At 44.0% G+C, this 130,010-nt stretch overlaps 1 protein-coding gene and 1 long non-coding RNA gene across 2 annotated transcripts in view; both read left to right on the top strand.

The window, feature by feature from the left end:
• The window catches only part of LOC115467972, a 20,654-nt gene extending 12,824 nt beyond the window's left edge, over nt 1-7,830 (top strand). The window contains exon 3 of the long non-coding RNA XR_003941795.1: nt 7,819-7,830. This is a non-coding gene — a long non-coding RNA (uncharacterized LOC115467972). The remainder of the gene's footprint in view (nt 1-7,818) is intronic.
• A 28,746-nt stretch (nt 7,831-36,576) lies between these two features.
• CD82 (CD82 molecule) lies at nt 36,577-119,080 on the top strand. Its single transcript, XM_030200821.1, has 9 exons — nt 36,577-36,673; nt 91,834-91,915; nt 103,107-103,179; nt 108,338-108,462; nt 109,848-109,922; nt 111,801-111,908; nt 116,684-116,851; nt 116,940-117,023; nt 118,175-119,080. The coding sequence occupies exons 2-9, from the start codon at nt 91,853-91,855 to the stop codon at nt 118,250-118,252; spliced, it is 774 nt and encodes a 257-aa protein (XP_030056681.1). The 5' UTR covers nt 36,577-36,673; nt 91,834-91,852; the 3' UTR covers nt 118,253-119,080.
• The last annotated feature ends 10,930 nt before the right edge of the window (nt 119,081-130,010 follow it).

Consider the following 130,010-nt stretch of genomic DNA (forward strand, 5'->3'; position numbering starts at 1 on the left):
TGATTCCAAAACTACCATGGGATGCCTGAGCTCACCCTGCAGTAGAGTATTTTAACCTGTGATAAGCATGCATTAGTGTTTACCACAGGTTAGTAAAAGGTCCCCTAACCAGCTTATAATCGAACGAGAATAACGCCCAAGTTCCGACCTAAATCGGGAGATGGGCGTTCTTCTCACAAAAACAAATAAAGCGGCATAATCGAAAGCCGAACTTTGGACGCTTTCAACTGCACTCCGTCGCGGATGCGGACAAAGTTGACGGGGGAGTGTCGGAGGCGTGGTGAAGGCGGAACTGGGGCGTGGTTATCGGGCGAACAGAGATGGGCGCCCTTCGCCGATAATGGATGCGTTTGTAGCTAGAATTTAGGGCACTTTTCCTGGACCCTGTTTTTTGACGAATAAGGCCCCAAAAAGTGCCCTAAATGACCAGATGACCCCCAGAGGGAGTCGGGGATGACCTCCCCTGACTCCCCCAGTGGTCACTAACCCCCTCCCACCACAACAAATGATGTTTCACAACTTTTTACTTTCACCCTCAAATGTCATACCCTCCTCCCAAGCAGCAGTATGCAGGTCCCTGGAGCAGTTGTTAGGGGGTGCAGTGGACGTCAGGCAGGTGGACCCAGGCCCATCCCCCCCCTACCTGTTACAATTGTGCTGCTTAATGCTACTAGTCGTCCAACCCCCCCAAACCCACTGTACCCACATGTAGGTGCCCCCCTTCACCTCTTAGGGCTATAGTAATGGTGTAGACTTGTGGGCAGTGGGTTTTGAGGGGGATTTGGGGGGCTCAACACCCAAGGGAAGGGTGCTATGCACCTGGGAGCTCTTTTACCTTTTTTTTTGTTTTTGTAAAAGTGCCCCCTAGGGTGCCCGGTTGGTGTCCTGGCATGTGAGGGGGACCAGTGCACTATGAATCCTGGCCCCTCCCACGAACAAATGCCTTGCATTTATTCGTTTTTGAGCTGGGCGATTTCATTTTCCATTATCGGTGAAAAGCAAAAACGCCCAGCTCACACCTTGGCGAATAAAACATGGGCGTCTATTTTTTTTAAAAAATACGGTTCACTCCGCCCCTTCACGGACCCGTTCTCGGAGATTAACGCCCATGGAGATGGGCGTTTCTGGTCGATTATGCCCCTCTAAGTGTTTTTCCCCAGCCTAAATCTGCCCTTGTTGCCACCCATTTTTTATGCTCCCAAATTTAAGAGTTTAGTGGAATTTTGAACATAAATATAGGCACTCAGCCCTGTTAAATTTTCAAAAAGTGAATTTACAAGCATATCTTTCAAAGGGCATCTTTTATCAAGTCTCGCCAATGGCTCCCGGTGCTGTAATGCCAACAAAGCCCATTCACTTTGAATGGCTTTGTCGGCATTGCCATGTGAGAACCACTAGCGCGGCTTAATAGAATAGGCCCAAAATTAAAAGCATCAATCCTTTGAATATCAGGACCCCAGTTTTCCTTTAATTTAATCATCTTGTTTTCATTTCAAAGTTTCAATCAAAAACAACAAAGTAGATTGGAATTTGCCTGCAGTTCATGTTGTCACCACCAGAATGCACAAAGCAAACAGAAGCTCAGGACAGGATTTCTTTAGACATTCATAAAAGGACAAAATTTATTTATTTATTTATTGCATTTGTATCCCACATTTTCCCACCTATTTGCAGGCTCAATGTATCCCCAATGCAGTAAACAAGTCAAATGCAAAAGGAATGCATGCAAAAAGCATGCACTAATGGGGGAAAGCACACCAGATGCACGTGCACTAGGTCTGCACTAGCAACAGCTATACTTTGCTGCACAAGAAAACTGTATTGACAACCAGAGTTGCATGCACTGATAAGCTGTTCTGTGCATTCAGTTTTCCAACAATATTATTTAAATACAGAATAGTGTTACAGCACATGCACAGATGCATATGCATGCAAGTCAAATGTTTGCAAATACCAATTTTGTCAACAGTCCGTCATTTATTTCTTCCAGCATACCTCCACCTTCAGCTTCTCCTCTTCAACAAAACCAGGAAAAGGTTTGGATTCTGTATGATCACAGTAAAGAGAAGAAACAGGTATAAAATTCTCACTAGTGTTGACTGCAGAAGAACATTCTAACCCTTTACTCAGGACTTGTATTAAAACACCAGTATTAGAGAACCCTACACTTAGCATTTCTCTGTAACTGCACTAATGCCTAATATCTTATTAGCATGGGGTTTAAATGTGCTGTGCACTGATGTCTACCCAAGGCTTTGTGCACAGTTAGCTTATGTGCAAAACTCCTTTTCACATTGTGTGCCCTCCTAATTGTGGGTTAAAGCTGAGCTTACCTGTGTGAAAAGCCTAGTGTACTTTCAGTGTGAATAGGTGGCAATTTCTTTCCTATTGTCTCCCTCCTCTGTCCAAACTGAAGAACTGCAGCAGCCATAACTAGGTGCTGAAGTACATAAGCATTGCCATACTGGGACAGACCGAAGATCCATTAAGCCCTGTATCTAGTTTCCAACAGTGACCAATCCTGGTCACAAGTACCTGGCAAATATCAAAACAGTAAAATAGATTTCATGCTGCTTATCCCAGGAATAAATCAATTTAAATGGTCCAAAATTATCAGCACAGGTAACAAAATAATGATACTATAAACCCAGCTGTTCTGTATAATTGCTTACTCTTTAGGTTTCAAAACTAATTTCAATTCAATTCCAACCAACATGATGATTTCAGCAGAAAATTTCAATTCTTTATTGTTGCAAATTCCAAACTATATTCTCAGCTTGCGCAAACATTCTTCAGTGTATAAAGATGTTTTTTAAATCTTTCAATCGTAATCCTTTAACAATACTTCATCACATTTTGCAGTGCATGGACGCCTCCACCAACATGCGGCATGTTTCGCAAATTGCTGTCTCAGGGTGTGGTCTGCCAAAACGTACACTCAAAAGCTCGCACATACGGCCAAAATTTATACTCAAAAGCTGCACATACTGTTTTGGCGGACCACACCCTGAGACAGCAATTTGCGAAACATGCCGCATGTTGGTGGAGGCGTCCATGCACTGCAAAATGTGATGAAGTATTGTTAAAGGATTACAATTGAAAGATTTTAAAACATCTTTATACACTGAAGAATGTTTGAACAAGCTGAGAATATATTTTGGAATTCGCAGCAATAAAGAATTTTCTACTGAAATCATCATGTTGGTTGGAACTGAATTGAAATTAGTTTTGGAACCTAAAGAGTAACAAAGAGTAAGCAATTACACAGAACAGCTGGGTTTATGGTATCACTATCCCAGGAATAAGCAGTGGATTTTCCCAAGTCCACCTTAATAATTGTTTATGGACCTTTCCTTTAGGAACTTGTCCAAACCTTTTTTTTTTAAATCTTGCTCTGCTAATCACTTTTACCACATTCTTTGGCAATGAATTCTAGAGCTTAATTACATATTGAGTAAATAAATATTTTCTTCTATTTGTTTTAAATGTATTAGTTAGTAACTTCAATGTAAAATAATTATTAAAAATCTTAATTTCTGTATATATATTCCTGCTCATAGCATCCGGGGAGTCAATAATCAGCCATCAGCGGTGGAAGTTCAACCAGTGAATCTCTTCAGCTTACGGAACTTGGGTATCCCTACCAGCCATTCATCTGGTGCTGCAATTTTGGAGGGGGCCTGGCCCACAAGGCCCCCTCCCATGACTATACCATTGGATAGGAGTATATTGAATGCAAGAAGCATTTAAAAAATCTGCTTGGGTATAATGTAGCAGGATGTCACAATGAGCAGTGGCAGGAGAATAGGCTAGGTCCCTGCTCCAGAGTAAGATCAGTCTTACCAACAAAGGGAGAAGCATGTCTATTCTGGGGAAGTAGCCCAATGCAAGTAGAGCCTCAGTATTTGGAGGGAAGTATAAAAAGAAGCGTCTAGGGAGGAGCCTTTTTCTGTTCCCCACCGTCAAGGAGTTTAGTAAGAAATCTAGTGTAGGGTGGTGGGTCTCTAGCTCTGAGGTCCATCAGGACACAAAAAGCTAAGGAGGAGCAGTGAGAAGAAGGGAAATGCAAGGAATGAAATCTGTTCCCATAAATAAAGAGTAGAGAAGGGTTGTAAGCCTGAAAACAGATGAATACTGGGGCACAAGGACCCTTATGAAGGAGAAAGGAGAGAGTGAATCTTCTTGTCCTCAAGGAGAAGTAAACAGAGAAAAGCTACAATCAATTCCATATTCAGGTTGGGGATTTGATTGGAATCCAGAAGCAGTGGGACTTAAGCCATGTGTGCATCCTGCTTGCCTAGTCCAGAGGCTTGAACATGAGGAGAAGTTGTTAAGGAGTGAGACCTAGCCAGGAGAGAAGGGACTTACTTAAGCACTGAAAGACTATGAAGAGCATGAGAGAGTACTGAGAGACTGGAAACCAGGGTCTATTTATTGATTTATTTATGAATAGATTTGATAGACAACACTAAAAACTGAGAACACAAGAGTATCTAGGAGGAGGAGAATGGGGCTGCTAAAAGTCCTAAATGTGAAGAGGATTTACCTAGGAGTAGATAGGGTTCAAAACACATCTTCCAGTGAAGGAGCACAAGAGAACAGAGGTCTGGAAATACTGTGAGCACATTTGATACTTTTGCCATCATTTTACTTTATTTTTATGGACCATGAGGGTAATTCTATGGTACCTGTGTTAGACCTCCTTTTCTTTATAGAATATTCACACAAGTGGCTGAAGATACATGTACATTTAAGGCACAATCAGCCCTATAACAGGTGAAAATGCCTAGGCCTAGATGTTACCAGAAATATGTGTAAATGATAGAATTCTATAATTAACACAAACACCTGTGTGCCCTACTCACACTCTATCCAAATTTGATTATGTGCACACCCACCGGTAAAGTGTACACCATCACATGATGGCACATACCTCTGCACTAGTCGATATTCTAAACGAGGTAATTTATGCATGTAAGTGAATATTTGAATACCACCATTTATGTGCTGTCTTTCCACCTAACACTAGGTGACTCTATAGAATTGGCCCCATGTGCCTTCTTCTTTTCATAGTATTATTTTTGTATATTTTCAAGCACTTGGGCCGATAAATGGGTATTTTTGATCTAATCCTTACCAGATTCCTTCAACTATTTTCCCAGTACAGGTTTTGTGTTATTGTCCATACTCCAATTATACAACCAGCTGTCAAGGGACCTTAATACCTGTTCTGTGTGCTTGTGAACAGGATTTTGGAGCCGATGTTGATTGAATAGCCACAGACACCCAAAATGACATCTGTTCACACCTCAGGGATCACCCTCAGCCCCACCACATCAGGGGACCAGCTACATAATTATTCTTACTTTTCTGCACTGTTTATACAAGTGATACTGATAAACAGCAGATTTCTTAGCCCTCTGATGTATAAGCTCATTAAGCGTCACTTCACTATTTAAGCGCACAACTATGGAACGCACTGCCAAAAGTAGTCAAAACTACGCTCGACCACTTACATTTCTGAAAGGTCCTAAAAACTAACCTGTTCAGAAAGGCATACCCCACCGACCCAACATAAAAAACCTGGACATTTGTGACATAACGAAACCAAAGACCGTAATGGACATATCCTAACTCTTCATCTTTCTCTCTAAGTTCCCCCAATGTATTCACCATACTTGAACCTCATTCTACCATAATATCACCTTGTATTTGTTCATACCGGAACTGGTAAACGCCGTTACGGTACTATGTAAGCCACATTGAGCCTGCAAATAGGTGGGAAAATGTGGGATACAAATGTAACAAATAATAATTATTATTATTATTGGGAAAACGTGTTTACATGAGCATTATTATTAACACTTTACAATGATTGTACCTTCGCAATAGAATCAGAAGCTAAAATGCTGGTTTTCATCCTTGACTCTTCCCTAACTTTCTCGTCCCACGTCAATCAAATATGGAAGAAAGCACTGTTCAAAATGAGCCAACTATGAATAGTCAAGTCATGCTTTGACCAAAAAGCCTTTGTGCTACTGGTCCAAATGCTGATGCTGCCACATTTGGAATACAGGCAAAGGGGAAAAAGGGCCCACAACTTCCACAAGAGAGGCAAGCACAAAATGACAGGGGTGAAAGTGGAGCAAATTCCAAATGACCAAGGCAGACAAGGAGCAAGAGCGTCCAAAACGTTTATTCACTAAAATAAACTGACCCAAATGACCCTACATGTTTCAGCATAAGGCCTTCTTCAAGGGTCTAAAAACATGAAAAACAAAATTAATTTAATTTAAAATCACAATAGAAGTTAAAAAACACACAGCATAAAAACGTGAGTAATGGTACAGGTGTTCAAAGTACAAACATATCAACAGAGTAAAAAGCAAAGACATAATGCTGGAGTAAAATGCAGGCACCATCACGATAAGATATAAGTATATAATCCACCAGAGCATGATTAAGCTGGTAGTGATGTGAAGGGGAGTATATCTGGCACAAAGTCACAGTGAGTAATTAGGCGTGTGGTAATAAAACAACTGAAGGTGAGCATGTCAAATGATGGGGGAAGTGTAAATGCATACCAATATGTACCAATATGGTTTGGGTAAATCAGCATCGCAGAGAATGTAAAAACCATTGAATACTGGAGCTCAACACACTAAAAAGAAATACATGAAGAAGAAAAAGAAGAAAATGTCAGTGTACAAACACTGTATATGGATGGGAAATATATTTGTCTGAGAGATAGAACCCATGCTGTGTGTTTTTTTAACTTCTGTTATGATTTTAAATTAGTTTTATTTTGGTTTTCATGTTTTTAGACCCCTGAAGAAGGCCTTATGCCGAAACACAGCCCATGTAGAGTCATTTGGGTCAGTTTATTTTGGCGAATAAACTTTTTGGACGCTCTTACTCCTTATCTTCCTTGGTCATTTGGAATTTGCTCCACTTTCACATCTGGATTACTGTAACTCGTTGTTCTGTGGAATTAAGATTCAATACCAAAAAAAGCTACAGATCATACAGAACACAGCAGCTAGATTAATCTTCTAACAGAATAGATATACCAGTGCTTCACCGTACCTGAATAAACTACACAGGCTACCCATTGCTAAAAGAATTAAGTTAAAAATTGCCTGTCTAGTCTTTCAAATTCTACATGGCGTCACATCTGAACTACTGATTGATATCTCATCAATGTACACAGTTCATTCCAGCAGACTGAAAGAACAATTGACCTTAGCACCACTGTCCCATAGGGGAATCCAATTCCAGAAGACCTTTAGATCACTCTTCTCTGTATGAGGAATCTCTATATGAAACTCACTCCCCTCGGGCATCAGATCTGAAACTAACGACCTCATCTTCCGAAAAAGGCTAAAATCCTTCTTCTTCCCAAAGTCTTCTACATGACAACTACTTCTCCATATGTCCCTTCACCAGCATCAAAAACATTAAGCCAAACACATTGAGTACTCTCACACTCTATAGTTAGATACAAGATTGGCTTCATCTAACAAGTTGTAAAACTGATTGTTGCTTGTATTCAACAAAGTTTCCACATACAATACTGTATCCAACCTATGCCCTACTTAAGATGTAAATCGCACTGAACTATGAACAAGGGTATTAGCGGTATATAAGACCTGAATTGAATTGAATTATACTAATTAACAACTATTAGCAAGAAAAACTCAAGGAGTGTAATCTCTTAGTGCCAAGAGCTGGGAGTGCAGGGAATGGATCTCCCCATTAGGATCTGCTGGGTACTTCCAAGCTGCCCAGGTTGACCGCTGTTGGTAATAGGATACTGAGTTCAGTGGCCCATTGGCCTAACCCAACTTGGCACATCTTATCTTCTTAGACCTATTACAACAATTCTAGAGCTTTCTCAAAGAGCTATAGTAAAGTATCAAAGAAGCTATTTAACTGCAAGATGATGAGTAATATGGATTTTCTTATTTTTCAACAGCACTTTGAAAGACCTAACTTAATTGGAAAACCCCACTCCTCTGTATATCTGCATTTTTAATGAGAATTGTGTAAAGGACTGCTGGAAGACCTACCTTAACTTTGCTCTCTCCTTGATTACCTTAACTCCTATCCTGGACATAATCTGCTCCATACCCCCCTCCCAGTCCCATTGCTTCTGTTTATTCTGAACTTCTAGAAATGATGCTTTCTCTCAGCTATGCACCAGTCCAGTGTGGTCAAGCAGTAGGACATCCCAGTTCTTTGAGGATGGTTGATGAGGATAAGTATTTTATTTGCAGGGATTCTAAGAACAGTAGTCATGTCTAGCAGGTCCCACAAGGAAAAGGGAGTGCAGCATTGATACGATTGAAAGCCAGTCTTAACCGTATAAAAGTTTGAATTCCAACCTCCACATTGTATGTGTAGATCTCATGCACCTATACATTAGGATTAACCAGAGGACACCATCTCCACAGCCCCTACAGGCTCTGGACATTCTTAAGCATTCTTTTTTCTGCCCACTAGGGGGAGCCCACTGCTTTCATTTTAATATTAGTAGTACAGCATAGTTTAATATGAAAGTACAACACAATAGGCAGGTGATGTCCCCTATAACCCTAACTAATTCCTCAATGCAGCAAATCCTGAGAAGGATCAAGCCCTTATCCAGGAGTTTATAGAATACCTAGAGGGGCATAATCAAAAGTTTTGCTGAGGACGCCCTCACAAAATGCCCCGATGGAGGTGCGGGGAAACACGTATTATCGAAAGAAGATGGACGCCCATCTTTCGTTTCGATAATACGGTCGGGGATGCTCAAATCTTGAAATTTAAGTCGTACTTAGAGATGGTCGTCCCTAGATTTGGTCGTTTCTGATTTTCGGCGATAATGGAAACCAAGGACGCCCATCTCAGAAACGACCAAATGCAAGCCCTTTGGTCATGAGAGGACCCAGAATTCGTAGTGCACTGGTCCCCCTCACATGCCAGGACACCAACCGGGCACCCTAGGGGGCACTGCAGTGGACTTCATAAATTGCTCCCAGGTACACAGCTCCCTTACCTTGTGTGCTGAGCCCCCCCCAAAACCCACTACCCACAACTGTACACCACTACCATAGCCCTTACGGGTGAAGGGGGACACCTGGATGTGGGTACAGTGGGTTTGTGGTGGGTTTTGGAGGGCTCACGTTTATCACCACAAGTGTAACAGGTAGGGGGGATGGGCCTGGGTCCGCCTGCCTGAAGTGCACTGCACCCACTAAAACTGCTCCAGGGACCAGCATACTGCTGTGATGGACCTTAGCAAGGACATTTGAAGCTGGCATAGAGGCTGGCACAAAATATTTTTAAAGATTTTTTTTGAGGGTGGAAGGGAGTTAATGACCACTGGGGGAGTAAGGGGAGGTCATCCCAGATTCTCTCCAATGGTCATCTGGTCAGTTCGGGCACCATGTTGTGCCTTGGTTGTAAGAAAAACAGGATCAGGTAAAGTCATCCAAGTGCTCGTCATGGACGCCTTTTTTTTCCATTATGGGTCGAGGACGTCCATATGTTAGGCATGCTCAAGTCCCGCCTTCGCTACGCCTCGGACACGCCCCCGTGAACTTTAGTCATCCCCGTGATGGAAAGCAATTGGGGATGCCCAAAATCGACTTTCGATTATACCGATTTGGGCGACCCTGTGAGAAGGATGCCCATCTTCTGATTTGTGTCGAAAGATGGACATCCTTCTCTTTCAAAAATGAGCCTGCTAGTGTACCTGAATGTAACTCACCTTGAGCTACTACTGAAAAAGGTGTGAGCAAAATCCAAATAAATAAATAAAAGGGGTGAATTAGGGCTCTTCAAGGTGGTGGGAATTTGAGGGGTGAAGGACAAGGGGAAAAGGAGGAGGAAATTGTTCATAGTGGATAGTTACAAGATTTTCAAAATTACCCTGGAAGCAGACAAAAAACTCTAAACGTCCCTTGGGTAATGTATGGAAGCATAGCTGTAGGATGTCTACCTCATGGGAGAAGGGGAGAGGACAGGAGGGATGATGTGGGTATGAGTCCCAGTCTTCAGTGGAGGGTCGACAGGTTGTGATACCTCTGACTGATACACAAAGGGCCCTGTTTACTAAGCAGCGTTATAGGTGCATTAACGTTTTTAACGCGTGTTAACCATGTACACGTGTTAACCATGCACATGCCTACAATATCCCTATAGGCGCCTACATGGTTAGCGAGCGCGCTAAGTGTAGGTGTGCTTAAAACACGCACCTTAGTTAACAGGGCTCAGAGTTGTTTATTCTTTACTTTGTGTTAGGAAGGGACCTGCCAGGCTATATAATGACAATTGCATTTGGATAGATGTTTCCCCTGAAACTAGCAATGACACCGAAACATCAGCCGGTGTCAGAATGTTCTGAGAGATTTCTGCTGATTGACGGCATTCATTCACGTGAACCAGCAGTCACTTAGTGAATAGAAAGATACCCATGGGTGTCCAAGATGGGCACCCATCCAGGATGTCAAACCGAAGGGCACAGGAGAATCATGCACTGCTTGGTCTTCTTCCATTCCTGACGCCTGACCCCAGACATGTCACACACTGTACAAGTCAATAACAGTACAAACTAGCTCAGTATGGGGGCAGGTCATGAAATCTACACAGCCAGCCAGTAAAGGTTAAGTGCCATGTTGGGGGGGGGGGGGGGGGGGAAGAAGAGGTACACTGTCAACCATAATCCTTGCCTGGGGCACTGTGTTCTCTGGCAAAAATCTTGCCCATGAAATTAACTCAGAGTGGATTTTGCAGACTGACACCACACCATCTGGAATTACCTCTGGTATCTACAGATTCACAGCATATTTCTGAGAAGTCATTGAGGCTACTCTGGGACAAGAAGTAAAGTATTTGGAGGGTTTATTTATTTTATCATCACATACTGCACAAGAGTTTTTGTGCTGGGCCAGGTGTTTTTTGATACCTGCTTGTTTTTATTTATTTATTGTTTGCATTTGTATCCCACATTTTCTCACCTCTTTACAGGCTCAGTGTGGCTTACAATAAGATAAGAATAATGAAAATACATTTGTTACAACTTGGTTATGGGTTATATTGTACAAGTTATGCGAGATAATCGAATTATCATTAGGAAAATCACATTGGGACATCAACATTGAGACATTGGGAGGAGACAATGGGAAGCTTAAGGGCAGTGTTAAGACACAAAGGCATATGGTGTACATATTTCTGTGAGTAAATGTATGAGTAATGTGGAATTATGGGGGATGGGAGATCATAGGTGGATGTATGATGCATTGATGAACATTGAGTGTGGACTCTATGTGTTTTGGTTCTTTCCATAAATTGATTCAAATAGATGGGTCTTCAGTAATCTGCGGAAGGATGCTTCTTCGTGGATCGCTCTTAGGTTGCGCGGCAGTGTGTTCCAAAGCTGCGTGCTTGTGTGAGAAAAGGTTGACGCGTGTAGCGTCTTGTATTTCACGCCCTTGCAAGTAGGGAAATGGAGGTTGAGGTATGTTCGGGAAGATCTTCTAGCATTTCTGGGTGGTAAGTAAATCAACTCGGACATGTAGGCTGGGGCTTCGCCGTGAATGATCTTGTGGAATAGTGTGCATACCTTAAAAGTGATGCGTTCCTTAAGTGGAAGCCAGTGTAGTTTTTCTCGTAGTGGTGTTGCCCTTTCATACTTTGGTTTTCCGAAGATGAGTCTGGCTGCTGTGTTCTGGGCTGTTTGAAGTTTCCTCAGTGTTTGCTCTTTGCAGCCTGCGTATAATGAGTTGCAGTAATCCAGATGGCTGAGGACGAGGGATTGCACTAGGTTACGAAAGACGAATCTTGGGAAGAATGGTCTTATCCTTTTCAGTTTCCACATGCAGTAGAACATCTTCTTAATTGTATTATTTGCGTGGGATTCAAGTTTTATGTGGCAGTCGATAGTGACTCCAAGGATTTTTAGCGTTTTTGATATTGGAAGGTTTAGGTTTGGTGTATTTATCGCGTTGAATTCGTTAGTATTGTATTGGGAGGTGAGTACCAGGCATTGAGTTTTTTCTGCGTTTAATTTCAGACGGAATGTGTCTGCCCATGTGTTCATGATGTGTAGACTTTGATTGATTTTGTTGAAGATTTCTTTGATGTCTTGTTTGAAAGGGATGTATATTGTCACATCATCGGCGTATATATATGGATTGAGGTTATGGTTTGATAGGAGTTTTGCTAGAGGGATCATCATTAGGTTGAAAATAGTTGGTGAGAGAGGTGATCCTTGTGGAACTCCACATTCAGGTGTCCATGCCTTGGACGTGGTTGAGTGTGATGTAACTTGATACGAGCGCAGGGTTAGGAACCCCTTGAACCAGTTCAGGACATTTCCTCCAATGCCGAAGTATTCAAGTATGTGTAGTAGGATTTCGTGGTCGACCATGTCGAAGGCGCTTGACATGTCAAATTGTAGGAGGAGTATATTGTTCCCGATTGCTATTATTTGTTTAAATTTGGTTATAAGGGTGACTAGTACTGTTTCTGTGCTATGGTTTGACCGGAATCCGGATTGGGTATCATGCAGTATTGAGTGTTTGTTTAGATAGTTTGTTAGTTGTTTGGTTACCATTCCTTCGGTTATCTTGGTTATTAGTGGTATGGATGCTACTGGCCTTTTCAAAATAATAAGATACATTTTGGTGGAGGATGGGAAATACTTATAAATGTATTCTGCCACTTTCTTCTATGAAAATCATTTTCTGATACCCTCATTTAATTTTTTAACAAATTTGTTTAAATTAGTTTAGGATATTGAAAATTTTTTGAGAGCATGTTATTGCTTTCAAAAGTATTTTTATTCCAACCTCTCGTATCAGCACATGAATGTTCTCAGCTCTTTGCATTAATTACACATCTTTGACTGGACTAACCTATAAGTTATTAAGGGGCCCTTTTACTAAGCAGTGTAAGTGTCTACGTGCACCCAACGCGTGCCAAAATTGAGTTACCGCACGGCTACCACGTGGCTTTTGCAGTAATTTCATTTTTGGTGCATGTCCGATAAGCAATTCCCAAAAAAGGTTTTTTCAGACACGTGTGCCGGACAAGCGCCAAGTGGCATTTGTCACCCTTAGGTCATTACCGCCCCGTTACCACATGAGACTTTACTGCTAAGTCAATGGCTGCTGGTAAGGTCTCAGACCCAAAATGGGCACTCGGATTGCCGCACGTCCATTTTCAGCAAAAATTTTAAAATGACTTTTTTGCAAGTTTGCTGAAAAATGACTCTGCGCGCCCCCATAACATGCGCCTACACTACCGCAAGCCATTTTTCAGCACACCTTAGTAAAAGGACCCCTAAGACCACATAGAGTCCTCTTTCACAATGTGATTATGCTATATATCAAATATATGATGCTGTATCCTATGAATTGCCAACTTAGAGAGAGAGAGAGAGAAAGAAAGTGTGTGTTTCTGTCATTTGAAAGAATCATTTTGCTTGCAGAAATTACATAAGAACATTACGGTTCTAACCATACTAGATTAGACCAAAGCACCGTCAACACAACATCCTCCCTTCAACAGTTCAAGTCACAAGTACTCCTCAGGATCCCAATGAGTAGCTCCATTCCTTGTTGCATGTACTTGAAGATAAACGCTGTCTTTCCCAAAACTACATGGTTAATAATAGTTTATGGACTTTTCCTCCAAGAACTTGTCTATCCCTTTTTAAACCCAGCTAAGCTAACTATAGTGACAACACTTTTTACAGCAAATACTACACCTGAATTGTGTGCTAAATGCATGGTCGCACATGAGACTCGTTCTTACCTTTTTTTAGATCCTGGACATTTAGGGCCCTGTTTTACTAAGCTGCGCTAAGGGTATGCTAGTGTTTTTAGCACGTGCTAAATGCTAAAGCTCCCCAGGAACATATGGACGACTCTAGTGTTTAGCGTGTGCTAATTTTAGCCTGTGCTAAAAATGCTAATTCACCTTAGTAAAAAGGGCCCTAAGAAACTTTCCTTTCTACTAAGGTATCTTCCGTTTCTTATGATGTTTATTAGGCAGGTTTAATATAGGGATAAGTATTGTTACCAGGCCTGTAGAGAAATTTCTGTTTCATATTTTCTTTTTTTATATTTTTGAAACTGAGTATTCTAATTTGTATCTATGTGGGATAGATTTCTTATGTTATTTAGAGTTTTAATTTTGATTTTTTTTTTCTGTATTCCTGCTATGATTCTTTGTAATAATTGATAAATTTCAATTAAAAAAATACATATATACTTTCTCCAATTTTTTTTCTTAGGGAGGTCTTTTACTAAGCCGCTGTAGCGTTTTTAGCTCACAGTAGAAATCGGCTGGCGGTAAACTCCAAGACATCCATAGGAATATAATGGGTGTCTCGGCATTTACCGCCAGCTGATTTCTACTGTGACCTAAAAACGCTACCATGGCATAGTAAAAGATTCCCTAAAAAGCTACCCATCAGTTTCATGGAGTGTTCCCCTAGTTTGGTGCAGTGGCATAGCCAGACCTGATATTTTGGCTGGGCCCAGAGCTAATATGGGTGGGCACTATATATATATATATATAGTACCCACCCATATTACCTAGGGCAATGAGGAGCCCATCCCCACCCAGAAATTCCCAAACAATAAATTTTAATAGTGACCACCAGCCCCAGGCAGGCAGCAGGCCCCAGCTAGCTCAATTTAAAAAAAATTACACAGCACACGTCACACAATGTTAAAAATTATGATGAAAAAAAAAGTATTTAAATTTTTATTACCGACTCCTATTGCTGCTGGGCTCGCCTTGAAATAATGTTGAATCATGAAGAAGAACCTTCCAGGGCCAGGCTCGTGCTCCTCACCTCCGCTCCGCAACCCTCCTGTAAAACGTGCACTGCACGGCGTGCACGTGGTGGTGGTGGGCTGGACTGGAGTCCTGGACTGGCAGCTGAGCGGGTGCCACCATTCATTCCAGGCAGCTTCGCGCTCCGGAACTTTCATCCGATCTGGGCGCATTCAGAGCTGCCAAGGGGTCCCAATTTTTGAGAGGGAGATTTTTAGTACACACCCCCAGCCCTGCCCTACTCTGTATTGGCTCCACTCCCTGACACACCTTAATCCCACTGCCATTTCAGAAAATATTTTATTTAATAGTCTAATACCTTTTTCAATTAACTTTCAGAGGCCAAATCCTCCTGCCTCAGGTCAGGACATCCTCTCCTGACCTGAGGAAGGAAGTGCTGGTCTCTGAAGACTAATCAAAAGTGTTTTAAAAATCAGTGAAGGTATCACCTTATTTTCTATTTTATGTTTTATTTGCATTTATTAGCCTTCATTAACACAGCTACCACATTGCTTTATCCTAAATTAAAAATAAAATTATTTTCTGTACCTTTGTTGTCTAGCCATTTACTTTTTCTAATTGTGTTGGTCCCAGTCAAGATTCTGCATTCCTTTGTCTTGTCTTAACTCTCTTGCCAGGGTTTCCTGTTCATTTGTAATTTTTCTCTCCTTTTTCTTTGTTTTCTTCAATTTATTTTTCTGTCTCACTCTCTGTCCAGATTTAATTAATTCTTACTATCCATTCTTTAATTTCCCTCTTTTTACTTCATCTACCTATCCCTTTTCATCTTTTCCTCACTTTTGTTCTCCCCTGCCCCTTCCTCTTATTCTCCAGTCTTTCATTAACTCTATCCTCTCCCCCTTTCTCTCCCTATCCTTTCAGTGTCTCTCCCTCTCTCTGAATCCAGCGTCTCCTCTTTCTCTCCTACCCTTCCATCCAGTGTCATCCCTCTTTCTCTCTCCATCCTTCCACCTATTACCCTCTCCCAATCAATCCATCCATTGTCTCCCTCTATCTCCCCTTCCTTCTAGACAGTTATCTCTCTACCCTTTTCCATTCAGCATGTCCTCTCTCATCCTACCAGTGGCTTTCCTCTTCCTACCCTTCCATCCAGCGTCTTCCCTCTTTCTGCTCCCAGCATTTTCCCTCTTTCTCCCTCCTTTCATCCACATTTCTCCATTTAACCAGCTAAGGTCTCCCCCAGTTTCTCTCCAGCAGCTTCTCTCTCTCTCTCTCCTGCCATTTTCCATGTCCCCTCCTTCTCTCCCCCATCTTGCTACTCATCTGACTCTCTCTCTGTACCCCTCTTCCATCTAGCATCTTCCCTCTTTCTGCCCCTCCTTCTAGCATTTTTCCTCTTCCACCCTCCTTTCATCCAGCATTTCTCCTCTTTGTCTCTCCATCTGACCAGTCAGGGTATCCCCCTTGTTCCCTTTCCTTCTCCCCAGCAGCCTGTCTCTCCCCTGCTCTTTTCCATGTTCTCTCCCAATTTCTCTCTCTCTCTGGCTCTCCCCTGCTCTTTTCCATGTCCCCTCTCTCCCAATCTCTCCCACTCTCTCTCTGTACTCTCCAGCGTCCTCTTCTTTTTTTCTCTCCCCTCTGCTCTCTCAGACACCCTTCCCCTACCAGCCACATTTCCTCTCTCACTCTGGCCCTCTGAAGCAGGAGCAGCAGCAGCGTCGTCGTCAACACAAGAAGAAAAACAAGCGCGGGGCCGCCCGCAGCAGCCTTCAGTCATGCGCTTTCGGCTCTCCCATCCTCTGCCCCCGCTGATGTCAATTTCCCGTTCCGGGAGCAGAGGACAGGCAGAGCCAACAGCGCATGACTGAAGGCTGCTGTGGGCGGCCCCGTGCTTGTTTATCTTCTTATGCCGGCTGAACTGAAGTGGTGGCTCGGCGAAGCGCCTGTTTTTGTTCCTGCTGCTGCTCAGGAGAGAAGCGGCAGCAGCTGCAGCAGTGGAGTTCAGCGGGAGACCGGAACGAAGGTGGAGATGTCGATGGGCGGGCCTGGAGGGAAAGTGGGTGGGCCTGTGCCCACCCAGGCCCACCCGTGGCTACGCCCCTGGTTTGGTGACTGTTAACCGAGTCCTTGAGGCACATCTGGTTTTCAGGATGTCCACAATGCTTATGTGGGAGATAGAACTACATAAATTGTAGGCAATACATGCAGATCTATTCATGCATATTGATTGTGGGAATCCTGGAACCAGACTGGCTAGGTGTGCTTCAAGGACTGGGTTCAAAACCATTGCCCTAATTTTTGTACTTTTTGGACAGTTAAACTGTTCTACTTTCCATTTTTTTGAAAGATGTCCTTATGTCTTTAATAACCTCTGCTACCTCACCATTTAACCATGCTGGAAGTATTTTGGTCTTCTGTTCATTTTTTCTAATGTGTAGAATAGATTTGATCTGGTGTATGTAAACAGTATCTATCTAGCTTATTTTCGAAGGAGAAGGGCGGCCATCTTCCGACACAAATCAGGAGATGGGCGACCTTCTCCTAATGGCGGCCAAATCGGCATAATCGAAAGCCAATTTTGGCCAGCCTCAACTGCTTTCCATCGCAGAACCTGCCAAAGTTCAAGGGGGCGTGTCGGCAGTGTACCGAATGCGGGATGGGGGCGTGGTTAAGAGATGGCTGTCCTCGGCCAATAATGGAAAAAAGAAGGGCGGCCCTGATGAGCATTTGGCCGACTTTATTTGGTTCCTTTTTGTTCACGACCAAGCCTTGAAAAGGTGCACGAACTGACCAGATGATCACCGGAGGGAATCGGGGATCACCTCCCCTTACTCCCCCAGTGGTCACCAACTCCCTCCCACCCAAAAAAAAAAAAAATTAAAACATTTTTGCCAGCCTCTATGTCAGCCTCAAATGTCATACCCAGCTCCATCACAGCACTATGCAGGTCCCTGGAGCAGTTTTTAGTGGGTACTGCAGTGCACTTCAGGCAGGCGGACCCAGGCCCATCCCCCCCTACCTGTTACACGTGTGGTGGTAAATGGGAGCCCTCCAAAACCCACCAGAAACCCACTGTACCAGTGGCGTTCCTAGGGGGGCTGACACCCGGGGCGGATCGCCAATGCGCCCCGCCCCCCCGGGTGCAGCGCCCCTGCCGGATGCAGCGCGCCCCCCCCCCCCCGCGAAAGAACCTCCAGCCCGGGTGCACGCCACTGGGGGGAGGGTGCCCCGCGCGCCTGTCCGTCGTTCGTTCCATGCTCCCTCTGCCCCGGAACAGGAAGTAACCTGTTCTGGGGCAGAAGGAGCATGGAACGAACGACGGACAGGAGCGTGCGGCACCCCCCCAGCAGCGTGCACCCAGGGCGGACCGCATCCACCGCCCCCCCCAGGAACGCCACTGCACTGTACACACATGTAGGTGCCCCACTTTACCCTTTAAGGGCTATGGTACTGTTGTACAGTTGTGGGGAGTGGGTTTTGTGAGGGGTTGGGGGCTCAGCACCCAAGGTAAGGGAGCTATGCACCTGGGAGCAATTTGTGAAGTCCACTGCAATGCCCCCTAGGGTGCCCGGTTGGTGTCCTGGCATGTCAGGGGAGATCAGTGCACTAGGAATGCTGGCTCCTCCCATGACCAAATGGCTTGGATTTGGTTGTTTTTGAGATGGCCGGCCTGGGTTTCCATTATCGGCGAAAACCGAGGCCGGCCATCTCTAAGTCCGGCAATCACAACATTTCGGTCGACCTAAATGTTGAGATTTGGCTGGCCCCGACCGTATTATCAAAATGAAAGATGGACGCCCATCTTGTTCGATAATACGGTTGGCTCCGCCCCTTCCCAGGGCCGTCCCCGGAGATGGGCGCCCTTAGAGATGGGCGCCCCCGTTCGATTATGCCCCTCCACGTCACTTGCAAATTTTGAGGCTTTGCAACCCCTCCTTTTAGTTTCCTTCTAATTTCCTCATTTTATTATTAGTCCCTTCTTTAAAGAAAATGAAACTGCAGTTGTTTTCCTTAATGTTCTCTGTCCGGTGATTATGGGGCCCTTTTACTAAGCCACGTAAGCGTCTATGCGCACCCAATGCATGCCAAAATGGAGTTACCGCCTGGCTACCATATGGCTCTTGTGGTAATTTCATTTTTGGCGCATGGCCAAAAAATAATTTTTATTTGCAGACGCGAGTATCGGATGCGCACCAAGTGGCATTTGATGTGCGTAGGTCATTATTGACCGGTTACCACGTAAGACTTTACCACTAGGTCAGTGACTGGCAGTAAGGTCACATACCCAAAATGGGCGTGTGGCAATTTTGATTTTGCTGCGTGTCCATTTTCGGCAAAAATTTTAAAAAGGTCTTTTTTACAGGTGCGATGAAAAATGGATTGGCGCACACCCAAAACCTGCGTCTACACTACTGCAAGCCATTTTTCAGCGCACCTTAGTAAAAGGACCCCTATGTCAGTTTCATCACATTGTGATTATTACTGCCAAGTGACCTGACCACTATTACTATGGTACCAGACCTAGAATAGTCCTTGCTCTTGGTTATAGAACCAGCTGCTCCGTGGCATGTAGAAGCCTTACCTCCCTAGCATGTTTCGAGACATTTAAACAGTCATCCTAGAGTAATTGAAATCTCACGTCTTTATTGTGTTACCATTCACCATCTGTTTCCCCATCCTAGACAGCCAGTTGGTAGTGTGTCCCCATTGGTACACTCTTCACCATCACACATGCAGTTTCTATCTATAAGGATTCCACAGTGTAATTTGTTTCCTGCAGGATTTTTATGATGTTCAATTTTATGCCTTCCTTCACATATAGTGATTTTTTTTTATATAATTTGTAATATACTATCACAGAATCCAATCAGTTATCCTTCTTTCATCAAGTCTCAGAGATCATTATTACGTTTGTATTTTTATTTAGGACCATATAGTCTAACTCCCCAGGCTTTTAGTTTTTAGACTTTTGGCAATCCCATGCAGACAATTCAGCAGATAAAGACATATCCAGGAGACAATGACCTAGACTACTTCTCCCACCTAAATTCTCTATGCTTATCCCGTATCCCATCCCCCTCCCGCATCCTCTACCCCTCCTCCAACGCTCACCTACCCTTGCTTATATCTCTCCTACTCCCTTTACCCTTGCCCTTCTCTACCTACTTATCTCTTTGGTTATTCTGCTATACTTAACTTATATTTTCTCTATCAATACTCTGTAATCCCTATTACTATGTAAGCCGCAGTGAACCTGCTTTGAGTGGGAAAGCAGGGAGTACAAATGTAATAATAAATAAATAAATAAATAAATAAATAAATAAAGTATGTTTTAACCTGTCTAGCAGTTGATTGGGAGTTTCCTTTTAATCATTTATATCTATCTGCATTTCAGCCTATACAACAACCTCTCTATTGGAATATTATAATGTCTCCATACTTCCAAAAACCTTTGAGGCATTAAAGATTGCCCAAACTGTCTGCAGGCTAGCATATAACACAGACTTCAAAGGTGATCCCAGTGTTGAAAAAAGGGTGCAGGATTAAAGCAACTGTTTCCCCAGTCATTGCCTCGGGTTCAAGCTTTGATTATAAGCTTTCTGGGAAAGGGACCTTTTCACTGTAGCTGAATTATAACTCATCTTGAACTTGGGTTTGAAAAGTTGAGTAATTAAATCCAACATCCATCAACACTTGTAGTTTTGATTATTCAAAACTATGCGGATTGTTGTGTGTCAAAAGTAGCCAGTGTTGAAAACTTCCCCCCTTAGGTCCTTGATCTCATTCATTTTTGTTGTTGTTGTTATTCTTTATCATTTTTTTTACATAGCAACATAGTAATATAGTAGATGACAGTAGATAAAGACCTGTATGGTCTATCCAGTCTGCCCAACAAGATAAACTCAATAAAAGGTATGTTATGATACAGCATACATGATCTGGATTTGTCCTTGCTATTTTCAGGGCACAGACCATAGAAGTCTGCCCAGCATTGGCTTTGCTTCCCAATTACTGGTGTTGCCATCTAATCACTGCAAAGTTTCTTTGGTTCCATGCCTTCCATACAGGATTCCTTTGTGTTTATCCCACACATTTTAAAACTCTATTACTATTTCATCTCCACCCCCCCCCCCCCCCCACCACCCCGTGGGAGGACATTCCAGGTGTCTACCACCCTCTCCATTAAAAAGTACTTCCTAACATTATTCCTGAGTCGTCTCGCTTGCAACCTTAATTCATGTCTTCTAGTTCCACCACCTTCCTGTCTCTGAAAAAGGTTTGTTTATATATTAATACATTTCAAATATTTGAATGTCTGTATCATATCATCTCCTTTTCTCCAGGGTATACACCTTCAGGTATTCAAGTCTCTCCTCATATGTCTTGTGGCTCAAACCCCATACCATTTTCATCACTTTTCTCTGAATCATTTCAAGTCTTTTTATGTCTTTAGCAAGATATGGCCTCCAAAACTGAACACAATACTCCATGTAGGGCCTCACCAGCGACTTGTACAGGGGCATCAACACCTCCTTTCTTCTGCTGGTTATACCCCTTTCTAAGCAATCTAGCATCCTTTTGGCCGTGGCCATCGCCTTGTTGCATTGTTTCATCATCTTGAGATCCTCAGACACCATCACCCCAAGGTCCCTCTCCTGAGCTGTGCTTATCAGTATCTCTTATCCTATCCGGTACATCTCCTTTGAATTTCTGCATCACTCTGCACTTCTTCACATTCAGTTTTAACTGCCAGACCTTTGACCATTCTTCTAATTTTTGGAGATCTCTTCTCATGGTATCTACTCCTTCCGGGGTACCCACTCTATTGGCTATCTTCATGTCATCCACAAAGAGACAACCTTTTCCTTCTAAGCCTTCAGCAATGTCTCTCACAAATATATTAAACATAATCAGCCCCAGAACCAACCCCTGAGGCACTCCACTACTCATCTTTCTTTCCTCTGGGCTTGTGCCTCTGTAACACAGGTTGTAATTTACCTGAGCCTACCGTAACTCATCTATTGCTCTGTGGTAAATTGCCTGAGAATTGGGAAGTCCTGGATGCTTCTTTAATTGCAGTTTTTGTTTAAATTTCATCTTTCATAGCTGATATTTGGAGACAGATCGGGCAAGCTCTAAGGTTCCTCAGGACTAAGGCACAACATATATTGCATTAAATGAAAGTCATGTTGATATGTTTAACAAGTGTGAGAAGGTGTACTATGTTAAGGGATATCAGTGAGCAGGATTGTCCAATAGAGGGTTCATTGACGATAATTGTCTCTTGGTTCCTATATAGGGAGAGCTAGCCTAGAGGTGGGTGGAAAGGAAGGACTATAAATCAACAGGAAGAGAGAAATATAGGACTAGCAACTCTGCAATTGAGAGGAAAGGAAGCTCCTTTTCTCTATAGGATAGATGAAGGTAAAGCCAGCAGATTTTCCAGGAAGAAATTAAAAAAGAAGGGCACACAGGTAAAAGAACAGTTTAGAATCTATGAATCAAACCAAACACAAAAATCTGAAAATATATAAATTTAGAAAAGCTTAGCTTTCAGGCATGCAGTGCTCCAAACCTTCATGCTCCATAATTGTGCTCTTGCATCTCCCACGATTTCTTCAGATGATGTGGACTCTTGAACTTTGTAACTTTAGACACTGCTTGTTGTGTTGAATTTTCTTTGGCTTGTTTTCTATGTCATTAAGTTTCCATTGCTTAAGCTCATTTAAATTTGGCTTATAAGTTTTTTAAAAGCATAAGTAAAAATAAACAAACAAAAATGAAAACAAACAAAAAGTTTTGGAGGCCAGTAAAGTTTATGAAACTGAAAGAGAGAGAGAGAGAGAGAGAGAGAGAGAGAGATTCCAAACAAAATAACTAAAGGCCTAGGTATTATTTACTCTATAATATAACACACCAGCATGAATCCCTTCTTCAGTCCTTCCCAACCTCCAAGCCTCTCCCCTAGTCACAGATACAACACAATTAAAGCTGTAGAGGGACAGCAAAGTTATCCTGTTGAGTCATGCATGGCAGACCCCTGGCACACACAGACAGGGAGTTTACCAGCTCCTCCTTGGCTGGCCCTGCGTGTGTATGTTATTTATCCTCTTTGCCAGCAATCCAGAGAATGAGTCAGGGAAGGGAAGAAATACAGAGGACTCTGAAATTACAGCACTGTGGAATCAGGCTGGAGAGGAGGAAACTGCAACAAGAAAGATAGGAAGTGTGATAAGCAGGTGTGTACATTCCAAAGCCACCAAGAATCAGCAACTAGTGAGCTGCAGCCTGCCATGTCTGAGGCACCTGGAAAACAAGCAAAGGAAAACAGATGGAGCAATGAAGTATCTATGTATTGTGGACTGCAGTGAGGTCAGCCTGATGTCAGGAGGCAGGTGGCGAGGAATGTATGAGCTATTTCCAGAAGCAGATCAGGCTAGGCTTATTAAGGGATTGTCCTGAAAAAATACAAACAGAGCAGGAGAAAAACCAAATAATTATTCTAATCACCAATAAAGTGAGAGGGGGACATGGAAAGGGGGAATAAATGTATTTATTTATGTATTGGTGCTTATATTCCACATAATCTGAATTCCAATTATTCAGTTCTATGCAGGACTTTTTTTGAGGGGGTACTTGGGGGTACTGAGTACCAGCACCTTTTCCATTGTCTGCTAAAATTGACCCATGGACCACAAGTTTTAATGAAGGAGCTCAGGCTCCACACACCAATTCTGCCTTGTCATAGATTCTGTGACTGGTTGCAGAGGGCCTGGCTGCTGCAGTTAAAAGGGGCTCAGTGCAAGGCAAAACAGGGCTGCCAAGAAAGGGTGCAGGGGGGACAAAATGGCCCGGGCCTCCAAGGGGGGCCCGGCGCCAGGGTCTCTCTCCTTCTCCTACTCCCAGGCCGCCGGCTCTGCAGTCCCCAGTCTCACCTGCCCGCCATCGGCTCTGTCGATAGCCCCCTCCGTCTGCCACCGTGACCGGGCCCCCTGCATTCAAATCGGCAGCGCCTCACCTCCGTATGAAGGCGGCAGATCGCCTCCCTTTGGGCCCTCTCTCACTGTGCCCCACCCTCGCGGAAACAGGAAGTGACAAGGGCGGGACACAGTGAAGGAAGGCCCGAAGGGAGGCAATCTGCCGCCTTCATACGGAGGTGAGGCGCTGCCGATTTGAATGCAGGGGACCCGGTCACGGTGGCGGACGGAGGGGGGGGGCTATCGACAGAGCTAAGGGCAGGCAGGTAAGACCAAGGACTGCAGCGTTGGCGGACTGGGAGCAGGAGAGGGAGGTGACATTGGTAGGGATTAGGGGGGGTGGCGGTGGCGGGGGCCCTGGGGGCGGCCTTGCCCCGCGCCCGGCTCAGTCTCTTGGTGGCCCTGTGGCAAAAATGGCCCCCACTGCTAGCAAGGGGCCCCTTTTAACGCAGCTTGACAAAAGGACACCTAAGTGAACAGTAGTACCAGGATATGTGCATTTCACAGTGTACACTTACCAAGATTGAAAAATCATGGTTCATCTTTTCATTGTAGAGAGCTCCTAACGTTGGTTGTCTGCTAGGGAAAAGGCAATCCAGCCTCTGGACAGTATTAATTGCCAACTCCAAAGCCTTTTTTTTTTCAGTGCAGAGGGAAATGTATGCAAATTATACTTCAGTTTGCAAAGAAACAGCAGCTGCAGGGATGGGGCAAAGAGCTTACTGATTTAATCACTGGCAAGGCAAACTTTAACCAAGATCGTACATCTCTTTAACTCTTTGAGGAAAGGGGATTTCTGTACACCAGTGGTTCCCAAACTTTTTTTACAATGGTGGAACCCCTAAAATATTTTTCCATACGCTGAGGAACTTTCAATTTAAGTAAACACTGTAAGGTCTCCAGCACCGGGAGTCTCTTGGAAAAGTCTCCTGCACCGGGAGACTCTTGGAAAAGTCTCCTGCAGTGGGAGACTCTTGAGTCCCTCCGCCCTTTAGCTGAGCTGTGTGCTGTAATCCACTGCTAAAGAGCACACGGTAATCCACAAGGTCAGATCGTTATACTTTATTGTAATCCCTTTGTGTCAACTGCTCCTCCAAAGGTATTTCCCACCACAGCATTTCTCAAGAAGCATAGCAGTTCAACAGAATAGTATTCAAAACAAAAACAAAAAAACCCCCAAAAGGTTCCAAAATCTCAGCAGTTCATATAAAGCAGTTATACAAAGCAATTCTTCAAACAAAGTAGCTCAAAAAGGGCTCAAACTCCCAGAAGTTCATGTATAGCAGGTATGCAAAGTAATTCTCCAAACACGGTAGCTCCAGAAAGGGTTCAAACCCTCCCCAGCAGTTCATGTCAGCAGTTAGGCAAAACAATTCCCCAAACACAGCAGTTCAGGAAGGGTTCAAACTCCCAGCAGTTCATGTATAGCAGTTATGCAAAGTAATTCTCCAAACACGGTAGATCAAAAAGGGTTCAAACTCCCCAGCAGTTCATGTATAGCAGTTGTGCCCAAAACCACCACTCCTCCTCTCTCCCTTTCAAAAGAAATCAACCTAGGGAGCAGTGGTGTACTAAGGGGGAGGGGGGGCAGTCCGCCCCGGGTGCACGCCGCTGGGGGGGTGCCGCGCGTCTGTCGGCAACGCACGTTCTCTGCTCCCTCTGGCCCCGGAACGGGTTATTTCCTGTAACGGGGCAGAGGGAGCAGGGAATGAGCGTTGCTGACAGATGCGCGCCACCCCCCCCAGCAGGTAAAGATGCACTGGGGGGTGTCATTTCGCTGGGGGGAGCTGCCCCTTTCACGTCCCCTGTCCCGCCCCTTCCACGTCATCACCTCCCCCCTGTCATCTCTCTCCTCCCCTCCCCTTACTCTGCTATCCCTGGTGGTCTAGAGGTACCTCTTCGGGCACCCGGGGGGGGGGGGCGGGGCACATCGGCGATCCGCCCCGGGTGTCAGCCCCCCTAGGAACGCCACTGAGCGTGACCCCCCCCTGGCGAAACAAGACTATTCCCCCCTCCCCTTACTCTGCTATCCCTGGTGGTCTAGAGGTACCTCTTCGTCTTCGGGGCAGGAAAGAGCCCCCTCTTTCCTGCTGGAGTGCTACTGCTAGCTGCCCTGCATCTTGTCCTGTGGTGAGTCCAGCTCTCGGCGTTTCAAAATGGCCGCCAAGAGTTGAAGTCTCGCGAGGCTGCTTCAACTCTCGGTGGCCATTTTGAAATGCCGAGAGCCGGACTCACCACAGGACAGGACGCAGGGCAGCTAGCAGTAGCGCTCCGGCAGGAAAGAGGGGGCTCTTTCCTGCCCCGAAGAGGTACCTCTAGACCACCAGGGATAGCAGAGTAAGGGGAGGGGGGATAGTCTTGTTTCGCCAGGGGGGGGTCGCGCTCAGTGGCGTTCCTAGGGGGGCTGACACCCGGGGCGGATCGCCGATGTGCCCCGCCCCCCCGGGTGCAGCGCCCCCCCCCCCGGAACAGCGCGACGCCCCCCACGGTGAAAGAACCCCCGGGTGCACGCTGCTGGGCGGGTGCCGCACGCCTGCCGGCTCTTCATTTTCATGCTCCCTCTGCCCCGGAACAGGAAGTAACCTGTTCCGGGGCAAAAGGAGCATGAAAACGAAGAGCTGACAGGCGCGCGGCACCCCCCCAGCGGCGTGCACCTGGGGCAGACCGCCCCCACCGCCCCCCTTGGTACGCCACTGGTCGCACTGCACCGGGGGGGGGGGGGCGCATCGGTGATCCTCCCCGGGTGTCAGGCCCCCTAGGAACGCCACTGCTAGGGAGAGTGTCAAAGGTCCCTCCCCAACCAGGCCAGCATTATACCCTGACCACCACCTGCATGACCCTTCCATGGAAAACCTGTTCTCTCAGCTCCCCTCGTGGGATAGCCACCTTTTCCCTTCTTCTACCAGGCTCTCCTCCCAAGCAGCCCTCTGCTGTTTCACCTCCTTTCCTTCCAGTTTAGTCAGAGCAGCAATCTCCATCGGCTCCTCTTGCTCTAGTTCTTCCCTTTTTTCTTCCCCTTGCCCGTCCATAGGTTCCTCCCCACACCCATTGCTCAGCTGCTCTCCATTTGCTTGATTGGGCAGGTTCAGAACTCCTTCCCTCATCCTGGCTCTCTGGGACAGATTTTTCCAACTCCCTTCTCTTGCCCTTCTCCTGACCTCCTCTGGGGGCTGTTGGGGATTGAAGTCCATGTTTCTACCATGGGACCTACTCAGGGGTTGCTGGGAATCGTATTCTTTCCTTTTCTCCAATCCCCCAGGGCAGAGGTAGGCAACTCCAGTCCTCGAGAGCCGCAGGCAGGTCAGGTTTTCAGGATATCCACAATGAATATGCAGATTTGCATACCATGGAGGCAGTGCTTGCAAATCTATCTCCTGCATATTCATTGTGGATATCCTGAAAACCTGACCTGCTTGCGGCTCTCGAGGACCGGAGTTGCCTACCCCTGCCCCAGGGGAAAGACTCCTTCCTTTCTCTACCCAGTCTCCCTCCCTCTCGAGCCTCCTCATTCCTCCATGTGCCTTCATTCTCCCTCTCACCCTCATATTCCTGTGTGAGGGTCAGAGGGAGCAGAGGATGTGGAGAGTTATAAGTTTTCAGAGATGACAAAGCCATTTGCTATTTTCCAGTGAGTCAATGCCATGTAGGTTTAAGAAAGGGAGGGGAAATATAATATATGCAAGTTGGGAAGTAATAAATTGTCTCCTGAATTACAGAAAAATTAGTTGCAGTAGACTGTTGAGTGGTAACTAGTGAATAAAGTGCCTTCCAGTAACTAATCACTGGATGGATGGGAGGCAGCTCTTCCACAGTGGCAAAAGCATTGCCCAAACAGAAGAAAACCTGTTCATTGCTTTCTACACCGCTTTCCTCCGCCATCTCAGCATGGCCCAACCCAAGCCCACCATGCCTTTTGAACCAGGGTTAGCTCATCCCCCTGTTAAGGGACGGACTCCGGACCCTCCATTCGCCCTCGGTACATGTTTCCTGACTGCTTTGTTCTCGCTTCTTAGCAAGTTGGTAATTACAAGCTCATTTTTAAAGAGTGTACTCAGTGCTGGGATCTTACATTACAGAAATGTACCAGAATAAGAGACTGGTGGGGCCAACCAGAAGGAGTTTTGCTCAGAAAAAGCAGTGAGTTGTTCTTACAAGTGGATGGCTTCTAGGGTTATTTTGCAGGCCTTGAACTCAAAACTATTACACAGTTTGTTTACATGCTGGGTTATAAAAATAAAACTGACTGCAATGTGTTTTTATGCTGTTCCAGGTGACATCAGTGGTCAAGGAATAAATCTCGTGACTTCCAGGATTAAGGAATGGGGAAGCCTTCTCTCCTGGCTGCAGTGTGTACTTACAAGTAGTGGGGAGGTGTGTAATGTAATACATCACTTATTTTCACCAGTTAGTGATAATGTAAGCACATTACTCATTCATGACATGAGCAATGCAGCTGTCATTCTTCTCCTCTCCCTCCCCTCCCCCACTGTATTATCTGGTATTTTTATTAAACCTGTTTATTTGTGGTTAGCTGTAGGAAAGGAATCTCCTTCCCACTCTAAGCTGTATTGAATGATTGTCTCACTTAACAGAAAAAATGAGAAGGGATAACATGGCTCTATTTAAATCGAAATCAAAGGACTTTGCCTCCAAGATCCTGGTGGCTTTGGCACACAAATATCTCAGAGGCCGATGCTCAAAAGTTGCCGTTAACATCCACATAGGTGTATAGCCACCACTGAAATTATTGCATGTGGAACAGATATTGTTGTTCAAAGGAAATTGCATGCAATGAGATATGTCGGAAAATCTACTTACAACTTGGTAGACAAAGCACCTGGCATATGTGCAGAATGGTCTCGCTGCCTGGTAAGCATCAATGTGCCCAAGAAAGAAAAGCAGAATGGCAACAACTGCATCATAGGCGTTCATGGAGGATTATTTCATTGTTTATTGTTCCACACCTTTTTACACTACTGTTACATGCGGAACACACACATGCAATATATGCACATGGCACATTTCTCCACATACAATACAGGGACATGGCATATTTCCCCCACACATGCAGACACTATTAAAAAATTAAGTACATAAGTGATGCCACACTGGGAAAAGACCAAGGGTCCATCGAGCCCAGCATCCTGTCCACGACAGCAGCCAATCCAAGCCAAGGGCACCTGGCAAACTTCCAAAACGTACAAACATTCTATACATGTTATGCCTGGAATTGTGGATTTTTCCCAAGTCCATTTAGTAGTGGTTTACGGACTTGTCCTTTAGGAAACCATCTAACCCCTTTTTAAACTCTGCTAAGCTAACCGCCTTCACCACGTTCTCTGGCAACAAATTCCAGAGTTTAATTATGCGTTGGGTGAAGAAATATTTTCTCCGATTTGTTTTAAATTTACTACACTGTAGTTTCATCGCATGCCCCCTAGTCCTAGTATTTTTGGAAAGCGTGAACAGATGCTTCACATCCACCTGTTCCATTCCACTCATTATTTTATATACCTCTATCATGTCTCCCCTCAGCAGTCTCTTCTCCAAGCTGAAAAGCCCTAACCTCCACTGAGAACTTGCTCTCACACAACAACTTCTTCAGACCTGCCAGAAAATTGTGAACGTTACAGATAGGCGCTCCTTTCTGTGCTCGGAAATGTCTGTGCATCACAGGGAATTCTCATTTTAATACAAATGAGCTCGTTTTCATACATTTGCATAGTGTTTTCGGTCTCTGCTTCTACAAACGTGAAAAGCAGTGCCGAGACCCTTTATGCATTAAGCATATATGAGCGCTAAACAATGTTGCCAGATTGAAAAAAAATTTCCCCGCCCAAAACCAGCCCCAAACCGCACAAAGTCAAACCCCGCCTCCGATGTCATTAACCCCGCCTCCGTGGGGCTTCTATTGGACCAAATTGGACCAGTAGAAGCCTGGGAAAAGTGCCCAAACCCGCACCTTGGCCGTGAAAATGCCGCCCAATTTCCCGCAGCCCGCAGCCTTCAAAAATGTCCCGCAGCCGGTCGCGGAAAGCTGCCCAATTGAGCGGGAAAACCGCCCACCGCTGCTAAACTGGCTAAAACCAGTCTAAATGAAATGTTGCAAGTCCAGTGTGCTTTGAGCATCATGGTCTTAGTGCCCTCTACTTTGGGCACCACACAGTTCCAGACTCAACTGTATGCAGGCACTGTGGCAGCCTGGCATGATTATGGAAGCTCCATGATGAAAGATGACTCTGAAAAGTTATGAATAACAAAAATCCTTCAGTCTCTGGTATATAAAATATAATACTAAATATCCAAACCAGGACACAAAGTTGCCACACTCAAAAATTATTATTATTCAAACACAAATTCACAGCAACAGTTACCAGAAAAATATCAATACATTTTTATCAGAAGATTTTTTTGTGATTACCCTCAGAATTTTCCACTCAATGCTGCAAATGATAACATCACTGCCTGGTGGTTCAGCACTTCGTTCATCAGGTAATTCTTTTATGTGAATATTTTTTGTGCTGTCCAGGTGATATCAATCCTTCATTCACCTGCTATTAAATGTGATATATCTTCATCTATATAAAACTAGTAACCATTGCTGCTAATCTAATCAATAAATCCACTTGCACTTATCTTATAATCCGTGAAAGCTCCATCTTGTAGAGTCAAAAATATTCAATGGCTTCCCCATACGAAAGACGCCCGACGCTGCGAGTTTCAAAATATTTAATCAGGGACTCGGGTTTAAAAGCATTTCTCAAGCAGTGTCATCCTGCTGCTGCTGACTTCCTTCCGTCTCGTTTTGACCTCATTTCAGGGCTGTGGTTTAAAATACAACTGCTATTGGCGCTCTCCTTTATACGTAGGTCTCCACCGGAGATCTATCTCCTCTTAATGATATCACTACAAGAAAACACATAGATAATGATCTTCAGTGTATCATGCTACAAAACTCTTGGCCCATCTTAAACCAAATATTTTATATATTTTGCTACATTTGTACCCCGCGCTTTCCCACTCATGGCAGGCTCTATGTGGTGGGCAATGGAGGGTTAAATGACTTACCCAGAATCACAAGGAGCTACCTGTGCCAGGAGTCGAACTCAGTTCCCCAGGACCAAAGTCCACCACCCTAACCACTAGGCCACTCCTCCACTCTATATGCTCTCTATAATTGATATAATGATGGAGCTCATATATTTGTTAAAGAAGATTGTTAGGCTATTATCAAATGATGGAATTCCACGGAGGGGAGCCGGGGCTCGCCGGGGTGATGGCCGCCCAGTCCGGGGCCGAGGCCGGAGGCCAGTGATCGCGGCTGCTGGACTATCGATCGCCGGCTCCAGGGGCTGTGTTTGCGCCAGTAAGGGAAATGGCGCCAAGACGCAATGGCCGGCGTTCCCTTCATTCTTGGGCGCGGGAACCCCAAGCTCCGCCTCAGAGGAGTTAGACTGGAAGGCCAGCACGATAGACCCGCGGGATTTAAAAAAAGGTTTGGCCAGCTTTCTAAAACAAAAGTCCATAGACCATTATTAAAATAGACTTGGGGAAAATCCACTGCTTATTTCTGGGATAAGCAGCATAAAATGTTTTGTACTTTTTGAGGATCTTGCCAGGTATATTGTGACCTGGATTGGCCACTGTTGGAAACAGGATGCTGGTCTTGATGGACTTTTGGTCTGTCCCAGTATGGCAATACTTATGTACTTATGAAGAGTCTCTTCCACAGGTGCCAGTGATGGTGCATGAGACATCACCAGCACTCCTATTTTGGGAGCAGTCTCTCTCCCCACTGACGTAATGTTACCCTCCTCATTCCAGAAGGAAGGGGTGGTGGAATCTATGGGTTGGCATGAGGTCCTTGACTAATGGCGTCTACGTGTTCTTAATTAAGAGGGTTCTTCTTTCAGAGCAGCAGGGTCCACAAGATCATCCAACCTCTACTGGCTCTGCAGCGGGTCACTGAAGATGAAAGTACAGTAAAGGGAGAATAAGGAAATTCTTCTCAGCTACAGAAAAAGAATGCAGAAAAAGGAGGAAGGCTCATTCACAAAGCACAAACAGAACTGTAAAGAATAATTATTTATTTATTTACATAAACTTATTCAGCATCTCTAACAAAACCCTCTAAGCAGTTGACATCACCCTTATCTTCTGCCAATACTGTTCATATTTCCCTTCTGTATTTTAATGCATAACAAATTCCTTAAAATACTCCAACAACCCATTATATTTATTAAAGATTAGTCTGAGTACTGCTTTTAGGAGGAGTCTTACCATTCCTCATTTAGGCATACAACCAGGGACGGCCCAAAGCAATTTGCCACCTGAGGCAAGGATGAGATGCTGCCCTCCACCCCCCCCCCCCCCCCCGAGTCCAACGTCTCTCTCTCTTCCAACTCCCTTCCTCCCCTCTCAACCCGGCCATGATCTGGCTTCTCCCCCTTCCTTTCTCAACCTCCTTCCCTGAGCCTACCTTCTTTTTTTGTTTTCCAACAGTCGGCAGCGATTCCCATATGCTGCCCTGCCACTGGCAGCGGCTTCTTCTCTTACTGTGGCCCACCTCTCTGACGTATCTTCCTATTTCTTCAGAGGTTGCGTTCCTGGCCTGGATGGCACCCGGGCCGGCTCGTGGATGCGCCCCCCCCCCTGGGTGCAGCGCCCCTCCCCCGCTAAATGACACCTCCCCCCCTCCGACGAAATGACACCCCCTGGGTGCACGTCGCTGGTGGGGGTGCCGCGGCGCGCGCCTGCTCTACGTTCGCTAACTTCGCTCGTTCGCTGCAGCTCCCTCTGCCCCGGAACAGGAAGTAACCTGTTCCAGGGCAGAGGGAGCTGCAGCGAACAAGCGAAGTTAGCGAACTCGGAGCAGGCGCACGCCGCAGCACCCCCTAGCAGCGTGCACCCGTGGTGGACCGCCCCCAGCGCCCCCCCTTGGTACGCCACTGGGTGAGCTGCATTACAGAGAAGAAGCCGGTGTTGGTGACAGGGCAGTGTATGGGAATCACTGCCATGCCACAAACGTTTAGAAAATAAAAAAAAGAAGGTAGACTCGAGGAAGGGGGTTGAGAAGCCAGACTGTGACCAGTGTGGGGGATGGAGAGGAGCGAGATGCTGCTCCATGATGAGTGCCAGGCGGCCTAATGGTAGGGCCACCACTGCATACAACTGTGTACATAAAAACTCTCTCTAGGCATATACATAATTGACATGGATGCAATGCAAAAAGATTGTGATACAGTCTGATAGAGTTCTCAGGAAGAGGAGACTTACCCAAGACCAGTCCAGCCATCACCCAAATCTTTAACCCCAGAAAGAAAAGGGGAGGAAATAATACTTTAGGGACTGCTTAATTAGGAACCCTTTTACAAAGGTGCAGGAGAAAGTGGCCTTAGCATGCCCTTACGTGGGTCTTTCCTGTGCACTAAGGTCATTTCTTTCCAAAGTCGGAAAATGGCTGATTTCCAATTTCCAGTATTAATGGCCACATGCTAATGTTGCCTAGCAACACATTTAATTTATAGAATACTACGAGTTGGGTGTGCTGCAAGGCACATTTAATTGCAGCAATTTACCCCTGCCATTGGCATGGTGTAATCAGTCGTGCCTAGATAGTGGCGTGCCATCAGGGCCGGTCTCAGGCAGAGGTGACCAAGGCGACCGCATAGGGCCCCACGCCTAAGGGGGCCCCGCACGGCACGCCTAAGGGGGCCCCGTGCAGCGCCTCAACTCTGCCTCACTCGTGCCTCCGCTCCGACCTCCGCCGCTGCTCGCCTTAGTCGCCTGAGATGATCCCCATTCCCGCGGCTCGGCCACTCCGTTCACGCCACCACCGGCGCAGCATCCACCCCTGGCTTGGGCCCGCTACTAATTGTAGTGGACTTGAACTGAATAATTTCTGGGGAGGGGAGGTTTCATGATAGCATTGTGCTTATTATTTCAATCAGGGTTTTTTTGTACAAGTTTAGCTTCATTTGTCTTTATTTGAAATTTCGTAAATAAAAAAATGTTCTAAAAATGGAATAATCTTATCAATGGGGTGGAGCTAGGGTGGGGGCGGGGCTAGGATGGGGCCCCACCAAATTGGTCTGCATAGGGCCCCGCACTTGTTAAGACCGGCCCTGCGTGCCATGGCTGCTGTAATGGGTTAGGTACACCCTAATGCCATTATAAAATTGGCGCTATGCATGCCCCTTTGTGGCACCTATATTTTGGTGCAACTTAATAGAATTTCCACCTTAATACATGGTAAAGAACTTTTCTGCAAGCACAACATGCACAGCGAAGGTGACTCACAAAAAACCCCAAAAAGCGCTCTTAGTTGATATAAGTCTTTATTGTCAATAAAACAAGACATGACACGATCTGTCTTTCAGCCACTAGGCCTGCATCAGGAGGTTGGATAGTAGTATATGAACTGCTTACAACCTCTGATGGCGATTGTGTAACAACAATTCAATAGCCAGAAAATACAACCAATGTATGGTATCGGTTGAGCTGAACAAGCACATACCTTTAACAAATACTTGCCAAACTTCTCAGCTGAGCCGAAGACAGGCAAAGAAAACAAAGTTTGGCAAATGAAGTATTTGTTATAGGTGTGTGCTCGTTGGGCTCAACTGTGATACCATTTGTGGTGAAACAGGGAGGTTTCAAACTTGTGAATTGTAATATTTTCATGCAGTGTATTTCTCTTGTTCGGCCAGCAGGTGGTGTTTGTTCTGTGTCTAAAGCTGTTGCAGAGAAAGCTGTTTTCTTTTCATTTTAGCCCTGTGGAAAGGCAACTTGCAGTGGCATTGGACAGATACTTTCAAAGTTGGTGCTCTGGCCTCTGATTGGCCCTGGAGGTCAAATCCAACCAGGAGGTACTGGATTTTCCCCAGTCTCAGCTAGGGAGTGTAGAGGGTAAACCAGTGGCGTTCCTAGGGGGGCTGACACCCGGGGCGGATCGCTGATACGCCCCGCCCCCCCGGGTGCAGCGCCCGCCCGATGCAGCGTGCCCCCCCCCCGGCGAAAGGACACCCCCACGAAAGAACCCCCCCTGGGTGCACGCCGCTGGGGGGGTGCCGCGTGCACCTGTCCTCCGTTCGTTCCATGCTTCTTCTCTGCCCTGGAACAGGAAGTAACAGAGAAGAAGCATGGAACAGAGGACAGGCGTGCGCAGCACCCCCCCCAGCGGAGTGCACCCGGGGCGGACCGCACCCACTGCCCCCCCCCTAGGAATGCCACTGGGTAAACATCTCTGCCCTGAGGCCCTGTGAGCAGTTATTTTCCTGAAACTCCCCAGGTAGTGACAAAGGGTTTAGATAGTTTTAATATTACTACTACTACTTATCATTTCTATAGCGCTACCGGACGTACGCAGCGCTTCACACTTGAACATGGAGAGACAGTCCCTGCTCGATAGAGCTTACAATCTAATTATGACAGACAGACAGGACAAGTAAGGGACAAGGGTTAGGACAGACAGGACATATCAGGGATAGGGGACAGTTAAAGGGTTAGGTTTAGGAGTTAAAAGCCTTATTCAATTACCTGTTATTGCTTGTTGTTTTTCCACCTGTTTTACGTCCATTGTTCTAGTTCTGTGATAATAAACCCATTAGTTTATTAGCTCTGATGTCTTGGACTGGGTAAGAATCCTGGTGGTTTGTGTTTTGGGTTTGTGAGTGCTTTCTAGGAACTGTGGGAACCCTGGGAGTGTGGCCCCAGTGTCCTAGAAATCACTGGGAAATAACTTGAGAGTGGGAGACTTGCCCAGAGGCAAGGGCAATCCAGTTGGTGTGAGGAGGGTGCAGTGTAGAGCAGGTGCACAGGTGCAGGCAGGCCTGAGCAGTGCTGGGGACAGACCCTCCAGGTGGCTGCAAGGTTAACCCCAAGTGGGTGCTAGGTGTTTTGTGACACCATACATTGGCTGTTTTTCTGGCTATTGAATTGTTGTTACACAGTCACAGTCAGAGATTGTATGCAGTCGTATACTACTATCCAGACTCCTGATGCAGGCCTAGTGGCTGAAACATGGCCCTTTTGAGTGTAGTTTTATTGACAAAGATTTGTAGCACCTGAGAATGTTTTTTTTTTAATGTGTCATCTTTGATGTAGGTGTTGTGCTTGTTAACACCTGTGGAGGCTTGTTCTTCATTTTAAAGAACTTTTCTGCACAGTAATTGCAGGGGATGTTGTGGACCTGCTCCGCAACTCCCCACCACCACCACCCAAGTCACCATGGAGCCTTTGCACTTATCCCACACCCATTTTTGCAGTTAAAGCAATTAAACCTCACTTTAGTAAACAGACCATTTTGTATGTGTAGTTTACTCAAGTGGTTGAAAGTCAGAGAACTACTACTACTATAAATCATTTCTATAGCGCTGAGAAAAAGATAAGCCAGTCGGTCTTTATTTGAGTCGTTTACTACAATGCTGTAAACAGCCCTTTAAACTCCTGGGTCAAAACCAATGTTGCTTGAAGGAGGTATGGGGGCTGTTTAGAAAGGTTTCAAAGCAGGGGAGGGAGCAAATACAAGCGAGATGAAAAAAAAATACAACATACAAAATGGAAAAGACCACTTCAGCCAAAAAAAAGGTGGTCCTTAATTTAAAAAAAAAAATCTCTGGTGTGCCAACTGTGGGAGGAGAGAACATAAACCAAACAAAAACCAACTCTGCTCGCTTTGAATCCTGTAAAGCAGACTTGTTTCCTCCTTTTTCTCTGGGTCTCCGGTAAGCAAAGTGTTAAAAGTGACTATTTTCGCCCCGCCCTGTTGTGGGCGGGGTAAATCTCTTGCGCCCCGCCTACAGTTTCGTTTAGAGAAGTAACTTGGAAGGGATCAAGACATCAAGTATTCAAGTCGCACAGATCGTGTGGGTCGTGGAGGTGTCTGGCAGCAGGATTTGCAGGTATGTGGTACATGATCCTTTCTTTTTCTCCTGTTGCTTCCATGCCAGATTTCTCAGCACCCTGTAGAGGAGAGCGTTAAAGAGGGGTGAGGGGAGACGTGGAGACGCTGATCCTTCACCCTGTGCTGGGGATGCTGTTGTGCGAGTCTGGCTGGAAAGCTGTAGATCTTGCTCCAGCGCAGTGAGAAGCTGGACACAAAGCTGGGAAGTGCCACGTTCAGTTTATGTCGGGGAAAGTTCAGTTTCTAGTTCAAATGGTTCGTGTAAATTTTCATACAGGCTTGATCTTTGCTCGTCAGTGTGGTGCTGCTAGTTGAAAAGGTGGTGGTTTTTTTTTTTTTTTTAATTAAATGTAAGGAATGCATTGCGCTTATGTTCAGCACTGAACCTGCCAAAATGGGTGTTTCAGAATAAGTGAGTGCTGGGACCGATAGGAAGGGATAGGATAGGAGTGGCTTTGCAAGTTTCGTGGGACTTTAAACCCTAAAGTATTGTTTAATCGATTCAATAAAAACAGTCAAAGTCTTCTTGTTATGTTTCTGCTAGTAACATCAGTCAAGAAATAAACTTTGAGGTTCCAGGATTAAAGGAATGAACGAGCTTGCTGGTTTAGTATGGGAGTGTGGTTTAGTATGTAAAGAGGTAACATGGCGTGTAATATAATACTTCACATTTTCACTAGTTAGGGATGCCGATACCTACGTACGTAACCTCATTACTTAGGCCTGACTCCTGACTTGAAGAATCCAGATCAGGAAAGATTACATTTTTTTATCTTCCGCTCCCTCCACCCTCCAAATATCTGTTTTTATAAAACCTGTTTATTTGTGTTCAGGGCTGTTGCAAGAGTATCGGGTTCCCTAAGTGAACCTTTACGCTTAAGTCCTTCCCCACAGGTACAGTGCACTACACACGCAGGTTTGATTTAGTTTTGAAAATTTGATTAGAATAAATATTCTTAAATTTATACTAGCAAATGTATTGTACATGAAAATGGAAAATATGTTAATTGGATAGTTGAAAACAGACAGAACTAAAGATCTTCAAAGTAGTCTTTGATGCCCAGCAGAGCAATTTACTGACTACTCAGCAAAACACTCGGGACCTTTGTAGCAAACTTTCCATACGAATAAAAACGAACCCCTGGGACTAGCACTGCAACCCAGGCTACCAGTGAATAAGTAGTGGTGTAGATGTACAGACCTAAAACACCAATTTTATTTATTGGGATTTATTAACCACCTTTATAAAGAGATTCACTCAAGGAAGTGTACAGTTTCACATAAAACTTACAATTTTGTTAACAGCATAACAATAGGAGACATGACCAATAAGGTAAACTTGAGAACAGCAAATTAAAACCTAATAATGGGACTAACATGAAACAGTATTAAAAATATGCACATTTAACAGCACTGAAATTCAAATAACAGAGAAAATATAATCTCAGCATAATACAAATGAAACATCTAATAAGTGTGCATTGGAACATTCAAATAACTTAGCTATGATACTAATGATTTTTTACAATATAGCTCTCCATGTAGCTGAGTAGCCAAGTGCAGATGTATGGCTGAGGACAAGATGGGTAGTATAGAGTTGATTGAGATAAATGGGTGGCTAAACTCAAGGCAAGTTCTTTGTACAGTTAAACAAGGTATAAGGAACTGGTCTAAGTTACAGTGCGTGTAGCAAGCTAGGCTAATATCCCACCTACCGGAGAAACTGAACACGCTTGTCTGCTGCAGAAATTAGATGCCAGCAGACTCTCTCAGCAGTTCCACACCTAGAACATGGACAGACCCTCACCAAATTAGAAATAAACTTGAACTGGAAACGCTGAGAAGCAGACTCCTACAGTGCAACACTAGAGGGATAAAGAGATACATTTCCTCTCAATGATATGAGATGCCTAGACCTGTTGTATCACTTGCAGACACCCTGCCTGGCAACCATGTGCCAGCCCGGCCCAGCAGAGGTGCCAGCCTGCCAAAAGGGTCTGCCCTGCCCTGCAGCAACACGTGTTCTGTTGGTCATATGCTTCTGCCATAGATTCACATGTGTGGTACTCAAAGAAATGAATTTGTTCTCCGTGGCCTCCCTAAAATCCGCATCCCTGTAAGCCACTAAAATATTATCCATATAGGCCAACATAGGATCGACCAAAGCATCAGACTGCCTTATGTCTACCATCCTCACAAAGGCCATCATCCAGTTAAGCATGGTTTGAGGAGCCGCCTTATCTCTATCCTGTGCTGCATCTTTCCTTTTACTGCCTTTCACTTTCTTCCATTTTCTAACACCTGAAAAATATCGGTGCTTTTAGCCCTTCTTAATTTTCTTTCTTGAACGCTTAGGTACCGTTTCCCTTAAGCTGAATTAGGAAGTGAGTGCTGGTGGGCCCCTGTTCGGGTCCCCGCCTGCTTGTCCCCCTCCTGTGGAGCAAAGTTCCTCCTTGGAGGAAGAGGTACATGAACTAGAGCTGCCAGAGCTCGATGAGCTTCTGCTTTTCCTTTTTTGTGAACGGCGCTTCCATTCTCCCCCCCCCCCATATGCTTGTGCAGTGTTGCCAGCTGCTGCCACTTACGCAGTATACTCACCCATATGGGGAGCAGTCATGTTTGCCTGTGTCCCCACTGCGTTGCTCAGTCCGTATGGGTTAGGAGTGTCAGCACCACTTCTCCACTTTTGTATAATGTTCCATCAGCCGCAGAGGCACCAATGTGGTGAGCGGATGAACCTGGGGTACTCAGGGGATGTTGTGGTAGAGGTTTGGTTAAGGAAAAGGAGGAGAATAAGAAAAACTAGGAAAATTAAAAGTATGTGTTATAGTCTCATGCAGGTGGATACGATCCTTGCTGCCAGGGAGCCCCTTGCAGTTGCTCGGGAGTACTGCATGAGGTATTGCCCTTCTGGACGTCTCTCGTCACGATACGAGAGTGAACATTCTGCCTGGTATAACAAACTTCAAACAGCCCAGAACACTGCAGCCAGACTCATTTTCGGGAAACCAAAATACAAAAGTGCGAAACCACTACGAGAGAAGCTACATTGGCTCCCACTTAAGGAACGCATCACTTTCAAAGTATGCACACTAGTCCACAAAATCATTAATGGTGAAGCCCCAGCCTACATGTCCGACTTAATAGACCTACCACCCAGAAATGCCAAAAGATCGTCCAGAACTTTCCTTAACCTCCACTTCCCAATTTGCAAAGGCATAAAATACAAAGTGATGCACGCATCAACCTTTTCCTATATGAGCACGCAAATCTGGAACAAACTACCACGTAACCTAAGAACAACCTATGAACTAACCAACTTCCGCAAACTACTAAAGACTCATCTCTTTGAAAAGATCTATCAAAAGGATCAAAGCACATGAAGTCCACACACACTGTTGGCAACGCATCAACACATTCTCCTAGCACACCTATCCCCATAATTCTAACACAACACATTCTCCTAGTATACCTATCCCCATAATTCTTACACACCCAACCTTTTTTTCTCATCACTATTGTTCTTTCCCCCTGATCGATACCTGGACATTGTTTTAACTCAACTCCTCATAATGTAACCATAATCATATAATAATTTATTGTACTACCATCATTACAATGTATTGTAAGCCACACTGAGCCCGCAAATAGGTGGGAAAATGTGGGATACAAAAGCAATAAATAAACCTCATCCATTTGCGGGCTCCTGTCATACCATAGTGTTGCCATGATTGTTCCCATTCTGAAGACCTGTGCTGGCAAAATCACAACTCATCTGCCATGGATCCCCTGTCATTGGCTTTTCTCCACATTGGTCTCCTTCATGATGTTCCGGGTCTGAGTGCAGCTCTGGGGGGGGGGGGGGGGGGGTTTGGCGCTGTTGTGGATTTCCCGGTTTTCTGATTCTTTTCATTTGCCATACTTGCAGTGTCTTTCCTTTTCCTCAACTTGGCTGCGGTCTTGGGGTTTGGTTTCTTCTTCTCCTGTGGAGGAAGCTGTACCTGGCTACTGCCGTCACCAACTGGTTGTTTACTCTGTACCATCACTGATGCCGCCGTCTGCCGTTGAGATTCGACTGCACCACCATGATACTATACTATAATATATTAGAGGCTTGTATCCCACAAAATCTCTTAAGAAAAGGTACAAGGCAGGAAAAGACCCAAGCATAACAGTTGTAACAAAGAAAAAAAACCATAGCTTCTGTATAACTATATAAATAAACCTTCTAAATTCACAGAACATACTTTGCAAAAAGATAAGTGTTCCGATATTTTTTTTCAACACAACATATATAAGAAAAATAAGAATGAATATCCTGTGGAAATTCTAATGGCATGGAAACTAAAGACTGGCCATACACTGTTCTGTGTTGTACACCTTTCAAAGATGGTAGCTGCAAAAATAAGATGATCTACACTTTGACCCTTAAAAGAAGTACCTGACAAAGAAAAAGATACAAGAAAATCTCCCAGAGCATCACCTAACAATGTTTTAAAAACTAAACGTCAAAGTTTAAAGCAATTTGCGCTTCTATAGGGAACCAATGGAAACCAACAAATAACAGGGGTCACATGATCAAATCTACTTTTCCTACAGATCAGCCTGGCAGCTGTGTCCTGAATCAGCCTTAGCTGCTTCGTTAATTTCTGTGAAATACCTAGATGCAGTGAATTGCAGTAGTCTTAGAGAAAACACAATAATATCCTATGATCCTGCACACCTTTCAACATTTGTCTCTCTTAGGCCTGAAATGGTCGCCAAGGTTTCGCAATGACTGAACATGTGTACTTCTTAATTGTCTTTTCTCTGGTCTAGCTTCATCTCTATCTTTAGTTCCATTGTAATTATTTTCTGCTATGACAACTCCCATTATCGTGAATCTCTTCCCCATAATTGAGGACTAATATTGTATTTTTTCCTGATAGGAAATAGTTTTTATGTTTTGTATTTTTCTTCATACAGTGCTATTTCAGATGTTATGCTTTGTGTAATATGTAGTATTTTGAAAGTGCATAAATAAAAAGTAAAAAAACAAAAAATATAACAGCCTAAACTAATACTCTGAGATATGGAAGAAAAAATAAAGATCAAATTAAGTGTAACTGCTTCAATTTGAACATAACTACAGCATAAATCTGAGGTTCTGTCATGAATGATGAGTCTAGAAGCAGCCCCCAAATCCTGGATTTCCTATCCACTCAGACGTACGTAACACATCCAACAGGGTAATCTGATCTGGTATAGAACCCTGATTTAATAGCAACCAGTAGTAGTGGTTATGTTTCACTCCTCTCCAAGATTCCCATTAGTTGAGATATCAGGATTAATGCACCGGCTGAGTGGTAACTGTGGAGCTGGCCATGTCTATCTGGCTGGTATTGACTGCAGGGCTCTTCTAAATGCAGAGCTGAGTGGCAGTTTTCCAATCCTAATATGGCCGCCACTACATGAGCACAGATGTCATCCGCAAAATGCATTTAGTATACAGTGCTGTGCACATTGCCAGTCTGAATATGGCTGCCTGTTCTACCCTGGCCCTGCCACCTTACCATTAGTAACTGGAAAGTACATTTGATTTTTTTTTTTTAATTGCATTGGTCCAAGTTAATTTTTATTAATGCTTTGTTGTTGTCGGCTCATTTTCCGTGTGTCATCTGCATTTCTCCCCCTACATCTGTCCTGATATAGATCTTTCCCTTTCATCTCATTTTCTCTTCTTTGCCTCTACTTATAGCCAGGGATGTGCAGGCAGAAAGTTGTTTTGTTTTTGTGTTCTGTAGCAGTCTGTGCACATTCTCCTCAGAGCTGTAGACCCATTTGTCCAGTTCTCCCCGTCAGTGCTTTGTTACCCTCACCAGTCTCTCTTTCCTCTTGTTGTCATCATCTTCCCCTCCCCCAGCCACCTACAACAACCACTTTTTGGTCCTGAACTTCCTCTTGCTCTCCTTCCAGCCATTTTCTTGTTCTCCCATCCCCCTCTCAGATTCTATCACAATCGCCTTACCTCTCTCGCCTCACCATGTGTTCACATCTTTTGTCCTGAAACACCCGTCTATTGTCTTAGTCCTCCATTCTTCCTCTTATTCCGTACCCTAATGTCATTCCCTCCCTTCCAGAAGTTCTCGGATGTTCCTCTTCTCGCCTATTGACCGGCTTTCCAGTTCCCGATCTTACCCCTTTCCCTCCCTCCTTCATCAGCTCCTTTCCACCACCCTCCTCTTCCCCATTTTCTCATTCCCTGTTATTGCCCCCACTCACTTGCTGATCTCTCTCTCTCTCACTGATAAAACATCAGATCCTTCATGCTGTTCCCACTCCCCACAAAGCAGTCTTTGAGTCTTGCCCTTTCCCTAACAGAATACCAATGTTCATTCCCCTAATTTATATCCACAGCCCTTCATAGTTATTCAGTACTCACAATACCCCCACCCCACCTAGATTCAAAACTACTATCATTAAACATTATACTGCTTCAGGGTGCATGTTGGCTAGGGTAATTTTCTATAGGCTGCAATGGCGCAATTGCCATGATAGAATACTAGCGTAAGTCCGCAGTTTGCTAACTTCAGGTGCAAGCGCCTACGGTAGCTCAAAGGTTGGTGCAAATGTTTGTGCCTAATTGTAGGCATAGGTATTCTATGATCCACGCAAGTAAGTGGTAGGCATGCCTTTGACCTATCCATGCCGCTCCCCCTTACGATATCGTGCAACTTACAGAATTCTAACTAAGGCAGTTTCATGCGTAACTGCTAAATAGTGCCAATTAACAGTGATAGCCAATAATTGATGTTAACCAATTATTGGCCATAACTAATTGGTTAACGCCAGTTAGCAAGTATTAAGTTACACGTATAACTGGCACTATTCAATAACTTGTGTGTTTAATTTTGCACGCTAAGCATAAAATTGGGCTTGCAAACTTATAGAATTAGGGGGTAAGTGCTTTATAGAAACAGGGCAACTGAGTGAAGCTAATTGACAGATGGACAATAAGGAAGTGTAGTTAGGGTTCCCTCCTTCTGCTCCTCCCCCTCCCCAGCTCAGATCAGTGCAGGCAGAAGAGCCACTGGAGGCAGGTGGCCATTCTGCTGGTTGGAGGAGGAGGGTACGGCACATTTTTGGCCCCAGAATCTATGACCATGAGTGGTGCGGGGGGCTGCAGTAGCGATGGCTCTGGGCTCTGTTGACCCTTGACCCTATTAGGTAGTAGGAAGAAGCCAGTAGCTCTTTCAGTCCCACATAGTCTCTGTAAGGAGGGAGAGGGAGTCTGGATGCAGCACCTGCACTGGGTGGCTTTTTTTTTTTTTTTCATTTTGGACTCATGTGGATCCTTTCTAATGTTGGGAAGTGGGGTGTGCCTAATGGTTAAGCCTGCCTGTGGGAAGATATACTTCCTATAAAATTCACTGTGGTGCTAGTTTTCATCACATGACAGAAGGGAAAGGTCCTTGATGGGTTCACTGGTCTGGCATTAAACCCTGGGTTGAATGGCCACCACCTTTTCTAAAAGATATTATTGACCCAGATTCATACATCTTCAGAGGCAGAGTGACTGGGTGAGGGGCCTTCAGTTAAACAATATTTTCCAGGTAGGCAGGAAATGAGAGCTGTCTTATCAGTGTGTGCTTCATGAGGTATGTTGATTCATTTTTAGCAATGAGGCTTGTAATTGCTAAATTGGAACACAGAAAATGTATTTTAAACTTCGAAGATGTTAAATATAACAGAAACCTGATGCTGGTTTTTTCTCATGACATCCATCAGTCAGGGTTTGCTGAGGGGAAGGCGCAAAATGCTTTGTTTTTTTATTTTAAACCAATTTGTGACATACATATTTCTTGAGACACACCTAGCCAGTCAGGTTTTCAGGATATCCACAATGAATATGTATGAGATAAATTTGCATGCACTACCTCCATTCTATGCAAATTTATCTCATGCATATTCATTGTGGATATCCTGAAAACCTGACTGGCTAGGTGTGTCCCTAGGACTGGGTTCAGAACCACTGATATAGAGGAAAATTTGAGCATGACGTTGGCGTTAACAGTGCCAAAGGGCTTTTCTCAGGGTGTATAGTGGTAGAACAATGACCTGAAGAGTGAAAAATCTAGAATGAGTTGCCGTTTCCTTTTTGCCTAGAGCAAAGTGTTGGTCTTATTTGCACAGTATTAAGAAAGCTTACTTTTATGAAGGAAGTTACCATTAGACACAAAGTGACTGGTTGCTATGAGAGTCCTGCTTACTTTTAATTACTTTTGACTCACTTGAAAACAAGTGTAATTGCAGTGGCTGTGTATCATCCTGGTTATGAATTTATAAAATAAGTGTGGCTGGTCCACTTTAAGACGAAGGACCCAGATCAGTAGAATTGCACATTTACTTACAGTTCCATTTCATTCCATTATAATATATTATTTGCCAGCGAGCTCAATGTTATGCAGTGGGGTTTTTTTTTGTTACATTTGTACCCCACGCTTTCCCACTCATGGCAGGCTCAATGCGGTAGGCAATGGAGGGTTAAGTGAATTGCCCAGAGTCACAAGGAGCTGCCTGTGCCTGAAGTGGGAATCGAACGCAGTTCCTCAGTTCCCCAGGACCAAAGTCCACCACCCTAACCACTAGGCCACTCCTCCACAATGTGCGTTGAAGATAGAGAGTTGCACGGGGACAGAAATCCAACCCGTCCCCGTCCGTCCCCATGGGGAATCTTACACGTCCCCACAAGAATTTAACCTGTCCTCACCCACAAGAATTTAATGGTACATTAAAAAAAATTCCTGTCCGCTCTCTGTCTCTGGGTTTGAGCCGCAGCACTGCAGGCAAGGAAGTAACAGAAGTTGGTGCGCACATATAAGACTTCTCTGATTCACTGGCACTATGTGCTAAGAGATCACCACATGCACACGCCAGTAGGTCAGGTGACATCTGATGCTCATGCCTATGTCAGAGCTGAGGTCTACGCATCAGCCCGGAAGCAGAGAGGATTAATAGTAATAGTAAATGACAGCAGATAAAAACCGGATGTGTCCATCCAGTCTGCCCAATAGTCACAGTCGTTATCAATTCATGATTAAATCAACAATGAATGTGATATTATATACTTGATTATGGTCTTTCTGTGGTGTTTCTGGGACATAGACCATAGAAGTCCGCCTGGCCCTATCCTTATGTTCGAACTGCTGGAGTTGCCCTCGAAGCCCACTCCAGCCTATTCATCTTCTCATTTGCGGGACACAGACCGTAAAAATCTGTCCAGCACTGTCCTCATGTTCCAGCCACTAAAGTTGCTGTCTAAACCCTTTCCAGCCCATCCAAAACCAGATTGCCATATATGAGACACAGACCATACAGGTCTCCCGGTATCGGCCCTAGTTCATCACAGCCAGAATCACCATGTAAGTGTCACGTGACACATCCAAACACATGCAGCCATTTAAGTTTAGGTTTTTTTATAACTTCATTTTCTAAATAGAGATCCTCTGTGTTCATCCCATGCCTTTTGAATTTCGTCACCATTTGTAGCTCTACCACCTCCTTAATGGAGGCTTTCCACATCTGTGCTGTTAAAGCAAGGAGGAGGAGACAGCACTCAAAGAACTTGGTACTCGGTAGGTGAGAGGCTGGCGTGAGTGCAGCATACACTTCCATGGGAAACCCACAGGAACTGCTTCCGTCCCCATAGGAATCCCGCGAACCCCGTTTCCTTGCAAGTCTTTAGTTGAGGGTGATGGTGTGTGCTCTTTTAGTAAATGGCCCCTTAGTACTTCCAGACTGCTGGGGCTGTGGATATGGTTCTATAACATTTAAAGGGCTGCTCTTCTTTAAATGAAACAAACTATACCCAGCTGTCACAGTTACCATGTTTGAATAAAAAGGGTTTATTTGAAAAAAAGCAACTAAAATTTCATCCAGTTGACCATATTTATGTAATCTTGGGAGTAATGCGTTTGGTTACTGTGGTTTAAAAGGTACTTGGGTCCATCACCTAATTATGCAAAATAGTAAAGTTACTGGCAGCTTTAAGCCTGCACCTCTGAAAAGACTGACTTCAGTGTATGTTTGTTAAATGTCAAATGACTCACGCAGCTTTGTGAGTAAATAAGCAGATGTGGGGTTTGTACATATCTGGTGTGTGTTGCTGTTCCAGGGTTATAAACAAGGAAGCCCTAGTGAGAAGAGATGTACGTTTATAGTAAATACCTTTTTTTTTTTTTTTTTTTTTTGTCAAGCAAAAGAGTAATATCAGTGATCACTGTCAAACAAGCAGCAAAGATAACACAGTCCAGCAATTCCATGTACATAATTGTTATGGGTATTTTCCCACTCAGTATCCCTACTGCCTTCACTACTTTTCAAAAGCAGACCAGATTAACCACTGTGAAGTTCCTAATTACTCACGATCCACCAGTGCGACAAACTAGTATGTAAATCTCCAAATCATTCAGGGGTCTTTTTACTAAGCTGTGTTAAAAGAGGGCCTGCGCTAGCTAGCATCAGTGTGTGTGTGTGTGTTTTTTTTTTTTTTTTTTTAAATGCACGCTGAGTCCCCTTTTCCCGCAGCGGGTAAAAGGCTGGCCATTTTGGGGGAAAAGAAATGGCCATGCGATAAGTGAACCATTTACTGCGTGCCATTTTGGTGGGGGAGCATTTTGAGGTGATGGTAAGGGCTCCTGAGCTAACCCGGTGGTAACGGTTACCACTGGGTAAGCACCGGCACTACAAAAATAGAAAATATTTTTGTAGTGCTGGAAATGGCACTTGGTGGGGGAGGGGACTACTGCCGGATTCCTGCAGCAGTTCCAGATTGGCGTGGCCTGTTGCTACACGCCAACCCTTTAGTAACTCCAAGCTTCGCTCCTTTTCTCTCGCGGCACCTTATGCCTGGAATAGACTCCCTGGACCTATATGTCTAGCTCCATCTCTACCTGTTTTTAAATCTATGCTGAAAACCCACCTTTTCACTGCTGCTTTTTAGCTCCTAGCCACTACTCAGTTGCCCTCCCCTTGTCCCTTCCTTTCTTCTCACCCATTACTTCCCTCACCCGTAACTGTCTTGTCTGTCTGTATTTGATTGTAAGCTCTTTTGAGCAGGAACTGTCTTTGTATCAGGTGTTCAGCGCTGCATGCATCTGGTAGCACTATACAAATGCTAATAATAATAATATTAATAGTAAAAGAGCCCTTCAATAATGCTGAGCGGACTCCATCAACGGAAAATCTCTCGATTCTCAAGAGGTCATGCATCCGGTTGCGCTACGGTGAGAGGGTCGGAGGTAAGGGCTGGATCCATTGTAGCAGAATACAGTGTTTGACTAATAGACAAGATTTGTGCAAAAATAGTGTTGAAACCTAGACTCCCTCTGTGATTTATCATCCATTACATCCAGTAAGCTCCGCAGTGGAGTTGCATCCCAATGACAATTGTGCATTTGATTCAGGTGTGACCAGAAAGTTTGCTAAAAATGAGAAATCGCAGGACAGCCCCAGAAACAGTGGGCCTGATAGTCAGCCAGTGGTAGGCAGTGTGTTTGCTGTCCGCTGCCGGCGTTAAACCTGGGTATTCACTGCTGGGCTGTTTTTAGGCACCTCGGCATTGAATATCCGCAGGTTATCTCCTGCTGAATATTCTCACTTAGGTGCTTAAATACTATTTAACCAGCCAGGAGCCATTCCTAGCTGGTTACATAGTTTTCAGTATTGGGGGGGGGGGGGGGGGGGAAGGTGTCTATAAGAGGCTTCCGATATCCTACACTTGAGACAACTTGCATCTCTTAGGAACCCCATACAGGGTTAATGTACATATAGAAAAGAAGAAATTTCTAGTGTATTTCCTGAAACTTAGTACATTCCACCAAAAGACGGTCCCTTCTTATGCTCTCCTTAAATGTTGAGATGTATGTTAAAACAAAAAACAACAACATCAAAAAAAAATCCTTGCTCAGCGGTGTGGCCTGGGCAGGTTCTACCCACAGTCCATCAATAACTTCTCCTGGAACGATAACACCATTCCAAAGGTGCATAGCAGAAAACTGGATATTCATAACGGTGAGGCGCTGATAAGGACTGAAGCACTCAGCAGATTCTCAAGGCTGCCCTGGGCTGGAAGCCAACTGTGAAAGGGACAGAGCAGGAGGAAAACATCTGTCCATCCTCTGTTAAAACAACAGTACTGGTTTGGTGGTTCAGAATGCCATCTTGTTTATTTACCTGTGTTGCTTCCTCTTCATCTTTCTTTAGTCTAATTTTTATGAGGTCCCCTTAAATGTAAGTGATTGCTCCTGTGAATGGTCACAGCCCTCTCAAAGAATCTTGCTTGAGCCTTCCACATCTTCATGTGTTGTATCTCTGGGGTTCAGTGATCTTCAGCACTGCCGAGCCCCACTCTAGTTAAGATTCCTAACAATGGGAGTGAATAAAAGTTTATTTATGAAACCTAAACATCCCTCGACTGCATGTAACAACAAACCATTGAATGATACAAGCAAATTAGTCTAGTAAAAAAGCTATTACTGTTTCCCCATAAAAGAATTTTACAGGACTCCAAGAGGCAAACGTTGTGTAAAATGAGGCTGCATTATCCAGAGGTCTGTCTCCCTGGCAAAGTCACTGGTTGTTAATACTGCATCATCCTGTAATGTTGTTACATTACACTTTTCTTTTATTCCGCAGCTACCTTTAAAGTTCTATGCGGATTACAAAATGATAAAGATTGAATGCAATATATGCCAGAATTACAATTACATTAAATCCAAGCGAATAACCTAAGACAAATACTTATTAAACAACCAAGTTTTCAAACATTTACGAAACACCAAATGAGCAGTAATAACTTGTATAGATGCTGGCAATGAATTCCATATCATAGCAGTACTTTTAGACTGAGCAGGGTAGCCTGTGATGGAGTCCCCCTGGGCTGCATTCCATTGGGGGGGTGGTGGTGAGGAAGATAAAATTCAAAGCCAAAGAACTTCCAGACAGCAAATCTTGTAATGAGAGAATGTGTTTGGCCTTCAACCAAGGTTCAAAGTCTAAAGACTGGGAAAGGGAAGAACATTGGAGGAGCAGGGCCAGTAAAGTGTTCCTGAGCCAGCTCATAAACAAGCTTTTTAAAAGGAGGTTTGTTCCTCCTTAATCTGTGACAGTGGACTCTTAAGATGGTAAGAAATTGGGAATCTAGGCCTGCATTCACTGTGAGTAGGGAGTATTGTGCTGTGTGCAGCTTCAAAAACTCATAGGCATGGTGCCTCCTTAAATGAAACTAGAGACTGGAGAAACCTTTACCCTTGTGAAATTGGCAGTGACTTTATTTACCTCAGTCATTCATGGACACCAGCTACATCCTCACTGGTACTGGCTACAGTTTGTTTTGTCTGACTGGCTTTATTCATTTTATGATTTTTTTTTTTTTTTTACTAATAAAATATCATAAATCTCTTGAGTTCGGGGTACCACAGGGATCACCAATATCGCCGATACTGTTCAATATCATGATGGCCACTCAACAAAAAACTGGAACAAATGGGGTTCAACCCGTGATGTCAAAGTCTTTCATACCTTTTCCACAACAGCATCACAAATATACTGGACACATTTTTTTAAAAGGCCTGGGCCTCATGTAAGAATGGGCAACAACCTTCAAACTCAAAACAGAGACAAAACTAAATTCCTGTTCCTATCCAGCTCACACAACCCTACATCTTACCAAAGCTTCACAATCAACCAACAAACATACCAAATCGAATTGCAACTAAAAATACTAAGAATCATCCTCGACAAACATCTAACACTGGATAATCAAATATCAGCAGTTATATCAAAGTATTTCAGAACATTATGGAAACTGAGAAGGATAAGAAACTGCTTCCCTAAATGCGTATTCAGGATACTAGTCCAATCAACGATATTATCGCAACTAGATTACTGTAATGCAGCATACGTAGGGTGCAAGGAAAACACACTAAAATCTCTACAAAGAGTCTAAAACACGGCAGCAAGACTGATCTTCAAGAAATCAAATATAAGAGAGCCACCCCATTACCAGAAAAACTACATTGGCTACCAATCAACGCAAGACTACTTTTCAAAGCGAGCACCTAATCTTCAAAAATACTATTTGGAATGGCACCTGAATACATGACGGACATGATCGAGTTATCCCTAAGAAACGCAAGCCCAGAAACCAGGAACTACCTATTACTACATCTACCCAATTGCAGGTTTTAGCTACCTGGGTTCCAAATGGTGGAACTCGATACCAAAAACCATAAGAAGCGTCACAAACCTCCTCCAATTCAGGAAAGAAATGAAAACCTATCTGTTCAAAAAATGTTACAGCTAACTACAAAACTACCAATTACCTTCCTTCCCCACTAAATCTATCTCTCCACAAACTCTATTAAATAATTATACAAACTACAGATGTCCACTTCACACTGCAAAACACAAATGTAACTCCACGCCACTTAAATGATATAATAGTGAGATACAAGAACGCATTAAAAAATAACAAGGTCTTTTACTAAGGTGCGCTCACATTTTTGGCATCTCTAATGTTTAGCGCTAAAAACGTGAGCGCGCCTTAGTAAAAGATGCCCTAAATAAATAATGTTGCCAGGAAGAATCATCTGTCAGGCAATAAAAATAATTGATAATAGGAAAATACAAAATAGAAAAAGAAATTTCAAGTCCTTAAAAAAAAAAAAAAAAAGGGGGGGGGATGAGGGCAAGAGATTAGGTAAATGAATACTTAGCAAATACATAAGAAAAAAAAGACACAGTTGCCACAAATGTAATAAGCCATACTGATAAAGCTCAATATTAACCCCCAATTAAATGGAACATTCCCTTGATTCCAAGAATTTTTTCAACTGCTTGGGATCCACAAAAGAAAAAAATATTTTCTTGTAAGCAGGTAACAGCTGGAAATGTATTGAAGAAAGCCACACCCAGACTGAGCACACATTGTCCTGTATTGGGAAAAGCTCTGTGCTTTAGCTGGGTGGTTCTGGAGAAATTCAGAAACTCCTTCTCTCATTTATAAAATGGGGAATCCTATTTGACAGCAGTTGAAAAGATATTGGCGCTCAGTTTCTGTCAGGTTTCAAACTAACTTAAACCAAGAGGGTGATCTCTCTACAGGTCAGCCAGATTTAGGTGCTTGGATGATGTGCGCCAATCGCAAATTCTGTATCAGAAATTAGGCGTGTAATTTACCATTATAGTAGTGTAAGTCCACAGTTACGCACCTAAGGGGTCCTTTTACAAAGGCACTCTGGTGTTTTTAGCACACCCTAAATGCTAGAGACACCCATAGAAATCTATTCTATGGAAAGCGTTTGTTCACGCTTTCCAAAAATAGTAGGACTAGGGGGCATGCGATGAAATTACAGTGTAGTACATTTAAAACAAATAGGAGAAAAATTTTCTTCACCCAATGCGTAATTAAACTGTGGAATTCGTTGCCGGAGAACGTGGTGAAGGCGGTTAGCTTGGCAGAGTTTAAAAAGGGGTTGGACGGTTTCCTAAAGGACAAGTCCATAGACCGCTACTAAATGGCCTTGGGAAAAATCCACAATTTCGGGAATAACATGTATAGAATGTTTGTACGTTTGGGAAGCTACCAGGTGCCCTTGACCTGGATTGGCCGCTGTCGGGGAAAGGATGCTGGGCTTGATGGGCCTTTGGGCTTTTCCCAGTATGGCATTACTTATGTACTTATATGGGCATCTTTAATGTTTAGTGTGTGCTTATTTTTAGTGCATGCTAAAAACGCTATCACGCCTTTGTAAAAGGACCACTAAAAGCATGAGCGCTTACCCTAGCTCAATGGCTGATGTAAATTCTCGTGAGTAACTGCTGTCATTTAGGTGCATAACTGATAGTATTCTGTGACACACCAAGTCCTTGGGACACACTTAAATTAGGCACGGAGTGGGTGTATTCTATAAGCATGTGCATAAATGTTAGACATGCCCATTCCACGCCCATGGCCATGCCTCATTTTCAACTATGCAACTTAGACTAGACTTTACGCACAGCAACACCAACCATGCATGCCGCCTTGTTGCACACTAGCCATGGGTTGCCGACTCTTGGGTAAGGTAATGGAGCCTGCAGGCTGACACTGTCCTAAAGTCTCCTAGCCATTCGCCTTGCTGCTGACGCAGGAGTGGTGTGGTGGTATGACAGAGTGTTCTGTCTAGGTAGAATTGCAAAAACCTTGCTTTGTCTCCAATATTCCTGTTGGTAAATATTTAGCTTTAAAAAAAAAAAAATCTTGCATAATCAGTTCAGTTGGCCTGTTAGTCCTGTTGTCTTGCCACATCTGGAAGAGCTCCAATAATGGGTTTTGTTCACATTTTGACTGTTAGTAACCCTTTTTGCCTTTCATGTGCTTTGATCCCATATTCTGTTTTTATTTGTCACAGCGTTCTACAAAATGTACATCATCCATGTCAGTGTCAGTAGTGATTATCTTCTTCATGGAGAGGCAAAGCAGCAAAATGTGGCCGTGCCACATGAACTTTATCTTACCACAACATCACTTTGTATTTGTTTACACCGGAGTCTCCAAACGCCTCTCCGGTACTATGTAAGCCACATTGAGCCTACAAATAGGTGGGATACAAATGTAACAACAAAATAAATAAAATGACAATAGCCAGTGCAGCCAAATGGTATTTTGGATGCAGAAAAGGGGGAAAAGAAATTTTCTGAGATTGTAGGCAGCCGACTAGGGATGGTTTGTTGTTCCCCAGCCCCAACCAAAAAGGTCTTCCACTACCCCTGTCTGAATCCGTTTTTCAAATTACAAAGACCAGAGGGACACTCAATGAAGTTATTACATGGAAATACTTTTAAAACAAATAGGAGGAAATATATTTTCATTCAATAGTTAAGCTCTAGAACTTGTTACTGGAGGATGTGGTAACAGTGATTTGCATATCTGGGTTTAAAAAAAGGTTTGGACAAGTTCCTGAAGGAAATGTCCATAATCTGTTATTGATATGGACATGGGAGAAGCCAGTGCTTGCCCTGGGATCGGTAGCATGGAATGTTGCTAGTAATTGGGTTTCTGCCAGGTAGTTGTGACCTGGACTTGCCATTGCTGGAAGCAGGATACTGGGCTAGATAGACCATTGGCCTTACCCAGTATGGCTGCTATTATGCTCTTATGCCTTAGAAGATGATAGACCCTACAACATTTCTTAGGGGTCATGACCCCAAGTTTTAACTACCTAGTTACTGTCTGGCTACAAAGTCAGATTTTCGCTATATTGGCTAGGAACTAGAAAGACCGCTGAAACCAGTACATTCCTCTTCCCTTCATGCCACCTCCCCAGGTCATCTGACCTGTGATCAAAAAGGGTAGAACCGTGGACATGCTGGCCATTTAGCTTTATTTCTAGTTACATGACCAGGAACACCTTCCCTGCTCCCTCAGTCCCCCTCCACATGTGATTTTTGCTTAGGTCTTTCTCAGGATGATGTCTTCTCTAGCAAATGAGTTTGCTGCCTCCTTGCTTTTGAGTTTATAAACTTTAGTACAGAAGGTCAAGAGGAAGCAACAGAGCTAAAAAAAAAAAAAAGCAGCAGTGTGTGTTAGTTTTGAAGGATTTTCCTGGTACTGTGCTTAAATATTGTGGCAGTCAGCAAATAAATCTAGTACAGAGCAAGAGAGCTGGAGTGGGGTCGATCAGGAGGTGAATTAGAGACAGGAAGCATGGAGCCCAGGACTGAGGTCTCCTGCTTATGGTGTTTGGGATGACTGTTTGTTTGTTTTTTTTAATCTAATGTTCCCTTTGTCATAGCACAAGCAGCGCTCAGTCGCCATCTCATTTTGCTAGCTTAAAAAGGTCAAAATGTAAAAGTTGTCAAAATGTTGGAATGGACCTCCTTGCCTACCCTGAGGATGTGCATTTGGTTTCTGGTTTCAGAATTAATGTGCATAAGCTGAGTTCTGTGCATAGTTAACACTTTTGAGCATGTTAATCAAAATTTGCATGCTCATTTCTGAAACGAATGGGAAAACTCCAAAACTGTGTCTATGGATTCAATCTCAGTTTGCCACCCACCTTTCCTTTTTGCCAGTTCATTCAAGCATTCTCAAATTCTCACACCCACTCTTCTGGTTAAATGGTTCCTGCATTTCCTTCCAGTCTTCTAACATGATGACTCCTTAATTACTGCCACCGTATACATCATAAGAGTGTTGCCAGATATTGACCAGTTTCTTTCCTGGAGTCATTTCTCTGCTGCCTCCTAAAGGAGTGGTCCCGTAAACCTCCACCAGCTGGATCTTCTTGGACAGGGTGGTGGATGCTTGGAATGTTCTCCCTATGGAGGTGTAGGGACAAACACAGTGGTCCTTTTACAAAGGCGTGCTGAAAAGTGGCTTGTGGTGATGTAGGCGCAGGTTTTGAGCATGCAGAATCATTTTTCAGCGCACCTGTAAAAAAAAAGGTCTGTTCCCTCCTCCTCCCCCCCCCCCCCCACAAAAAATGGACATTTGGGTTTCTGACCTTACCACCAGTCATAGACCTAGCGATTGGGCGGTAAGGACTTGCGTGGGTCCCCTACGCGCGTCCGAAAAGAGAAATTATTTTTCAGATGCGCATAGCGGACACACGCCAAAAATGAAATTACCGCAAGAGCCACGCGGTAGTCGGGCAGTAAGTGTCCATTTCGGCACGTGTTGGGTGCGCGTAGGCGCCTACATGGGTTAGTAAAAGGGGCCCACAATGATGGAGTTCAGAAGTGTGTGGGACAAGCACAGAGGATCTCTATATAGCAAGAGGATGGATTCAAAGTATAGAGATCTGCACTCAAAACAAATGAGTGCCTACTTATAATAAATGCAGACTTATTTTGGTTGTACCACAGAAAGGTGGTATATAAAATCTATGACCTTTTATCCTTTATAAATGGGACTAGCCGTTAAGCCTGTAACAACGGGTGACTTTCTTTTTTGTTTTCCTATGGCCTCCCCCCGTCCACCAACCTTCCTCTCCCCCCCCTCCCATCCGCTCCATCCACCCGTGTCCATCAACTGTTCTCTCCCCTACCCTCCATCCTCGGGCTCCCCTCCATGTCCACCCATGTCCTAAGTGTACCGCGATTGTGACCTCCTCTGCCCTGCCATCCCCTCCGCCGCCATTTCATCCCCCCTGTGTCGCACCCCCCTCTTTCCGCTGTCGTCATGTCCTTCAGCTGCTTTCGTTACTTCCCGTGATTCCTCGTCGTGTTGTCAGTTCTCCTTCACTGCGTCCGTTTCCCTCAGTTCCGCCCCCTCCTTCCCTCCCTGCTCCTTCCTCCGATTTCCACGCCCATGTCCAAGCCCTCCTCCCTATTGGGCTGTACTGCGGGTGGAGGCGGGGCTTGGACTTCTGTACTCTCAACGTTTGGTCTCTATTGCACATTTGCAGGTGAGTTGGTCACTTGTCATTTATATGTTTGATAACCTGGATGGAGCAGTTACTACCCTAACCACCTTACTGGATAGACTAGAGGGGCTATGCTAATCCTTATGGTTACTATGTGCAGTGTCCCCCCCCCCCCCCCCCCCCATGTCTTTACTGGTAAGTAGAGGATGCACTCTTAAGAGGTGCTGCAGTGACTTGATACAACATCACTGATGGGCCAATCTGAATGGGGTGTGAGAAGCACTGCTCCTGGTCCTCAGGGTTCAAGGGACAGTTCCTTGAGAAATCAACTCTTCGTACCAGTTTCTTGTTCTATTGAAAACTACCAATGCAAGCCCCTTGTTCAATGAGTTAACAAACTACCCTGAATCCAGGAACACTCTTTATTAGGAAATGTCTTGAGACCTCTTTGGGGTAGTGGGTCAGCATAAATGTCCTTTAGAATATGAATATCCCTATCCTCCTAAAGTCATCCTTTCTACCTTGTTTAGAATCCTATTTTTTTACTCTCCCTTTGTCTCTTGGTATGTGACAAGAACTTGCTCTGGTTATCATCCAGGCATTAAAACATAAGGAAGTCTTGCATCAGCTAGTCCTCTTCTAGAGGTGTGCAAAGAAATTTTTTTCAGTTTGTTTTATTTTTTGGCTACTTTTTATTTTACTTTGGACACAGGCTCATTTTAGAAGAGTGACGCTTATAAAATTTGATCAATGTCCATAAAGCAGTTTTACACATTAAACTGGAGGTTGTATTCATATGCAGTGGATTTAATGCACGGTCTCTTCATGGTATAACATTTTCAAATTGGAAACCAAATGCACATCCCTAATCTCCTGTTGTCAAAATGACATATTGCATGAAACTTGGAGCTGCCCGATACACTATGTCAGATCTTAGTTCACAGAAGCACCTTGACTCCACTTGGAGAAAATCCATAAGGGGTGAGCTTTGTTTTCTTTAGAAACACTCTTCGCACTAGTTTTGGACCAGAGACAAAAATCTACTATGACCTTCCTTCAGACAAAAACCTTTCTATGATCCCACAGTTGTAACATAGTAGATGATGGCAGAAAAAGACCTGCACGGTCCATCCAGTCTGCCCAACAAGACAACTCATGTGTGCTACTTTTTGTGTATACCCTACTTTGATTTGTACCTATGCTCTTCAGGGCACAGACCGTATAAGTCTGCCCAGCACTATCCCCGCCTCCCAACCTCCAGTCCCGCCTCCCACCACTGGCTCTGGCACAGACCGTATAAGTCTGCCCCGTACTATCCCCGCTTCCCACTACCGGCTCTGCTATCCAATCTCGGTTAAGCTCCTGAGGATCCATTCCTTCTGAACAGGATTCCTTTATGTTTATCCCACGCATGTTTGAATTCCGTTACCGTTTTCATCTCCACCACCTCCCGCGGGAGGGCATTCCAAGCATCCACCACTCTCTCCGTGAAGAAATACTTCCTGACATTTTTCTTGAGTCTGCCCCCCTTCAATCTCATTTCATGTCCTCTCGTTCTACCGTCTTCGTATCTCCGGAAAAGGTTCGTTTGCGGATTAATACCTTTCAAATATTTGAACGTCTGTATCGTATCACCCCTGTTTCTCCTTTCCTCCAGGGTATACATGTACAGGTCAGCAAGTCTCTCCTCATACGTCTTGTTACGCAAATCCCATACCATTCTCGTAGCTTTTCTTTGCACCGCTTCGATTTCTTTTTACATCCTTAGCAAGATACGGCCTCCAAAACTGAACACAATACTCCAGATGGGGCCTCACCAACGATTTATACAGGGGCATCAACACTCCCTTTCTTCTGCTGGTCACACCTCTCTCTATACAGCCCAACAACCTTCTAGATACAGCCACTGCCTTGTCACACTGTTTCGTCGCCTTCAAATCCTCAGATACTATCACCCCAAGATCCCTCTCCCCGTCCGTACCTATCAGACTCTCGCCACCTAACATACGTCTCCCGTGGATTTCTGTTCCCTAAGTGCATCACTTTGCATTTCTTGACATTGAATTTTAATTGCCAGACCTTAGACCTTTGTTCTAGCTTCTTCAGATCCTTTTTCATGTTTTCCACTCCCTCCGGGGTGTCCACTCTGTTACAGATCTTAGTATCATCCGCAAATAGGCAAACGTTACCTTCTAACCCTTCGGCAAGGTCACTCACAAATATATTGAACAGAATCGGCCCCAGCACCGATCCTTGAGGCACTCCATTACTCACCTTACCCTCCTCCGAGCTAACTCCATTCACCACCACCCTCTGGCGTCTGTCCGTAACAAATGGTTCCTCCACCTGCATCGCACGGGGAGATAAGGGAATGACAGCATCTCTCTTCAAATTCCAGTACTCTCTCATCTTGGCACATGCCTCTTGTGCCCACTAGATTACATGGTTTCATTTTGATTTTCAGCAATTTGCATGGAGGAGGAATTTATTTATTTATTTATTACATTTGTATCCCACATTTTCCCACCTATTTGCAGGCTCAATGTGGCTTAGGAAATGCAAATACTATTTGCCAACAAATCATGTTGTCCTCAGAGATGGAATACACCAGGAAAGGACCATTTATGGTCCTCTCACAAACTTTATTTTATGATTATGAAAATCAGATTGGACGTGGAGTACCTGTTCCGAGCTGTTCTGTCTTCTCAAGGTCCTTAACTGTACAACAACGCTCTAGGAGCTGGGATCTTCCCAGTGTCTAGTACAAGGGGCTGTACCAGTTCTTTTCCCTGAGGGAGTAATAGTGTCATATGCTGGTTGGAAGGATGGATCCCAGAGGGAAGGAGCAACTTGTTAAAATGACGTAAGGAAGGACTGGTCATTTGATATATATATATATATACATATTTTGCTTTTGGAAGGGGGGTAGGGGTGGAATTTTATCTTCTGTTGCATTTCTCATGCTGTTATGTGGACAGGTGGGCTGAGCGGAGTACAGAGTGTCTCATCCCTCATTGCTCCAGTTGATCATGAATAACCGAGCTGCATGTTCACTTTTGTTGCTTGTCTTTTATGGTTAAATGATGAAGAGTATTAGTTTTGGCTTTATCTCCGGGGCACAGTATGGTTATGAAAGAGATACCCGAAGTTGCAAAATTCATTATGTAACTGGATGCTTTTTTTGAATGCACACATTTTGGGCTGCGACATAAGTTCAGATCTCCAGGCTCCCAACTAAGAAAAATAAAAAAAAAATTAGACAGGGCCTCCCTTGCCCATAGTGAAAGATGGCATAGGGCTTTTCCCAGCTCAGGGCAATCTTCTTGTGGCCATCTTTCAGCATCAGGAGCTAGTGTGAGGCTTGTGAGCCAGCAGGTTCACTCGCATGCCCTGCCATAATTTGGCTCTTTCACACACCAACTATCAACAAGGATACCTATATAAGAGGCTGGTCTTGACCAGGTCGATGAATACACATGCAGATGTTCTGTATTATCAGTATCTGCTGCTGAAAGATGGTCTTAGGGAGTTGATCCTGGGCAGCAGGCAGTTCTAGAGCTAAGGATGCTGTGCCTCCATTCCTCTGCACTAGTGTGTGAGATTTTCTAAGCCACCTTGCACCCTTGACAGCTGACTGCTTACATCTTAAATATTCAACAATATTCAAAGTCGTTAAATCACGGGAGGATTGTGAAAATTTACAAGAGGACCTTACGAGACTGGGAGACTGGGCGTCTAAATGGCAGATGACATTTAATGTGAGCAAGTGCAAAGTGATGCATGTGGGAAAGAGGAACCTGAATTATAGCTACGTTCATGCAAGGTTCCACGTTAGGAGTCGCGGACCAAGAAAGGGATCTAGATGTCGTCGTCGATGATATGTTGAAACCTTCTACTCAGTGTGCTGCTGCGGCTAAGAAAGCAAATAGAATGTTAGGAAAGGAATGGAAAACAAAAATGAGGATGTTATGTCTTTGTATCGCTCCATGGTGTGACCGCACCTCGAATATTGTGTTCAATTCTGGTCGCCGCATCTCAAAAAAGATATAGTGGAATTAGAAAAGGTACAGAGAAGGGCAACTAAAATGATAAAGGGGATGGGATGACTTCCCTATGAGGAAAGGCTAAAGTGGCTAGGGCTCTTCATCTTGGAGAAAAGGCTGCTAAGAGGAGATATAATAGAGGTCTATAAAATAATGAGTGGAGTGGAGTGGAACGGGTAGATGTGAAGCGCCTGTTCACGCTTTCCAAAAAAACTAGGACCAGGGGGCATGTGATGAAGCTACAATGTAGTAAATTTAAAACGAATCGGAGAAAATTTTTCTTCACTCAATGTGTAATTAAACTCTGGAATTCGTTGCCAGAGAATGTGGTAAAGGCGGTTAGCTTAGCGGAGTTTAAAAAAGGTTTGGACGGCTTCCTAAAGGAAGAGTCCATAGACCGTTATTAAATGAACTTGGGGAAAATCTACTATTTCTGGGATAAGCAGTATAAAATGTCTTGTACATTTTTGGGATCTTGCCGGTTATTTGTGACCTGGATTGGCCACTGTTGGAAACAGGATGCTGGGCTCGATGGACCTTTTGGTCTTTCCCAGTATGGCAATACTTATGTACTTATGTATCTAATGTTATTTTAGCACTAACTTGTGCTGTTTTAGCACAGGTCCTATTTTATGCAATGAGACGTAAGGCACTGTTTTTACTAAGGTGTGGTAGCATTTTTAGTGCGGGCTAACTGTGTAGGCACCAATAGGAATATTGTGGGTGCCTACACACAGGGCCGGTCTTAGGCCGAGGCGGCCGCATAGGGCCCCGCGCGGCTTGCCTCAGTCAGCCTGGACCTAGTTCCGCCCGGGGATCGCCGCCGCTCGTCCGAACTGCCCGCCCTCTTCTCTCCCCCACGATCGATCACCGATCCCTTTCCTTTTTCGCTTTTAAATTTACCGCCAGTCCGGCAGCGTCAGTGAAAGCGCTCCCAGCCAGTAAAAGCGCTTCTCTTCGCTGTGTCCCGCCTTCTTCTGACGTCATGACGTCAGAAGAAGGCGGGACACAGCGAAGAGAAGCGCTTTTACTGGCTGGGAGCGCTTTCACTGACGCTGCTGGACTGGCGGTAAATTTAAAAGCGAAAAAGGAAAGGATCGATGATCGATCGTGCATCGTGGGGGAGAGAAGAGGGCAGGCAGGGGAAAGAGAGACATGGATGGGATGGCAGGGCTCAGGGAGAGAGGGGAATTGCTGGATACATGGGTGAATGGAGGGGGGCAGGGGGAGAGAGGAACAGATGGGAGGGCAGGGCCCAGGGAGAGGAGAAATTGCTGGAGATTGAGGGGAAGGGCAAGGGGACAATTACTGGATGTGGATGGAGGAGGGAAGGGCAGAGAGGGCCAACGATGGACTTGGATGGGATGGCAGGGCCCAGGGAGAGAGGGGAATTGCTGGCTACATGGGTGAATGGAGGGGGGCAGGGGAGAGAGGAACAGATGGGAGGGCAGGGCCCAGGGAGAGGAGAAATTGCTGGAAATGGAGGGGAGGGGAGAGGAGAATTGCTGGATGTGGATGGAGGAGGGAAGGGTAGAGAGGGCCAAGGATGGACTTGGATGGGATGGCAGGGCCCAGGGAGAGGAGAAATTGCTGGAAATGGAGTGGAGGGGAGAGAGGAGAAATGCTGGATGTGTATGGAGGGCAAATTGTTGAATTTAAGGGCTGGATCGGAACACTTTGAAGGCAGATGCTGAAACTGGAGAAAGGATAGGGACAGGGGGCTACAGATGGTAGACAGAACACATAAGAACACAGGAGGATGGTGGACACGGTGAGAGAAAAAATATCAAACGGAAAGAAGACACTGGGACCAAAGCGAATAGAAAAACTAAATGATCAGACAACAAAGGTAGAAAAAAAGTATTTTATTCAGAATTTATTAATTGGAATATGTCAGCTTTTAGAAATGTGCATCTGTGATATTTTGCATGTAAGTTTCAATTTTTCTAGTATTGCTGCATGCTGAGTCTGACTTCTTGAGGTAACTTTCCATTCAGTATTTTGCCTTCATATTTGTTGTCATGTGTTTTTCATGTGTGATCAAGGTACAGTATCCTGCTAGCATGTAGTATTTGCAGCCCTTTTTTTTTTTCACAAGGTAGTGTATTGGTGTGTTAGAGCTTGGTGTAATTACAGTTCTGCCTTTCCATGCATAAGGTTGTAGCTCGTCCTGTCCTTGGAATTAGTGCTGTTATGGTTTGGTAAGGTTCTGACTGTGTTTTGGCACAAGTTTGTGTATAGTGTTTTGCAGTGGAGAGATTGTGTGTCCGCACCTCTGACCCCCCGGGGTTATGAGAATTTGAACTACTAATTGTGGACTTGAATAATTTCTTGGGAGGGGGGGTTTCATGATAGCATTGTGCTTATTATTTCAATCCGTTTTTCTGTACAAGTTTAGCTTCATTTGTCTTTATTTGAAATTTCATAAATAAAAAAATTTTTCTAAAAACTGAATAATCTTATCAATGGGCGGGGCTAAGATAGGGCCGGGGCTAGGATGGGGCCCCACCAAATTGGTCTGCATAGGGCCCCGCACTTGCTAAGACCGGCCCTGCCTACACAGCGTGCTAAAAACACTAATGAGGTGCACCTCTGGCGTAGCTTAGTAAACAAGGCCTCTAGTTACTAATAACTGGGGTGAACAGTAAAATAACTCATGTTAGTGGTAATGCATGTTTGTTTTGTTAACTCCACCCCCCCCCCCCCCCCCCATAGTAGCCTATTGGAAGGATCTTCTCCAACTGTTGCTCTATCAGTGTCTTTTTTTGTAACTTTTTGTCTTCTCAGGTAATTTCTGATACTGGTTTATCTTTAAGAGGCAGCTGAATTTTGAATACTTAGACTTTGTAGTGGGTCCTTGGTGATCTGTATACTGGCTGTTTGGTTTTTCTTGCCTTGCTCCTATAAACTCCCTTCCATGAAGGGGGTTGTATGGAATTGCCCATTGACTGGAAAAGAGAGAAAGCAATTTGTGCTGGGATTAAATACCTGTAAGCAGTGACGATCCTAGCCTGCATAACACCCGGGGCGGATCGCCGATGCCCCCCCCCCCCGGGTGCACGCCGCTGGCGGGGGGGGGGGGGGTGCCGCGGTGCGCGCGTGCGCGCCTATCAGCTGAGTTCGCTAACTTCGCTGCAGCTCCCTCTGCCCCGGAACAGGTTACTTCCTGTTCCGTGGCAGAGGGAGCTGCAGCGAAGTTAGCGAACTCAGCTGACAGGCGCGCGCCGCGGCACCCCCTCAGCGGTGTGCACCCGGGGCGGACCCCCCCCCCTTGGTACGCCACTGCCTGTAAGGCACGGTTTCCCAAGCCTGTCTTGTCAGGTTTTCAGGATAGCTATAATTAATAAGCAAGAGAAACTTTACATATATTGGGGACCTGGTGTATGTATGCATGTTGGGGCTATCTTGAGAACCCAGTTAATGGCGATGGTGGTGGTGATGATGGGCGGGGGAGGGGGTCGCTGAGATTTCATTGGCATCTCTCTCTCTTTCTCTCTCTCACTTGGTTTCAGCTTGGCTGGAATCAAGTGGAAATTTCAGACGGCTTCAGATAAGACTTTCTCGTCTCTTTGCAGTTTCTGTTTGGCTTCCCTCCTTTCAGCATGAACAGACACTGCATGTGGCTTGCTTCAGCTTGTCTTTCTGGGGTCACAGTGAAGGCCTTTTCCACATTCACCTGACACACAACACACAGCAGCTGGTAATAATCTACTGTCTGCCTGCAGTTTATATCCAGAAGGGAACCTCAGGTTTGACGAGACTTGCTGCTCTGTTTTCCTGGCTGATACCCTTCCAAATCACCCTGTCCACTGTTAACGTGGCAAGGGTGAAAATATATCTTAGAAAACTGAAAGCACCAGGCAGAAACTTAGGAATGAGAGAAAATATATTTTCCTCTTATTGCAGTTTTTGCATGTTTAGCTTTAGCTTTTTTTATTTTGTTATTTTTTCCATAGGATTTTGTTGCTTTTCTGGCTTCTAGGCACCATTTTGATGAACTTCTACTGAACAAATATCCAGACACCTTTCTGGCTTTGCTGGACCTGTTCTGTGGTGTGTGTGGGAGGGAAGGAGGCTGGCACTGTGGCAGGCTGTATAACATCCCGAGTCAAAATTGAGTTCTGTTGTAGTCTGCCAATGTACAGGCATGTCAGTGAGGTCTAATCCTCTCACCTTTTTGGTCAAAACAGTAATTTCACATGCCCTGGCTGTAATGAAAATGTCCTTTCTCTGAGGTTGCTTAAGTGTTACAGATGTCATTGGGAACTGTGGATGAAATTACACCTGCCAAGGAAGTCAGTCAGATACTGGGGGCACTGGTGTGTGACACGTGGTGGGTGCTGCAAGTAAAGTTGAGACAGGTGCTTCCTTTTCTGGTCCCCACCCCAAAGCACAAATGAGGCTGATAGAAAAGCACCAAAATCAAAGGATTACCAGAAAAGCACCAAAATCAAAGGACTACCATAAAAGAAGGATGTTTAGTTTCAAATGTGGTAGAAATCACAAACTAAAACCTGACATGGCCATGTTTTACCTTGGGCAGCTGCAACTGGGGTAACAGTGTTAAAACTTCAAATCGATGAAAAACAATCAAACATATAAACGGCAAGTGACCGTACTCACTTGCAAATGCGCAGTACAGACTTCCCTCTCGGTCCCGCCCTTGCGTCAAGATGTCAGAGAGGGAAATGGAGTCGAATTGTCGGATGCCGCCGCTTGGAAAGGAACATCGCGCGAAACAGCCGCTCCCTCCCCCCTCCGTGCCGGGCCCCCTGCACTGACCTGACAGCGCCTCTCACCTCCGTGTGGAAGCGCTGCAGGCAGCCTGTAGCGCTTTCATGCGGAGGTGAGAGGTGCTGTCAGGTCAGTGCAGGGGGCCCGGCACGGAGGGGGGAGGGAGCGGCGGTGGTGCGGGTAGCTGGACATGGGTAGAGGGCAGGGGGGAGAGGCCATGGTTGCTGGACTTGGGGTGAGAGCAGGGCACAGAGGAGGGTTGCTGGACATGGGGGGGGAGGGGGAGGCCAAGGGAAAGAGGAGGGTCGCTGGAATAGGGGGGGGGGGGGGAGGATCGGTGGACGGGGTGAGGCCAGGGGAGAGAGGAGGGCTGCAATACTCGCCCATTTTTACGGGCTTAACGGCTAGTATAAGCATAAAATAAAACTTTTACATAGAAACAAAATGAGTAGCCTAATGGGTACTGCAGTGGCCTGAGAACCAGGCTCCTTGTGACTCCTGGGCAAGTCACTTAACCCTCCACTATGCAAAATAAGTACCTGGATACAATATATAAACCACTTTTTGATGGTGACCACAGAAAGGCAGTATATCAGCCCTTACGCCAAGCCCCCTCCCTGCCCGTCTTCAAGTCTTTGCTTAAAGCCCACCTCTTCAATGCTGCGTTCGGCACCTAACCCTTACCGTTTATTGAATCCAGACTGCCCCAATTTGACTGCCCCTATCGGACCGACTGTTCACTTGTCTATTAGATTGTAAGCTCTTTGAGCAGGGACTGTCTCTCTTTGTTAAATTGTACAGCGCTGCGTAACCCTAGTAGCGCTCTAGAAATGTTTAGTAGTAGTATATCAAATCTGCATCCCCTTTTCCTGTTCCATATGTGTAAATATACATTCCTATATGTTATTACATGGAGATGAACTTGATGAAACTATTATTTATTTGGATTTTGCTCACACCTTTTTCAGTAATAGTTCAAGGTGAGTTACATTCAGGTACACTGGATATTTCTCTGTCCCAGGAGGGCTCACAACCTAAGTTTGTACCTGAGGCAATGGAGGGTTAAGTGACTTGCCTGAGATCACAATGAGCAGCAGCAGGATTTGAACTGGCCACCTCTGGATTTCAAGACCAGTGCTCTAACCACTAGGCCACTCCTGCACGCGAGTTTAAGTTCATTGGGACTGGATTCAAGATATTGAGAAGAACAGCTGCTGTGCTGATCCACGTTTGGTGTTTCACACCAGCTGTGGTGAAAAATTCAAGTGTAACGGGATTCTAGCATGAGCCTGCCCAAATCAGTCTGTGGTTTGCAGACAGGTGTACATTTCTGTGTGTGTGTGTCCTTCTGACTTAGTCTCTTGATAACGTGACCCATGTGTTTGAGTAGCCAGTGGGTTGTGATGGACGAGAGGGCTTTGAGCTTTTGGGGTGGGGTGGATTTGAATTTTAAGGGGGTTGCAATCATGGTTCCCTCTAAGGACTGGGTTGACTTGAGCAAAAATTATTTTCTTTGCGTGCAAATATTTTCAGTAACTTTACTGTTACTGTTTATAAGACTAATGGAGCACCGGTACCGTTCAGCAACTGGCCCAGACCCCGCACTCTCTCTGAGTTGGAGCCCTGCTCCTGGCACAAAGGCCCCAGACAAATAAAGGACCACCACAAACCCTCTCCCTGCTGACTGTCCCTCTGTGTGCTGCTGTACGCCTGACTTGTGACAGTGTGTACACATCTTGGAGGAAACTATATTTACAATCTGTGTGTTGTACTTGAGGCAAAGGAGGATGAGGTGACTTGCCCACAGCCATAAAGAGCAGCAGTAAGGGACATGGAATTGAAACTGTGGCTTTCCCATTCTCAGCCCACTGCTCTAACCACTAGGTATCCTTAGGTTCACTGAGATGTGTGAAATGAAAGATGAGCAAGTAAGATCCAGTTTAGACAATACACTGAGAAATTAACCTACAAGAGCAAAATATCAATCGTGCAGAAGGAGCTGAACAGAGAACAGGGATGGTATGGTAAGAAACAGAATGAAGAGGGGGGGCATTTAAGAACATGGAAAGAACATCAGTGACTGAGGGGCTCATCTTCAAAGCACGTAGACTTACAAAATTCCATAGGTTACTCTGTAACTTTGTAAGTCTAAGTGCCAGTGGCGTACCAAGGGGGGGGGGGGGGGAACGGTCTGCCCCGGGTGCACGCCGCTGGAGGGTGCCGCGGCGCGCGCCTGTCGGCTGCAAGTTTGAATCGCTACGCTAAATTCTCTCGTTCGCTGCAGCTCCCTCCCTCTGCCCCGGAACAGGAACCTGTTCCAGGGCAGAGGGAGGGAGCGTAGCGATTCGACCTCGCAGCCGACAGGCGCGTGCTGCGGCACCCGGTAATGCTGACAGCCCACATTTTTTTTTTGCACTGGGCCTGTTTGCATTCTGTTTGGTTAATACATTGGGAGCAAATCTTACTTCTGCTTTAGGAAGCTGTGTGCTAAACTTCAGCACAGGTCTCTAATGCAAAGTTTCTTCCCTGGCTCCAGAGATGGCAGGTAGCCTTTCAAAGGGCAATTACTTGTGTAGCTTTCCTTTTAGAGGTTCAAAACTGGACTTTTGCAGTTATGCAGGCTCCCTGAAAATGGTGCTCTTCACAAGAAAAGTACGCTAGCCTTCTGATTCTAATTTGGTTAAAAACATCCAGCCTTTGTCAGTGTTGTGTCACCTGTGCGTTTGTTTATTGTCTTTAATTTCTCTGTATCCAAGTGGATTAATTCTGCAATCACATGATGTGATTTGGAGAGCTGGTAGAACTGGTTCTTCTCATTCCTTAGTGGCATTTAATATTAGCAAGGCAAGGGGGCATGAAAGAACATGGCCACCTCGCCTGGTGCGCAGGGACCGTCCTATACTCTTGCTGGTTTTTTGTTGTTGTTGTGAAAGATGATAATTTTTAAAGCCACAAACATTCTACCCTAATTCTTCCAGCTCAAAGCATGTACCTTCAGAAGCCATCCAGGATTTAGGAGCAGATGATCAAAACTCTGGCGTGATTCTGAATAGCACCATAAAAATAGCGCTGGAACAGCGCAGAAGAACTGTGCCCTAATGCTCAAAGCGAATGAGATGCAAATATAGGCACGCTCATAGCTTTGAGCACTATGGAGTTCGATGGGATGATTGTGCTTGGTGCATGTGCAGAAGGGTTCAGCGGTAAGCTCAGCTCCTGTGTGCACGCACCTGGTAAAACTCAAACGTGAAGCTCACATTGGCGTCTGTTTTCTGCAGCCTAAATAAGTTTTTAAAGGTTTTTTTTTTTTTTTCCGGATGCTTATATTTAGATCCAAGTAACAGATGCCAATGTGTGCTTTGTGTTTTGTTTTTTCTCTTTAAGCATGACCACTTTAAATTTAGACGCAGGACAAGAACGCTAGTGTGTGCTTCATGTTCAGGTCTGTTGTTCCTCACAACTGGTGCTCACGTGCTTTCTTTTACAAGGTGACATAATATAGTAACATGGTAAATGACGGCAGATAAAGACCTGTATGGTCCATCCAGTAGGATGAACAAGATAAACTCATTTTACATGATAGGTGATACTTTATATGTATACCCGAGTTTGATTTGTCCTTGCCATTCTCAGGGCACAGACTGTAGAAGTCTGCCCAGCACTCTTCTTGTACTAAAAGTTCTGAAGCTAATGTCGAAGCCCCTTAAAATTTACACTCAAGCCCATCCACATCTATTCAATCATGATTTCAAGCCCATCCACATCTATTCAATCATGATTAGGGCGTAGACCGTAGAAGTCTGCCCAGCACCTCTTTCACTTCCCAGTTACCGGCATCGCCACCCAATCTCTGCTGAGATTCTGTGGATCCATGCCTTCTAAACAGGATTCCTTTGTGTTTATCCCACGCATGTTTGAATTCCATTACCGTTTTCTTTGTCACCATCTCCCACGGGAGGGCATTCCACGTATCCACCACCCTCTCTGTGAAAAAATACTTCCTGACGTTACTTCTGAGTCTGCCCCCTTCAACCTCAATTCATGTCCTCTAGTTCTACCGCCTTCCCGTCTCCGGAAAAGGTTTGTTTGCGGATTGCCTTTTAAATATTTGAATGTCTGTCTGTATTATGTCACCCCTGTTTCTCCTTTCCTCCAAGGTATACATGATTAGGTCGGCAAGTCTCTTGTACGGTTTGCAATGCAAATCCCATACCATTTTTATAGCTTTTCTTTGCACTGCTTCCAATCTTTTTACATCTTTAGCAAGATACGGCTTCCAAAATTGAAAACAATACTCCAAGTGGGGACTCACCAATGACTTGTAGAGGGGCATCAACATTTCCTTTCTTCTGCTGGTTATACCCCTCTTTATGCAGCCTAGCATCCTTCTGGCCATGGCCGTTGCTTTGTCACACTGTTTCTTCACCTTTAGATCCTCAGACACCAACAATCCAAGGTCTCTCTCCTGAGTCAAGCTTACTAATCTCTCCCCTCCTATCTGGTATCTCTCTTTCAGGTTTCTGCACCCCAAGTGCATCACTCTGCACTTCTTGACATTAAATTTTAACTGTGAAAATCAAATATTACAGCTTCAAGGCTGCAAATGTACTACAATTTGTAAATGCACCCGATGTGACGACGACTCTCAAGCGTCACCCAGCCACCAGACGGTGGTAACCCAGCCAGCCTGTATTTTTCCAGCTTTAAGGCGTGGGCCCGGTATACCATCATCTTGCCTGAAAAAAACTCCACAATTTCTTATGCTTGAGTGTTCGATGAAAAGTCCAAGTGTGGAAATTGTGGAGTTTTTTTCAGGCAAAATGATGGTATACCGGGCCCACGCCTTATAGCTGGAAAAATACAGGCTGGCTGGGTTACCACCGTCTGGTGGCTGGGTGACGCTTGAGAGTCGTCGTCACATCGGGTGCATTTACAAATAGTAGTACATTTGCAGCCTTGAAGCTGTAATATTTGATTTTCACATATAAACCGGAAGCTTTGGTATACTTTGGGTCATTAGACAATTTAAATTAAATTTTAACTGCCAGACCCTTGACCATTCTTGTTACATTCAGAGATCCCTTCTCATTGTTTCTACTCCCTCCAGGGTATCCACTCTATTGGCTGTTTTCGTGTCATCCGCAAAAAAAGGCAAACTTTCCTTCCAACCCTTCAGCAATATCTCCCACAAATATATTAAACAGAGGCCCCAGCACCGACCCCTGAGGAACTCCACTGCTCACCTTCCTTTCCTCCGAGCGGATTCCATTTACCACCACCCTCTGCCACCTGTTGGTCAACCAGTTTCCTATCCGGTTCACCACTTTCAGTCCTAAGTTCAACCCTTTCAGCTTATTCACGAGTCTTCTGTGGGGGACCGTATCAATGGTTTTGCTGAAATCCAAGTAGATTACATCTAGTGCACATCCTTCATCCAGTTCTTTGGTCACCCAGTCAAAGAAGTCAATAAGATTTGTTTGACAGGATTTTCCTTTGATTAAGCCACATTTGATTTTGATTGCTTCCAAAAGCAATCAAAACCGGTTGATTTTGCAGAAATACTCGTGAGAATCATGGGAAATCCTCTCTTCAGACACCCTAAAGCTGCCTTCTCAGACCTGGCGTTATTTTTTACAGCGGCAAGGCACCTTTGTTTTGCACGCTGTTTTCTGATCAATGGGGAGGAATACAAAATGATCTCATTTAAATGAGCTTGACTACATTTGCATGCTATCTGCGCTGAGGCCTGGTACGCTCGTTGTTTGCTGTGCTAGACTCCTCTGATCATTCTGCATTGGTAAATGCGGGCACTAGTATGGTGCTATTGGCCTCTAGCGCCCACCTTTACTTTTGATCGGGGCCTTAATGTGTGATATGGTTAAGGCTTCAGTGAATTCTGTAAATATATTTCTTTTTCAGAAGGGAAGTGAAAGTCGCTGCATTTCCTGAAAAGTTTATTGGAGGCTGTTGGTGGGGGGGTGGGGGGGGGGGGACGAGGCATGGAGGAGCGAAACAGAAATGCAGTACATGTAAGAATATTGCAGGATATAGGATAGGAAGGTGCAAAAAAAAAAAAATATGCTGTCTGTTCTAAAGACCATATCCCTGCGGATAGCTGAAATATTGCCTTCTGTCCAGGCTGATTATGTGGTTACTAAAATCATTCCATTTCGCAGGGATTGTCTATCATGTCTGTACGTCTGTATCTATATAAAATTGCTATGTATACATATATATGATTTATGATTGATATGCATGTTTTGAAACACTGTATTTTGGTAATGTAAAATGAGTCCAGATGAACAAAAGTATTTAAAAGACAGTAATCCAGTTCTCCCCTCGCTTGCACCCCTAAGCATCTCTTATCTCTGGATTTTTCCTCTGCTCTCCCTATCCCGCTTTGGGGGGGGGGGTCCTGTATTGTTGGTGGTGGTGGTGGGGGGGATGTGTAACAAAGATTGAGCATGGAAATGCCTCTCAATAAGGGGAACTGGGGGATGGGAGAGAGAATCAGTGGCGCTTGCTAAGCACAATGGTTGTCGGGGGGGGGGGGGGCATGGCATTTTCCAACGCATAAGAATAATGGGACTAGTGAAAAGAGGCCAGGCCTAGCCAACAAGCAAAAGGCCAGCCACTTCTTGTTTTCCCAAGACTGTTCCCAGGAACAGTGGGCCAGTCTGCACTAACTTCGGTCACTCAGTCTCCAGCCTCAGGGATCCTGAGACTAAATTATTACAAAAAATATCAAATAACATTTCCACATGGTGAATCAACTTTTCTGTTTATCAGTGTCTCGTTGCTTTTTTTTTTTTTTTTTAAATAGTCCTTAATCCATCTGCCCAGTGTTTTGCAATGTTAAGATTCAGATAACTTTATTGGTATGACAATTTTACATGGGTTACCAAAGTAATACATTTACTGGTATATAAAGAAAAAGATAGGAGATAATTTGCAAAGTAATAGTAACAACAGTAAAATAAAGCTATGTACAGAGAGGTCAAAAACAATTCCCAGAACGTAAAGAGAACATGAGCAGGGGCCCACCTTGTGTAAGGCAAACACATGAAGCTGGATCTTAAAGCAATGAATGCATTTGATTTCTTTAATAGTGCTAAGAATTAAATGGAAATTCATGCACAGTAAACAGTCAGTTTCTAGGATCGGTGGAGTGGGGAGGATTTAGTGCTGTTTGCTGTGAATGTTGGACTTTATGCTGATAATTGATTTCTTTATACTCATGCACAGTCGCTTTTCTTTCTCACTCTCCTTCCCTCACGTTCTGAAAGTCAAGAAACTTTCTTAGCCTGACAGTTTGTACATAGTAGATGACGGCAGAGAAAGACCTGCATGGTCCATCCAGTCTGCCCAACAAGATAAACTCATATGTGCTAACTTTTTGTGTATACCCGACCTTGATACATGTGCTACTGAAATAATTTAAACAATTGGAAAAGAACATTCATGTAATATTCAGGGGTAAAAATATCTTTAGAAAGCTTAACTTAACCACCACTCATTTTTTTCACATTTTGCATATTTGTTTTGGCTTTTTCAAAGGTGAATTTTGCTGAATATTAGGTGCCCAGGCAATGACTCCTAATTTTATTTCTGGGTTAGAAAAGCCCTAACAAAGGGATCCTTTTACTAAGCCACGGTAAAATGTGACCTAAACTAGTTTTGGCGCATGAAATTGGCACGTGCTGAGCCACTTTTTACTGCAGCAGGAAAAAGGCCTTTTTTAAAAAAGGGGCAGTAAATAGCTGTGCACTAATATATTAAAATTAGCACGTGACTATTAACTGCCTGAGCCCTTACCACCACCTATTTAGGAGGCGGTAAGGGCTCAATGGCTACTCGTGCGGTAATGGGGCAGCATGCAGCAGTGCTGGGAACACCCCCACAGTAGAAAATAGAAAATGATTTTCTACGCCGGGAAACTGCGCACACCAACTTCGGAACTACTGCCGGGCTTCTGTGCGAGGGACGATTTGGCACGCAGTAGCCCTACCGTGGCTTAGGAAAAGGGCACTAAAATTCCAAAAATATACAGGAGACACTGATGAGGGCAGTTCCTGAGTTCTGATACTGATCTGTATTCTTTGATTGAATTGTCCTGGCCTGGTCTTCCTATACATTTTGCTAGCACAATGTTCCTCTACTTGCCCCCAGAATTAGATGGTCTGTGTCCTGTTAAGTCTTTTGTGAGTGTTGGGTTTATTTTCTAGCAGTTCTCCTTTCATATTACTCTTTTCGATCTGTAACAGAAGGTTTTAATTAAGTCCGTTATCAGAGCCACTACATTGTGTGACAGTTTCCAGGAATACATTTAAGAGTTGGTGATCCCACTGTTCAGAGCCAGCTAGCAGGGCCCCAGGGAAGGGAGGGAACAAGGTTAAGGGGTGGGAGCTTCCAGTGAGGATAGTATGGGAGAAAGATACTGAGAGAACCTCAGCGGGGGATGGGGAAATCAATGATCTTGATTCTGAGATGTCAGTGAGGTGGGGGGAGAGAAGGGGAAGGAGGGCTGAAGGGCATAGATTGTATGCTGGGACAGAGTCTCACTTCTGTAACCAAAAGGAAATCACAGCTCCCCTGATGATAAATTTGTCTAAATATAGATCTTTCACTTTCTTTCTGAACCAACCTGTATGTGGGTTGCTATGGTTTTGCTATCAGTAATCCTTTCTAGACTAATAGCAGTGCAGAGTTATCTTCCATTAATTTTCACTTTTTTAATGCCTTGATAAGAGAGATTGAGGTTTTTTCATATGATAGTTTTTTCAGAAAGCAAGAGGAAAGCACAGAGGATCTCTGAGGGAGAGAAAGGGCTGGTGTGGATGGGAAGCCTGGATAGGAGATTTTATAATTGTCTTTACTATCATCTTTCTATGTTACCAGAAACTGCATGTGCTGTTCATATGGCAGCTCTTTTCATTTGTAAGAATTGGGAGTTTCTGGGACTTTCTCTCTCATTGACAAAAGTAGCTGAGATTTAATTGTCCACAGCAGAATTTCCAGAATCTTAGGGCAATAGCTTCCTCTCTTTACCGCATGAATCCTTGCACTGCAATGACTTCTACTGGGGGAAGGGCGGGGAGGATTCTTGCTAGTGATAACAAGGAAGCAGCCTGTGTAGATTTTCACCAGAACTCTGAGCTCTCAAGAGGGGTAGGCATAGCTTTGCTGTTGCTGTTGAGTCAGAGAGCGGGGCAGCAGTGTATTCTGGGCTAGGTGCTAGCAGAAGCATGAGGGTGACTACTCTGACATCCCAAGGTACTTTGCTGCTGAGTTGGCCTTGAACATTATGTTCCATTCTGTTCTGGCGAAATCACCAAGAGTGTCTTCCAGGCTCAGGGCCCAATGCAGCAAAAGTTCACAGATGGTGGCACAGGGTTAGTGCAACATCTGTTTTTGGCACAGCTTTTTTTGAGGGGGTACTTGAGGGTACTGAGTACCGGCACCTTTTCCATTATCTGCTAAAATTGACCCATTGTCCCCAAGTTTTAATGAAAGAGCTCAGGCTCTACGCGCTAATTCTGCCTAGTCATAGATTTGGTGACTGGTTGCAGGGGGCCTGGCTATTGTGGGATGAGTCCCTCAGTGATCACCCCACCCCTGAAGGGTGGCCTGGCATTTGCGTACCGGCACTTTTTTTGCTAGAAAAAATGGACTGTTTGTTTTTGGCTTCATAAAGCTTACACACGCATTATTATCCAGACAGTTAAACCAGTAACAGTAACCCAGTATCCATAAAAGAAAACTCGTGTTTTTCTGAATTACAATTGTTTATTGTAAAATAAGTAGGGACGGTTATTTACTGCATACAGAAGCTGAAACACGGAAGTCTTTCTTCCCTACTTTGTATTGGATATTCATGGTTGCTTAGAAGCTGACAATATTGTAGAGTTGTACTATAACAATGCTCTCTAATTTTAGGAATTCCTCCGTTATGCCCATGACCCTTCCATTTTTGCACCCCCTTTTTCATATTGTGCCAATTAAATCGCATGGCAATAATTGCTTGTTAAAAAGCCAGTTATCGGTGCTAGCTCATTATTCAGTTAAATTGGCATGCAGTTTTTGGTGACTTTTATAGATTTGGGGGATTTAGGCACAGAACAGCCTTCCGGCACATGTGCAGATGTGCTGCTTTTTTTTTTTCTGTTCAGACGTACACAGCACTAGCTGCCTTTAGTGCAGAACGTTGTGCGAATGTGTCTGGCGAGCTTTCCCTGATCAGCTCACAAGTTTTCCACAGGTCCTATTTGCATATAATTTATTTACTACATCAAGAAGCAAAAATTTATGAACTAAGCTTGCATTAGAAGCGATGCATTAAACCATGGGCTTTCTGCATTGGCCCTCAGTGACAGAATATCCTTTACAATTGGATACATATAATTTTACTTTTGGGCCCATTTCTCCAAGAATAATACAGATAAGCAGTGTGGTCCCCATGTTAGTTTAACAAACTTAACTTCTTAAACATACATGTAGTGAATGACAGCAAAGATCAGCATGTCTCATCCAGTCTACCCTGAATGGCAGCCAGGCTTGTACCAGGAATCTGTGTTGGTTACCTCCTTCCCCGCCACCCTTTTATTGAAACTGATGATGCCTTGTAAATTGTACCCTCCCCCCACCCATGCCTTTTTTTTGTTTATTCTATAGAGTCAAAATTCCCAAAACCTTTTTATTCCAATCTTTTGCTATAGAAGGGAACCTCCATGTGTTAAAATTTGGTTTAACAACTTTATGCAGTGCCATAGCGAGGGCGGCTGACACCCGGGGCGGGTCGCTGCTGCGCACACCCCCCCCCCCCCCAGGAGTGCATTCTTACCACTGGCGTACGAAAGGGGATGGGTGGGAGGGCCGCTCCGCCTCGAGTGCAAGTCGCTGGGAGCTGCGTCGGCTCCGCTGGTTCCCTGCTCTCTTTGCCCCGGAACAGGAAGTAACCTGTTTCGGGGCAGAGAGAGCAGGGAACCAGCGGAGCTGACACCCCCCCCCCCCCCTCAGCGGCGTGCACCTGGGGCGGACCGGCCCCCCTTCCTACGCCACTGACTTTATGCATTGCAAAAACACATCTTTTTTTGATGTTATGCAGTGACTTGATAAAGGCATTGTATATGACTCCCCAAAGGAGGTCATGAAATGTATTGAGTTACCCTTTCATTATGCTGATCACCTTGTTTGTCTGCTTTCTCTGTATTGTGTGGACACAAAGATCAATTTCAAGTTCAGAATAGAATCCTGCTGCACCTAACGGTATAACCAGCAAGTTCAATTTTTACCCTTTTGCTCTAATTCAAATGAAATCCATTTAATTTGTCATGGTGCAAAGTTCTAGTAGTTATATTAGTCTTGAGGACGGCCTAAATTCAGTGGATTGTTGAACCTGTGATTTAAAAAAAAAAAAGAAAAAATGAGGTGACACATGAGGGCTGGAGACAAGTTCCTTTAGTCAGATGTGGCTTCCCAGGCTCAAGCAGTGAAGCTTTATCCATGTACAGCAGGGGTTCTTAACCAAGTCAGGTTTTCAGGATGTCCACAGTAAATATGCATGAGAGAAGTTTGCATGCACTACCTCCATTCTATGCAGATTTATCTTTTATATATCCAGTATGGTTATCCTGAAAATCTGACTAACTTGATGTGTCCCAAAGTCTTGATTTGAGAACTCCTGATCTAGGGTAGTAAGGTAAGGATGCAGACACTTAAGTCCTCAAGGAGTAGATGGAGATTGTGTTAGCATGGATTATTTTTATTGGAAGTAACAGAAGCCTAGCAGTAGGAGGTGCTGTTTGTACTGAACAGAAGCAGTGATTTTCATAAAATACCAGACTGGGATGCTCCCTTCCACTCCAGGTGCAATGGGGGACAAAGAATCGGAGTTCTAGGTTCTTCGGTGTTGTTTTTTTGCTAAGTCACAGACTGGGTGATAGGGGAAGGTTTTAAAAACTGTCGTAAGGAGTTATGAACCCAGTGCATCTCCTTGATTTTTTTATGAATATTTCAGTGCCTGTTCCTGATTTCTTATATTTTGCTAATTTTTGCCTTTGACAACACCTGTTGTCAGTCAGTCAGTCTCCTAATTGGGAGTAATGGTGTTCAGATCAGGTACAGAATACCAACAGGGGCTTGCCCAGCTTTCGAGGGTATATGTAGTAAGTAAATGACTTGGGACAAGTTGCTGTGGGCAGTTTTCCCCATTTAAAAATAGACCTTTTCGGGGGACTTGCCACACCACAGTACAGATTCAGGTTCAGAACCCCATCTGTGCCAGTTGGGTTCGGACATGACATGCAATAGGGTACACCAGGGCCATAGGAGGGAGGTCTGCTAGTGTCACTGAGGGTATGCCTGAAAGGGAGTGCCTCTTCTGCTCTTAAACTAGTAAGACCTCTGCCATCTAGGGAGCAAAACTGTGGAGGGAGAGCAAAAATAGCCCCTTCCGCCCCATTTCTATTGCACAAGCCACATATTGAAGGCAACTGCTTGCATTATCTGAGGTAACACAATCCCAAAGAACTGTCCGATCTTGTTCTCTTGGAGAAGCTTCTGTCTATCTCACAGCACTAGACAACAGCCGTATGAAACTGGAAATTTCCTACTTGACATATTGCTCATGTGTGTACAGTGACTTAGGTGTGACTGGAATCTCCCGGAGACTCACTTGCCCTTTCCATGTGCTGGGATTTTCCCACACAGACTAGTGGATGGTTCCTTGCAACTGCCGTGCATTTTCACTTTTTCCCTTTTCGCAGTGGTGAGAGTGAGACGAGTTCTGAAGTTGCTTAGCTTCATGTAAGTGTAAAACACTGTGTGCTTCTCCCCTTTCAGAGAACAAAGTCCTCTCTGTTCTCAGAGCCTCAGCTGTTGTCCTGTGTGTGTGTGTGTGGGGGGGGGGGGGGGGGGGAGTTGATTAAGAAGGATGTGTTTCTCTGGGTTTAATAGGCTGCAGGAAGGGTTTTGAATCTGGTTACAGGAGGGATGAGAAGGTCTCTTGACTACAGCTCTGCTAGTGATCTTTTCAGCCTCTCCACTTCTCTTGTCAAAAAGAAACCTCCTAACTGCCCTGCATGTTTTTCTTTTGGTGCTTCAGTGGAGATAATGTGCCAGAATGGCAGTAAACGGCTGTTATGTGCAGAACTGTACTTATGTGCTTTCTAGTAGAATAGCGACAGGACTGGCTGAAGGAATAGTGGCACCCTGAGCCAACTTGCTTTGGTGGCGGTCCCCCTCCCCCCTCCCCCCCCCCCCCCCCCCCCCCCCGGCTGATAGGTATCTCTTCTTCCTTTGGGCCGGTATCTCCCCCTGGTCCAGTCTCTTTCTCATCCTCCATTTCCCTTCCCCACCTCCCTCACCTCCCTCACCTCTCTCACTCCTCCACGGTCCTGTAAAGTTTGTTGGGCACGGGCGGCAACAGCAGCAGTAACATTACAGGTTGCCTTTGGCCAGCCCCTGGGTCTTCCTTCTGCTATGTCCTGCCCACAGGACATGGCAGAGGGAAGACCCAGGGGCTGACCGAAGGCTGCCTGTCATGCTGCCGCCACTGGCAGCTGACATAAACTTTACAGGCCTATGAGAGAGTAGTGCTGGACCCATGAGGAGGGAGGTGGGGAAAGAGAGAAGGGGAGCTACCAGACTAGGGTTGTGTGTGTGAAGAAAAGGCTTAATCTGTAGACAAGGTGAGGCCAGAGGCTGGGTATTTTGGTGCCCTGGGTCTGAGCCTCCTGAATAGTGCCTAAGACATTCAGTGTGAAATTACCACAGGGTATGCATGAGGGCAGGGCATGTGTGGGTCACACACTTACTCAAAACTTACAGAATACTGTAAGTTGCATGTGTTAAGCGCTAACAGGGGTGCACATTTACACCTGCTGTTGAGATGACGTAAGTGGTCATGCATAAATGTGGATGTACACTAGCCTTCTATAATGAACTTGGCATGCAAAATTGTGCTTATCAAATACTAGCTTAGTGCCTACATTTTTTTGCACCTGGCTTGTAGAACCCTTTACAGAATTGTCTCCTTTGTCTTCCATCTAAATTGGATTCCAGAGAGTTTGAGATTTAGAACTCCATGCAGAACACAGTGCAGTAGAGCTTCTACCTTGAGATTAGTGAGGCAGTGCAGAGCAGTGAGCTAATGAGATGTAAAATTGTGCTAATCAGGGAAAGCCTCCTGGACACATGCATGCAAAGGTTTTGCAGTAAGGGCAGCTTCACATATCCGAAGAAAACGAATGTGTCAGCACGTTAACCTATGCATAAAGACCAGCCGTGCAAGCATTACTTGTACATAAAAATTTTTGCAAGGCTAATATTTATGCACAGACACGTCCACTGTGAAGTTGCTGATACCTGTGCGCACAGCCGTTACTTCTGTCCTGCCTTTTAAAGTTGCAGGTACTTGCTGTGGTCACGGGAAAAAAAGAAAAAAAAACTGGCATAAAACATCTCAACTAACCCTTCTACGCTGCCTCGTACCTGAGGTTAATTTTCTTGCATTGTGTGTGTGTGTGTTTAAATCCCCTGTTTTACTTCTGTGCATTGTCACCTCATTAGCATACATGTTAATATACTGTGTGCTCATGTGTACCGTGTGAGTTAATTCCTGCGCTGAACCCCGCTCTTTTTTTAATTTTGTATTTATAATCATTTAAACTCTTTACATTGAGCCTGCAAATAGGTGGGAAAATGTGGGATACAAATGTAACAAATAAATAATAAAGAACAAACATATGGAAAAATCAGAAAATAGTATAACACTCTCAATAATTAAGAAAATAGAATAAAGGAAAATACTCTCTTATTTAGTCCACAATAACAGGACCAAGATACAAGGAAATACAGTATGACTCTGATTATCCAGACTATCCTCTGCAGGGGGGGTGGTCCGGATAATCATAAATCCAGATTGGCTGGGAAGGTACTGTACTGTTCTACCTGGTAGAGTTACAAGGGGGGGGGGGGGGGGCGGATAATGGGCCACAGGTGAGGGAAATGAGACTGGGGGTGATGCAGATGGACATGTTCCCACTCTGGCCGAACTGATCTGGATAATCGGCATTCAGATAATTGGCATTCAGATAATTGGCATTATACTGTAGATAAAAGAAAAAAACATTAATTGAAACTAATAATAAGACAAGAGGATTAGAAATCACAGCCAATCTAGCAGCACATTACTACATTACTATCATGCAGGTTCATTCAAGGGTACATTTCTTTCGCCTTCTTTTACAACAATAAATCTAGCAAATTTAATATAATTAACAGCATTTAGAGATACCAAGCATCTACAGGAACACTTGAAAACAAAAGATCCACCCAATGAGAGATCTCTAAAAATGCCCTTCTCCTCTCATTGACCCCCTTACTGCATTCAGCGCCCATTAATGTGCAACTTACATCTTGCAGTAACTGCGCACTTCTGTTTGCGGTAGCTGTCTGCATTGGCCCCTTACTGCCTACTACTACTACTACTATTTAACATTTCTAGAGCGCTACAAAGTGTACGCAGCGCTGTACAAACACAGAAGAAAGACAGTCCCTGCTCAAAGAGCTTACAATCTAATAGACAAAAAGTAAAGCATTTAAATTTAAAATATTTAAGCAGTCAAGCACAAGAGAACAGTCACAGAAGGACTGAAGATGTTGAAGGGTGGTCAGTGTGATTAGGTGTAACTCTGGTTGGAGTAGTGGGAGAAGGTGATAGAAGAATAGAAATGGGTGAGGTAAAAGTAATGAGTGGGTTGATAGGGAGGTTATATAAGACATGTCACTCTAGGGGTGGGTGGGTAGAGGGGTAGGGTGGGCGGGACTAAGTCTAAAGCAGGAGAAGGTATTCTCTGCAGCCTATCTGCCTGATATTTAGCGCTATTTTCAATTAGCCAAGAACAGCTCCTGGCCAGGTCAATAGCCTAAAGCCGGCTAAGCGCTAAATATTCAACATGAGATACCCGGCTATCTTGGCTGAATATTAGCACTTAATGGCTAGCCTGGTCACCGGCTATGTTGTGTGGCATAGCCGGTTAGCACCAATATTCATAGTAACAAAGTAAATGATGGCAGATAAAGACCTGTACGGTCCATCCAGTCTGCCCAACAAGATAAACTCATTTTACATGGTATGTGATACTTTATATGTATACCCGAATTTGACTTGTCCTTGCCATTCTCAGGGCACAGACCGTAGAAGTCTGCCCAGTACTGTTCTTGTACTAAAAGTTCTGAAGCCAACGTCAAAGCCTCTTATAATTATACTGCAGCCCATCCATATCTATTGAGTCACAATCAGGGCACAGACTGTAGAAGTCTGCCCAACACTGGTTTTGCTTCCCAGTTACTGGTGTTGCCACCCAATCTCTGATAAGATTCCGTGGATTCATTCCTTTTAAAACAGGATTCCTTTGTGTTTATCCCACGCATGTTTGAATTCCATTACCGTTTTCATCTCCACCACCTCCTGCGGGAGGGCATTCCACATATCCACCACCCTCTCTGTGAAAAAAATACTTCCTGACATTACTCCTCAGTCTGCCCCCCTTCAACCTCAATTCATGTCCTTTAGTTCTAGCACCGTCCTGTCTCTGGAAAAGGTTTGTTTGCGGATTAATACCTTTCAAATATTGAACGTCTGTATCACATTACCCCTGTTTCTCCTTTCCTCCAGGTTATACATGTTCGGGTCAGCAACTCTCTCCTCGCTGACTGGCTAAGGTTTTAGCGGCCAGATAGACCCACATAAGTAGCAGGTCTATCTTTGACCACTATAACTTAGCTGTCAGCCAATGAATATCTGCTTAACCTGCTATGTTCAGACCGCCAAGAAAAAAAAAAAAAGGAAATTCAATGCTGGTTTCTGGATATGGCATGGCACTGAATTTCCAGGTTTGCCGCTGACCGCTGGAGGCAGCCCAGCTAACTCTTAGTTCTGGATTGCATGACGTTCTCTAGGGAATGGGAAGACAGCCTTGATTTTAAAATATTGCTTGTTGGGGTGCTGCTGAGGCTTTTTATGGACTCACTAGTAAAGAAGGACCTTTTCTTAACGTAATGAAACGGGCGCTAGCAATGTAATGAGTTCCTGCCATTAATGTTTCCACGGTTGTATTCTGAATATAATTGTTTACATGTGTAAGATTTCTTTATATACAATAGTTTTTGTGTAAACTGTGTTACAATGTGGTAAAAGTTTTCCTTGTTCAGGCCCTTCAATCAGTTTAACAATCACATCAAAAGAGCTCCTTACTCGTGAGAATGCAACATACAGTTGCCCATCTGAGAGACTGAGAGTGACAGTGTGTTTTACAGACAAAGTAAGAGAGAGATACACAGAGTGATTGTGTGAGTGACAAAGTGATTAAATGTTTGTCTTCCCTTCCGTTCTGTGCACTTGCCTCCACTGATGTTCGTACCTCCCTGTATGTGATTGTTAGAGATTCAATCCACTCCACTTCCCTCCTCCAAGTTCCGTTCTGTCTGATTGGTTCTTCGTTCCTGTGATGTCGCGTTCGTTTGCTTGGCAACTATGCAGTGTTCTGTTTCCTCGACATGAGGGCGGGGACAGTGAGAGCCAATGAAACGCTGAATGACAGACTTACGAACCCTAAAGTGCCACGGAGTCAGCTTCAGAATGTTGGAGGTGCTTTTTATTATATAGGATTACTTTCCTTTTCTGGACCTCAGTTACCCTAACTGCAGCTGGTCCATTAAAGAATGACATGGGGACGGGTAACCATGGGGATGGGGTGGGAACAGGGACAGATCCCACGTGGACGGGGACAAATTGTATCCCCTTGTCATTCTCTACTGTCCATCCTTTAATTGTGAAGTACAATCTTCACTTTTAGCTTTGCAACAAATAGGTTGGAAGCAGTGAGACTTTTGGGAAGCTTGAATGGGGCTGTGCTGTGTACTGGTATCATATCTGTATAAAGCTTTGCCCAGCAGTCTCTGGTTATAATGGCACTGCCATAGTGGAAGTGGCTGTACAGTCACTGAATTCCACTGAATTGGTGCAGTAGGCACAGGTGACAGATGTACAAAAGCGTCACGGTTATTCACCGGCCTCCTACACATGTTCTGTTTCCATTTTCTGGTGGAACTGTGCAGAATGTATAAAAGCTTCCTGTGTTTACCGTGCTCTGGGGTCTGATTCAAAGAGAGGAACTTATGAATCTGGTGCTAACACGAGACTCAGTGGGCATCTGTCTCCCTCAGAGTGGGCTGGTTTCAAGAGTAACCAAAAGAGCCATCTCTGGAATTAGCTAGGCGATAGTCCACCAGGTAGCAGCCGCTGTTGTGGGGGAGTTCATTTGCCCTCTGTGAGCAAGTCTTGTGCTTCTGATTAATACAGTATGTGGGTGATCTGCATGTACAGAGGGCAGTGTGGATTCTTCATCTCACTTGCATGGGACTTCCAGCGTTTCCTGTGCTCTATGATGCGTACAAGTGCTGCTGAGTCAATTGAAAGATTTACAGCCTCTTTTCTCCTGTGGTACTAATTAGCTGTGTTAACCAGAGCTTTTGGGGGTTTGGCCACTTTAACACAGTTACCTCCAGATTCTATATAGCGCGCCTAGAGATCTGCGCTAAAATCCAGGCGTATTCTATAATAGCGCGCACAACTTAATTGGCTTAACAAGCTCATCAGTGTTGATATCAACACTTAAGCAACAATAAACACTAATTGGTAACAATTAGAATTTACGCGCACAACTTGCTAAGCGTATTCTGTAATGAACTGCACCTATATTCTAATGTGTGCAGTTCAAAAGGGGTGTGGCTATGGGCATTCCAAAATTTACACGCCTAGTTATAGAATATGGCCCACTGCATGTAAATCTACGCGCAAGTCCACATTTTCATTGGTATAAACAAAGGCACGTAGTTTTAGGCGCTCAGATCTCAACTAAGCATATTCTATATTCCGTACCTAAATCTAGGTGCTGCTTATGGAATACGCTTAGGTGGAAATGTTTACCATGCGGATTTTTTTAGGCGCCTTATATAGAATTTGGCCCTTAGTGGACAAGACTTGCCCACTTGCCTTAATTCTGTAAATTTTTACATATGATTTTATTCTTACCCCCTAATTCTATACGTTATCAAAAATTGCACGTGCAAATTTAATTGAATAATGAGCTAATTAGTGCCAGTACTTGGTGTTTTAACAAGCAGTTATTGGCACTAATTAGGTTTAATTGGAATTTACACACATAAATTTAGGTGTGAGTAACAAGAAAAAGGGGGGGTATGGATATGGGAGGGTTATGGACAGAATAGGCGTGATCTTAGCATTTACGTACATTGTTGTAGAATAATGGGACGTGCCTAATTTTAGGCATATACATTTGCACCACGTTTCAGTTGGTGCAAACGGTCATGCCTAAAGGAAGTGCTATTCTATAAACCACGCCTAACTTGGTTTATAGAATAATGCTTTTTTGGCACCATATATAAAATTCACCCCTTACCGCATAAAGTTGTGTACATGCTATAGAGTGGTATCAATTACATGCGCAAATATAATAAATTAGCTGCTAATTGGCTATAATGGTGTTAATTGATGGCTGGTACTAATTAGCAATTATGCATGGAACTGCCTTTAGTCAGGATTCTGCAGATTCTGTGTGCAAAATCCATGGAGTTCAACTGCAAGGGGGTTGAGGGTCAGTGATGGGTCTAGCATTTATGTACACATTTTATAGATTACTAGCATTTATACAACTAACTGCCAGCGGTTAGGTGCAAGCATTTATACCAGCCATTGTGCCAGGGGCGGACTGAGTGGTTGGGGCCCTGGGCAGTACAGGTCATTGGATGCCCCCCTCTGCACCGCCATTCCCCTCCTGCACACTACAGCCCCCCACTACCATTGCAGTTGCCGCCCCCCTCCCACACACTACAGACCCCTGAGCCAAGGTGAGCCCTCCCCGGTCCTACCTTGAAGGGCCCTGGTGGTCTAGTGGCTTCTTTGGGGACAGGAAAGAACCTCTCTTTCCTGTCCGCTATCACTACTATTCCCAGAACCACCGTGTTTTCAAAATAGCTGCCGAGACTTACTGTGATAGCCTCTTGGGTCTTGGCAGTCTCACAGGAAGTCTTGGCAGCCATTTTTAAAACATAATGGCGCCGCCAGGCAGAATAGCGGCAGCGGGTAGAGAGAATGGGATTCTTTCTTGCCCCAGCAGAGGCCACTAGACTACCAGGGCCCTTCAAGGTAGGGCCAGGAGGGCTGTAATTTGCGGCAGTGGCGGGCAATCAGGCAGAACCTGTAGGGTCTCTGGCACTGCCAGAGAGCCTACAGGTTCTCTCTGGCAGTGCCAGAGAGCCTACAGGTTCTCTGGCACTGCCTGGTTGCCTGAATGGTCAGTCTGCCCCTGCATTGAGCTAGCATAGGTGCTTGCACCTAAAGCTAGGTGCGTAAATGTCCGCTTTCACTAGTATTGCACAATTGCAGATTATAGAATTTGCTCAGTGCATATCATCCCGTTTTCTGACTTTAAGTGATCCCCTACTTGTGCTAAAGCAGTACCTAATACATACTATTCAAGCATTATAGACTGAGTCTGGGGACTTTCTCATGGGAGGGCCTCCACGTGGAGCTTTCAGAAGTGGAGGCAGATACTGGGCTTTGTACCCTGCCGAAGCACAGTGATAAGCACTAAACCCTGTATTCTATAAAGGGTGCTCAAATTGATCCTGAGATGCCCATGCAACTAAATTGGGCAACGAACTGATGAACGTCAATAACTGGGTGCTAATAATTATTGTTTTTGAATTTACACGCCCATCTTGCTATGCGCTAGTCTATAAAACTGAGCACCCAAATCCCATAGTGTGCCATGGGGAGGGCATGGGCGGATCAGGGATGTTCTGGAAACTTGCACGCAGTATTACAGAATACTGCAGATGCGCGCCAGGAATTACACCTGCTTTTGGAAGTTGGGCTTGGGAATAGGTGCTATGTACTTTTCTGTAAAGGACGCACGACCCGGAGTGCCCTTTATAGAATAGCGCTGGGTGATGGTTTATTACAGCACCCAAATTCATGTGCTGTTTACTGAATCAGATCCTTAAATAACCATGTGGTTACTCTCTCCAAAACGTCCTTGAGACATGTTAATGCTACTGAGAGAGGCCCGGAGCACTTCTGAGATGACTGGACAGGCATATGTGGAAATGGATAGAAGCTTCCAGAGGATGTGGTCTAGTGGTTAGAGCGGTGGGCTGAGAACCAGGGAAGCCAGGGTTCAGTTCCTGCTTCTATCACTGACGCTCTTTGTGACCTTGAGCAATTCACTTTCCTCCCACTGCCTCAGGCACCCCCCTTAGAGTGTAAGCTCTTCAGAGCGGGTACATATTTTATCTGAGTACTTGTGTGTTTAGCCAGTAGTGCTACAAAAATAAAGAGTGAAAGGAAGAAGACTGTTGCCCACTTAGATTTAGGAAATCTAGCACTGGACGGGGTTATGTGCAGTGAGAGCCTGACTTGAGCAGGTTCACCGTGGGGTGGATAGAGGAAGAAGGCTTTGTGCTTTTGTAAGATAGTCTTACTCCTAGGTTCTCATTGTTAACTGTGGCTGTCCAGGCTGCATGGTCTAGAAAACCAGAATTGGGTTGAAATCTGATTGGGGGAGGGGGAGCAGTGTAGGGCAGTTAAACCTTAAACCTTTTGTAACATTAGGTGAAGGGGGAAGGGAGAAAATACAGAAGGAGAAATTGCATCAGGCTGCAAAGTTTTTTTTTTTTTTTTTTTTTTTTTTTTTTCCTTGTCTGTCAGTCACGTTGTAGGAAGAGCTTACCCAACTGATTGCATTAGGCCAAGTCCTCTTGAAGTTGTGTTGTGCGTGTGTGAGATACTGTGTGTGGTGGATCCTTATCTCGTGCAGCCCTAAAAGCTGCTCCAGTGACATGATGTGCGTTTCCATTGTGGTGTAACGGAACGACTCTGCTTTGCTGAATGAGTCAGCTGGTAATACTAATATGTTTAATAGAAATAAACTTGATATACCACCTTTCATAACAATTTGGTTTCTAAACTAAAGAGAGGCTGTTCGCTCCATTTTTTTATTGTTCTTTCCTTCTTTCCCTGACTAGACACTTCTTTCCCCCACTAGAGACTACTCACCTTATCACACTCTACCCCCATTCTCACCCTCACTCACCAGATGCTTTCCCTCCCACTACCATCCCTTCCCCTCTCCTTTCTCATCCTCTGATTCTTCCCTCCCTGCTAACAAGGGTGTAGCCCAAACAGGGCTGCTGAGAGCCTGGGGTAGGGCCGCCGCCACGCCCCCCCAAGTTGCCGCCACCCACATTGCTGCCGCTGCCCCCCCCCCCCCGATCGCTGCCGAAATACCTTAGCTGGCAGGGACCCGCCCTGCCAGCAGAAGATGCCTTCTTCCTTCAGCGCCGACTGCCTGCCTGCCCCTGTAGCTGCTTTTTCTCTCAGGGCATGCTCGGTTTCAAAACAGAGCATGCGCGCCTGAGAGGAAAAGCAGCTGCTCAGCAACGGGCAGAAGAGCAGCGCTGGAGGAAGCTCCGGTCCTCCCCAGCCTCCAAGGGGGGCCCGGCACCAGAGTTTTCTTGCTCCTGTCGGGACGTGATCACTTGGGTCCTGTCAGGAGCAGGAGAGAGAGACCCCAGTGCTGGGCCCCCCTTGGTGGCCCGCGCCTGGGGAGTTTTGCCCTCCTGACCCCCCCCCCCTTGGCGGCCCTGAGCCCAGATGCTAGGCATGTGGCAGAGGTGGTATGGTATACGGTGCAGTAGTCCTGCTTTTCCTGTTGGTGCTTTTGGTGTCCTTGCTCTGATGCCCCATTGAATTCCCAGCGATTAGATCAGTGGGATGAGAACCAGGGAAACCAAAATTCAAATCCCACTTCTCCCACTGGTCCTTTTTAACTTTCACCCTCTGCTACTGTTTGTTTACTATGATGTACATTAAATAGTAATAACGCACCATTTCCCAAGTTCATAACAAAATATAATCTGTTGGTACAGGACTCCTGCACATATGTGTGACCTCATGTGAGCTCTTTAAGGAGTCGGGATTTGGATAATGAAATTCAGGAGAAGATGATGTCTAGCCTTCTATTGGCTAGTGAGGGGAATGGTACCATTTTAGTCTTCTATAAGATATTATTGCAGGATGGGCCCCCCTGTTCATTGTGAGAGGTGGACAGAAAGGTGGTGGATTCAAGAGCCTGGGTTCCTAATAAGAGGAGATATGTCGCCTCTGGGGTTATTGGACATACCTGGAATGAATCGCTGTGGGCAGTACAACTTCCTGAGCCAAGCGTATGTATCTCCCCAGAGAGCACTTAGGATGGGAATTCTGTTGATGGATAGGGGCTCAATTTCAAATTACTTAGACTTACAAAGTTCTATAGGTTACTATCGGGCTCATTTTCGAAAGAGAAGGACGTCCATCTTTTGACATAAATCGGAAGATGGATGTCCTTCTCCCAGAGTCGTCCAAATCAGTATAATCAAAATCCGATTTTGGACGTCTCCAACTGCAGTCCGTTGCAAGGCTGTCCAAATTTCAAGGGGGCGTGTTGGAGGCTTAGCGAAGGCGGGACTTGGGCATGCCTAACACTTGGACGTCTTTGACCCATAATCGAAAAAAACAAGGATGTCCCTGATGAACACTTGGATGTTTTTACCTGGACCTGTTAAATTTTTTCTAACGAATAAGGCACAAAAAGGTGCCCGAAAGGACCAGATGACCACTGGAGAGAATTACTCCCCCAGTGGTCACTAACCCCCTCCCACCATCAAACATTTTAAAAAATATTTCGTGCCAGCCTCAGATGTCATACTCAGGTCCGTGACAGCGCATGAAGGTCCCAGGAGCAGTTTTAGTGGGTACTACAGTGCACGTCAGACAGGCAGACCCCCCCCCCCCTTACCTATTACATTTGTGGAGGAAACAGCAAACTCCAAAACCCACCACAAACCCACTGTACCCATATATAGGTGCCCCCCCTTCATCCGTAAGGACTATGGTAGTGGTGTACAGTTGTGGGTAGTGGATTTTTTGGGGGGGCTCAGCACACAAGGTAAGGGAGCTATGTTCCTGGGAGAATTTTATGAAGTCCACTGCAGTGCCCCCTAGGGTGCCTGGTTGGTGTCCTGGCATGTCAAGGGGACCAGTGCCCTATGAATACTGACTCCTCCCACGCCCAAATGTCTTGCATTTGGACATTTTTGAGATGGACATCTTTGGTTTCAAAAGTTGCCGAAAGTCAGAAACATCCAAATCTAGGGATGTCCAAATTTAAGGATTTGGATGTTTCTGACAGTATTTTCGAAACGAAAGATGGACGTCCATCTTTTTTTGAAAATACGGTTTTCCACGTCCCCGGATTTGGACTTTTTGCAAAGACATCCAAATCGCAATTTGGAAGTTATTTTCGAAAATGCACCTCCACGTAACGTAAGTCCAAGAGCTTTGAAAATATACCTAATATTTTAGCAGACAGTGCTAAATTGTAGCAGACAAATGCATTGGAGGAGGAGGAATATTCCAAGTTTAAAACAATGGAGAAATTTAAAGGCTTATTTTCAAAGGACATAGACTTATAAAGTTACATAAGGAGGTAAGGTAAACCTGAGCGATGGGTGACTTTCAAAATCTATGGGAACCGATTTGGCATACATTGTACCTGAGGGTCTGTAGTTTGCTGCTGGATTATTAAAATGTTTGTGCTTAGGGTTACAACCATTATTTCACTGGGTTGAGAGAGAGAGAAGGGAGTGGGGAGGTTGCAGTGGGAGTAAAGGGGATGTGAGATTGGGGGATTGATGTAAGTAATACCATTAGTCTCTGAGAGGATCTGGAAACGGGAGTATTTAAAACTATGGGAGGCAGACAGGGGAGGGGGTAGCACAAAACAACAGGGATAAAATAGAGGAGAAATAGCAATTACACAAATTTACAATCCAAGGGCTAGATTTCTTAAGCTCTCTGGGGCAAGAACCTACCTGTTCATATGGCTTTTTTTTTTTTTGTTCTTAACTGTAACTTACCTTCAGCATGGGTACGAAATGGTGTGTGAGTAATTCTGCAATCCAAATGCTACCCAAGAAGCTTCACAAATAAGTTGGAAGGATCCCTGGCAGCTGGTCACCTGGGTGCCTAAAATCCAAAGAAGCAAAATAAGGGAAAAATTAAACTGAAATGCAAAAGAAAACAAGCAAAGCAAGAGACTTTCTGGCTTCTATGTTGATGCCCTCCTCCCTACCCCCACCCCCACAAAGCAGAGTTGCGAAGTTACCCAGTTCCAGGAAAGAGGCTTTTTGGACAGCCCTGGTTTTAAACTTGCATCTCAAAACAGTGGGATATTTATAGTCCCTGGTACTAGCCATTGAAATCATTGCTGAAGATCCTATAATGCACCCAGGATGCTCTGTCAGAAAACTAGGACTGGCCTAAAATTTTCCTCTTGGACCTAAGTATCTTAAGTAGGGTTATCATAGGTCCTCCTTTTAGACTTCTTCAGATATGTCCTCCAGGTTTTTTAATTTTTAGGAAAATGTCCTCTTTTTTTCTTTTATGTGCCTATGACCAACACACCTATCCACATAATGAGAGAAACCATCTCTGGTCTATTAGTCAGTCTGGACACATGGGGGTGCTAAAGGGAGAAAAAAAGGCATTGCTTGATCTCCTCTCTGTTTCCCTGCTGGTTGAATCCGTCAAAGGAATTTTGTTTGTGCAGCGCAACAAAAAGCATATTATGCAAAGACTGTCACACATATCTCAGAAGTAAGTTGTTGAGGGATAACTGCTCTTTTGATAAGAACTCTTGGGGTCAGTTTTGGTCAAACTCGTATCCTGAAGTTTTTGAAAAGTAGATTGTTATCTACTGCTGTACTGTACTACTACTACAAATCATTTCTATACTGTAATTCAGTCACTCTGTGTGTGTTCATTAAGTAAAAACCATTTCCACATTTGCAACAATTAAATATTTCTTTAGCAAAGGTAGCAACTATGTTTATATTTTGTGTCCTCTATTTTGTCTCCGCAAATATGGTAACCCTAATCTTAAATATAGTCTTAATCCAGGGCTTCTCAATCCCGGTTCTTGTGGAACTCCAAGCCAGTCTGGTTTTCAATATATCCATCATAAATTTGCATGAAATATATTTGCATGTACTGCCTCCTTTGTTTGCAAATATACATGCAAATATATTTCATACATATTCATGGTGGATATCTTGAAAACCAGACTGGCTTAGGATTCCCTGAGGACTGGGTTGAGAAACCCTGGTCCAATTTATAGGCTCCCATTAGAGGCTGCAGTTTTTCTGGCTCATACATCAAGTCCATTAGCTTTGTGTATCAGGAAGCATTTGATTGGTGGCCAAGGAAACAGCAAGAAGATAGAATTCCTGTCCTCTTAAAGCAGTGGTTTTCAACTTGGTCCTTGGGACACATCTAGCAAATCAGGTTTTCAGGATATCCATAATGAATATGCATGGGAGAAATTTGCATACATTATCTCATGCATATTAATTATGGATTGCCTGTTGCTTGTCTGTCTGGATGTGTCCCGGACTGGGCTGAGAATCCCTGCCCTAAATAAATAAAAATAACCCACCCCCTTTGACAAGATGGATCCTCTAGGTAAAGTCTGGGTTAGTTCTCACATAGTCCCAGTTCACCAGATCTGCTTTCTCCTGAGAGGGAATGGGAGAAATAAGGATTCTAGGTGGTGGTCCTAGCTGAGTAGCAAAGGTAAAACAAAGGGATCAGGTGCCAACTTTTCAAAACACAACATAAATTACCCCTTCTTGGACACAATGAAGGAGCTTACTCAATATTGGAGCTGCTCAGCTGGAACTGGGGACTGTAGGAAGAGAGAATGGGTGCACTGGATGGTCCAGGTGGTTTGTTTGTTTTTTTGTAATCCAGTATTTCTGTGCAAATAATACCACTGACCCTGTTTCCTTTTTGTTCTTATGCTTGTCAGGTTCTGTAAGTGATCCAAGATGGCAACAGGCTGTGTGAAAGTGACAAAATACTTCCTCTTCCTCTTCAACCTTCTGTTCTTTGTGAGTATCTCTGGGATGAGGGCACATGCTTTTCCCAAGGGCGTGGTCCTTAATGAAAGGGAAGGGGGCTGGCTGACATTAACATGGGCTCTGTGGCCCTCCTCATGACACTGGGGAGGATCACAGGGGCAGACAAGTGGGAGTGGGTGGTGCTGTTTGAATCCCATGCCCTATAGTTGGGTCTCAGATTTTGTGAATTGAGGAAGAGGGAGGAAGTTGTGTGGCCAGGGCAGAGTTGAAGCGGCTGGGAAGGATTCTCAAGTTCCATTTCTTACCTTCCTTTGGGTGCAATCTCTCACTTATTGTTTGGTAAGTATATTCTTTAATGTTGGGTTGTTGTAAAGTTTGTGTTAATTGTCACAGCTGGGGGTGCTAACCTGAGCCAGTTGTGGGGATACAGAGAGCAAGTAGGACAGTGAAATCCATCAAGGGATTTGTTACTGATTGGAGGATAGTGTCGGTTGGTGCTCCCAAATGAGGGAATTTCAGGCCTGATTGCTCCATTGGGGGAAATTGAGGATTCTGGGTTAGGGTAGCTTTAGCAAGCTAAGGACCTCAATGGAGCAAAATCCTAGGTTCAGGCTGGGTTCGAGAAGCTGACCTCGTAGCTGGGGATTGAGTTGAGGTGGAGCTTGATTGTGAGGTAGGCGGGGTGAATTGAACTTGGGGGTTGGGTCTGGCTCATGATTAAAGAATCAAAGCTGTGGCCCGTTTAAATCCATAATTGTACATAATGGAGGTAGGAGGAAGTTTATAAGTGAGAGTAGGGGGCAGAGGCAAGACTGTTTTATGAACAGTATACAGTACCTGGGCAGGAATTGGTGAACATCCCACATATGTAGGGGATGTCTCAAGGCATGAGTCTTAGATTTATAACAGAGATGAGAACCAATCTTCCATTTTTTTAAAACTTTCTTCTATCAAGACCTTCTGTTCTGTCTGTGCTGCAGAGAGTGGCAGTGGGTTGACATGGTAAGTCCTAAGTCCTGGGTCATTGTGACTGTAGAGGGAGAGGTCCTGATAAAGTGCTTGGCTCAACACATCTAGAGAGGAATATCACACAGCTTCCAATGCCTGCACTACTGGGTCAGCAGCCCTAGAGCAACATTTCCCAGCAAGCCCTGGAGGCACATCTGCCCAGTCTGGTATATGCAAATGATCTGTTGCATATTCCTTAAAGGTATTCTGTAAATCAGATACTTGCTCTGGTTGGAAAATGTAGAGAGCTGCAGTATTTTATAGGTTACTGCTGCCTAGTGTCCCCAGAAGAATCGGAGGGTGTGAACCTGCATCCCTAGGTTTCTACCCTAGCATGGGAGTGATGCACATTTCTGTCATGGTATAGCAGACTGTACCCATTTGGAGACATTATCCCTGAGATAAAGTACATGCTCTGATGCAAACTTCTGTGACATGTTTGTTTATGTAATTGCTGCAGAGTTGAAATATTTACAGAAGTAACATTAAATATTAGTCATTACCAGACAGCATTTAATTTTGGGTCTCGTTAAATGAGTTGCACAGTTCTTCTGGTTAAATGCATTGCTCACAAGCAGGCCCACCTGCGATAGGTTCTGTCACATAAACAAAAGGTAAAACCCAGGGTTTACAAGGGAAACTTTAAACATCCACCAGGTCAATGTTCTGTGGTCTCTTGTCTTTTCGCATGGCAAAAGTTAACCTATTCATGTTGGCTTACATGTCTGTATCCCGTCCCATGCCTCCAGAGTGAACATGAGAGACAATCCCTGCAGGAAAAAGATGTTGACATGAATGAAACATGTTCCAGCCCCTCAGAATCCACCTGAATGACAAACCACCTGCAGTCTAGCCTCCTGAAGGGATAAGACTACCCTTGTCCACCAGCAAGGCTGGTTTGTGTGGTCTCACTTTATGTTGCTCGCTATGGTCATCATGCATTTTTTTTTTCTCCAGACATTTTGGTGGTAAATGTTTTCAAAGGCCAGCGCTGAGAAGTGATTCCAGTTGTATCTGAGGATGTTAATCTACTTCAGGGCTTCTCCACTCTCCCCTGGAGACACACCTAGCCAGTTAGGTTTTAGGATTACCACAAAGAATATGCATGAGATAAATTTGCATACAGTAGATTTGCATATTTTGGAAATCCATCTCGTACCTGACTGTCCATGGTAGTAGTGTCTGAGAAGCTGACTGGCTAGATGTGCCTCAAGGAGAGAGGGCTGGGAAGCACTGCCTTACTTAGCTCTTGGTGTATCATGTGATTCAAATAGCACAGTCAGCCCCCAACAGTGTAGGAAGAAGACAATCTTGACCTGCAGCCACTTTCTTCCTTACCAGCTTTTACAGCTTAGGTTCCAGGGGTAAGGCAAATATTAGAAACAGTTGGCCCATGGTGGGGTCCCATTGGAAAGGGGCTGTGCCACAGTGGGTAAGGAAAGAGGAACTAAATCTGGGGATGTATGGGAAGAATTGTAGGGGGTTGGAGAGAGCTGGAGAGGATGTGTGCCTCTTGGAGGGGGGTGAGCAGGAGGAAAGTGTGCCTTTGGGGTGGGGGAGGAAATGCCTTGATGGCGTTCTAAACAGGAGAAGGAGGGTGGGTGGGAGGAGACCTGTATCGCTTGTTTACTCTTTCCAAAAATAGTAAGACTAAGGGGCACACAATGAAGCTACAAAGTAGTAAATTTAAAACAAATTGGAGTAAATATTTCTTCACGCAACGTGTAATTAAACTCTGGAATTTGTTGCCAGAGAATGTGGTAAAAGCAGTTAGCTTAGTGGGGTTTAAAAAGGTTTGGATACCTTCCTAAAAGAAAAGTCCATAAGTCATTATTAAAATGGACTTGGGAAAATCCACTTCAAGCAGCATAAAATGTATTGTACTGTTTTGGGATCTTGCCAGGTACTTGTGACCGGGATTGGCCACTGTTGGAAACAGGATACTGAGCTTGATGAACCTTTGGTCTGTCCCAGTGTGACAGCAATTATGTTCTTATGTACTTATGTAGGAGAGGATGTGCCTGAGGAAGGAGGGCATGCAGGAGGGGGGGGGGGTGTCTAGGTGGTGTAGGGGAGGGGGACAGATTTGAGGTATTCGAAGAGGTGAAGAGCAAGAGGTGTGTGCCTGGGGGAAGGGGTCAAGCTCAGAGCAGGTGCAGGGAGGAAAATGAGATATGGGGGACTGCCACAGCAGGATTCAGGAGAAAAAGCTCTGAGGGCTGAGAGAGATGGAGTGATTGTGTGCAGGGGAGTTGAAAAAAAAAAGATGGAGGGTCTAAAGGAAAGCTGTTCTGGGGCGAGTGTCATGGAGCTTGTGAGGGAACTATGTGGGTGGGGATTGAGAACTTTCTATGGGGGTGTGTTTGTAGGAGGTGAAGATGTGTGAGAGAGAGAGATGGGGGGGGGAAGGAATGGGAGGTTTCAGAGGGAAACTGAGGGTCAAACATACAAGAGGAGAGAGATTAAGGAGGATTTCAAGCTATGTTAGGCCTTTATGAGGGAGGAATATGTTATGTAGTTGCTGCTCTGTAATTTGTTCATGTGCAATAAAAATGATTTTTCATTAAAATAAGTTTGCACAGAATCCCCCAGGATGGGGAAGGGGTACTCCATGCGAGTGTAGCAGTGGGATGCAAATTCTGCACATATTAGCCAAAACTTTCACATTTGTGAGCTTCAGAAGCAGCGACATCGCTTTAGTGCTGGGAGTAATCCTTGCAGCTTTTACGTGTCTCGTAGCCACTGCTGGAATTATAGCCCAGATGTTAGAACTGGGACACATCTGGATTTCATTTCTCCATTTGCTGTGTTGGCTTCTTTATTTCTTTGTTCCTGACTACAAAAAAAAAAAAGAGAACAGTTTTTTTTTTTTTCTCTTTTACAAAGAGGTCATTTTTTTGTCCAAGGCAAGAACCTGCTGAAGTGAAGTGCCGGAATTTATGATTTATTTATTAGGATTTATTTACCGCCTTTTTGAAAGAATTTATTCAAGGGCGGTGTACAGTAAGAATAAATCAAACATAAGCAATAGACAATTACAGCAGTAAAAATATTCAGATGATAATACAAAGTATGGCTTAGTATATTACTTACAATGTAAACACTATATGGGCTGTACACTGCGAAATGACCCCTGGGGTGGGCAATATATAGATACCAAATCAAAATGAAACCAAAAGAAAAATAGATACTAAAGAAGCCTGTGTCAGACTGGCCCCATCCCTAATACTTACCCATCAGATCTAGGCATGGAGAAAATGCACAGAGCTGAGAAGTATTTTCCCACATTTAGCAGGGCAGAAGGAACAATCTCTCCCCAGGCAACAGTGGTGGAAAAACACACAATGTGCTGCATTCTTGTGTTTTGGCTTCTTCTCCTGTGGAGCCAACGTCTCTGAGGCTACTCCAGGACAAGTTCCACACAGACAGCTGTAACATGAAGCAGCTGCTCTCTGCACTTCAAGATGCGGTCTGCTCTTTTTGTTTCAGATCTCGTTATTGAATGTCAATAAAGCAAATAAGAATAAGCAAAACGCATCAAACAAAATGAAAAAAAAAAAGAAAAACCAAGCTAATATATCGATACTGAGATACAAAGAAAATCTTCTCAGAGTAGTGAATGTGTGACTATAAAGCAATCATCATTTTTGAGCACGTTTTGGTCTAAACATACATCGCTGCTTTACTTGTTTCCCAATTCTACCAAAGGTGACTAGTCAGATCTGTATTATTCTTAATGGTTAATAATGAGTTTGAGCAATAGAGTTCAAGAAATCAAAAAGACCTCTTTTGGTCTTGGATATGGATACAGGAACCACTAATGACTTCTATAAGATGCTTCTGCTCTTTAATCTCTTCTTGGTCTTGTGTTGAGAAGCATAAAGATGAGTGTTTGTGTCCTTGCAAGTTTTGTAAAATAGGCACAGGTTTTTTGAGAGACTTTCTGCTAACCAGCTCAGTGCAACCAGACTTATGTAAAATGTAACTCAGGAATCCCTGTAAGGCAGGAGATGTTATTTTTCTTCTCTGTAGAGTTTATCAGACTGGCTGATGGAGCCAAGTGAAGCTTAAAGTTCCTGAGGTATTAATGCAAAGCCCAGTCACAGCATACAAATAAGGATATGAATTATCTACTTGTCTTTTGTGCCTATCAGTGAGTAGAGCTATGTGTCTTGGTAGAACTGCTCTGGATAGTGCTTATTGAGAACCTTCAGCTGGCCATGCCTTTTGTTATGGTTAACTGTTGGCCAAATATAAAGATGACCAGCCAAAGTTTTATGCATTGAGTACCTGTAATTTTTAATGAAAAGCACTTATGTATTTATCACTCAGAAGTGTCAGGTGCTCACCATATAAGAATGGTACAGTTTAGGGTTTGAAGAACTTGCATGCAAGAAAGAGGAGCAGGACTTGGGTGTGATTGTATGTGATGATCTTAAGGTGGCCAAACAGGTAGAAAAGGTAACAGTGAAAGCTGGAAGGATGCTTGGGTGCATAGGGAGAGGAATGGCCAGTGGGAAGAAGGAGGTGATGATACGCCTGCATAAGACTCTGGTGAAACCTCATTTTGAATATTGTGTACGATTCTGGAGCAGCTTCAAAAAGATATAAACAGGATGGAGTCAGTCCAGAATGTGGCTACTACAGTGGTCAGTAGTCTTTGTCATAAAGCATATAAGGACAGACTTAAAGATCTCAACATGTATATTTGGGAAGAAAGGCAGGAGAGGGGAGATATGATAGATACATTTAAATACCTACATGGCATAAATGCACAGGAGGCGGCGAGTCTCTTTCAGTTGGAAGGAAGCCCTGGAACAAGGGGGCATAGGATGAAGTGAAAAGGGAGAGACTCAGAAATAACCTGAGGAAATACTTCTTCACAAAAAAGGGGGGTGAATTCATGGAACAGCCACCTGGTGGAAGTGGTGGAGATGAAGAGTATCTGAATTCAAGAGAGCTTGGGACAAGTACATAAGGTCTCTAAGGGAGTGATAGGGCGAGTAGATAGCATGGATGGGCAGACTAGATAGACCGTATGGTATTCATCTTTCCTACATTTTTGTATGTTTCTATTGTCTCCTGCCCTCTTCCTCTGATTTTTTTTACAGCATAAAATTTGAAAGTTGCCCAAGGGCTACTTCCAAGCCCTACTTCAAGTCCCTTCCCAGCTGACCTGGCATTCCTGGACCACTGTCTGTAAATACCAACAAGCTCCAAAGGGCTTTTGCCTTCCTGAGATGGTAGTTATAGCTTTAGCCGGGAGGCGGGGGTAGTGTAAAGATGGCAAAGGAAGGCAATGGCAAACCACCCCAGTAATACTTTGCCAAGAAACTGTTGCACAAGTGGTGACCTCCACCAGAAGTCATTCGTGACTTGGTACTTGCGTAAAGGAGACTACCTTTAATTAACTCTATAAGGAGAGGGGGCAAAGTCTCGTTTGATGGACAAAGTGATTATCATCTACTGCTGTCTCTGTGCTCTCATCTCATACTTAGAGCTCTCAAAGAGCAGCGACTTTCGGCTTCGTCTTGAAGTATCTTTGGAGATGATTCTGGGATTATGAGAAGGGGGATGCTTGTTGGAAGGGGGGGGTGTGCAGTACTTTGACAGTTTGACTGTGTTATTGCATTTCTGGGTGTCTTGCCTCTGAGTGGGGTTTGTGGACGAGCTTGCCCTGCAGCTGTTTTAAAGGGTATTTTTTGCTGCCCAGCTGTGGGGAAGAGGCGTTTTACATTCCTTCCAGATGTTTAATAAATGAACAACATTGGGATTGGTGCTGTTGCAATTTTCCTGTGTTTGAGTGATGACATTAAAATGGGGGTGGGGGGGGGGTAGCTGGCCTCAACCTATCCAGAACAGTTTATAGAGCTATGGTACTTCCTAATCCAGATTCCCAAAGGGGCTCCATACAGGGACATTCAGCCCTTTAATTATGGCTCCTTGTTGCCATTCTGGGACATTGGAGCCATGTGGTTTCACTTCCTGGTAACCCCCACAATGTGGGTTTGGCACAGAATGCAGCCCAAGTGCAGTCTGGAGGTATGGCACTACAGTGTTAAATCTTTGGCATTGCCCTCCAGAATGTGTCTTTTTTTTTTTTTTTTTTTTTTTAATGGAGATCCTTAAAGCTGCCATATAGAGAGGGTAATTTTAGAACAGGGCCTAGGCAGGGAGGGCACATTAATGTATATGTAATGACTATATTATTAAGACAACACGAACACCTTTTAATTAAACAGCCTACCCGGAAGCTGCTGTACAAACATGTAAATGTTCCAAGGCAGATGCAACTTTGTGCATGAATTTTAAAAGGTATGGGCCTGATATTCAGCTGTTGGTGATCCAGTGTTTTCCTGTCCACCACTGATGTTATCCCCATAAATTCAGTACCAGGCCATGCTCCAGCATTAAAGTTCTTGTTATATGGGGGCAGCAAAGCCTAGTCGGTTAAGTGTGATGTTCAGCCCTTAACCGTCTATGGTGACCCACATAAAGCTAGGACTGACTTTTATGTGGTCCTAGTTATGTGGTTACCTTGAATATTGAATATTGTCACTTAAATGGCCAAGTGCTGATTCCACCCTGGAACCACCCCCAAACTAGCTGGTTTCAGCTTGGGCGCTGACTGGACGTTTTTATCCGCACTGTTCAATTAAATGCCGCTGAATATGCTTGGATAGCAGTGGACAGGCGATTTAAACAGCCTGGAGCCTTTCCTGGTTGTTTAAATATTAAGTATTAAATATCGAGCTCTATGTGACACTCCTACACCTGTTGTATTCTCCAGCCCTGAGAATAATCTGAGTGCCTGTGTCTAATGCTCCTGGGTAATGTTATGAACACCTACTTGAGTATGTAAAACACAAATGTTCTATGGACTTGTCTTACATTAGGAATGTTTTTTCTCCTCCTGTTTCACACCCCATTCTGAGAAACAGCTGAAACAATAGTGATGGAAAATTGGCTGATATAATAGTGTGTGTTTTGGAGAATGTGCAACATCAGAATCTAACCTGCCCTGTCTACATTAACCAATTAACGGTTCTCTAACTCCAGTTCTGTTTGGTAGGGATGTGCTTAAGGAGACTTTTGGTTCATTAGTTTTTGACTGCTTTTTGGACTTGTCTTGGTTTGTTTCAGACATTTGTGTTTAAGCTTTTAATGAGTGTTAGAACTTAATATGCACAAATCAACTTGACAAACGTTCATTTGTGGGTTGACATGTGATGACTCAGTTTGCATGCAGGTAAAATATTCTAGCTAATGAGTGCTCATCCCTCCTTTAGGTATTCATATATTCCTGCATAAATATATTTTTGTATTCTTATTAAATATTGGGTGTCTCATGATGCTGCTCTCTCCTCGAGGTCATTTTGTGCCTGTACTTTTGGGTGTAGCAGAATAGTTTTCTGATGACAAACAGCATTATAGCAGCCTAAGTGCAAGAAGATAATTTGAGACTTTCAAACACTTCAAAAAAAGTGTTTACTTTGGAAATGAACTAGAACGTGGAGTAAAGTGAGGTGTGCACTTTTACATAGGGAACAATTTGTAATATGTTGACAGCAGAGCCCATTTTAAAACAAGGAAAATAGGTATGTCTGGAAATCTCCAAGCCCTGAAGGGTCTGCTGTAATCTTACTCCTAAGGGAGGGTCTGTGTCTTTTGTGAAAACATACCCAAGTGGGGGTGTTTGTATCAGGGACCCACAATGTGAAAAAAGCAACAGCTTTCTCTCAGGGGTGATGTCTCCAAAGGGATTAGTTTTGTTTGTACCATCTCACTCCTTAGCCAGGGTATGTGACCTCTGATCTCAGTCTCTGATTTACTGTTAACACTCATGATAGCATTTGCATCATGACAGAGAGTTTCCTTATAGATTTCAAAGGTTACCTATATATATATATATATATATATATATATATATATATATATACACTCTCGATAGAGGTTTCTTTCTTTCCTTCCTTCCCTCTGGCATAGCCTCCAGCACGATAGGAAATATTTCTGTCTGCCACATTTTCTTGGTCTCTGAGTGGGATGGTGTGGAAGGAGTTAACTTCTATACAGAGGTAAATTAGTAAGGCTGAATTCACTTTATTTTAGCCTCCCTTAATAATAGGGTTGGCACTCCCATTCTTTGCCTGTTGGGCTGTTCCTGGCAGCCCAGTTGAAAGGGAGGGCCAGGGAATGAAAAACTACTGGGATGAGTCAGATCTGAGGCATATTTAGCCCAGTCTCTGCAGTAACCTGTCCAAAGTTTGTACCAGTGAAAGTATCAGGTAGAAAAGGAGAGATGGGGTAGAGGAATGGAGCAGTAAGGAGAAAGTGGGGCAGGTTGAGGTAGACGAGACTAAGAAACTGGGGGAGGAGCAAGGGAATTTCTTGCTAATTTGTGCACAAGCCCTTGAATAGTGGATGAATCTGTTCTTAACTAAAGAATGTGACATCTGCACCAACACATCAAGTGCCATCTCCTGGAAATACTCTGGGAGGTGCCTGGACACTGCTTGCTTGAAATCCACAGCTTTCCTGGTTATATTTCTCAGCTTTGTGGGACCGGAGACTTTTGAGGGGTGCTGTGGTTATCAGCCACAATAGTGAAGGAAGCAGTCACAATCTCACCACAGCGATTCCTAAATCTGTCAGCTGGCCAGGTTTTTGGAACAGCCATAGCAAATATGCATGAAAGATTTGCAAATACTGGGTTTCCAGTACTTTCCGATTTCTCATACATATTCTTTGTTCTAATCCGATACTGGGTTCACAATCTATATAAAAGTGGTTAAAGCAAAATCAGTTATCTAAAGAGACCACTTAATTGAATACGTTATCCATAATATGTTCTGCTTTTATTAATTCAACACTTAAAAATAATACACCACATTGCAAATAACATTATGCTGCTAATCCTTGTGCTATATAGGAACATCTCACCTACCCATTTTAAGGGAATACCCTTGACCCACCCATGCCCCTCCCATGGCCATGGAAAACAAAAATGAGGATGTTATGATGCTTTCGTATCGCTCCATGGTGCGACCACACCTCAAATACTGTGTGCAGTTCTGGTCACCATATCTCAAAAAATATATAGTGGAATTAGAAAAGGTACAGAGAAGGGCGATGAAAATGATAAAGGGGTTGGGATGAATTCCCCATGAGGCGGCTAGGGCTCTTCAGCTTGGAGAAAATATGGGCTGAGGGGGAGGTAAGATATAGGTGTATAAAATAATGAGTGGAGTGGAACGGGTAGGCGTGAATCACTTGTTTACTCTTTCCAAAAATACTAGGGGGCATGCAATGAAGCTACAAAGTGGTAAATTTAAAAAAAAAATCTGAGAAAATATTTCTTCACTCAATGTGTAATTAAACGCTGGAATTCTTTGCCAGAGAATGTGGTAAAAGCAGTTAGCTTAGCGGGGTTTAAGAAAGGTTTGGATAACTTCCTAAAAGAAACGTCTATAAGCCATTATTAAGATGGATTTGGGGAAAATCCACTGATAAGCAGCATAAATGTATTGTACTGTTTTGGGTTCTTGTAACCTGGATTGGCCACTGTTGGAAACGGGATGCTGGGCTTGATGGACCTTCGGTCTGTCCCAGTACGGCAATGCTTTATGTTCTTATGCCACTTCTGTCCCGTTTCGGCACCTTGCATCTATTAGAAAATTTGGTGCAGAAGTGGGAGGCGGGGCTGGAGGTTGGGAGGCGGGGATAGTGCGGGGCAGACTTATACGGTCTGTGCCCTGAAGAGCATAGGTACAAATCAAAGTAGGGTATACACAAAAAGTAGCAGACATGAGTTGTCTTGTTGGGCAGACTGGATGAACCATGCAGGTCTTTTTCTGCCGTCATCTACTATGTTACTATATATTTAGTGCCATATTTAGAATTTCCTTCCAAATCGGGAGCAGAACTGAACCTGTGTTTGAGTAGTGGTTGTACTGATGTGCCCTTGGTCTGTACCCTCTAAGCTGAGTGGGAGTCCTTCACCTACAGTCCTGCCAGTGAGGGGAGGGGTGCTGTTTCACTATTACATTTTCAATAGTGAGGATCAGGCAAGCTCTGCAGGACTCCTGGGAAACCTGCCTGACCCTAGTGATTAAAAATACAATATTGAAGCACCTCTCCTACTGGCAGCAATGCTCCTTCCTTGTGCTCGTTCTATCTTGTACCCAGTAGAGATGGTTCTTCTGTTTTCTTACAGATCCTTGGTGCCTTGATGTTGGGCTTTGGAATATGGATCCTGGTGGACAACACAAGTTTTGTTGCAGTGCTTCGTAAGTACTTCCCTGCAAGTTCTGTGTGTTTGTTTTTTTATTTTTTTTTAGGGGGGCAGTTGGGAGGAAATAACTCATTTTCTTTCACTCATGAACTATCTGGGAGAATCTTATTTGTCAGAGATTTGGAAACCTGATGTGTTTGGGTGAAATTTCAGTAGAGACTCTTTTGCATGTCTTCTCACCTTTTTCATGTCCTATTATTATTTATTTAGATTTTGCTCACACCTTTTTCAGTAGTAGCTCAAGGTGAGTTACATTCAGGTACTTTGGATATTTCTCTGTCCCAGGAGGGCTCACAATCTTAAGTTTGTACCTGAGGCAATGGAGGGTTAAGTGACTTGCCCAAGATCACAGGAGCAGCAGTGGGATTTCAACCGGCCACCTCTGGATTGCAAGACCAGTGCTATAACCACTAGACCACTACTCCACTCCACTCTATGTCTAGATGGCTATGCTAATGGAGCTCTAGGTAGAAGATGACCCCATTTCCATCTGGTTCTATTACCAGCCGCTTTGCTCTTCCTTTGTCAGTATATGATGTACCTTAAGGGTGCACTGCATCCAAATGGCCCAAAATTTATGAAGGTCCTGATGGAATATTTTGGGGATTGATTTAGCATCAGAGGGGGAATCCCATCCCAGCCTGCTGTGAAAGATGTTCTAAACTCCAAATGTGTATGCCCCTGACAATATTCTAGGATGGGCACATACATGAAAAGCCCTGTTTTGGAATTTTTTGGAATTCTTGATAGTCAAGGATGTGCCCACATCTCCTTTAAAAGTTCATATCTTCTAATGCAGGTCAGCTCTGGTCTCAGATTAGGTGGCTGCAGCTGTGGAAAGCAGTGGTGCCTCTTACAGGCATCTAGGGAATCAGCTGCTGAAACCTCTGCACTGTGTAGCCAGTTTGTCCCGTCACATCTGGATAGCGCTTTCCAGAGGTGTAATCTGATAGAAAGGAGACCAGGGATTATAGGCCCCTTGATCCAGGAGATCCTCTAACCTTCACCCCTTTTAAAACTGTAATAAATGTTCACTGTTCTTGCAACAAATCAGTGTAAGGTAAACTTATTGAACAGCTAGTTTTTGCAAAGCTGTTCTTTTCCAAACTGTACTCAAACACAGCCCACACTTAGGAAGATAATTCTTTTCTGCAGCAGTGTGAGGCAAACACACAGATGCCCTTTCAAAATGGTTTCCTGCAGGTGTAATCCTTTATCAACCAGTCCACAGTCAGCTGGTTTTGACGGATTTACGTCCTTCACGGGGCTACATGCACGGTGCAGGACGTAAGGCGTCAAAACCAGCTGATCCTTCAGACGAACTTCCTTGAATGAAGGCGCCGGAGTCTACTAACTCCGGCGCTGAAGAACACTCTTGGCTGGCGGGGTTTGGGGATCCCCGCCAGCAAACAAGGTAAATTATGCGGGGGCGGGGGAGGGTTGGTGGCGGAAGGGGGGTTGTTGGCAGGGGGCCAGGGGCGAATCTGCGGCGGCCCAGGCCCCCTCAGGCCCCACATAGCTACGCCACTGTTATACACATTTGCTAAACTGCACAATTCTGACAAGGCGGTGTAGAATCTAGAAATGTCTGAGCCCTAGGCTGCAAATATCTGATGTATAGAGCTCAGTTGTTACAAATTCCTTAATTTTTGTTAGTATGAATTTTTCTGTCTAAGTAGCTTCCAGACCATTTATGAATATTGAAAGATCTTTGAAGGTGTTGGCTTCATTTTTCAATTGAGAGTCCCTGGGCTCTGAAGGTAGCCTTTACAGAACCAAGTGTGAAAGCTGGGTGTGACTATTTCTGAGGCCTTCTACTCTGTAAACTCCCCTGGAAGAGTCGAGGTTAATCTGAAGAGTGAGCGCTATCAGAACTAAGCAGCAGGTTCCAATATCAATGTTTCGGCCTCTTTCTAGTCCTTTGGCATTGACTGGCACCAACAATGACATAAAAAACCTCTCCTAAGAGGCCAAGACAGGAGGCAACCCACTTAAAGTTGAGAGATATGGGGATTACTATCAATGTGCTTGGCATTGGTAGTGGTAACATGTTTGTCAAACCATTAAGAAACTCCAGACATCCCAGAACACCGCAGCCAGATTGATATTCGTAAAGGCGAAATATGAAAGTGCCAGACCCCTTAGAGAAAAACTGCACTGGCTCCCACTGAAGGATCGAACTGCATTCAAGATTTGCACCTTGGTTCACAAAATTATTTACGGAGATGCCCCATCTTACATGTCAGACCTAATAGACTTACTAGAGAGAAACGACAAAACTTCATCACGCACTTGCTTAAACCTTCACTATCCCAGCTGCGGAGGCGTTAAATACAAATCTGTACATACATCTAGCTCATACATCTGCACACAACTGTGGAATGAATTACCGATCAACATAAAAACAACACACGACAACCTTCTGAAAATTACTGAAGACTTACTTATTCATAAAGACATACAAAAAAGATTCCCCATAACGATTTGACTCCCAAATTTCTCCAAAAACAACTATTATGGAATTCTCCTAATTAGTTTATTTCGTTACATCCTCATTACTGAATATTATATCTTGTCCTGATATCATTATGTTATGTTTTATCTGTTTATCCACTTCCAATCCTACATGATATACCTATGCACCTTTATTTGTATTAATTCTGAAATTATTATTCCGTTAAGATGATTGCTATGATATTATTTTGCACCTTATCTGCTTTATATTTTGAAATTCTTATTCTATTAATGTGAATGGCGTAACATTTTTATATACGTTGATATATGTGTTTATATGTTTATAATTTTGTAGACCCCTGAGGAAGGCTGATATAGCCGAAACACAGACCGTGTTTGGTCCTGATTAAAGTTTTTTGGAGCATCTTACTCTTGTGTGTGGTGACTGATCTCTTGACATTGGCCCCTCTCCACCCTATTTCTGTTGTGTAACATTTTGTAAGCCACATTGAGCCTGCAAATAGGTGGGAAAATGTGGGATACAAGTGCAGCAAATAAATAAATACTAGAGGATGTCCTGTTCTCAGCTTCAAGTCATTATCTGGGATAGGGTACCAGAAATGTTATGTAAGCAGCTCTTGAACTAGTCATTTATTTTTAAGCTTTTGATGCCCATCTGTTCTGTACAGGTTGAACCTGTACTTGAATCCTCTCAGTTAATTGCAGAAAATCCTTGCGCTGAAAGGCCAATTTTAATCCATCTTTGTGGTGCCAGCCATACTGTATCTCTTTGCTAGAAAGCTTTACCAAAACACCATGTTATGAACTTGCACATTTTCGTTTCAACTATTTGGTACAATATAGGCATTCTATTATACAATTAAAAACAAAATCTCTAACTCATCCTTACAGATAAACCAAAGAAGTCATCTTACTTAGTGCCCTCAAGGGTGAATGCTAAACACCTTGTATGATTTCAATATTATTATTATTAACATTTGTATAGCGCTACCAGATGCACGCAGCGCTGAACATCCAACGATGATTTTGACATAAGGTGGAGGTTAATCCTTACCCACAGGGGCCTAAAGAATACAAAATAAAAGTACAAAACATTCTTATATTCCACTACCACCATAAGTCCTGTGCAGATTACAGCTAGCAAGAAGTGTGGACAGTTTCAGAGAGTTACATAAGCACAGAAGTGTTGCCATACTGGGACAGACCAAAGGTCAATCAAGCCCAGAAGCCTGTTTCCAGCAGTGGCCAATCCAGGTGACAAGTACAATACATTTTATGCTGCTTATCCTAGAAATAAGCAGTGGATTTTCCCAAGTCCATTTTAATAATGGCTTATGTACAAATGCATATTAAAACCTATTAGTAGAATATAAAAATTAGCCTAATAAGAATTTCATAAACAAGCTTTCAGCAGTTTCCTTTATAAGTAATAATTAGTAATCATTCAACTTTGCACTGGTAAAGCATTCCAAGTATGTACTGCTAGAAATGGAAAATTAGAAGAAAACAATCTTTTGGAACGAATACCCCTCAGACACAGATATTAACAAATTTCTGAGCACTTCCGTATTAGGAAAACCTATCAAATCCAACGTATAAAATTTAAAAATCTGCATACATAATTTGAATTGGATATGGGCTTCTATTGGCAGCCAATGTAGGTTCACCTTTAGCAGGGTAACCCTCTTCCTTCTATGAGCTTAGAGTATCATTCTCACAGCAGTATTCTGTATTAGCTGAAATTTCTTTTTTTTTGGGCAACCCAAATAATTTAGTATTGCAGTAATCCAACTGTTCTAAGATCAGACTTTGAACTGCTAACTTAAATGCTGATGGATCAAATAATCCTCTAATTTTCCTTAATTTCTTTAATATCAAAAAGGATTTTTTTAATCAAGTACATTGGCCTCTTCCGACACTGGATTTAAGGAAAGATGTTAATTATGATATATTAATCAGTGTACTTTGTGTGGGTGGCTCTTTTGGCTACAAAGTTTAAGGTAGTGGATCTCATAAAGGATCATTGCTCTATATTACACTTTCCACAGCAACTTCCAGCCCTTCCTCCAATATGAAGAGAACACTAATAACAAATGAATAATTCTGTTTCCCTTTCTTTGTCATCATGGTGGGCTTCTGTCTATCCCTGTTCCATACTGTGGTTTGCATCCTTACAATGGGCATCAAATCCCACAGAAAGGGCATTTAGAGTAGCTCTTAATCTGTTCCAAGGGGAGATGGCAATTTTAGTGTTATAATTTAAACCAATGCAAGTGACATGAAATGTCCCAGCAAAGAATTTATTTTATTTGTTACATTTGTATCCACAATGTGGTTTACATAGTACCGGAGAGGCGTTTGCAGACTCCGGTGATAACAAATACAAAGTGATGTTGTGGTAAGATAGTTCAGGTGGCAGAATGCAGCAGACACCTGAAATACAATCCCTGTGGAGATTGCTTGTTTTGGCTTTTTATGCTTTTGCATATACAAAGGGGTCATGGTGCTTGGCGTTGCTTCTGCCCCCAATGACACAGGTATCCAAAGAAACATTTGACTATTTTCTGTGTCTTTTGGCAGTGCATGGACTTCTGAGCATACAGGTGTGTCTGTGAAGGGAGGGGGGAGTGAGGTGCCCTGCCCTTATGTTCTTTTCTTTCTCTTCCCCCCTTCTACAGAGAGCGCGTCGGCGTCACTGAAGATTGGCTCCTACATCCTTATCTCGGTGGGGGCTGTCACCATGGTGATGGGATTCTTGGGCTGTGTTGGTGCAGTAAATGAAATCCGATGTCTCCTGGGACTGGTGAGTAATTGGCAACTTCCAACTTGCTCAGTTCTGTAGATACTAAAAAGTGCCTGTTTCAAGCGTCTGATGCCTCTCTGGGCCTTGGTTGTTATGCTTCCTTTGTAATTATCCTCATATATTTGATTTACAGCTTTAAAGTATGTACTTTGTTTTATTTGGCTGTCCTAGAACCCACCAGTTAACACTGGCAATAGCTGTTTGATAGTGGGGATGGGACGACTTTCCTATGAAGAGAGGCTGAGAAGGCTAGGGCTTTTCAGCTTGGAGAAGAGACGGCTGAGGGGAGATATGATAGAAGTGTATAAAATAATGAGTGGAATGGATCGGGTGGATGTGAAGCGACTGTTCACGCTATCCAAAAATACTAGGACTAGAGGGCATGAGTTGAAGCTACAGTGTGGTAAATTTAAAACGAATCGGAGAAAATTTTTCTTCACCCAACGTGTAATTAGACTCTGGAATTCGTTGCCGGAGAACGTGGTACGGGCGGTTAGCTTGACGGAGTTTAAAAAGGGGTTAGATAGATTCCTAAAGGACAAGTCCATAGACCGCTATTAAATGGACTTAGAAAAATTCCGCATTTTTAGGTATAACTTGTCTGGAATGTTTTTACGTTTAGGGAACGTGCCAGGTGCCCTTGACCTGGATTGGCCACTGTCGGTGACAGGATGCTGGGCTAGATGGACCTTTGGTCTTTCCCAGTATGGCACTACTTATGTACTTATGTACTTATGTAAAAATGAATCTTAAATGACTGTCCTAAGCTCCAGGTGCCCACTCCTTTCCCTTGTATGATGTTATATCCTGGATCATTACTAGGGTAAACCCCCAAATTTGCAGTTATATGTTTCAAAACGTACATTATATTTTAATATGTATAAAAATAACGAGATCTTATGGTGAATATTCAGCAACTATGGAACAGCCATCGAAAAAGCCAAAAGTGACGTCGTAATCACTTATCTCTGACAACAACATGGTGCAAAACACAACGGTTAATGCAACACTTATCTTAATGTGATTTCAACAAATCCACTTCCTTCATCACATAAGTTCGTAGCATATAGTTTATGGTTTAATCTGTTTGATATACCACCTTTCAAGGCGGTTATAAAAAAAAACAAAAACTGAAAATTTCACTCACAAAAAAGTTGTAACACCACATCAGCTGTTCTACAGCACCAGCTGTCTTACTGTCCCAATGCCAGTGTTTCACCACAATGTACCTGTCTCAAGGGATTTTCTTAAAGTAGTAAATTAATTCAGTGAATGTTCTAGCTTGATATAGAGTGGGTCAAACATAGCTGAATCTGCATGGGCACTGGTAACCTCAGGTCTCAGCTGAGGCATATTGTACTGATTTGTCCCTTTCTTGTTTACAGTATTTCACCTGCCTGCTGCTGATATTTGTAGCCCAAGTCACGGCTGCAGTCCTCATCTACTTGCAACGGGATAAGGTAAGGATCCACCTTACCACTCCCCTTCCTCTGTTCTCATTTCCTGCCTTTCAACCAGATAGAGGTTTTGGGAGTCTGTAGTAGAATGCTAGAGAATCTCATATCAGAAAATGGATGTGCTTCACTGTAACAAAGGTATATGTTCTAGGTATAGTAAAAACACATTTACCCAGTAATATTGAGGGGATTCCTTCTTCAGTTAAACCTCACCTACTAGCTTACTTCAAAATATTAAACCTTATCTCTTCCTCTCTTGTTTCTAGTCAATTTGAGAGAAATATTTATTTATTTAGATTTTGCTCATACCTTTTTCAGTAGTAGCTCAAGGTGAGTTACATTCAGGTACACTGTGTATTTTCCCTGCCCCTGGAGGGCTCACAGTCTAATTTTGTACCTGAGGCAATGGGAGGGTTAAGTGACTTGTCCAAGATCACAAGGATCAGCAGTGGGATTTGAACCAGGGACCTCTGGATGTCAAGACTGGTGCTCTAGCCACTAGGCTACTTCTCCAAATTCCATCCCACATTCTAAACACAGCCTTGATACCCTTTTCTAAACCCCCAACTCCTGAGAGATGGTTGGAGAACCATCATGATCTATTAGGACAGCATCTATGAACCAGAGTTCAATTCCCACTTCAGGCACAGGCAGCTCCTTGTGACTCTGGGCAAGTCACTTAACCCTCCATTGCCCCATGTAAGCCGCATTGAGTCTGCCATGAGTGTGAAAGCGCGGGGTACAAATGTAAGAAAAAAAAAAAAAACATAAAAATTCCCCTTGGGTAGTATTAGTGAAAGACTTAAATCCCCTTTGCCTCCCCAACACACACACACTCCTTTGTAATACTCAGATTCCCCCTCGTCAATGGTATCCTGTCTACTGTAATTCTCAACAATATTTAAAATGAGTGACAAGTGTTTTAAATGTGAAACTTAATTTAAAAATTGTGAAGAGGACCAGTTGTCACACTAGAACATTACTTGGTCTGAAAAATCCAGTGCTTATTTTGTGGAAAGATTAATTTTCTTATCGTCCAATACTTAAGAAGAACAGCTTTTTCCATGACTCATTACATGGTTTCACATTGTATACATATTATCTCTCTTATGTGGAAGCTTGCCAACTCCACAGAAAGGCAGACTCTTCTGTAAACCCCAACATGGCCAGCATTTCGAGATGTTCCTCTCCATTAGGGGGATTCACTTATAAATGTCACCGATATCACTTCTTGCCAATATATGATATGTAAGGGGAATATTGAAGCTGGTTGCCCCCTAGTGGCTTGTTCTACTAATGTTTTTTTTCTACATGAAATACTGATCACTAAATAGAAAAGTATACTACTTTTTCATACATCTTCTGATCTCCTGTTGCTTGTTTACAGAGATCTGTGATATCTCTGGTTTAACTGTCCCTATGTCTTATTGCCTCTATAATGGAAAAAGTGTGTTCAAATGTACTGAAGATCCTAAACCTTTTTAAAAGAGGTAGAAATCAGGCCTTACATGACTTATGTGTCCTGGGTAAGCTGGTCGTTTCTAGCTGGCTGTACAGAATGAACATTTTTTATAAAGAGATTAATGTCCAGGATTCGTCACTCTAAATCATGTCTGATTTTTTTATTTTAAATTTGAGAAGTACTTTTTGAAGGTACTCACAAAAGATGTAAAGGATCCTTTGTGACATCACCAACTTAAAGCGTACTACTCAGGCTGGATGATGTAGAATAACAGTCCTACTGCCCAATGCTTGTTAAATGAACAATGGCTTCCTTAAATAATGGGTCATGTGATCCTCTCTGCACCAATGAGAAATGCACTTATTGTTCATGATGATTTCAATGTATAATTCTCCCCTCTCATTTGTGTCCTCCCATAGCTTAAGATAGAGCTGTCCACAGTCATCAAAGATCTCATTCAGAACTATGATTACCAGGATGGAACTAACACCACGACTGAGGAAACATGGGACTATGTTCAGAGACAGGTGAGGTGATACCTTTTATCCTGCTCCGTGGCCCTCCCACTGTTCTGGTGAAGCAGTAACATTCTCCAAATCCCGGTGTCCTTCCTGCCTTTATCTCTCCACCTTGCAGAAAAATCTCAACATGCCTGTTAGCCAAGAAGAGCCTGTCTCCAAATATGAAGGTTTTTCTTTACCTGAGTACCACTTCTTAGCATGTCTACCTTTGATGGACTCATTGGTGGACCCTCTGCTCTGACCTAGAGGAAGGTAGCAAAACATAAAACCCAGCAGCTAAAGAAGAACAATTCCTGCACTTTCTCTTTGTTCTTAACATGGACTTATAATGTTGTTTTATAGTTTGCTCATTATTCTGGTCATTTTCCCCCTCTAAGGCCATTATGAGTGGTGGAGAGCAAGCTAGGCCTCCCTGAGAGGGGAGACCAAACACTATTACAGTCCCACCAGCATTCTCAGTGTACCTCATACAGTCATTTGCTTTCATATAGTCGGGCCCTTCATTTTCAGCTTAAACAGCATAGATGACTCATAAATAAACTGAATGCCCTCAGAATAGGCTCTAAAGTGACTGGGTTAGAAAGTGATTTTGGAAAGTAACATAGTAGATGACGGCAGAAAAAGACCTGCACGGTCCATCCAGTCTGCCCAACAAGATAACTCATATGTGCTACTTTTTGTGTATACCCTACTTTGATTTGTACCTGTTTTCTTCAGGGCACAGACCGTATAAGTCTGCCCCGCCTCCCACCACCGGCTCTGGCACAGACCGTATAAGTCTGCCCAGCACTATCCCTGCCTCCCAACCACTAGTCCCGCTTCCCACCACCGGGTTTGGCACAGACCGTATAAGTCTGCCCCGCCTCCCGATCCTGACTAAGCTCCTGAGGATCCATTCCTTCTAAACAGGATTCCTTTATGCTTATCTCATGTATGTTTGAATTCCGTTACCATTTTCATTTCCACCACCTCCCGTGGGAGAGCATTCCAAGCATCCACTACTCTCTCTCCGTGAAAAAATACTTCCTAACATTTTTCTTGAGTCTGCCCCCCTTCAATCTCATTTCATGTCCTCTCGTTCTACCACCGTCCCATCTCCGGAAAAGGTTCGTTTGCGGATTAATACCTTTCAAATATTTGAACGTCTATATCATATCACCCCTGTTTCTCCTTTCCTCCAGAGTATACATGTTTAGTTCAGCAAGTCTCTCCTCATACGTCTTGTAACGCAAATCCCATACCATTTTCGTTGCTTTTCTTTGCACTGCTTCAATTCTTTTTACATCCTTAGCAAGATACGGCCTCCAAAACTGAACAATACTCCAGGTGGGGCCTCACCAACGACTTATACAGGGGCATCAACACCCCCTTTCTTCTGCTGGTCACACCTCTCTCTATACAGCCTAACAACCTTCTAGCTACGGCCACCGCCTTGTCACACTGTTTTGTCGCCTTCAAATCCTCAGATACTATCACCCCAAGATCCCTCTCTCCGTCCGTACCTATCAGACTCTCCCCGCCTAACACATACGTCTCCTGTGGATTTCTATTCCCTAAGTGCATCACTTTGCATTTCTTCGCATTGAATTTTAATTGCCAAACCGTAGACCATTCTTCTAGCTTCCTCAGATCCTTTTTCATGTTTTCCACTCCCTCCCGGGTGTCCACTCTGTTACAGAGTAGTGGTAAATGGAACTTGCTCTGAGGAAAGGGATGTTACTAGTGGTGTGGGCCGGTTCTTTTTAATATTTTTGTAAGTGATATAGCTGAAGGGCTGATGGCATGGGTAGGCATAGCTGAAGTAGAAGCACAGTGGTCCAAGCTGCTATAAATATGGCAACTGATCTTTCAACAAGGAAAGTAAACAAAAACAAGACAATCAGGAAGCCTATGCGGTTCTCCAAACGGCTGAAAAAATAAGGGCAAAAGAGGCAAGAAATACAGAAGAACACAACAAGAGGATCATGGAAAAGATTACTGGATTAAACTCAAAGAAACAAAGAGGAAAACGCAGCTAGTTAAAACACAGGTGGAAGAAAAAATGGCTAAAGATTTAAAGAGAGGTGTCAAGACCTTTTTCAGATATATTGGGGAAAGGAGAAAAGCTAGGAATAGACTTGAAAGATGCTGAGAATGGCTATGTGGAGAGTGATGAGGATAAAATGAATGTGCTAAACAAATACTTCTCTTTGGTGTTCATGGAAGAAAATCCTAGAGAAGGACCATGGTTGGCTTCTGAGGTGTATCTTGGAATGAAGTGGATATTGCACTGGTCATGGAAGAAAGTGTTTATAAACAGCTTGAAAATCTGAAAGTGGACAAAGTTATGGGGCCAGAGGGGATATATTCCAGGATACTGAGGGAGCTCAGAGAAGTCCTGGCAGGACCTCTTAAGGGTTTATTTAATAGATCTTTAGAGACAGGAGAGGTTCTGTGGGGATTATAGACAAGCTGATGTGGTCCCTCTTCACAAAAGTGGAGACGGGGAAGAAGTGGGAAACTAGGCCGGTACTCCTCATATCGGTGGTATGAAAAATAATGGAGTCGCTGCTGAAGGAAAGGATAGTTAACTTTCTAGAAGCCAACGGTTACAGGATCTGAGGCAACATAGCTTTACCAAAGATTGGAAACTAGTTGACTGACAGGCAGCAGAGGGTGGTGGTGAATAGAATCCACCTTCCTTTCCTCCAAGTGGATTCTATTCACCACCACCACCGACCCCCAAGGCACTCCACTGTTCACCTTCCTTTCCTCCAAGTGAACAGTGGAGTGCCTTGGGGGTCGGTGTGGGGACCGATTCTGTTTAAAATATTTGTGAAAGACATTGATGAAGGGTTAGAGGGAAAATTTTGCCTTTTTGTGGATGACACGAAGATAGCTAATAGAGCGGATACTCCAGAGGGAGTAGAAATCATGAGATCTCCAAATATTGGAAGAATGGTCAAAGATCTGGCAGTTAAAATTTAATGCAAAAACGTGCAAAGTGATGCACTTGGGATACAGAAATCCAAAAGAGATGTACCAGATAGGAGGAGAAAGTGTTTTTTGCTAAGCACAGCTCAGGAGAGGGACCTTGGGGTGATGGTGTCTGAGGATCTGAAGGTGACGAAACAATGCGACAAGGTGGTGGTTATGGCCAGAAGGATGCTAGGCTGCATAGAGAGAGGTATAACCAGTAGAAGAAAGGAGGTGTTGATGCCCCATACAAGTCATTGGTGAGGCCCCTCTTGGAGTACTGTGTTCAGTTTTGGAGGCCGTCTCCTGCTAAGAATAGACTTGAAGCGGTTCAAAGAAAAGTGGCAAAAATGGTATGGGGTTTGCATAGCAAGAGTACAATGAGAGACTTGATGACCTGAACGTATATACCCTGGAGGAAAGGAGAAACAGAGGTGATATGATGCAGACGCTCAAATATTTGAAAGGTATTAATCCACAAACAAATCTTTTCCACAGACAGGAAGATGGTAGAACTAGAGGATATGAACTGAGGTTGAAGGGGGGGGGGGGGGGCCGACTCAGGAATAATGTCAGGAAGTATTTTTTCACCAAGAAGGGTGGAAGATATCTGGAATACCCTCCTGCGAGAGGAGATGGAGATAAAAATGGTAATGGAATTCAAAAATGCGTGGGATAAACACAAAGGTATCCTGTTTAGAAGGAATGGATCCAAAGAAGCTTAGCAGAGATTAGGTGACAACACCAGTAATTGAGGAGCAAAGCCAGTACTGGGCAGACTTCTACAGTCTGTGCCCTGATCGTGGCTGGATAGATTCATCTTCAGAAGTTGGAGAAAAAGGCCAGTGCTTGGCAGACTTCTACAGTCTGTGCCCTGATTGTGGCTGAATAGATTTGTATGGACTGGAGTGGAGCTTTTCAGGGGCTTCGATGACAACTTCAGAAGTTTTAGAACAAGGACAGTGCCGGTCAGATTTCTACAGTCTATGCCCTGAATATGGCAAGGACAAATCAAGATCAGGTATGCATATGAAATATCACGCCATTTATGTAATGAGTTTATCTTGTTGGGCAAACTGGATGGACTGTACAGGTCTTTATCTGCCGTCATCTACTATGTATGCTACTATGGCAAGGTTTTGTTTCTTTGCAGATGATATCAAAATCTGCAATAGCGTAGACAACCTTGATGGTGTGGATAACATGAGGAATGACTTAACAAAGCTTGAGGAATGGCCTGGAATTTGGCAGCTAAAATTTAATGCTAAAAAATGCATGGTCATGCATTTGGGCTACGGAAACCTGAGGGAGTAGTAACTTTAGGAGGTGAAGTACTTTCATGCACAAAAGAGAAGCGGGACTTGGATGTGATCGTATGTGGGATGGCCAAACAGTTAGAAAAGAGGACAGTGAAGCTAGAAGGATACTTAAGTATATAGGAAGAGGAATGGCAAGTAGAAAAAAGGAGGTAATGATGACCCTGTATAAGACTCTGGAGAGACCTCATTTAGAATACTGTGTACAAGTCAGGAGACCACACCTTCAAAAAGATATATAAATGGGATGGAGTTGGTCCAGAGGGCAGCTGCTAAAATGGTCAGTGGTCTTCGTCATAAAGCGTATGGGGACAGACTTAAAGATTTCAGTACTTATACTTTGGAAGAAAAGCAGGGGAAGGGAAATAAGATTGAGATGTTTAAATACCTCCATGGCATATGTGCACAGGAGGCAAGTCTCAGTTGAAAGAAAATGAGAGGTCATAGGATGAAGGTGAAAGGTACCATGATTTAGGAAATTCTAACTGAATTGCGATTTTTGTTTCACAGCTGAGTTGTTGTGGATGGACAAACGTGAGTGACTGGGATGAAAACCCCATTATTAAAAATAGCTCTGGCTTCAGTTACCCCTGCTCCTGCAATCCCAACAGCCCACAAATCAACGGATTCTGTACGATATCTTCAAACAGTACAGTTTATAATTCCTTTCATTCCAAGGTAAATATTTGGGGGGGCACGTTTATTCACTCTGGAGTCTGCAGAACCAGTGTCTCTAACAGTGTCTCCCTGCCTTTCCTCCACACAGGGCTGTATGGAAAAGGTGCAGAGCTGGCTGAAGAATAACCTTGGCATAATTCTGGGGATCTGTGTAGGGGTTGCGGTTATTGAGGTGAGTACTAGAGCTGCCTGTCCACCACCCACCATGGCCTCTTACGTCATCATGTGATCCAGTCTTCATGATCTTTCTTGTGATGTTTGCCTTTAAATATGCAAACATGCATGGTGAGACTGCCCCTCCATGTTATCACATAACAATGTACTGCACCATACATGTCATGTGACCTTCCTCCATTGCTGTCATGAATTAGGGATTCTCAGGCCACACATAACCAGTCAGGTTTTCAGGATATCTACAATAAGTATACATGAGATTTGCATTCAGTGGAGGCAGCACATGCAAATTTATCTCATACATATTCATTGTAGGCAGGGCCTGGGCCCAATATGGGTGGGCAGAAAAACTCCGTCTTGTCCCACAAGTGATTTGGTCTGTCCCTCTTTCGTCTGCATGCCATATGGTCTCTCAGCACCCCCCCCCCCCACCCCCACCAACACACACACACACATATACCTTTTAAATAGCAGATTTTCACCGGCAGCAAACAGCAACTAATACACACGGTTCATGTTGGCCCCACAGCCTTACTTGTGATGCAACTTCTTGTTTCCGCATAGGCGGGAATACATCAGAGGGAGGGCTGTGGGGGCCGGTGCAAGCAGTATTTATCAGTCACTGCTCGCTGCAGGCGAAGATCTGCTATTTACAAGGTATGCAGGAGGGACAGTAGTTGGGAGTTTTTGGCTTGTGTGGCTTGGCGATCCCTGTCAGTCACATCATAGGTGTGCTGCTACTGGGTGGACGTGGGCCCACCCTTGGCTACGCACTGATTGTAGGTATCCTGAAAACCTGATGGCTGGAGGTGTCCTAAGGACTGGGTTGAGAACCCTTGATATGAATCCGTGTACATTATATCATGTGCCCCCCCCCAACTATGTTCACTTCTTAAAGTGGTTCTCTGAGCAACCTAGCTGGGCCAACCAAGTGGTCTTTTGTCTGCTCCCATCATTTCTGTTTTGGGGTAGGGGTAGTGAGCTGCTAACAGTCCAGTTTGAAGGTGTTGAACCTATGGTTTGAATCAATAATAGCAGAAGCTGTCTCACTGCTGGTCTGTGCTCGATGTGGGATCTGAGTCCTTGTCTTTTCTGGGTTTGATGTGATCATATGTGATGTTTCTCGCATCTCTGCCGTTTTTGCTGCAGGTCTTTGGAATGATGCTGTCCATATGTCTGTGCCGGAACATTCACAGTGAAGACTACACCAAAGTCCCCAAATACTGATCTGTGTGCTCCTATTACCAGCAGGCATGTGAGACAATGGCAAATTGAGGGCTGGAGCCACACCTGACACCTCTGTAGCACACGGAGACTCTTCACTGGACAATGTGTGTGTTTGGGGGGGGGGGGGGCATCATGTCTTAACCTGAATTCCCATCATACACTGCTGCAAAACATGTTCTAGTGCTCCCTCTGTAGAGAAGCTGGTGTGGCAGCTTATTCCCAGTCATTCCTTGGCACTTTCCCAGCTGGTGCTGTTGGTACAGCACTGGTCCCAGATGTGGGTATGTGTTGTGTACACCCTGAAATTTTTGTAACTGCACTTTTTCATTGCTTCAGACACAATCACGTGACCCAGAGTACACTAATGCCTAGTTGGTAATATACAGTGGACTGCAGCCATGATAGTGTCAGATTTCTGATTGCTAATTCTTAGAATAGTATTCTAAAGGAAACCTAGATGAAAACAAGTCCTTATTGCTCGAGATTGGGAAGAGTGACCTCTAGAACCTATGTATTGCCTGTGACAACCACTGTACCTTCTCTCCTTGGCCCTCTATACTTTAATATCTGCCATATCCTTTCAATATCTCTGTACACGTATCCACACCCATGTTTTCTAGGTGCACAAAATTTATAGAACACCCCTACAAACCTTTACAGCACATCTCTTCCAAACCTGCAACCCTACGTCTGGGTTAGGATATATGTGTGTAAATATATATATAATTTTTCTTCTTTTTTATGACTGGTAACAAAATGATGATAGGTTAAGAATCTGTTCAATTGATGAAATCTGTTATATTGATTAAAGACTAAATATGAGTTGGCGTCCTGGTACTGGGTCTATTTCAGGGCCTTGTGTGCCATCTGGACCAGGGTTGCTCAGGAGTGAAGACGTGGTTACTTTCGAGAGCAGCCCTCCACTGGAGAGGACACCTGCTCCCCTTCATGTCTTTATTTTTTTTCCCCAGATTTAATCTGCTTGTAGCTTACTTTGTAGACCGAAGGGAAGTGGAACTGCAGAGTGCGGAGGTGTAGCAGGAGAAAGAAGAAGGGCTAGATTGCGACTGTTCTCTTGCTCTGCTCCAGGCTTGGCTTGTCCTCTTCCCTGCGGGATACCTGGAAAGGCAAGGCTGGAGCAAAACACCTCTGCTACTCTGAAGTCTGAAAAGAAGTGGTGGAACTATGTTCCAGACCTTCCCCAAGTAATAGAGTCTTACTTATAGCTGCTCAAAGTTTTCTTGCAACACTAGAACTAAATGCTATTCTATCATCCTATATAATAATTTGCACCTCCGTCTGGATGCCTGGATTCGTAACACACTTCCCATTGGTCCACCCTGGCGATCACGTCAGAGGGCGGATCAGTGAGAGGCAAGGGAAGCCAGCACCAGCCAGCGGAGGTGAGTAGAGAATCGCCTCCCTCGAGTTCCAGCCCTTTCCCCTCTGAGTTCAATGCCTCTACTTCCATCCCTCCCTCCCCTTCCAGTTGCAGGATGTGACGCCCCCTCCTCTTCCAGTTGCAGGATGTCCTGCCCCCCCTCCCCTTCAAGGTCCATGGCCCTGCGCCTCCCTCTCTCTCTCTCTCCCCTCTGAGTGCAAGCACGACCTGTCCTCCGGCAGCCCCTCGCCTTCCTGTGTACCGGCTGTAATTTAAAAATTCTTACCTCGGGGTCCGGCGTCAGCAGTGAAGGTGAGCTGCTTTCCCATGTGTCTCAGCTCTGCCTCTGGTCCCGCCCTCATTTCCTGTTTCCGGAAGGGCGGGATCAGAGGCAGAGCTGAGACACATGGGAAGGCAGTCTGAAGCGCCGCTCGCCTTCACTGCTGATACCGGACCCCGAGGTAAGAATTTTTTAATTACAGCTGGCACGCAGGAAGGTGAGGGGCTGCTGGAGGACAGGTCGTGCTTGCATTTGGAGGGGACAGAGAGGAAGGGAGGCGTGGGGGTTTGGAACTTGGAGGAGAGAGGGGGCGTGGAACTCTGAGGGGAGGGAGGGGCATCCTGGAACTCGAAGAGGAGGGAAGGGAGGGGGTCCTGGAAATCGAAGGGGAGGGGGCAGGGGGTCCTGGGACTCGGAGGAGAGAGAGGGAGGTAGGGAGGGGGGCGTGGAACCTTGCTAGCGCCCGTTCCATTTCTTTCGGAATTGGGATTCATTGGCTTATTGCAGCATTCTATACAAGCGTTGTGTCAGAGGAGACAACGAAGCACGCTCACCTTCACAACGGTCTTTCTAAAGACCTCCCTTTGTTGAGGATTTGCCTTCATCAAATAGTTCTCAAAAGCATTCGGCATTAAGACTCCTGATGCAGGCCTAACGGCCGAAACACGACGTTGTGTCGTCTTTATACCTCAATAAACATCTTTATTATTATATATCCTTTCAGTCTTTGGAATCCTTGGTCGTCCTCCCACTTTTATTTTATTTCTTGTTGTTGTCCGTGGGGCGTCTAGAGTTCTCCGCGTTCTGGCGGATATTTTTTTCTCTATACATACCCCTTCTGACAGAGGCAGGGCCTAGCTCACATACTGTAAAGCTGCAATTGTTTCCATCATTATGCAGTGTGTATTTAATGTATTTCTTTGTTGTTGTTGTTTGTGTGTTTAACTTAAATAATGGATGGAGGAAGTAAAATCCAGTGCCTCTGTACCATTTCTGTTATGCAACTTTTGCCCCTCGCACTTAGACGAGAGAGAGGGGCTGGTGGAGAATTCTTTGGGCAAGAAAGAATAGGATCTGGAAAGTGTTACAAATGTTCTTGAAAATTACTTCCCCAGAGCAGAGCTTCAGAGGAAGACTTCTCACTGAATATGCAAAGCATGGGGAGGGACTGACATTAATACCATCAGGTAAGAAAGGAACTGAAATGATTTGGTACAGTTCTCACCTGGCCCACCACAACAGCAGCTGCATAATGTGTATGGTTACCTCTGGACAAGGTGTCTGGATGCTCTGGGGTGGATACTGTGGCTGACTTTTCAGTGTATATACGTCATCTAATTATAGAGGTGATGGGAGTATAGTATGATTACCCAGGGTTTTCTGGGTTCTAGGAACAGACTCAGGAGCCTATCAGTTACAGCACTCCCTATTGAAAATGACAAGACCTGGTAGTGCCTTTGTGGAATAAATGGAGGTGAATGAGGATTCCCCTGTACCGAGCAAAAAGTAGCCATGGACCTCTGCTCTACCACATTATGTTTTTGAACTTCCTGATACTAGGAATGACATCATGATGGTTGAAAGATGGTGCTGTCTGATCTGGCACTGCATGATTAATCCTATCAAGTAGGTCCTCGAATGTGGGATTCATTCATTTTACTGACCTGCTTTGCAAGGTGGAAATGAAAACTACAAAACTGCAAATGCTCCTGCTACAGAAATGGACCCAAAGTACCACATCCTGTGCTGGTCAGAGTTCATGATGCCCAGCATTCTGTCTTTCACAGTGGTCAATCCAGTTTACAGTACTAGGAAGTACCTGGCAGATCAGATTCCATTCCTTGTTGCTGACTCCTGGAATTGATTGAATCTCTGTAAATCTTGTTTTGCACTTTCTGGTTGTTTTGCAAATTCAAAATACAGTATAATGCTTCTACTCCAATTTCAATAGTGTATATGAGGGAAGGTGAATTCAGATATAACCTTTTTTTTTTTTTTTTTTTATGTGGATTCCAAGAAAGAGTACAGGAAGTAATAGGCTGCAATCTACTCCATGTCCAGCAGATGGTAGAATGTCTCCAGTAATCGAATCTGTCTTGATGGATTCTCTCTATCTGTAGGGTAATTTTTATAAATCCTAAATAAGAGTTACAAACTACCCCCAGACTTTCCCCTTGAAAATGAATTACTGTTCAATCTGAAAATTGCCTGTGACTACAAAGTACCTGTGGACTTTACACCTGCAGGTGATTGAAGTAGATAATGGGGCCCCCATCAACTTTCTGTACTGGACCCAGTGTGTTTTTAACTCCAGCCTTGGCTAAAATTATGCAAGTTCTGCTGTTCTTCAAAAAAAAAAAAAAAAACTCCTGTGGAAAGAAATTATTCAGACATTTTTTAATAAAGCATAGTGTACAGCAATCTGGAAAGACGGAAACTTTTCTATAAATAAAACAGATTTCCTTTTACTTGTTTTTCGTTTCTGTTCCTTCTTTTTGAAATGCACATAGGGGCAGTGGGACACCTTTTTGGTCAGAGGGGCCAGATAAACCAATCTCTGGCCCCACCCCTAAGCTCTCTATTTGCTGATACTGTGTTGGCCAAAATATTGGTTGGGTGATGTCACCAGGGCTCACCCTGTGAATGTATCTCTTTTCTGCTCTGCAGCATCCACCAGCTCGGCTGATAGCCTTCAGTACTCTCTCTTACTCCAGTATTGAAACTCACACACCCAGCTTTTGTCTCAGCCCTGGAATGCTTAAATTTATGTTCTTTCTTAGTTCTAGGGAACTATCAATATCAAACACACAGTATTGTACAAATTATAGGCAGGTACTTTGTCCCTTGAGGGCTTACAGTCTAATTTTTTTTTGTGCCTGGGGCAATGGAGGGTTAAGTGACTTCCTAAGGTCACAAGGAGCTGTAGTGGGAATTGAACCCAGGTTGCCAGGATCAAAGCCTACTGCACTAACCATTGGGCTACTCCTCCACCTATGCTATGCAGTTGAATTTTTCTTTTCCATCCTCAAACCTCTCATACCCTTAAACAGCTAAGAACGAGATTCATTCCTTTATTCTGCTTTATAGGAACTGTATTGGTCTTAGCAAAAATTGATTCACTGTGGAATTTGATATCCCTTTACAAAGTTTAATAAGCTATAATTAAAATTAAAAAAAAAACCTACATTTAAATCTTAGTATCATTCACTGTTAGTGTAAAATGTTCACATTTTTAAAGAGAGAGAGAAAATCATGAAAAGTTTAAACTAATCCATGTTTAAGGCAGTATAAAGTCAAACATTAGTTTTAACCCTCTCCCCACTTCCTTCCCCTTGCCTTTCCTACACAGGTACCTAAATCCTATCTTGAGTAAAAGAAGTCCAGATCTCAGCACTATCCCTTCACATTGGAAAGCTACATCTTAGTCTTCAATATCTTTTATTTGACCAGTGGAAGAATAAGTTTCTTGTATTAACGCAAGAGCTTTCAGAGCACCCATGTCTCCAATTTTATTAACTCTTTGTGCCTGCTGTAAATCAGTGACTAATCAGTGGCCAAAAACTAAGGTTAGGTGCAAATAGGCTCAGCAGGGCTACAAGAGCTTGTCTGATATGCTAATGTGGGAACCTGTTTGGGATTTCCTCCCTGTAGCATTGCCATTAATGACTAGTTTTCATAATTTAGCAGATTCCAAGGATCAGAAAAAACCCTAATCAAGTGACTAAGTGATGTTCAGTTTCTGGCTTGTGATATTTACTGGATGCACCAGACTTAAATAATTAAAATATTTAATAATAATAATCCAGCCTGTCCTCTAAGACCCTGTGTATTCATGCTTGAATTTTTTGAGCCTTAGGCATCCTTTTACCAAATGGTGGTAAAAGGTGGCATGTGGTGGCATCAACATGTGAGATTGCTGCACAGTGAGTCTATTACCACTGGGCACTCAACCTCAGGCATATGGGAGCAGAATTACCACCATGCTCCTGGGTAAGCCCAGTGGTAGGGATGATTCACCATGTGCCAAGCTGGTAGTAGCTCTACCACCGTTTGGTGAAAGGGCCCCTTAGTGTGTGCATGGGGTGAGAAGGATGTTTGAACACTTCCACTAAAATATGAGTAGGGGAACTTTATTTAGGGAGGGGATTAAAGAGACCTGGCTGAATAATGCAGCATTATTTCACCAAATTAAAGGAAGTAGCCTTGGGCTCTCATGTAGAAGTAATTTATTCTTTATCTGGGATCAGATGGCAAAGAAATCTAGCCATATCAGACTGAACAGCCTAGGTTTACTGCTTTCTCCACTGGGAACTTCAACATTTTATCTGGAATTCACAGTCCAGGAAATTCTCTGCTGGATTCCTGGCATGCAAACTGTGGCCAGTTGAAAACCCTAAAACTTAAGAGACTGGAGTGAAAAAAAAATATATTTTTTTGTAATTATTTTCTTCAAGTTACTCAAGATATGACTCCTTTGTGTGTGCAATTCAGAACTCTGCTGTCTAGGGGGCAGTGGAGCACTTTGCAGGACTAGGTGATGAGCTACTGGATAGTGCAATGGGCTGGCTGGATTGATGCCATGAATCACACATTTGTTTGCCAAATTCAGTTCTGTATGTAGGTGGCTTAGGCCATTTTGGGGGGGAGATAAAGTTAGAATAGTGGCAGACTAGCTTACTCCACCCCTCTAAATGTAAAATGTTCATTGCCTTTAGATTTCAAAGGCTATGTGGGTGAAGTGGTATGGTAGCTGTGTTTGTCCACTTTTAAAGGTAATAAATTGAAATAAACCATAGGAAAAGAAATAACATGATATCTTTTTTTTTTTTATTATTATTATTATTATTGGACTAACAATATTTAAAACTAATAACTTAAGACTCTGTGGAAATAAATGTCCTGCCAGTAAGCTTATTGGGGGAAAATGGTGCACATGAGGTCGGAGAGATGGTTAAATATTATCTCAGCTAGGGTAGAAGTGGATAAACGTCCTTCTTCAGTATGTGCAGCCCGTCTTACTCGTGTGTGTGTGTGTGTGTGTGTGTGTGTGTGTGTGTGTGTGTGTGAGTGGGACTAACCTGTTGGTTACTTCTTCCATTAAAGGCCTTGTTGAAGAGTCAAGTTTTCACCTGCTTCCTGAAGTAGAGATAGTCTTGTGTTAAGCGGAGCCTTTCAGGGAGTGGAGGCTACTCCGGAGAAGGCTCGCTTTTGGGTGTCGCGTCATGTAATGTCTTTTGGGTGTGGTTAGTTAAAGTCCTTGAGAGGACCTTAGATGGGTGTCAGGAAGTGCTCATGCACAAATTACACATAGCCATTAATTCAAATAGTGTAAAATTAGCCATTTTACTGCTGTAGTAAAAATGGCCTTAGCACATGGGAAAGACCCGTGTAAACGTGTGCTAAGGCCACTTTATGCCACAGCTTAGTAAAAGGACCCCCTAAGTTTGTACCCAAGGAGGCTTAATGATTTTCCCAAGATTACAAGAAATAACAAGGAGATTTGAACTAGGCTTTCCTGGGTGTCAGCCCAGTGTTCTAACCGCTAGGCTTGTTAAGTTCTCCAGTGTTGGAATTATGATTAAATATTCCTCCCTTTTTTTTATTAGTAGGAGATGCTGAATATAAGCCTTGGTAAATTATTTCAATTTGCAACTCTCTGTGTTTATGAATAAACACGTGACCTCCTGGTTCTACAGATGTGTCTATAAATTTTCTCTGGGAGGAAAGGACTTTATGTGGAGGGGTCGGGGCAGCACTGTGGGCCATGTGTGTTGACAGCCTTCTACTGTATAAGATGTTTTTCACTGTGAATTCTGTTATGTTTGGTATTCACATTTCTTCAGAGTGAAACTTTCGGAGGCTGAACTAGGTGTCCCTGGGATTAAGGGTTCTTTCTGGGAATTTATTCTCTTACCATGCATTGGAAGAAATAATTTCACAACTGTAGGTAGTGGACTGATATCTCCTAACCATATCATCAACATTCATAAATTGTGACATGATAATGTGTAAAACCTTCTGTGAAATACTCCCCCCCCCCCCCCCCCCGTTGAAATTACTGGAAATTAAATCCATGGGTGAAAATACCCTACAGCAAAAAAACACTCAAATGACTTGATGGTGGGAGATGTGGGGGAAGCCTTGCACCCAGTTGTTAATCACTGGTCAGGAAAACCTCCTCTTTTCTATGTCCTGGGTGTCTTTTGGAGCAATGTTGAAAATCAGTTTTATTACAAATTTATTTACTTGATATGCATTCTGCGTAAAGACAATTTTGCACCCAAGTATGGGTGGAGTAGCCTAATGGTTTTGATCCTGGTAACCTGGGTTTGATTCCCACTGTAGCTGCTTGTGACCTTGGGCAAGTCACTTAACCTTCCATTGCCTCAGGTACAAAAAAACTTACATTGTGAGCCCCCCAGGGACAGAGAAAGTACCTGTATATAATGTGTACAGTGCTGCATATGTCTAGTAGTGCTATAGAAATGATTATTATTAGTAGTTGATTAGTAGTAGTAAGCATAACTAGAAATAGGCTGAAGGAGGTTTTCTGGTCTGCAATTGATGCCTAAGCTGGTTTAAAGCTGTGTCAGCTGAATTCAAGGTTTGATCGCATGTGATTGCTGATTTTGACAGCCAACCCCAAGGGGTCCACTAAAGAACTTGTAAAACTTCATTGGTAGGGGTTCTGTTGGGCAGGGGGAGGCAATAAGCTCCAAGGCCTTCAGTGGCTGACACACAAAAATACTGAAAACTCTGCCACTCAAATAAGTAGAACAAAAGTTCACTTTCATTTGGGTGAAATCCGTAACTTAAAAGTGCACCCCAAAACAAAGGATTCCAAAGCATTCAAATAAAATTAATGAACAGTTACTTAAAGTCTCTTTTTTAAAATAACAATTATAATTCTTCCTGTACTAGGTTAGACCAGCTCTTAGATTCTCCTGGGCAGTGGCGTAGGAAGGGGGGGGGGGGGGCGGTCCGCCCCGGGTGCATGCCGCTGGGGGGTGTCAGCTCCGCGCTGGTGCACTGCCCTCTCTGCCCCGGAACAGGTTACTTCCTGTTCTGGGACAGAGCAGTGAACCAGCGCAGAGCTGACACCCCCCAGCAACGTGCAGTCATGGCGGTTCGGCCCTCCCGCCCGTCCCTCGCCGCAGGTATGCACTCCGGGGGGGGGTGCACTCCAGCAGGAGGAGGGTGCGCTGTGCTGCACTTGGGGGGGGGGGGTGCGCAGCGGCGACCTGCCCCGCATGTCAGCGCCCCTCGCTACGGCTCTGGTCCTGGGCCATTGCCCCACAGACTGGTTCTTCTCTTTCTCCTCTGCAGGTCCCAGGCAGTGTTCCCCTGACTCCTCATTTGTTCTCTGAAAACTCCAATACAGAGTCTCTCTTTCTCTGATTTACAGTAAAATGGTAAATGACAGTTGAAAACGACCAGCATGTCCATTCAATTTGCGCTTGCTCTTGCTCTTCTGTGCAGATTACCCTCTCCTCTCTGTGTTTAGGGCTGTACCTGCCTCTCTGAGCAGGTTAACCACTCTATGCTCTTTTTGTGTGTATGTTGTTAAGTTATGTTTTACTAGGGGGCATGCGATGAAGCTACAAAGTAGTAAATTTAATACAAATCAGAGAAATGTTTCTTCACTCAACGTGTAATTAAACTCTGGAATTCGTTGCCAGAGAATTTGGTAAAGGCAGTTAGCTTAGTGGGGTTTAAAAAAATGTCTAGACGACTTCCTAAAGGAAAAGGCCGTAGACCATTATTAAATTGACTTTGGGGAAAATCCACTGCTTATTTCTGGGATAAGCAGCATAAAATGTATTGAACTTTTTCAGGATCTTGCCAGGTATTTGTGACCTGGATTGGTCACGGTTGGAAACAGGATGCTGGGCTTGATGGACCTTCCGTCTGTCCCAGTGCAGCAGTACTTATGTACTTATGATTGACAATACTCGGTAACTTTATTCCAGCCCATATAATAATTCTCTGTGCATATTTCATGCCTTTTTCATCCCCACCATTTCCCACAGAAGAGTATTGCAGACACCCACCAGTATTTCCTGATGTCACTTTTCAGTAGCCCCCCACCCCCTCCCTGGGCAGCTTCATTTCATGTCCTTTAGATCTGTAGTCTCTCTGTTTTGTAGAAGATTTGTTTGTTCATTTATATCTTTCAAGTATTTAAACGTCTGTAACATACCTTCCTTCTCTCCTCCGGGGTATACAGATAAGTCATTCCACAACCTATTGTACTAGCTGTAGCAAGGACTCATCAGTTCTGCAAGAGAATCCTTACATATGCTATGGACATAAGTACATAAGTAATGCCATACTGGGAAAAGACCAAGGGTCCATCGAGCCCAGCATCCTGTCCACGACAGCGGCCAATCCAGGCCAAGGGCACCTGGCAAGCTTCCCAAACGTACAAACATTCTATACATGTTATTCCCGGAATTGTGGATTTTTCCAAAGTCCATTTAGTAGCGGTTTATGGACTTGTCCTTTAAGAAACCGTCCAACCCCTTTTTAAACTCTGCTAAGCTAACCGCCTTCACCACTTTCTCCGGCAACGAATTCCAGAGTTTAATTATACGTTGGGTGAAGAAAACTTTTCTCCGATTTGTTTTAAATTTACTACACTGTAGTTTCATCGCATGCCCCCTAGTCCTATTATTTTTGGAAAGCATGAACAGACGCTTCACATCCACCTGTTCCACTCCACTTTTTTATTTATTAGGATTTATTTACCGCCTTTTTGAAGGAATTCATTCAAGGCGGTGTACAGTTAAGTATAGATCAAATGAGCAATAGACAATTACGACAGTAAAAATATTCAAATAATAATACAAAGTATGGCATGGTATACTACTTACAATGTCAACACAATATATAATAGAACATTATACATTATAGTGAAGGGTAAGGCAAAGTTGTAACGTATAGATGGGTAAGAAAGTAGGAAGAGTTAGAAAGGTGACTGATTTGAAAGAAAGTTGCACATGTGGTCAGAGAGATGACCAGAAAATCCCAAATGTTCATATGCAAAACTTGGTACAATTTGGAAAAGGCACTAGGGGAAACTCCTTCACATCCCCAACGACAGCAAAATATTTGGTGCTCTTACTATGAGGCCAATGTAGAAAGCTCATGTTAAGAGCCACGAGCTGATGGCTTAGTGCACGGCTTCCTAATGCAAAGTGTTACTGCCCAATTTTTGCTTGTCGATGCAGTTAAATCGTACACAGGATCTGTGCAAAACTTGTGCGCTAACCTGAGAGAATACCGGACACATGCACACAGTTCTGTGGTAAGGGCGGCTGTAGCTGTCTTCAGTGCTAAACTGTCACCTCCCTCATTCTGTCTGTCTTTCTTTCTACCCATGCTCTTCATAGGGGCCACACAAAAAAAAAGATGACTGATCCCATATGCTTGCAGTTCAATTTCACCAGAACCATGGGTAAATTCTGTAGTTAAGTGTTTTGTTTTCTGATGAAGAAGCTTCGTACACTTAGGAAATATTTATTAATTTATTTGTTACATTTGTATCCCACATTTTCCCACCTATTTGCAGGTTCAATGTGGCTTACATAGTGCCGGAGATGTGTTGCAGACTCCGGTGTTAACAAATACAGAGTGATGTTGAGATTAGAAAAAGTTCATATGGTACAGCCACATAAGGTCATCATGCAGTGGGAGAATTGTGTTTTGTCCATTCCGTGTTTTAGTTTTGTGTTGCAGAGATCATGCATTTCTGTTGGGTTGGTAGGGTATGTATGCCTTTTTAAAAAGATACGTTTTTAGTGTTCTTCAGAAGTGTAGGTGGTCATACGTAGTTTTCAAGGCCCATATGAACGATTGGCACATTCTTTATTGTTATCATCCCTTGACTATTGTAAGTTGATTTATGTGGGTTGTTCTAAGGGTTTGTTAAGAAGGTTGTAAATGGTGCAGAATACAGCTGTTAGCTTGATTTATGGTTTATCTAAGCTGGATAGTCTGCTTCCTTTTTACTTCATTGGCTGCTGATTGCAGCCAGAGTTTCATTTAAACTGGCTTGTTTTCTCTTTAGGGATCTGCCCTTGCAACACTTTAATTAT

This window comes from Microcaecilia unicolor, chromosome 4, assembly GCF_901765095.1.
Source record: "Microcaecilia unicolor chromosome 4, aMicUni1.1, whole genome shotgun sequence".
Taxonomy (NCBI): Eukaryota; Metazoa; Chordata; class Amphibia; order Gymnophiona; family Siphonopidae; genus Microcaecilia; species Microcaecilia unicolor.

Excerpts from the sequence above, each read along its gene's own strand:
- CD82 (XM_030200821.1), top strand. The coding sequence starts at position 91,853 with ATGGCAACAGGCTGTGTGAAAGTGACAAAATACTTCCTCTTCCTCTTC. Across the intron at positions 91,916-103,106 it reads TCTTCAACCTTCTGTTCTTT|ATCCTTGGTGCCTTGATGTT; the intron begins GTGAGTATCTCT and ends GTTTTCTTACAG. Across the intron at positions 103,180-108,337 it reads AAGTTTTGTTGCAGTGCTTC|AGAGCGCGTCGGCGTCACTG; the intron begins GTAAGTACTTCC and ends CCCCTTCTACAG.